Source organism: Bufo gargarizans, chromosome 8, assembly GCF_014858855.1.
Source record: "Bufo gargarizans isolate SCDJY-AF-19 chromosome 8, ASM1485885v1, whole genome shotgun sequence".
Taxonomy (NCBI): domain Eukaryota; kingdom Metazoa; phylum Chordata; class Amphibia; order Anura; family Bufonidae; genus Bufo; species Bufo gargarizans.
Genome location: NC_058087.1, coordinates 19,841,163 through 19,985,341, shown reverse-complemented (window position 1 = coordinate 19,985,341; position 144,179 = coordinate 19,841,163). Strand labels below are relative to the sequence as shown.

At 44.2% G+C, this 144,179-nt stretch overlaps 3 protein-coding genes across 7 annotated transcripts; 1 reads left to right on the top strand and 2 right to left on the bottom strand.

Moving 5' to 3' along the window:
• Positions 1-2,136: 2,136 nt before the first annotated feature.
• On the top strand, positions 2,137-36,224 carry MARCHF7 (membrane associated ring-CH-type finger 7). 5 transcript variants are annotated; one of them, XM_044302588.1, is made up of 12 exons: positions 8,956-9,106; positions 13,399-13,565; positions 16,509-16,664; positions 18,702-18,885; positions 20,294-20,437; positions 24,042-24,953; positions 25,053-25,131; positions 27,348-27,517; positions 29,928-30,037; positions 30,641-30,754; positions 35,006-35,054; positions 35,282-36,224. In XM_044302588.1, the coding sequence occupies exons 2-12, from the start codon at positions 13,407-13,409 to the stop codon at positions 35,314-35,316; spliced, it is 2,112 nt and encodes a 703-aa protein (XP_044158523.1). In that variant the 5' UTR covers positions 8,956-9,106; positions 13,399-13,406; the 3' UTR covers positions 35,317-36,224. The 5 variants fall into 5 exon arrangements, with proteins under 5 accessions (XP_044158519.1, XP_044158520.1, XP_044158523.1 ...); XM_044302584.1 differs by lacking the exon at positions 8,956-9,106 and adding an exon at positions 2,137-2,228 and having other exon boundaries at positions 24,042-25,131; XM_044302585.1 differs by lacking the exon at positions 8,956-9,106 and adding an exon at positions 2,211-2,232 and having other exon boundaries at positions 24,042-25,131.
• Positions 36,225-37,574: 1,350 nt separating this feature from the next.
• CD302 (CD302 molecule) lies at positions 37,575-53,291 on the bottom strand. Its single transcript, XM_044302589.1, has 6 exons — positions 53,065-53,291; positions 50,908-51,015; positions 46,715-46,837; positions 44,637-44,804; positions 42,172-42,201; positions 37,575-38,303 (listed from the first exon to the last, which is right to left on the bottom strand). The coding sequence occupies exons 1-6, from the start codon at positions 53,192-53,194 to the stop codon at positions 38,119-38,121; spliced, it is 744 nt and encodes a 247-aa protein (XP_044158524.1). The 5' UTR covers positions 53,195-53,291; the 3' UTR covers positions 37,575-38,118.
• An 8,695-nt stretch (positions 53,292-61,986) lies between these two features.
• Positions 61,987-141,481, bottom strand: LY75 (lymphocyte antigen 75). The gene is made up of 35 exons (XM_044302581.1): positions 141,310-141,481; positions 138,114-138,482; positions 125,746-125,916; positions 124,795-124,959; positions 115,366-115,476; positions 114,191-114,334; positions 113,591-113,776; positions 107,004-107,158; positions 106,462-106,572; positions 104,185-104,273; positions 103,933-104,099; positions 102,563-102,756; positions 101,875-102,017; positions 99,092-99,170; positions 98,441-98,509; positions 97,144-97,267; positions 96,536-96,571; positions 96,213-96,406; positions 95,444-95,502; positions 94,357-94,430; positions 93,381-93,523; positions 92,301-92,406; positions 90,126-90,286; positions 89,905-90,034; positions 88,855-89,081; positions 88,598-88,760; positions 86,818-86,967; positions 85,505-85,627; positions 78,719-78,913; positions 77,926-78,149; positions 70,444-70,603; positions 69,077-69,235; positions 67,244-67,366; positions 65,271-65,438; positions 61,987-64,519 (listed from the first exon to the last, which is right to left on the bottom strand). The coding sequence occupies exons 1-35, from the start codon at positions 141,395-141,397 to the stop codon at positions 64,356-64,358; spliced, it is 5,124 nt and encodes a 1,707-aa protein (XP_044158516.1). The 5' UTR covers positions 141,398-141,481; the 3' UTR covers positions 61,987-64,355.
• Between the last annotated feature and the right edge of the window lie 2,698 nt (positions 141,482-144,179).

Here is a 144,179-nt window from a genome sequence, read left to right as displayed (position 1 = left end):
CGGAATCCACAAATACATCAGTAATTTTTGTGGATCCTTTTTTTTGGGACTGCAAAATACATACGGTTGTGTGCATGAGGCCTTAATAATATGATCTGCGTCTTACTGTAACATGTATGTCCTCCGCGGAGTTCTTTCCGAAGTTTTTTCAAATATCGCGAGAATTACTTTGTCTCGCCTGTATCACGTGTCAGTTCATTCGTTGGCATAAATTACTGTATCAAAATACCAAGCCAAGTTCAGCTTCGTATTTTGATGCTGACGTCCGTGGAACGGACCGCGTTCCGCCTCATGCAGATGTCTGTGGAATGCGGTCCGTGAGATACCGGACTGGCATTGCAGGAGCGCACAGCGTCATAGCAACTAATGACACCGGTGCGCTCCTGCAATGCCAGTCCGGTATCTCACGGACCGTGGTCCACGGACGTCTGCATGAAGGCTTAATTTTTATGAATAAACAAACTGATACATGATACAGGCGAGCAAAAGTATGTCTCGCAATATTTTCTGAAACTTCGGAAAGATCTCCGCGGAGGACATACACTTTACAGTAGGACGGAGCTCATAGTATTAAGGGAGTTTTTAAAAGAATCTGGTTCGAATACAGCAATCCAAACCCGATTCGCTCAACCCTAAGGGCTCATGCACACGAACGTGTTTTGTTACCGTGCCCGTTCTGTTTTTTTTTTTTTTGCGGATAGGATGCGGACCCATTCATTTAATGGGTGCCAACATACATGTGGCTGCCGCAGATGGATCCAGACCCATTCAACTTGGTCCGTCCACACCGCAAAAAAAAAGTAGTGCATGCACTACTTTTTTGCGGTGCGGACGCATGAAGAGAAACCCTATGAAAGCACTCGGTAGTGCTTTCGTGCCTCCGTTCCGCACCGCCATTTACAGATTCCCCTTCAAGTGAATGAGTCCGCATCCGTGGTGCAGTGTGCCAGGGACTGTATATTGCGAACTCGCTGTTTTGGGCCGCAATACGGGCACGGCCAGGCAACGGCCATGTGCATGAGGCCTAAAAGCACACAAAAAAACAAACAAACACAACACATTAAAAAGTTGTAAAAAAAAGTTTACGGCAAAAATGGCCAAAAAAAGATATTGGGGGCGATTTATCAAACTGGTGTAAAGTAGAACCAGCTTAGTTGCCCATAGCAACCAATCAGATTCCACCTTTCACTTCTCAGAGCTCCATTGGAAAATGAAAGGTGGAATCTGATTGGTTGCTATGGGCAACTAAGGCAGTTCTACTTTACACCAGTTTGATAAATCTGCCCCACTGTGCCCACAGCAACCTGCCTGCAATGAGTCCATGAGCGCCAACTGTGCTGTTGCAGTCCCGTTGCACTGCATTGGGCGTTCCTATGGCTGCGCCTCCGTTCGCCTTGGCCTAACATTAGGTTTGCCACCAGTACGGGATTGACCCGGACAGTCCGGGTACTAGCTTTTCTCAGACCCGGACACACGATTAATTTCAAACTGCAGTGCAGACCTCCTGACTTGCTCGCTCACGGTCCTGACAGCTGGCGGTGAGCGGCTGGCACTCCGGGACCGGCTCGAACCTGAAGAGGACGAGGCCGCCGGTCAGGATCGATTGGAAGCTGGAGAGCTGGGGGTTGCGGGTGGTCAGGAGCAGGAGCACGAAGACGCTGCTGAAGGAAGGCAGCAAACCATTACTATTACTGGGTGCATTACTATTACTGGGTGCGCTAATGGGGGGCTCCGGGGAGCCACAGTATGACAGCGACTTCACACCCTGTGTTAAGCCACGCCCACACAACTACACCCCTTTGGGGTGTGGCTTAACTTGCCCGGTATTTTTTGTAGGGAAAGGTGGCAACCCTACCAAACATACTACTTATTAAAAAAAAGAGGTGGTGGATAAGCGGAGGCCATACTCTTTTGGTGTTGCTTTTCTCACAGGAAACAAAATGCTGTCATTGCATGGCCATCCCACACTGCCTGCAGAAGCTACCCCTCTAGGACCCTCCATGGAGGACACTTACACTTCAAAGAACGTACCTTCTCACTTCCGGGCAGTAGCCAGTAACAATCATGGCGGACAAGGCGTTCGGTACCCGGATCTAACAGGACGTCACGACGTGGGGGAGAAGAAGGCGGTGAGAAACCAGGGAGTCAGCTGACCGGCGTGTCGGGGCCTGTACACAATAAAACGGAGACGCCATTTTTTGTTTATTTTTTCTTCAGGACGGGCCGAGGTAGGTGAGATTGTAGGCATGGTAAAGCTGGGTGGTATGCCGCTGGGTACACTGGGCGGCTGGTAGCTGTAGGGTGGGAACCCTGACGTTCATTTTGTTCCTGTGCGTTTTCTGTGTCTTCTGATGTTTACCTCATGGTGACAGCTCATGCGAAGGAATGTAGACTCCAGTATCGACCCCCCTTCCTGCATTTAGTTCGAACCTACTGGGGCCTCTGCAAAGAAGTGGACTAGTCCACTCTTCTCTAGAGGGGTGTTGCGATGTCAGCGTTTGAAGGACAGAGGTCCATTTTGGGAAAGCTGGGTGGCAAATGGCTGGCTTTACTCGACCTCATGGGCTTGTCATGCAGCTTTCCTAGAGCTCTGGATAGCCCTTTGGGAGTCATTTGGAAAAAAAGGCCTATCCAGCACTGTGGGAAAGTTGTGTGACAACCCCTGAGCTGTTGGCTGTCGCCCTTTTTAGTGTATGGGTTGTCACCTAGCTTTCCTTCAACAGCTAAAGGTGTATTTGCATCTGGGAAACCTGGGTGATGACCAATATGGGTTCTCATATAGAGCCCACAGGGTGTGGTGGTATATCTGTATCTGGGAAAGCTGGGTGACAGCCGATATGGCGTCTTTATAGCGCCCACAGGGCGTCGTCTCGCAGTTTTTAGCCGTGTTTGTGTAACTTTACAGACTCCGTAACTTCCTGTAAGTGCTATAATGGTGGCCGGGTCGGTTGCCACCCTGTGAAGAAAGAAATGTAGGTTTGGGAAATAATCTGAATATAACTTTGCACGACTTGAGTGTTTGGCGGTGATTATGGGGGTTTGGGGTGGTGATTTGGGGGTAAAGCTATATAATTGTGGTCACCTGCCTTATGTAGGATTTTTGGAAAATGAATTAACCCTGCTAAAAATGTAACAAAAAAGTTTTAAAACGGATTGCACTGATCAAAAGTGTATTTACCCTGAGCCGTGTCCCACACTGCACTGTAAGTTTGGGATGTGGGCGGTAGATCTAGGACTGCAGTGCAGGGTTGGCACAGGGGCAGAGTGCGCACCACCAGCGGATCGGCACAAATCTGGTGCAATATAAATTGTGGAAATGCCGCTGGTTGCTCCGAACTTGTTCCACTGCAACATGCTGCGGATTTAAAATCTGGGCCGCACGTCGTTACGTGCAGATAAAATTATGGAAAATGTTATGGAAACAAGTTTAAAGGGGTTGTCCAGGATTCTGCAGTATTCCGTCCAGAATTCCGGATCAGATGCCGGATCCGTCCTTTTGGTCTGTGCATGCGCATACCGTTAAAAATGTGGGAAAAAATAGAAACGGATCAGTTTGTCCGTATGACAAACGGAGAGACGGATCTGTTTTTGCAATGCATTTGTGAGATTGGTCCACATCCGGATCCGTCTACAAATGCTGTCTGTTTGCATGCAGATTGCTGGCGATGAACTGCTTGCCGGATCACTCTGAGGCAAGTGTGAAAGTAGCCTAAAGTGGATTTTCTGCACACAAATCTGCACCATGTTTATGTTCTTGTACACACAGCAGTGGCGTGCTGCATAAACAAAAAACCTCTTGGTTGTGTTGGCCATTGACGCATGTATGGGCACCCTGGGTATACGCTCAGGATGGCAACAAATGGTATGTATCCACATCTGTGTCTAACAAGTTTCTTAGATCTTGAGAAACTCTCTGGTGCGTTTCATCCAGGCGGCACGGACTTTGCTGGGCATTGAAGTATGTGGGAAGAAGGAACTGTCCAAGGATCTGCAAACAAAAGTAATTTAAAGGGAACCTGTCACCAGGATTTTGTGTATAGAGCTGAGGACATGGGTTGCTAGATGGCCGTTAGCACATCTGCAATACCCAGTCCCCATAGCTGTGTGCTTTTATTTTTTATCCTTCACACTGGACTCCTCTCAGGGACAGGACTCTTCTCAGGTTAATTTGCATATGGATCAAATCGTTTTTTTTACACAGAGCTATGGGGACTGGATATTGCAGATGTGCTAGCGGCCATCTAGCAGCCCATGTCCTCAGCTCTATACACACAATCCTGGTGACTGGTTCCCTTTAAGGGTCCAGTCACACATCTGTGTGTTTTGCGGATCTGCACATTGCCGGCACTAATAGAATATGCCTATTGTCCGCAATTGCGGACAAGAATAGGGCATGTTCTATTTTTTTTGGGAACTGAAATGCGGACCCGGAAGTGCGGGTCTGCATTTCTGGATCAGGGCCGCACATCGTGTGGCCCCATAGAAATGAATGGGTCTACAATTCCGTTCCACAAAATGCGGAACGGAATTGCGGATGTGTGAATGGAGCCCAAGTCTGTAAGTCAGGAAAAAGATATCCAAATACTGTATCTGGAACGGACAGACGGTTCTGTACAGACTCCCATCGAGAAGATGGTTCTGTAACCACAGTGCCCTGGAGAAACCAAGGAAGGTTCACACAACCACCAGGAGCCTTCGTCAGGAAGCTTGGATTTCAGGAAAGTGGTGCGGCTGTGTCTGCGCGCACAGTACGGAACAAAGGGCTGCGTGGTGATCGTGCCGGGGAAAAGTTGCAACCCAAATGAAATAAAACATTTGCTAACCATATGCAGTGAAGCCTCAACTTCTAGACCAAAGTAATTTGACCAGATGAGCACAAAACTGAACCTTACAGTTGCAGCTGTCGAGGCCAGGTGTGGAGAAGCACCTCTACCATGAGGCGTTATGAGAAGATTCGGGAAGAAAGTTGCACTTGGACTTCACCATGGTGTCATTCACGGTGCAACTTGGTGCATCACAATTTAGACACTTTTAAAGCAAAGAGGAACATGCCACTGTGCTCTGCCTACTTGGGGGCGGTGGCTTCAGATGTGCCATTTTGGGGTAGAACTTTGGCATGAAATTGACGTGAATGGCTAAGCCAACCATGTGCTGCCTGCACCCATATGTCCGTTCCACTGGCACTGCAAAAAAAATAGAACATGTCTGTATTGCAGACAAGAATAGGCATTTGTAACATAGTGCGTGGGGTGCACACGCCTGGGATCTGCGGTCAGCCGAAAGTAAAACTGAGGCAGTCATGTGCACGAGGCCTTAGTGATCTGTGAATATTGTTGCAAAAAAACAACCCTGTTTGCTGACTTTTTTATTTATTTTTATATTTTTATATTTTTTCATTAAATGACCTTTTGTGCAGATATAGCAAATAGTAAGGATTTATACCTATTGATATGGCAGTAATCCATGTGACCCATGTTTACAGGGGGTGTCCAAGGGGAAGTTTATAAAAAAAAAAAGTGTAATTTTTATTTTTTTAACATGGGATAATAAAAGGTAATCACTGAAGGTATATTTGCAAATGATCGTTGCTAATGTGTATATAATGGATCACTGAGGGCAAGGACCTAAAATATAACTTATTTATAATCACAATAAAATAAAATGGGAGCCATCATTTGGCCCCAGGAACACATCTCTGGATACAGTTGGCGGCTTGGTATGTATGATCCCACATAGTATCTAATGGAAACAACACAGGACGCAGTGATGCAGGTAAGATCAGCCCATGCCTTGTGTCACAGGATGACTGTCAAGCAACTGTGATTTATGGTCTCATTGATTGGTTTGTTTATAACCCCTCTGTCTCAAACTCAGCATTTCATGAATATATGGTGCATGTGATATTAGTCCTTGCGCTGTTGCATAGTATGAATGCTAAGGCACTGTGACTTATGTTGTTTCTATCTGTTGGTTACAACTCTGCCGAATAGTTTTGCCATAAACCTCTATCTTGGGATTTACATGTGTGTACCACTGGTTCCATTTTTGTGTGTTTTGCCCCTATATCAATGCACTGTTAGTCCATTAAGAGGCCGCACACTTGTTCTGTATTGACCCATTTAGGTATTGTAACCTGATGAACCCTCTGTTGCATTAAGGGGGGAAACGCATGGGGCCTGTGAAATTAGGATACATCTTGTAATTATGTCCTTTCAAGGACAGTTCAGTCCTAGGTACGCGGGCAGAGTACACCTACCATAAGGGAGCATTCACACGATCGTGTTGGTTTTGCGGTCCGCAAATCACTGATCCGTGGGTTCCGTATGTTTTCAGTTATCTTTCAGTTTCCATTCGGTAAGTTTGTATAATACGGACGTGGTGCTTCCGTGTGCCATCCGTTTTTACTCTGTGCAAAAAACTGAAATGGGGTTTCCTAGAATTTTTTTCAGTTTTCAGTCCAGGGGTCCGCAATAAAAGGGTGACATAAGGATGCATTTCCGTGTGCTATCCGTTTTTTACGGACCCATTGACCTTCTATGGGGCCACGGACCGCAATTTGCGGCCAAGTTTATAGGACATTTTCTAAAAGAGACGTGTGAATGCTCCCTAAGGTGTATCTCTGGGCTGAGCAGCTGTGGAGGGATAGTTATTCCCTGTATCCCAGTTTCTCAGCCTTTTACCGCCCTTTGTTTACCGTTGATGGCTTTCTACCCACCAATTAGGATGATTTATCAAATATTTTTTTTTTTTGTGATTTTAAATGTTAAGTTTTAGGTCCTTGCCCTCAGATACATGGGATAATAAAAGGGCATCTCCTCGCTGATCCTCTGCCGCTTTTACTCTGAATCGTACCACTCTCGGTGGTTGTCCCACCCTAGCAACTTATGGCCTGTGCTGGGTGACCTTCTGCTCAGACCACCACTGATCATAAGAATCAGAGGCCTGAGTTCCTGGTTGAAAATGGAGCCATCGGGCCAGATTTATCATTACACTTACTACTTACTCCACTTTTACATATGTCCAAAGCCACTCAAGTCAGATTTATTAATGGTCCTTGAATACTGTCATCAATGTGGTTTGGTAAAGCCGCTTACTGAAGGATAAACTGCTACCGTCAAAGTCGCACGTCTTTACAAAAAAGTTGCATGTTCTATTAAAAAGTTGCATGGTCCTCATGAGTGAAAGTGCGCAATTTTTTGTGCCTTTTTAAATTGTCGCAATAGTAAATCTGTCTAGAGATTAATTTACATAAGAAAACAAGCCAACTTTCAGAAAACTGAGCCTAGCGCAGAGCCAATAAAATTAACATATTTTTGCAGTTTTAGCGATTGCCCAAAAATCTGACTTTTACTACATTATTTTGACTTGAGCTAATGATAAATCTTGCCCATTGAGTGTGAAGTACAGCACAATGTGTTTGTATTTGGGTATTTTCGACAATGAATGGAGAGGTAGTCTGTACACATGACCAGCACTCCATTCATAAGGGGGCTTGGGTCTCTAGTTCTTGATCATTGGGACCTCCATCGATCAGACACAAACACCTTTCCTGTGGGTAGCTAAGTTATGGATGGACGACCAATTTAGAGGGTTTATACTAGGGATCGACCGATTATCAGATATATCGGCTGATATTGAGGATTTTGAACGCTATCGGCATCTATTTTGCTGATATTCCGATAGCGTATGGGGAACACAGATCGCGCTGCTGTCAGCGCTCTCCGTGTTCCCTCTGCAGCACAGGGGAGAAGGAAGGAGTGTCTCCTCCCCCTGTGCTGCTGCCGCCAATGAGAGGAGGGAAGGGGAGGGGCTGAGGCCACTGCGCCACCAATGAAGCTTAATCTCTCATTTATTCATATACAGGAGGCGGGAGCTGGCTGCAGAATCGCATAGCAGGCTCCCGACCTCTGAGCGTTAGCTGCGATCCGCGGCACCTGAGGGGTTAACTGCCGCAGATCGCAGCTGCTTGTCATAGAGGTCGGGAGCCGGCTATGTGATTCTGCAGCCAGCTCCCGTCTCCTGTATATGAATAAATTAGAGATTACGCTTCATTGGTGGCGCAGTGCGCCCCCCCCCCTCCCCAGTATTAGACATTGGTGGCGCAGTTCCACCCCCCCCCCCCTAAGCCCCCCCCAGTATTAAGCATTGGTGGCGCAGTGTGCCCCCAAGCCCCCCCAGTATTAAGCATTGGTGGCGCAGTGCGCCCCCCACCCCCAGTATTAAGAACATTGGTGGCGCAGTGCTCCCCTCCACAGGATCCCCTCTCCCCTCCTCCTCCGATCGGAGCCCCAGCAGTGTAATGCTGGGGCTCTGATCGGTTACCATGGCAGCCAGGACGCTATTGAAGCCCTGGCTGCCATAGTAAGCTCCATGCTGCTCTGTGCACAAAGCACAGAGCAGCAGGGACAGTGTGAGCTCCTATTCACCCTGATAGATCTCTCAGGGTGAATAGGACAAGGGTTCTAGTCCCTAAGGGGGCTAAAAGTTAGTAAAAAAAATAAAAATAAAACACCAAAATATTAAGTATAAATGAGAGAAAGATTTACAAAATAAACTACACATTAACAATAAACATTAATTTTCAGCAGATTTGTGTAGGAATTTTTATATTTTTTTCAAAAATGAAAATTCCCAGAATATCGGTATAAATTATCGGCCTGAAAGTTCACAAATTATCAATATCGGTCGCTCCCTAGTTTATACATATGGCGCAGACTATGGATTCTTTACTGTGCTTATTCGTGGAATTTCTGCGGTATTGATGTCCTGCGCTCTTTTGGTGCTCTGTTCCGTTAAAGAGCACCCCCGTGCAAGGTGGCGGCTGCTGCTTTCTACCACGTCATGCTTGTGAGCCTCATGGTAAGGTCTGTTCACTCTTCTCGAGGGAGGAGAATGAGCGTCTTGTTCTCTTGCTGAAGCTTCTGGTGCCAGAGATCAAATGTCCAGAGGCAGAGAGCGAGCGCCTGTCCTTCCCCGAGAGCAGGAAGCCGTGCGCTGCTCATACCGGGAAGCTGTTTATATTTAACTCACCGCCCCATTCCTGACAATCCTGCCGCCCTGCTCCAACAAGACGCTCAGGAAGACATCTGCTCTGGGCTTTATACTGGTAATTTCCTAGACGCCACAGGCTGAGTGGGGGCTTACAGCTGGACCGCGTGCGGGGGTCCAGGCGTGGATTTTCAGAATGTCGCTGTTTTGCTCTTTGTGTTAGGAGTATCAGAAACTATTTGTTCTTGTATCTTGTAACACGACTGTTTTATTTTTTAGTCTTGGTGTTTTCTCGTGTTGCTATCTTAGCCAGAAATGCAGATCTGGGGCTCAGTAATAGGAACGCTCGTGTTTTACAGAAGTGCTTACGAGACAGTGTAAAGTTCATATATGGCCTGGGGTCTGTGTGGCAACGCCTTGGAAGACGCAGTAGCAGATTTAGTTTTTTTAAACTTTTGTATTAACTGCTTCACATCCATATGTCAGGAGGTGTAGTCTATTAATGTGTAAAGTCACTTATAATTTGTGTTTAATTGCCACTTTTACCAACTTGGACATATAGACAGGTCACCTATGGAGGTCACTGTTAAGGGGGACAGCTAAAGATAAAATGATGGATAGATACATCTGGTCTTGGTTTAAAGGGATTGACCTATCTGGGACATCATTGGCATCTAGCTAGGATATGCCATCAATGTCGGATAGGTTTTGGGGGTGGAATCTGCACCGATCTTCAGAAGTAGAACTCGGAAGTGAATAGAGCACACTGCACAGATGCGCTCTGCTCATCGCTATGTTTGGAAATCCCATAGAAGTCAATGGAGAGTGCACTGCACAAGCATGGCCACCTATGCATTCACCAGTGTGGGGCTGCTGGAAATGGCTTGGCTATTTTCAAAGCTCCCAGAGCGGTAAATGGAGGGTGGCTGCGCATACACAGCTGCTGGTGGTTCATTTCCAGGGGGCCCCGTTCTGGAAATGGGTGCAGGTCCAAAATCTGGGACTCGTTCCTGACTGATGGCATGTCCTCATGATATGCCATCAATGTTCCAAATGGGAATACCCCTTTAAGGTTTCTGTCTGGACAGGTCTGAGTTCTTACTTTGCCAGTTTTAGTGCTTCATTGCTTTTTTCCTTTTTGAGCCAAATCGCCGTCAGTATTTTATTTGCTGTAAAGTCTAAAACATAATGCGGATTTGGCAAGAGCAGTATGTGCCGTCAGAATGATCAATAGTCAACATTTTCTGAAAGTAAATCTATGGTATCTGCGAGGGTGTTCAGGGAGGACTAACCTGGTATCCATTGGGAATCTTTCCAAGGTCAGGACATCTGTGTGGGGGTTACCTGATACATTGCTGACTCCTGTTTATGGGCCTTATGTTGCATTTATGTAATACTGCAGCCAATAGATTGCACAGAAACGCATGGACACGGCTCTCGCTCATATGAAGAAAGCTGACATGCCTGTTGGCTTGGCTGAATGTGCATGTAGCGCAGGCAGCATGGTGGCTCAGTGGTTAGCACTGCACTGGTCCTAGGTTCATATCTGACAATGGACAACATCTGCATGGAGTTTGTATCTTCTCCCCGTGGGTTCTCTCCGGTTTCCTCCCACACTCCAAAGACATACTGATGGGGACCTTGGATCGTGAGCTCCGCTGGGGACAGTGTGATGTCTGTAAAGCTCTGTGGAATAATTTGGAATTATTTAAATAAAATGGAGACATGGCTGCTACTATACAGCTGACTGCAGCTTGTCTCCCCAAGGACACAAGGATCTTCGTGTTAGTCTGGAGGCCCCCCCATACACATTTGGTGACTGGCTGAAAATACATGGGCTTGGCAGATGCACATTTAATGTGTATGGTCAGCTGTAGTGTCTCCAAGAGGCCATAGGGTTTGTCCAGGAATACATCATTTCTGACGGGGACAAACAGCCTGCCACTCCTACTGAAAGGACCATACTTGCCTTCTCCCCACTGCTCTAAGCTGGCTCCTGTGTCTACATATATATATATATATATATATATATATATATATATATATATATATATATATATATATATATATATATATATATATATATATATATATATATATATATATATATATATATATATAATTTCCCTGACATGGTCACCTGATCATCTTCAGCCAACAACTGTGTCCACTAGAGACCTGTCACTGCTTAAGTCAGCGATTGGCACCTGATCCTCTTCAGCCAATCTCAAGCAGGAAGAGAAACTCTGGACTGAAGGGTGTCGATGCAGGAACCAGCCCCGAGCACTGAAGCAGGTTAGGGCCTGTTCACATCAACTTTTACCTGTTTATAAAGTAGATCAGTTAAGACATACAGTAAAAACATGCAATTTTGTGGATATCTTATATATTTTTTTTATTTTTTTTGCCGGACAGAAAAGTGTGGTATGCTACATTATTCAGTCCTACAAACAGTACAGAAACGTAAAGTGAATCGGAGTCAAAAGTACACACTTTCGAACTAAGGCTACTTTCACACTAGTGTTCGGGGCTCCGCTTGTGAGTTCCGTTTGAAGGTTCTCACAAGCAGCCCCGAACAGATCCGTACAGCCCCAATGCATTCTGAGTGGATGCGGCTCTGCTCAGAATGCATCAGTCTGGCACCGTTTGTGCTCCGCTCAGCAGGCGGACACCCGAACGCTGCTTGCAGCGTTTGGCTGTCCGCCTGGCCGTGCGGAGGCAAACGGATCGTCCAGACTTACAATGTAAGTCAATGGGGACAGATCCGTTTGAAGTTGACACAGTATGGCTCAATTTTCAAATGGCTCCGTCCCCCATTGACTTTCAATGTAAAGTCAAAACTGATCCGTTTGCACCATCATGAACAAAAAAATAATTTTTTTTGTTCATGGTAATGCAAACGGATCCGTTCTGAACGGATCTAAGCGTTTGCATTATAGGTGCGGATCCGTCTGTGCAGATACCAGACGGATCCGCTCCGAATGCAAGTGTGAAAGTAGCCTAAACTGGTCCAATTGTAGTCCATATATACGTCCAGCTATGTCTCTTCTGTTTACAACACTTATCGTACAGCAAAAACGAGATGTGAACAGCTCCTAAGTATGGTCCCTTCTGTAGGGAAGCAGGCTGCCGACACCTGTTAAAGTGGGTTTACAAGGCCCGAATATCAGGCCAATTATCTACAACGAATATTCCCCCTTTTGTCAAGCTTTGCTTATTCATGGGGTGAAGTGATCAGAGGTGCGGACACCTCAATCATGGTTCCTGGGCAGCACATAGTGCGGTCTAAATGGCGCTATTCTGCCCAGGAGCAATGATTATCTGAGGACGAGCGATGGCAGCGGTGTTTGCTTGTCCTCAACCTGTGGAGGTGATCGCTTGCTGTAAATGCAGTGCTTTATGTCCCCTTAATCAGCTGTCAGGAGGAATGCTTCCTTCTCGACAATTGGCTTCTCATTGCTGCATCTAAATGCAGCTTTAGAAATGTGCTCCCAGACAAACCCTTTAAGTAACAGGCCCCAATTTGAAATTATGAAATTAGATGAAACTTTGCTGGAAGTGAGACTGATCTGAGCGATTACAATCTCTGTGCAACAGGAAGTAAAGAAAAGCATGTTATGGTTGAACGTTGTTCTGGCTGCACAGTATACAGAACTCGCTAGAAGATGGCAACCCTGCTGCTTGCTATGACCGGTGAAGGAACCTGCGAGAGCTTATGTAATTTCTTCTATACAGAGAAACCTGAAACTGACACTGCCTTCTCAGTAGCTGTTTTGATCCGGGTGTCCTAGATAAGATGGCCTCGGTCTGCAAAGTTTAGATCTGAGGTCGCCATGAGCGGTTCAGGTATAGATTTGTAAGTCTTCATAGTTTATTGGACGAGCTGCTTTTTGACTATATGAAATGAGTTGTCTTTCTCGTACTTGATCATGTCCTGGTTTCCCACTCCCACTGGTGTTGGGACGTTGCCTGTCATGTTATGGAAAGCGGGTCATAATAATGCAGGCGTGCACTGAAGAGGTGGTGAACGTTCATAACAAAACAGATCTCCTCTTCTCATACAGTAACGGAGTGGCATGCATTATTTCTTGTGTAGCGTCAACCTATTCCTCAGCACTTGCTGTCTCCAGTGGGGTTCACAATCTGAATTCCCCATCATAGCTTTTGGAGTGCCGGAGGAAACCCAGAAGCCAGGAGAACACAAACTTGATGGAGACCGGATCTCCAAGGCACCAGTGCTAACCATTGAGCCACTGTTGCAAGGACCTGTAGGACTTGAGTCTACGAATGTCTGTTCCGAGCAAAATCGCAACCTGATGAGTTGTTTATTTAATTCATATGGTCTTTAAGTTCAGTCACAGGAGTCAAGAAGAAAATGCTCTTAACCTATAAGCGTCTTTTGTTTTTTAGGCACAAAAATGGAACCCAAGCCATCAAGATTGCCCCGGCGGATAACTGTTCAGCCTTCCCCCTCTTCTCCCATAAGTGCTCGAATGCTGAGAACCAGCAGACTAGGCGGCCATAGTGAAACATATCGTATGAGAGACGGCTCACTGAGACGTGATGCAGACTTTCAGGTAAATCTGAAAGATCATGAGTGAAACCTTTTGTGAGCAGGTGATGGTTTGGTGATCTTGTGACCCTAAACATGCTGGCTGAACATCTGAGGTTTTAAGCTATACATACACAGTAGAAGGGTGCTGGCACAAAGTGCAGTTCTGACAAATGCCATTTTCAATTGGGCCAGCTTAGCAGCCTCATTAACCCCTGGTGTTCTGCAGAGTGGGAATAATTTAACTGCATTTCAGAACTGCACTGTCAGCACCCTGAGGGCACTTCATAGGTGGCAAATCTTGTTGCAGAGATGTCTGACCTGAAGATCAGTTCTATTTCTCTGGATTTCTTTTGCCATGAAGCACATGGATTTCTCCAAGCCCTGTTCAAACAAATGGAACTGATTTCTGCAACAAAATCTGTCACATGCGAAGGAAGAATTGTGATTATTGCAGATCCTGAATCCATAGGCCAGGAGTCTCCCAACCATGGTCTAGCAAGAAATACAGTCTCGTCCTTCTCATTTTGAGTTTTTGAGCTGATGCCGTGGACAAATGACATTGTGTGCCACAGTGATTGGCTGAGCGGTTCAGTCTAAGCAGTTTATGGCTGGTTGAGAGGGGAGAAGAGCAGCGGCAGGGAATCAGTAAGGTGAGTAAAGACTGTTTGCCATTTTGCCTTGTTTTTGGTTAAGATTGCTCCCCCTGAGAATACCCCTTTAATATGTAATCTAAATGGTTTTATATGGCAGCCACAAAAACCACATGGGACAGTAGCCGAATGAGAGATCTTGTTCTAAAATAGTCTTCAGTGAGATGGAATCTTTCACCGTGAAAATCCATAGACAGAATGTTATAGAGCTCAGCGCATTGTTGTACTGAATCCTTTTCTATGAAACTAACCTGTTTTTATAACGTTTAAATTCCTGCTCATTCTGGGCTTTGACGTCCAGGAGGTGGTCCTATCGGTGACGGCGTTCCCTCAGACTACGTATACAGAGATAGTTGTCAATCACCGATGGGATGTCGCCTGGACGTCAAAGCCCAGAATGATCAGGAATATAAATGAATAAAATACAAGTTTTACTGATTCTTTTCCCTAAAAAACTATCTGCTCAGCTCCTCCTGCTCTGCTACCTGCAGCCCAGGCACAATGTTCAACGTGACGGGTTCTCTTTATAGACATACTCCTGTCTTATAAAGTGGTGGAATATCTTTATGCTGTCACATTACCTCTGGATTCCCCACCAATCCTAAGAATGAAGAAACTGGTGTAGTACTGCTTCATGGTTTCCTGTCCCCAGTTTCCTGCACACCCAGGATGGCCGAGAGCGTGCTGTGCAGGTGACATGTGTGGGGCAAATATAATATAATTTTTCTCCCATCTATGCAGTGCAATACTGTAACTTTGTGATGCAAAAATGCATCAATATGCAGCTGGGCAAGTCCCTCAAGCCAATGTTCCTCAACCTTTGCCTCCCCAGCTGTTGTGACAATATAGCTCCCATCATGCCATGGCGGGCTAAGGCTATCGGGGCATGATGGGAGTGCAGTCTTACAACAGCTGGAGAGCTATAGGTTGGAAATCATTGCCTCAAGCCATACAGATAACCTTTCTAGAAAACTGCTGATCTGCAAAAGATCGGATGGGTGAGGGTCCGACTGTCGGCACCCCTGCAGCCTCTTTGTTTACATTGGTTCAGATATACTTTTAGTAGAGTTGGTGCATGGCATTGTGACTTTGTTCTTTCATTCACTTGATCACTGGAACCCCACCCAACTGATCAGATTTTTGGGTGGGCTGACTCATCTCTCCCTGTGATCAAGTGAATCAGGCAAAGCTGCAGTGCTGTGCGCCAACGCCTGTGAACAATAAGGAGGCTACATGGTTGCTGAGAGTTGGACCCAAACTGATCTGATACTAATGGCCTATCCGAGTAGGAAAGCCATTTTAAAGAGGACCTTTTGTTTTTTAAGCATTATAGGCAATTTATAAAAAAAAAATATTATCTGTATTCAAAAAAAAAATCTTAATCCTGCAGTTTGGTCACTAAGCTTCATTAACTGACACTTCCTTTTCAGCAGTCATGTCCTGATCATCACTGGCAGGATTACAATGAGAGTTTATTTTATTTTTTTATCTGTGTAGATAACGCAGAATCTGTGGTTCACCACCCATGTTGCAGCTTATCTACTTCCCCTCCCTGCATAGTGACTTTTGCACAGAGTACATGGCATGTCTACAAAACTTATAGAAGTCAGTGAACATATCATGTCCTTTGACCTATGCCTGGGTGGCTGCTGTTAAGCATATCTCAAAGTGCTGTTAGCTGCTCATGCGAGTTGCCTGCTCCCATAAACGTGCTTAGAAAATGGATGTGAAAAATCTGCAAACACAAAATGCAGATTAGAAAAAAGTGGTGGGTTCAATATCTGATTTTAACTGGTGAAAAAAATAAAGGGAATGTGTTGCTATTTATTTAAGGCTACTTTCACACTGGCGTTTTGGTTTCAGTTTGTGATCCGTTCAGAGCTCTCACAAGCGGTCCAAAACAGATCAGCTTTGCCCTAATGCATTCTGAATGGAAAAGGATCCGCTCAGAATACATCAGTTCCGTCTCTATTCTGCTCAGGAGGTGGACAACAAAACTCTGCTTGCAGTGTTTTGGTGGCAGTCTGACAAAACTGAGCCAAATGGATCTGTTCTGACACAAATGAAAGTCAATGGGGACCAATCTGTTTTTTGGAACAATAGAAAACTGATCCGTCCTCTATTGACTTTCCATGGTGTTCAAGACTGATCTGTCTTGGCTATGTTAAAGATAATACAAACAGATCCGTTCTGAACGGATGCAGACATTTGTATTATTGGTGCAGATCATGACTGATCTGCACCAAATGCAAATGTGTGAAAGTAGCCTAAGTCTCCTTGCAGATGAAATGTGATTTGTGACTCTTGTTATCCAGGATGCCAGCCAATTGCGGACATCAAGCAGAGACTGGACCTTTAGAGAGAGGGATAGCCTTGAGCGTTCCTGGAAGACGCCTCCTACTTACCAGCGCTGCTCAGGAACTTATGACCTCCCTATATCTGGTAGCTACTTGGCAAACAGGAGTAGAACTGTAAGTAGCTTGTAATTCGACTTTTCTTCTGTGGTTGCAACATGTATACTTCACAAATGATGCATCATGCAGGGAACACTCTCTGAGAAGTGGACCTTTACAGAAGGACACTTTCCCTTTTGATTAGTACTAGAGATGAATGAATCTGTACGAACCAATTCATGAAAAGGTCACCTGATTGACAGGTCTGACCACCTCACCGCTGTGCCGCCGCTCGGAGTAGCGGCTCAAAAGCAGAGGCTCTGCTTCCTCTTCTGCAGCGGTGACTGTAGTGGCAGGGGGACATTTGGCAGTATTTTTGACAGTCCCTCACAGGTGAAGAGCGAATCGATTCCTTTATTACCAATTGACACCTGGACAATGTTCAGTAGACATTGTCCAGTGGACACTCTTACCATTGTTCGTTCATGTTGGAGCATTGCGCTACTTCTAGAAATGGAGCTGATGTCGTGACCACCTCAGCTTTGTAGATGGTGCCATGATTTGCATTTATTAAGGCAGTTTACTGATCCTAGTTGCACATCATGGTTCTTTATGTAAGATGCTCTAAATGCGCATGTGGCTGGCTGTGAAGCCTGAGGTGTCATTTTAAAGGGGTTGTCCAGGATTTTAATACTGATGGCCTATCCTCCCATGAATGGAATACCCCGTTAGTGTTAAATTTAAAACGCAGCATAGGGACATACTGTACGTTGGCCTTAAAATGTAAAAGGGTTTACCCCCTCTGAGACGGCTCACTTCAGAATGTGCATCCTCCAGCATGCCTGCTGATCTGAAACTAGAACTCAGATTGCTCCATTTACTTATACTTCTAACTCTCATAGATTTACCTGCTGGGAGTTGTAGTTTCGCAGCAGCTGGAGTGCTGAAGGTTTCTGATCCCTGCTCTAGGGTGAGCGGTTGATCATGTCGATCCTGCTCTGAACAGCTGATTATCTATGTAGGGGGAACTCTTTGCATGGTGGCCATTCAGATGAATGGTGGCCTATGTAATACAAGGACACAGTGGCTCTACATTCTGCTCCTATATGGGGCAGTGTTCTACCTGAGGACCCTCCCTAGGATGTCTATGGAGTGGTTGTTATGAGGAGAGTACACTTGCCCTATATGTAGCTGATGGTGGACTGAATCAGGGCTGTCTGTGTGCAGATACACGGAGCATAGTGCTTTAGTATAATGTGGGGGCACTGTAGAACACCACTACACCCATGTTCTCCTCTCTAACCTCTGGAGTTTGAGTGGCCTAAAGAGATCAAACTTTTTGTATAACTAAAATGAAGCCATAAATGAAATATTGTCTGACTTGAGGATTTTGCTCCCCTCCAAGTAATGCTGTGTGACCACTAAAGGATCCTTCCGAGTCCTGTGACAAGCTTAAAGGGGTTTTGCCACTTCAGCAAATGGCATTTCTTATGCAGAGTGTTTCAATATGCCCCCAATGTCTATGGTGGGAATACCCCTTTAAGGATTTCAATTTACACCTTGCAGAGGAAAGCTGAGGTTTTAGTAGCATCTGAGTGAGCAGCCAAGTCTAGTCAGATCTGCTGCAGGTATTTACATGGTCTACGATATACAGAGCTGTACGGGGCCGGAGGCTGGAGCATTGTTCCACCATCACATGTTTGGTGTAGACTGCAGCTACTACTAATTTTATCTAAAGTTAATACAAGGCACTTACTAATTGTATTCCGATTGTCCATATTGCCTCCTATTTCCTCGGGTCCATCCGCCAGTGTTGCTCCCATAGAAGTGAATAGGAGCGCACGCGTGGCCCATGCTCCCATTTATTTCTATGGGGCACATGGAAATAGCCTAACCAGTGCTTAGGCTATCTTCAGTGGGCCCCATAGAAATAGAAGGCGGCTGTGCATGCGCAGTGCGCCATCTGTTCATTTGCCTGCTCCGTTCTCATTGTAGCTGCGGGTCTCATAGGTGGGACCTGCACCTATCGGACAATGGGGGCATATCCCTAGCGATATGCCCCCATTGTCTGTGATGGGAAAACCCCTTTAATGACTCTGCTGATTTGTCATTCAGTCCACAGCATCCTCTTCCGCCCAGCCTTCTTGGTATGATCCCTTGGAGAGGTCTCAGAGCACTTACACAGGATTGCATAGTCAGCAGCAAGACTGGGATTCTAAGAGACCGAAGCTATCTTATCCTGGACGTACCCCTCTGTCTGGTGTAAGAGCTACCAGTGACAGCTACACTTCCAGTCCAGGTATGTACAGGCTCTGCCTACATCAGTGGCTGTGGTATCTCCAACAAAAATACCACAGCCCCATGATTTATGTAGTTTACAGTCTAAGGTCTGCTTCTTCCATGTCTCGCACACAATTCAGCTTTCCAGCCTTAATCTCTAACATTAGCATCTATCCTGTGGATAAGTGATGGTCCAGTGGGGAACTGGTGAGGAGGAGCAGGGGGCTCTGCTGAGTGCTCAACTTATCACCATTCCACCAGATGGGGAGCAGCAATCTTAGGGGAGAGAGCAAGAGAAGACTGCCCCCCCCCCCCCCCAATGAATCGAGTAGCAGGTACCCATAGAGGTGAATGGTGCGGCAGCAGTCATGATCAACCTACAACTCAATTTGTCTGGAGGGGACAAGACACCCTATTCTCGCAAGCTTGCACTTTCTAGGAGTAACCCTGTTGTATTTAGTACTATGCAGATTAAAGGGGTTTCCTGGAACTTTAATACTGACTACTTATTTTAGGGGCCATTGTGCTCTGGAATAGACGCAGCTCCATATACTGGCTAGTGTTCAGCAAGTGACATCTACACAGTAAAGGCAATTTAACAAAGGATGTAAGCAAGCATTTTCAACTACAACCGTGGCATTTTGTGCAAAAATTTGTGAGTTCTTCAGTTATGCTACTTTCATCATTTGTGAAAACGAGTGGGAGCAGTGTGATCGGTGTTCTGGACTGCCTCTGCACCTTCAGCCAGCTGATGATTGGTGTCTGGAGTTTGGCCCCTATGATCGGATATTGATGAGCTATTCTAATGCTGGATTTAGACTTGGCTATTATCTGCAGATGACGGCAAAGCGTAGAACAGAAGTGGTGTGCATAGAGGAGTGTGCATTATAATACTAGCCAGCCTTAAGGTGGATTTAGATGGTCTGATCAGGAAGGAACGTTCCTGCGCAAGCTCCTTCACAATTATCTGCCCATGTAAAGGTGCTGCCGACGAACAAGAGATACTCGTTTATCATATGATCCTGTCATCTTTGCAGGCACCTAAATGATTATTTTTGGGCAGCAGATTATAATGTCTAAACAGTGATCTGCTGCCCAGAAACAATGCATCTCTGAGGAAGAGCAATGTCCTTGATAATCTTTATACTGTGGAGGTGATCGCTGCATGTAAATATAGCGGTCCGCTCCACTGAATGAGCAACTGACTTGGGAAGGAACGCTTCTTTGCCAACAATTGGCTGTTTCTTGGCACATGTAAATGTTCTAGACTGGTAGGCACAGGGGAATACTAGCCTTTTAAAATGGCACGTCTCCTAGGCATTTTCTGGCACTTCAATTGCAATGTACTCATCGAGTGTATATGGGTATTTTTTTATTTTCTAGAATTTTAATGGGCATCATCCTTAAGAGTTCATTATCACTTTCAGACACGCCGAGCAGGTATGGGCGCTTTCCTAGGACTACTTCGATGTTTCATTCTGATATAACAAGTGAGCGAGAAAGGAGGTCAGACACCTCTTCACGTGGACTTACGGATTATGGACATAGAAATGGTGACTCAGCACCTTCGTGTAAGTGCTCTGGTTACAACAAAAAGTTTGCAGCTTAAATTCCAGGTCGGACTTGTTTGTGCAAATCTCCTTTGTGTTTGATTGAATGATGCGTTCACATGTTTTAATGTTTCTGTACATAATTGATATAAGTGAAGATTGCATTTAGCTTGGACACAACCCAAAGTGTATGCATTAAAATGAATCTTTCTAGCACTCTGGAAAGGGATTCATTCTCGCACATGTATTGTGGGTTGTAACAATGTACAGCATGTGATCCTGGAAGTGCCAAGAGCATATAATTGGACAGGGAGAGCAGCGCCTGCCGGTAAGCAACTTTTAGTAAGTACCAATAAAAATGGTACTGTAAGGGTCCATTCACATGTCTAAGTGTTTTGCGGATCCGCAAAACACTGACAACGGCAATGTGCGTTCTACAATTTGCAGACCGCACATCGCCGGCACTATAATAGAAAATGCCTAATCTTGTCTGCAATTGCGAACAAGAATAGGACATGTTCTATTTTTTTTGCGGAAATGGAAGTGCGGATCCGCAAATGCGGATGCGGACAGCACATTCCGGCCCCATTGAAAATGAATGGGTCTGCATTTGTTCCGCAAAATTGCAGAATGGATGCGGACGTTCCGCAAATTGTGGAACGGGTGTGGACCCATTCATTCTCTATGGTGCTGTCTGCATTTCCAGAGCATGCCCCTGATATACCGGTCCGTGGCTCCGGAAAAAAATAGACAATACAGTACATAACAAGAATAAGCACCGGCTGGGTGTATTGCGGATCCGCAATACACTACGGACGTGTGAATGGACCCTAAACAATAATATATTCTGATTTATGATAGTTTTCAAGAAGCACTCCCACAAATGTTTATTCTCTGACCTGTTATGGCGGATTTCAAAAGTCAGTAGCCGACGATTTTCAAAAGATGGCATGCTTTCCTGGCTGCTCATTCATTGAGTGAAGCAGTACATTTTAAGGTTGTTTCCATACCAACATTTTGATTCGGTTTCGATACCATAAAGTATTGCCATACTAGATACCATGCGGAAAAAAAGCCGCGTGCATTCCGCGTTTTATGGAACGTCAGGCCTACAATAGAACAGTCCAATCCAATTTTTATTTTTTGGAGGGACAAGGTGACTAAAAAAAAAAAATGGTTAATCGTGCAGTTTTTATATTTTTTTATTTATTTTTTCTTCTGTTACGGCATTCACCGCATAGGACATTAAGGGTACTTTCACACTAGCATTTTTCTTTTCCGGCATAGAGTTCCGTCACAGGGGCTCTATACCGGAAAAGAACTGATCAGGCATATCCCCATGCATTCTGAATGGAGAGTAATCCGTTCAGTTTGCATCAGGATGTCTTCAGTTCAGTCGTTTTGACTGATCAGGCAAAAGAGAAAACCGTAGCATGCTACGGTTTTTTCTCCGGCGAAAAAAACTGAAGACATGCCTGAACGCCGGATCCGGCATTTTTTTCCCATAGGAATGTATTGGTGCCGGATCTGGCATTCAGAATACAGGATCCGTCGTTCCGGCATGCGCAGATCGGTAAAAATGCGAAAAATGTACAAGACTGATCCGTCAGTCCGCATGACAAGCGGAGAGACGGATCCGTCCTTGCAATGCATTTGTGAGACGGATCCGCATCCGGATCCGTCTCACAAATGCTTTCAGGCAGCAGCAGATCGGCGGATCCGGCGGCCAGTTCCGACGGAACTGCCCGCCGGATCACACTGCCGCAAGTGTGAAAGTAGCCTTATATCTTGGTTTGTCTGTGAAGGTTCTCGTTTATCCAGGTCATGGGTATATCTGTAAAGAATAAATCAAGGCAACTGGATGTACTGTAGACTTCTTGAAAAACGTTTCACTTGTTCTTCCAACGAGCTTTCTCAATTCTTAGTGGCTATACAAGAATTCTCTGGGAATAAATGTGTAACTGAATCAACATTTGGTAATTATACCCAGCATGGGGTCAAAGGTGTTTATCACCACCTGACTCCAATTAGGATAATGGTCAAGACTTTAGATGTCTAACCCCCCCCCCCTTCTATTCAAGCTTAGCTTCTCCATTTTTACATAGATGACCTCCTTCACACCTCGTTTGTACCAATCGGCCTCCTTATCCAAAACACGTACTTGACTGTCTTCAAAGGTGTGACCTGTTTCTTTTAGATGTAAGTACACGGCTGAATCTTGACCAGAGGTTTTGGCTCTTCTATGCTGAGCCATACGCTGATGTAGTTGTTTTGTTTTGCCGATATACAGTTCTGAGCATTCCGAATTGCACTGGACTGCGTACACAATGGTTAGACATCTATTGTCTGCCACATACAATGCTGTCTTGACACCTTTTTCTGGGAAGTCTATCACCTACTGATTCCAATTAGGATAATGGAATCAACACATTTGACCCCATGCTGGGTATAATGACCTCTGATCGCATGCTGGGTATAATTACCAGATGTTGATTCGGTTACATATTTATTCCCAGAGAATTTTTGTACAGTCACTCAGAATTGAGAAAGCTCGTTGGAAGAACGAGTGACACGTTTTCAAGAAATCTACAGTACATCAAGTTGCCTTGATTTATTCTTTACAGATGTAATGCATTTATTTATATATTTTAGATGTAAAATTGGGAAAGGGGATTTGTTTTCTAATGGGTCAGAATAAAAAAAAATTGTGGGAGTTCTTTAACCCCTTAAGGACACTTGCCGTACATGTATGTTACAGCTGGACGTGCCAGCTACGTACATGCACCCACCCGATCAGCAGCCTGGACCCGGCAGTCACATGATCCACCCCCTTGCCATAAATATAAAATGTGCTAAAACTTTTGTCACCTTACGTCACAAAGTGCAACACCAAGAGATCAGTCATATGCACCCCAAAAACCACATGGTGTTCCTTTCCTTCTGTGCCCTGCCATGTGCCCATACAGCAGTTTACAGAAACACCCCATATGTTGTCTTAAACTAAAGAATCGGGGTAATAAATATTGCGTTTTGTTTGGCTGTTAACCCTTGCTTTGTTGGGCTACTTTCACACTCGCGTCTTGTGCAGATCCTTCATGGACCGATCCGTTCAGATAATGCAACAGTCTGCATCCGTTCAGAACTGATCCGTTTGTATTATCTTTAATATAGCCAAGACGGATCTGTCTTGAACGCCATTGAAAGTCAATGGGGGACGGATCAGTTTTCTATTGTGTCATAGAAAACAGATCTGCTCCCAGTGACTAAAATTGTGTCAGGACGGATCCGTTTGGCTCAGTTTCATCAGATGAAACGCTGCATTGGGGGGGCATATCCTAGCGATATGCCCCAATCTCCAAGATTGGAATACCTCCAAGTCCAGACGCATGTGTGTTGTAAAATACAAGCCCCATACAAATGTACCAGAAAATCCTCAGCTTGCTCTTTCTTGTGTGGAAAAGCCATGTGTTTTCTCCACAGATTTCAAGCCTTGAGTGATTTTCCTTTTCTGATCTGTTGGGTCCAGCTGACTGCATAATTTCTTTAGTTAATTACATTGGACAAATGCTCAGCAGAATCTATGGAAGAAAATCTTCACCCATAACTTTATTTTTTTCCAATGTAGATCTTCAGGATAGAGTTTCTTCATATGCACAAGGCGCAAGACCAAAAGAGAACTCTCAAAGCACAGTTCGGCTTAACACATCTATCAACCACCAGTTGCCTTCTCAGAGTTCCTCATTGCTCAGAGATTCCAGCAGAAGTTTAAGATCAACTCTGTCTAGAGACATACGCTCCCCACAAAGTTCACTGGACTTTCGCCATACATCTAGTAGAAATGAAGGAACAGCAAGAACTGCATCAGGGAGAGTATCCCCTGCCCCACCAAGGTCTGCAAGCGAGCAGAATACGGATACCGAAGGCAGACGTACAACAAGGCACTTGCTTTCTCGCCTTGCTTCTAGTATGTCTTCAACCTTCTTCTCTAGGCGATCAAGTCAAGATTCCCTAAGCGGAAGGTCAACCGAAGCAGAAGAAGCGCACTCAAGTTTACAGACCACTTCTCAGCCAGTCGCCATAACACCTGCCAATACACACACACCAGAAACTAGGCCTTCAGAGCAATCTCAGGGATTTGCATTTCTTAGGCGGCGGCGATGGGGCTTGTCATCAGTGTCTCCAAACCAGAGTTCCGATTCCGATGCTGAAAGCTACAGGTCTGAAGATTCTGAGACCAGGACTTCTGGTTCATGGCTGCCTTCATCTTTAAGGAATAGGTGCACACCCCTGTTTTCCCGGAGAAGACGGGAAGGAAGAGAAGAACCATTCAGAGCATCATCTACCTCGGATTCTAGCAGGATGCAAAGTCTTCTCAGGAGGGCATCTCAAGAAGATTCTTCATTAGATGAAGTTCACCCTGTCCCAGGAGCATCTGCTGGCAGCTCTTCACCCCTGTCTTCGGACTCTCTGAGTGGCTCTGCCCAGGCTGCGTCTCTAGCAGAATCCCTTTTCAGTAGGAGAAATTCAGGAATATCAGGCATGCTTCCTAACTCCTTTTTACATTTCTCTGTGCCAGCCGCACTTGGGAGCTCCTTATCAGACAATGTCATGATAACCGTAGACATTGTTCCCTCAGGTAGGACAAGTGATGGACAAGAGACTGAAAAGTCTGCAAACTCAAGGGATCCAGAGAAGCTTAAGAAAATTCAAGAGAGGCAAGTATTACAATAAGAATGTTTGTGTGTGGATTCGTCTACATTATCCAAATTACGATAAAAAGCAGGAGCATTAATGCATCAGGTCTTATGTGGCCCCCTTATCTGAGGGCAGCATAGACTAGCGGGAGATGTGTTCAGGTTGAGGATATATTGTTTTTATAGGACTTGATACCTGTAAACTAGTGATGTCCCTAGTCGTGTGAAGGGTATTTAATAGGATTGACATTGACCTACAGGGTAGCTTACTATAGGTCATTCTAAAGCCTATATTAGACAGGCTGATCAGCAAGCCACTGTCAGGAGAACCAATAGCTTACTAGCTAGTGGAGGAGACTGCCGATATTACATGCAGCAATCTCTGTAGCATGAGCGATCGCTGTGCCATCGCTCATCCCCATGCTGTATAGTGGTTTGCCGGTGGCAGATCGTAATTATACAGCAGGATCTGCCGCTGGCAAGTGCTGATTCCTATACAAATCTGTATGCAGAAGTGCTGTCAAGTCCTTCAGCCTTTTTATTTTTACGGAGCTGATTGAGACAAGCGCGCCTAAACTGTACTGGCCGTAAAGACTGTTTTCATGCTTCTGGAAGAGAGCTAGTGTGTATATATTCTTTTTTTTTTTTTAACCCCTAGGAAGCTTTGCCTGTAAGACTCCTTACACCAGCTGGATCTCCACAAGGAAAATGAATGGCTTCCAAAAGCTGTAGGATTTGGTGTAAAAATCTAATCTGATAGCTTTTGGAAGCTATTCATTTTCTGTGTAGGGAGTCTTGCAGGCAAAGCTCCCTAGGAAGAAGTATACACACTAGCTCTCCTCCAGAAGCATGAAAACAGCCTTTATGGTCAGTACAGGTTTTTTTTTTTTTTCTTTTTTTTTATGCGCTTGTCTCAATCGGCTCCAAAAAAAGTTTGTAAATGCTGCAGGACTTGACGGCACTTCTGCATACAGATTTGTATAGTAAAAGCTGTTCCTGCATGGGTGGGGAAAGCAGGTTTTAAAGGCTTTCTGCCAGCAATTAAACAGTGTTTTACATGAATACTGATCTTAAATGATTGTATATTTGCAAGCAGTGTCTCCCCATCTATCATGTGCTGCTCTCAGATTGAGGTAACTTGGGAAACCTGAGAGCCTTCTTTAACGTGTATCCTCGCCAGACTGTGCCTGAGGGAATGGCATAGAAGGGTAATATAGCCGAGCAGTCATGGTTTTGCTGCCAGTTGAATCGGTAAGCTTGGGTGGCACAACACTAAGGGCATGTATAGCGAACATTGCCTTATTTCTATTTTATATTCACAGGAGTTGCTCTGTCACTCTGAACTTCTAATATAACTTGATGTTCTGATGGTCATTTCTTGGTGACAGTAACACTTAGGGTTTCTTTAATGAGTTTTCAGAGGCCCCCCGCAAAAAAAATTATAAATTAAGTGAAGGCAGGGATCAGTTGCCACTTTAGGCCTCCACATCGGTCTTTGTTTCTGGCGCTGCACTGATGTCCAAGACTAACCCATGTCCTCGTAGCTTCAGTGGTCACAGGGGGTAGATGGTCATCTTGGTGCTGCGGAGACTAGCACTGTAGTGTGTTAATTTATTAAATGGTCAGAATTGTAAAGTGATACCTCGGATTCCCCTTCAGGGTTCCTGACCACTCCTGGGTCACTGATATGGCCACTGTATGTTGAGGTGAAGAAAAGAGCAGCTGGGACCCAGAAAGCCTCATAATAACAGTGAGATTGTGGGTGTTTATTTTCTTTAGAAAAGGCTGAACCCTCTGGAAAAAAAAATGGTCAAACAATCCCTTAAGGCCCAATTCACAGTTGCGTTTGGAATCCGGTAGCCTGAAGCAGCTGAGGATCAGGTTCCTGGAGCTCACTGTGTCTGACATTGCCAGATACTAACATGTACAATTGGATCCCCATGGACTATAATGGGATCTGGCAGAGATTCAGCTGCTCTCTGGTAAGTATGCAGGGATTCGGCCGGACAAAAAAAGCTGCGTGCAATTTTTTTTTTTTTTTTTTTTGGGCCAACTCCTGGCATATCTGCTGGGTAGCAACCAGATCTCTGCTAGACCGTATTATAGCTAGTTGGAATGGCAGGCATTGAGGTAACATCTGGCAGGCTGCTCTCCACCGGATGACACTAGTGCAAAAGAAACCTAAGTAGTAGTCTGTGATGAGCAATGAATCGTCTTACACTCTCCTGTATTTTTAGCCTTCTTCTGGAGGACTCTGAAGAGGAGGATGGTGACTTGTGTAGAATCTGCCAGACTGGGGTAACCACTCCAACCAATCCATTTATCGAGCCGTGTAAATGTTCTGGAAGTCTGCAGTATGTTCACCAGGACTGTATGAAGAAATGGCTTCACGCTAAAATCGATTCTGGTGAGTTGTCTTGTATATCAGTTTATCAGAACATCCTGCATAAGTGTGCACACCCTCTTATAACTGGGGATGTAGCTGTGTTCAGAATTAAGCAATCACATTCAAAATAATGTTTAAATAAGAGTCAGCATACACCTGCCATTATTTATAGTGCCTCTGATTAACCCCAAATAAAGTTCAGCTGCTCTAGTTGGTCTTTTCTGAAATGTTCTTGGTCGCATCTCACAGCAAAAGCCATGGTCCACAGAGTTTCTAAAGCATCAGAGGGATCTCCTTGTTAGAAGGTATCAGTCAGGAGAAGGGTACAAAAGAATTTCCAAGGCATTAGATATACCATGGAACACAGTGAAGACAGTCATCATCAAGTGTAGAAAATATGGCACAACAGTGACATTACCAAGAACTGGACGTCCCTCCAAAATAGATGAAAAGAGGAGAAAAAAAATGGTCTGGGAGGCTACCAAGAGGCCTACAGCAACATTAAGGGGGCTGCAGGAATATCTGGCAAGTACTGGCTGTGTGGTACATGTGACAACAATCTCCCGTATTCTTCATATGTCTGGGAATGGGGTAGAGGGCAAGACGAAAGCCTTTTCTTACGAAGAAAAACATCCAAGCCAGGCTACACTTTGCAAAAACGCATCTAAAGTCTCCCAAAAGCATGTGAGAAAAGGGGTTATGGTCTGATGAAACCAAGGTTTAACTTTTTGGCCAGAATTCCAAAAGATGTTTGGCGCAAAAACACTGTACATCACCAAAAAAACACTGTACATCACCAAAAAAACACTGTACCCACAATGAAGCATGGTGGTGGCAGCATCATGCCAAGGGGCTGTTTTTCTTCAGCTGGAACTGGGGCCTTAGCTAAAGGAATTCTGTCACCTGGATTTTGGTGACAGAGCTTTAACATCACATCAGTCTGCTCGTTTTGTATTAAAATATACTATTACTGCCCTAATTGTCATTTGTCTAGAAAAATAGCTTTTATTAATATGGTAATTACCTGAGTAAGGAGCACCAAGGGGCTGCTGTCCCTCCAGCCATTGGAGCCCAGACGCACCCCTTCTCCTGGAGCCCAGCACCGCCCCACTGCTTATTTATTCACTCCTTATTGCCGGCTGGCTCATGTGCAGTGCGTCCTGTGAGGCAGTTTTCAGGCGCTGACGTGTATCCATGGCGCATGAGTGAGCTTATGGCTCAGCGAACACATTCCGTGGATACACATGTCAGCGCCTGAAAACTGCCTCACAGGATGCACTGCACTTGCACCAGCCGGCATTGGGGAGTGAATAAATAAGCAGTGGGGCGGTGCTGGGCTCCAGGAGAATGGGTGCGTCTGGGCTCCAATGGCTGGAGGGACAGCAGCCCCTTGGGCTTCTTACTCAGGTAATTACCATATTAATAAAAGCGTGTGGTTTTTTTGGGTTTTTTTTCTAGACAAATGACTACAATTAGGGCAGTAATACTAGTATATTTTAATACAAAACGAGCAGACTGATGTGATGTTAAAAGCTCTGTCACTAAAATCCAGGTGACCAGAATCCCTTTAAGCTAGAGGGAATTATGAACAGTTCCAAATCCCAGTCAATATTGGCACAACCTTCAGGCTTCTGCTAGAAAGCTGAACATGAAGAGGAACTTCATCTTTCAGCATGACAACGACCCAAGGCATACATCCAAATCAACAAAGGAATGGCTTCACCAGAAGATGATTAAAGCTTAGGAATGGCCCAGCCAGAGCCCAGACCTGAATCCGGTTGGGCTGTGCACAGGAGATGCCCTCGCAATCTGACAGATTTGGTGTTTTTGCAAAGAACAGTAGGGCAAATCTTACCAAGTCAAAATGTGCCATGGCTGATAGACTCATACCCAAAAAGACTGCTGTAATAAAATCAAAAGGTGCTTCAACAAAGTATTAGTATAAGGGTGTGCACACTTATGCAACCATATTTTTTTTTTTTTTTTTTCTTCCCTCTACCTAAAAGATTTCAGTTTGTTTTTCAAATGAGTGGTACAGTTTATAGGTCACATTAAAAGTGGAAAAAGTTCTGAAATAAATTTTCTTTGATGTTTTTACATCAGAGAAACCTGACATTTTAACAGGGGTGTGTAGACTTTGTTTTCCAAATACCAGATGCTAAGCGTTTCCTGCAGTTACTTCTGACATTTGATTTGGGTTGCAGGCATGTAGACTTTATGTCCTCCCCAACATTAAGTATGACTGACACCTTTTTGCTATAAGATTTTTGGTATTCGTGGTCCATCTCCCACACCTTGACACATTGCATCAGATTTTTGGGGGGGGGACTTAATGGGGTGATGCATTTTGTAGATGGATATAGATCGGTTGTAGGAATACATAGAAAACCATAAGTCTCAAATTAAGTTGTGGGACATCTGTTCATTGCAGGTTCTAGTCTAGAAACAATAACTACATGCGAGTTGTGTAAAGAGAAGTTGGATCTCAATTTGGAAGATTTTGACATACACGAACTTTACCGGGCCCATGCCAATGAGAGGGTAAGTACAAATATGATAAGTAATATTAAAGCGGTTGTCTGGGTTCAGAGCTGATAACCCATTTATTCAGCATTTTGTGCTCTGATGCTTCTCTTGCCCTGCATCACACTGGGCAAGGGCTGTTTTGTTTACATACTTGCTCTGCTTGGTGGAGGCTTCCAGTGGCATCACGGGCACTAATGGGTGTTCTATAGCGCTGCACTAGCCAGGCTAGGGCAGCACTATAGAAGCCTCCGCCAAGCATACCCATGCTGAGATTTGGTAATTTACCGGAGGTAAAGAAAAAGCCCTTTCCCTATGTGATTCACCCCAGGGCAAGGCACAGCATTGGAGCATGAAATGCTCCACTCGTTCATGCTGAATTAGTGGTTATGTCTGGGTTCAGCCGCCTGCTGGCCTTTAGGCTCTGCTGGCATACCAGGAGTATGTCTCCATTGTGAACAGGGCCTTAGGGCATACTGTGATGTGGCCGATCTTGTAGTGCAGATTCTGAAGCCATCCATGGTAATTTACAAGGCAATGCAAGTGGATGGGGTTTTCAGAGCCATCCAGTAGACACTTTGCACATTATGCCACTAACTCTTGCACTTGATTCTTCCTTAGGCTGAATATGAATTTATAAGCTCCGGTCTCTATCTGGTTGTTTTACTGCATCTATGTGAACAGCGCTTTTCTGACATGTTGGGAGCTGCAAATGAAGCAAACACTCGGGTTAGAGTGAGTTCATGTATTTTTACAACATTACGTTTTCACTTCTCGTGCTTAGTAAAAACATTACAATACAGTTATTAAAGGGAGTCTGTCGCCACACTTGGACATTATAGACCGCTTACATAGTGTTCTGGCATAACTTTTTAGATTAATCAAATGGTACTTTTTTATTTTTTTTATTTTATTCATATGTAAATGAAGGCTCGCAAGAACCCAGGGGTGGTGTTAGCTTCTTTGGAGCCCAGGCTGCTCATCCTCTTTTGTTAATATCCCCGCTCCATCCTCTGTCTGCCCTTCTCTTTAGCGTCCTCCTCTCCCAGTGAAATCCCACACCTGCGCTCTGCCTTGCTTGGCCAGGGCATGCACACTGCAATGCCCTCTTCTCCTGCGCGACTCTGATCAGCCTCCTTGCAGCTGGGTTCACGCCGTTGGCCGGAGCATGCGCAGTAGCTACAGTGATGCTGTGCCCACAGTGGCCAAGTGAGGCGCAGGATTTTGCTGAGAGGAGGACGACGCAAGGGAAGAGAAGGGTGGGCAGAGATTAGAGCGGGGATATTAACAAGAGGATGATCAGCCTGGGCTCCAAAGTTAATGCCGCCCCTGGGCTCTTGCATATGAATAAAAGCCAGTTTTTGCCACAGGTGAACTGCAGAAGAATGCAACAACTGTACCATTTGATTAATCTAAACTTATTCCAGAATGCTATGTAAGTGGTCTATAATGTCCAAATGTGACAGACTCCCTTTAAAACAGGGGCGCACAACGTTTCCTGGTTGGGGGCCACATTGCCAGACTGAACCAATGACGAGGGCCGAAATTAAAATTTAAAGGTGTATTAACAACTGAAATATTGTACTTATGGCATATTGAACACACACTATATACCATTAATGTCTAGTTACACTTCCAGGACTCCCATCTAATGGGAGAAATACATGAAAAATACATGTGAGCAGCCACAAGACATAGGCATACATGTCTGTTACCAGATGGTTGGGGGCCGCACAGAATGGTGTCAAGGGCCGCATGTGGCCCCCGGGCTGCAGGTTGTGCACCCCTGCTTTAAAATAACCAGTTGCTACCATTCTGCATAATCTGTAAACCTGGATTCACTGGTAGTCAGATTATACATCCATATTAATCAGCTATGTTGCCTTAACTGTAGGGTAAATTGCCCCGAACTCGCAGCATCATGGGTTTGGGTGAGTGAAGCGTCCAAGTAATAAAGGTGCTGGATTGCCGAATGTGCATTTTGCACTGGTATGCTTAACTATACAGATGCCTTTTGACCACTTAGTTTAACTTGTAGTTTTGCTATTTTTCTTATCTGTGCTGGAAACTTGAAGGCTTAGGGAATTAAACTGCTTGCTTTTAAAGTCTGTGACTAATAATTGCAGTGTAATTGCTGGTGAGTAGGTTGTTTTCTTGAAGATGGGAGTGACTGGTTTAAGATGTTGTGGAAGGAAGTTGCAATGAGTTGAAGGGGAAGAGGAGGCAGGGCTTAGGGTGAGATGCCGAATGGCATCATACATGACTATCCACATCACCCCTAAAGTAGAGTAAGTGTGAGTTCACATCCACTGTTTTTCCATTCTTTTTATCCATCAGAAGAACAGACAATAAAGAGAAAACAGACTCGGTAAAATAAAGATCCCGTGCATCAGATGTGCACGTTTGGTATCTGAGCCATTTCCGTTTTGCATGCAGTACTTATTTTCCATCTAAAATAATGGATCTCTGATTGAAATGGCTCAAACTAAAGACAACTGTGCATAACTGATGCATGGGATCCGTCAGAAGAACCGAAAAATAACATCTCTTAAGTGTATGTGACTCATGTAATTTTTATCTTCATGCTTGCAATATGACATTGTGCTGTGACAAACCAATAAAATGCATTGAGAGGACTAGAGCTCATGTACATAATGGAGAGGACTCAAAGACCATTCCCCTCAATGTATTTTACTGTTGGTTTGGGGGAGCACAGCATCGGTATGCAGGTTAGTACAAAGATATAAAAAGGACGACATACCAGGACTCTGCATCACTTACACTATACAGCGCTTGCTCTAGTTTGGGAGGTGTCTTTATTAAAGGAGAATCCCTTTAATAAAAAAGCATTTCTAACAGTACTTAAGTTTTACCTATCGAAATGCCCCTTTATCCCTTATCCACAGGATAGGGGATAACTATCAGATTGATGGGTGTCCTACCGCTGGGGTCTCATGCCCCCCTGAAATGACCACAGCAGCCAGTCACACATGCAATGTGGATTCTCCATTAGGGCTGCACGATAAATCGAAAAAAATAATCTAATCACTATAATCGGCAAATGCGATATGGTGATTTGGCCGACCCGAAAATGCCGCAATTATATATATAAATAGGCCCCGCGCACATAACTGCCTTTGCGTGTAAATTATTTTACGTGTGTGTGTGTGTGTGAAACAATCTCTCCCCTATTGATAACCAGGTCTGTACTCACTGTCACGATGAATGCAATGCACTGCAGCGAGCGGGCTGGCCGGCGCATGACTGACATCACTTAATCACGCTCCTGCTTCCTGAAGTGGGGAAAGAGGGCGCGCGCCCCCCCCCCCCCACGCGGCGCCCTCCACAGATCCTCTCCCCCCCCCCAACGCGGCGCCCTCCACAGATCCTCTCCCCCCCCCCCCCCAACGCGGCGCCCTCCACAGATCCTCTCCCCCCTGCTCCATATGCTGATTACTATCGCAGTGATGGAGAGGAGACATCAGCTTCACTAGTGGGCGTTCCTTCTCCCTGGCTGTAGCGCTGTCCAATCGCAGCGCAGGAAGAAGCACTAGTGACGCTGATGTCTCCTCCCCATTGCTCCGATAGTAATCAGCAATAATAGTAAGTGCTGGGACATCGCTGGGCGCCGCTCTGTGTAGCCTAATACTTAGTCTGGACCCAGGAAAAGTAGTCTAACGCATAATACAGGAGGCGGGTGCCGGCAGCAGAATCGCATTGCTGGCACCCTGCCTCTGACAGGGAGCTGTGGCACCTGAAGGGTTAACTGCCGCTGATCTGCCAGTACCCGCCTCCTGTAATTCAAATGTGCGCGCCCCCCCTCAACCCCCATCCCATTAAAATCATGCGGCAGCCCCTCTAAACCCCCAGTATTAAAATCATTGGTGGCAGTGGCCACAGGGTCCTCTCCCCTCCCTCTCATTGGTGGTGCAGTGGCAGCTTCCGATCGGTTACCATGGCAGCCAGGACGCTACTGAAGCCCTGGCTGCCATGGTAACATCCCTGATGCTGTGTGCACAGAGCAGCAGGGACAGTGAAGTCCTATTCACCCTGATCTCTATCAGGGTGAATAGGACAAGGGATGAAAAAAATCCCAGGTTCTAGCCCCTAAGGGGGAAATGGTTATTAAAGTGTAAAAATAAAGTGAAAAAACAAAAAAATATGAAGTATAAATAACCCCCTTTTCCCAATTTCACATATAAAATTTATAAATAATAAACATCTTACATAGTGCCACGTCAAAAGTCCAAACTATTAAAATATAAAAAAAATCTATGCAGTGAACGCAGGAACAGAAAAAATAAACAGCGCGATTCGCAAATTTTTTTAAAATGCGGAATGCACGTGGCTTTTCTTTTTTCCGCGTGGTATCTAGTATCGCAATACTTTTTCATTTTATCGAAACCGAATCAAAAATTTGGTATCGCAACAACTCTAATCAGAATACCCCTTTTTAAAGGGTTTGTCACACTTTAGCAAATGTCATTTGCCATGTAGAAAAAGTTTAATACAAGGCACTTACTAATGTATTCTGTCTGTCCATATTGCCTCCTGCTGGCTGGATTCATTTTTCCATCACATTTATACACTGCTCGTTTCCAGAAGATATGACTGTCCTGCAGCGGTGGCCGTGCTTGCGCAATATAGGAAAGCCTCTCTCGTTGCTTGGACTGAGTGTGCCAGTGCTTTTTCCTAGAATGTGCAAGCATGACCACCGCTACTGGATTGTAGGGTGGTCATAACTCCTGGAAACTAGCAGTGTGTAGTGTTGGAAAAATCTAATTGGCAAAGGAGGCAATATGGACACTTGCAATACATTAGTAAGTGCCTTGTAATAACTTATCTACATGGTTAATGCCTTCTGCCAACATGGGACTGACCCATGGCTTATGAATAACTTGTTATAAAAAAAATATATATATATTTTTTTTAATTGCCACTTGTGTGCAGATTTTTAAAACACATTTTTGTACTTTTTCTTTTCAGTTCATTAACCTTGCCAGGACCCTTCAAGCACACATGGAAGATCTTGAAAGTAAGTTGTCACTTGTTTATACCCTAGGCAGACACCAGTCAAAATGAATGATGTAAGGCGAGCATAGCAGTCCTATTTCTTATATGTAATTTCATTGGGCTACATCTTTGCATTTTGTGGTGTACTTTAATTATAGGCGTTGCATACACTGTGTATATCATATGTAGAGTAACCCCAATTTTCTGGCTTGTGACAGTTTAAGGTTCAGTATTTCATTTTCTTTTTAGCATCTGAAGATGATTCAGAGGATGAAAGGGTGTGAAGTTCGGCACGCCAATCTAGGCCTTCTAAATTAAAGTCTATCTACTTACATATGTACTTCATTGCTTATATTTGTTCAGACTATGCCTAAGCTTGGCATTCCTGTCGCTCACTGTTTTGTTATCTGTTGCACTTGAGCAATGTTCTAGTCTCTAACAACAACAAAAATCTCTCCCAAGATCCAGCTTGGTCTCTTTAATTCATGTTTTCTGCCTTTATTTTCTGGAAGCTGTGACTGTTTGCTGCAATATATGTCTTGTTTCCTTTTTTTATGTGTGATGTAACCTGAACTTCTGCTCTAACCATGTTTTAATTCAGCCATGTCACCTGCACATAGTGAAGGAGGCACGCAACAATTTGAGTTTACCTAATCCGTTTTCTTGACTTGAATGGCCTCATGAGGCGCCATGATACTGAAGGCCTCAGTCATAATGGGCCAAGCCAATTTTCAGCCTACCAAACTGCCTCTGCTCTGTAAGTAAAGGGTACTCCACGAAGAGTAGCAACTTTATTGTGTGAATCAGGGGGAGGGGATAAACTATTATAAAATATATCAATGTGGTTGTTTATGGGATGAAGCCCCCCACGCCTTATCTCGCAGGCTCTTGTTTTATAGACTGTCTTTGCCTCCAGTGTTGACTGTTTAATATGAGGTTTTGTACTTTTTTTTTTTTTTTTCTTCAGATCTGCCTTTTACTGATTTAGTATGAGGTCATTAGTTTGAAGCTGTGACTCTGACTTTTTTTTTCAGATTCAGTATATAGCACATTTTACAATACAAAAATAACTGAAAAAAGAAAAGATAATTTTAAACACTTGTAATTGCTAAAATTGTAGACCCCTGTATATTCACTTTAAATGCACATTGATGTTTTAGTGGTATGGTAAACAATAAAGACAATGTATGGATCTGCTGACTCCTTTTATTTAACACATCCTTCATAAACTTCACATTTACAATGTAACAAACCTTGATCTTTTGCAACCCCATTTAAATGAATGGCTACGCATCCAATCCACAAAACGCTGATCAGATGTGGACCAGAACTACAGTTGTGTACGTGAGCCCTTAGATCAGGGTGGGCAACATGCGGTACTCTAGCTGTTGTCAAACTACAATTCCCAGCATGCTCCATTAATTTCTAAGAGCGAGCATGCCTGCTGGAGTCAGTTTCACAACAGCTGGTGCCACAGGTTGCCCACCTCTGCCTTAGATGTTCCCCGAACAGTCGTTTACCTATTCTATTCCTCCTGATCACCCCATACACATGCAGGCTTGCTTTGACAGAGCAGGGTATTTAACCTTCCTATTGATGTGCAGTACCTTGCATGTCACTTCTATAGTCCTTGCACCTAATGAATCAAACCTTGTAAGAACCAATTCTGATTCCACGTTAACCTTGTAAGGCTAGGTCTACACGACGACATTTGTCGCGCGACATTTTGTTGCACCAATGTCGCGCGACAATTTTTATAATGGCAGTCTATGGTGTCGCACTGCAACATGCAACATGTTGCAACTGCGACGCGACAGTCGCAGAAAAATCCACCTTGAAGTCGCAGCATGTTGCAGTGCGACACCATAGACTGCCATTATAAAAATTGTCGCGCAACATTGGTGCAACAAAATGTCGCGCGACAAATGTCGTCGTGTAGACCTAGCCTAAGGCTACTTTCACACCTGCGTTCAGGTGTCCGCTCGTGAGCTCCGTTTGAAGGGGCTCGCAAGCAGCCGTCTGGCCCTAATGCATTCTCAGTGGAGGCAGAACCACTGAGAATGCATCAGTCTGCCAGCGCTCAGCCTCCGCTCAGTGAGCGGACACCTAAACGCTGCAAGCAGCGTTCGGGTGTCCGCCTGGCCGTGCGGATCCGTCCAGACTTATAATGGAAGTCAATGGGGAAGGATCCGCTTGAAGATGACACCATATGGCTCAATCTTCAAGCGGATCCGTCCCCCATTGACTTTCAATGTAAAGTCTGAACGGATCCGCTCAGGCTACTTTCACACTTAGAAATTTTTCTAAGTTATAATTCAGATGGATCTGTTATAATGCAGATGTTTGCATCCGTTCAGAAGAGCGGATCCGTCTGATGAAACATCAGACGGACCCACTCCGAACGCTAGTGTGAAAGTAGCCTAAGTTGCACTGGAAACCTGAGATGGACTAAAAAGATGCGTTATCTACTGCAAGCAATGTCAAACACGTCACCACATAAGTGATCAGATTGTTGGGGCCCACAATTTTTGAGAACAGAGGTCCCATTTGAAAGGACCTGAGCTCAAGCAGGTGCAGTGCTGTACCTCTGGCAGTCCATAGCATTGAATGGAGCAGTAGTGTGAACTCCATTCAAATGGGTTTCTAGGGGCCATACCCAATAACTTATAACTGATCCTGTAGATATTGAGAAATTGGCATTCTGGGAACCCATTAAGAGGCCTAATTAGAGATGTTTTGGCAAATTTGGGTAGTTCACTGAACTTTGAGAAGAAAACTGATGTAATTGCTTTAACATGAATTGCTTTACATTGTATGCAGCAGGAGCAATGATGGGGAATGGCGATCGTGCCACCCCCTGTCCTTTAACCCCTCAGATGCTGTGTTCAACGCTGATTGTGGCATCTGACTCGGGTGTTTAAAAGAACTAAATAAATTTAATGTAATTTTTTACTTTCAGCTACCATTTTAGTAAAACTCTAATTTGTACCACGCAGGGCAAGGAAATTCAGCTTTGTGACTTTTTTTTTTTTTGGATCGAAGTCTACTTTGGTTTCCTCAACACTAGTCATTTTCTATAGATAAATTTAGGCATAGTCTTCTCTCTCCATTGTGTCTACCAGAACGGCATCATCACTGTATGGAAGGACTTCAGCCCTGTATAGTCCATTGGACCAGTTCTTCTTCCTCTTGTAAAATACTACTGCTAGGGATAATCCTAGCACAATTATGGCAAATGTGGTGATCAGAGTAATCATCAAGGCTTTCTTATCTGCAAAAGAAACACAAACAATTGTGTATAATTGGTTGGTTGAGAAAAGGTTAAAAAAAAATATCTGCTAAATTTGTTTCCTCAGCAACAGATGTGAAACACAGTATGTATAGCCCATTATGCTCCTAATCACACGCTAACTCCTTGCTACCTAAATGTTCGATGATCAAATCTTATCAGGCTTGGAATGAAATGGTGGAGGTTTGTGAATGGCACAGTAAACTATTTATATTTCGTCCACCATGACAGCTTAACCATGAGATTGACCCCCTGTAGGTCACCACTCACCCTTGGTGTTGCCTGTCCCTTTGGGGCACCTTACGAAGAGACCTCCTGTGGGAGGTGAAGATTTTGTTTTTACGTGTTAGGCTTTCCCTCTGCCCTCCTGCAGGTTTATTCTGAGGCAGAGGACAACATATGGGAGTAGATCTTGTCCCTGTAAATTGGGGGGCCTCTTTTGGTGAAGCTGACAGTGTAAATACAGGACATGCTGCACAATGACCTCAGCACGAGGCTGTAACCTGCTTGGAACCCAGTGTGTGTGCGCACGTGCTCTCTGACATCAGATGCAACACCAGCATGTAAAAAATTAAAATAAAATTCTAAGGTGTCCATACCATCCTCTGATCCAGGTTCTAGCCCCTAAGGAGGAAATAGGTCAGGTCACTGTCCACCTCTAGACAGAACATTGATATGAATGTTCTGTCAGAGGGATAAATATTTTTTCTCCTCCGAAGATATGGAGGAATTATTGGGAGCTGTAAGAACTACCATGGGCATTGAGGACATACAGAATAGGAAATCGGGGAGGGCAGAAGTTTCCTGCTCAATCCCCAGAATAAACAATCTGACAAACAATGATGCCAAAGTTGGGAGAAGGTTGAAGTTTTCAATCCCTGGGTCTTGGACAATATTAATAAACTGTTACAGGATAGAAGTCTCCTCAACCCCTCCAAAGAAATTCAGAATAACCTCACACAGCCAGAGCATGTTAGGAAAAAAAAAAAAGGGCAGGGAGCCCTAGACTCAAAAGTCACAGAGCTAGAAAAGGGAAAATGTTATTGTTCAACTCTTTTTCTAGTCCAAAAACCAGACTGATCTTCCCGTACCATTATAAATCTAAAAGGGTTAAACAAAGCCATTACCTACAGAAAATTCAAGATGGAGTCTATTTCTTCCATTAGAGGGATAATCTAAAACAAAGCTTTCATGTCATCCATAGATCTAAAGGACGCCTATTACCACATCAACTCTCAAAAATACCTCAGACTTGCATTTGTAGACAACGCTGGTGTGGTAAACCAGTTTCAGTTCACTAATCTACCCTTCGGGATATCTTCCAGTCAAACGGATTACCAAATTCACCAATTTAGGCTGGTTAATTGTAAAAAAAATCTTGTCTAGCACCATCCACTCAGATAAAATTCCTAGGGGTGATGCTAGATTCTATTACCCAAATGTAATCTCTTATAAAAGAAAAGTTGGTATCATTCAGGGGAAAGATAGTGTCCAATCCCAAAATCTGTGTTTTATTAGGAGTGCCACGAGCCTTCTGGGAACGATGACCTTGTACATCACCGCAGTGGCATGGTGCCAGGCCAATCCCTGGATACTAGGGAAGTAGGACAGAAAACAACCTTCCCTAGAGAAAAAGATAACCATCCCCTTTTACGTAAAATCAGATTTTAACTGGTGGCCGGAAAAAAAAGAATCTGTAAAGGGGAGTAACCTGGTTAAAAGATCCAGAAGTCCAGATAATTACAGACTCAGGCAGTACATGATGGGGAGCAAAGGTAGCCTCCTCAAACTGCCAAGGAAGATGGTCAAACGAGATAATCTTTGTCCTATCGAATTACCGAGAATTGAGAGCTAAAAAGTATCCCAAGAACTATTATCTGGAAAACATCTAAAGATATTCTCTGACAATGTGACAGCTGTGGCCTACCTAAAACACCAGGGGGGCACAAGGTCTCCTACCCTAGGCAGAAAGAAACGTACGGTCAGTCACAGCAACCCACCTAAAAGGTTCAGACAACATAGAGGCCGACTACCTGAGCAGGAAAATCTTAGACCCTAAATAAAGACATTTTTCTGAGAATTTCCAAAAGATGGGGAGTTCCTCAAATAGACCTATTTGCGTCAAAGAACAACGCGAAGGTGGGGCGTTTCTGTTCTCTAAATCCCAGAGAAGAGCCATGGGCAGTCAGGTGGACCTGGAACCTCGCTTATGCTTTTCCTCCCTGGGCCCTAATCCCGCGGGTACTGCAGAAAATAATAACCAATCCTGTAATCGTAATACTGGTGGTTCCCTGTCCTGAAGGAGTTTGCCTTGGAAGAGCCTTGGAAAATACCTCTCCAGAAGAACATTTTATCCTTCACCAAAAGGGCCCCATCTGTCACCAAAATCCCAGCCTGTTCAAATTATAATCATGGATGCTGAGCGTGAGATCTTAGAAAGTAAAGGTCTTTCAGATAAAGTTATTAATACACTAAAATCCAGTAGGAAAAGTGTTACTTCTACAATCTATCTCAAGATCTGGAAAAAATACTGCAGTTGGCTGGCCCAAGATTCACCAATAAATTCTACCCCGAATATTTTAGATTTTCTCCAGAGGGGGCTGGATATGGGCCTCAGACCCAGTACACTTAAAGTACAGCTATCTGCCTTGGGGGCATGCTATGATACAAATCTTATCCACCTATGGCTGACTAGATCTGTAAGAGATGCTTCTAGATTAAGGCCATCTATAGCGCCAAGGATTCCCCAGTGGGATTTAAACTAGTCTTGAAGGGCCTAATGAATTCTTAATTTACTCCCTTACAGGACATTTCAATTAAACATCTTACTTTCAAAGCTTTAACATCAGCTAGACAGCCTGGGAGAGATTCAGGCTCTCTCCTGCCGAGAGCCCTATTTATCCATCTTTCCAGACAGAATAGTTTTGAAACTGGATCCAGGTTTTCTTCCGAAACGGCTTTTCATAGAGACCAAGAAATCATCCTCCCCTCTTTTCTGGAAGATGTAAAGAGTTCATCTAAGGAACAATTTCAACTCCTGGATGTCAGGGAGACCATTAAACAATACCTGGCGACAACAACATTTTTTCGCAGGGATGACCATCTCATTCAGTTTGCTAGACAAAACAAAGTTAGAAAAGCGTCCAAGTTTTCTACAGGTTGCTGGATTAAGTCAACTATATCCAGGCCTTACTAGTCCCACAAATATAAGAGCCCATTCCACAAGAGCAGTGGCTTCTTCATGGGCCGAAAGAGCGGGCCGTTTCCCTGGACAAGATCTGTAGGGCTGCCACCTGCTCTAATGTAAATACATTCATAAGACACTATCGTATTGATGTCTGCTTCTGCTGATTTGACCTTTGGACAGAAGGTCTTGCAGACTGTCTCCTTCCCTTCTAAGTAATCTGATAGTTCTCATGGTTAAGCCGTCATTGTGGACGAAATGGAAAAAACGTAATTAGACTTACCGGTAATTCTGTTTCCTTGAGTCCACCATGACGGCTCGTGGTGGTTATGTATGTGCACTACTTTCACACAGAGGGCTCGGGAATCTTCATAATCGGTCAGAGTCCCAGTGTTTGGACCCCAACTGATCATATATGCTGAGGATAGGTGATGTGGCCTTTAATAATCAGGAATGTTATGGGACAAGTCCACTTAGCTCGTTATAGGATGTCCACCTTGTTTTACTGAAATGTTCAGCTTGCTGAGTCGCATCGTTTGTTTGGATAATATTGGATTTTTTTTATTTCCACTTTCATCCAAATACCATATAAGGGCCTTTACAATTATTGTGCAGCTAGGGATAGTAAACTATGGTACTAAGTAAAAAAAAAAAGAAATATCTTACCAAATGTCTTTGTGTTTCCTTTTGGAGTATCTAATGAGAAGAAAAAGGAAAAATATTATAGAAATATACGCAAATATATACACATACATATACAGATTTTCTTTCCATGTGTTCTGTTTTTTTTTTGTTTGTTTGTTTTTTGTTGTGCGTCCCATATGCGGGAGAATTCACTTTAATGTTAATGTGTCAGTAAAAAATACTGAAATCACTCCATGTGCATTCCTGTTCCGCAAAAAAGATAGAACACGTCCTATTCTTGTCCATTTTGCATACAAGGATAGGCATGGTTACAATGGCTCCGCAAAAAAGAAAATGATGCAATGCAGAAGTCACACGGACATCATCCGGATTTATTTTATTTTTTTGCCGACCGCAAAATACATACGATCTTGTGCATGAGCCCTAAAGTGCCTGAAAACAGTGGTGATGTGCTTTTCAGTGAAAGCTTTCAAATTGACTTATTGGCTGCAGTTTTTCAGGTAAATAGCCTTTATGCCCCTCAAACTGTGCATCCATAAAGCAATCAATCTGAAAAATGCTGCATTTAGCTTCCTTGCAGCCACGTGGATCCTTTACCACAAGTCAGTCACACTTTAAAATATTTTACTGGATTTCTTTGTGTGTGTGTGTACTGTATGTGTATATATATATATATATATATATATATATATATATATATATTATGTATATTCTCTATCAGATTAACCTCTTAAAAGGGTTTTCTTTTTAAAACTGATTACCTATCCTCTGGACTGTTCTGAGAAGGCAGTGGACTCCTGTTAGCGCCACGGCTTTCTCGCAGCTCACCACTGTACATTGTATAGTGGCTGTGCTTGGCTATCACAGCTGCTCTTAGACAATGTGAATGATGAACGTGATGTCACTAGCCTAGGAAAAGCAGAGAAGGCCGCAGAGCTCACAGGAGCGCCGCTGCCTTCTCAAACGGCTGATGGGGGATCCTGGGTATCACACGTCCCCCCCCCTTCCCCCTGCACAGATACTGACGAGCATAGGATGACCTATCCTATACTAGTCAGTATCTGATCATCAGTATTAACATCTCAGAAAACACTTTGAACAACCATTGTCTGTCCTATTGTGCACATGTAGTAGGGAATTTTCAAGACGGGCTTCCTTTTAGATAAGCGAAAATTAAAAGGCCATTTTTGCACATCTTGGGAGGTCCATGTGCCAGAAAAAATAAAAATCTACATCTGCAAGGTGTAGATTTCTGGTGTGATTTGCTCCAGTTTTCTGGCACAAGTATTGTTATATTTATTCAAGTCCAATGGGCCCTGCCTAACCACTCTTAGCAAAGTGGCGGTCCTTTTAAAATTTTGTGTGACATCAGTGGCTATTTTTTCATATTTTTCCTGCAGTAATAAACGTGTCAATAGAATTACTTTCATAAGGGATAAATTGTAAAAAAAAAAAAAAAAGAGCCCAGCATATAGAATTTACCTGTTTGTTTTTAATTTTTATTTGTTCAAAAATGCTGCCGACAGATACTTTAAACTTTGTAGTAAACTATTGTGAAGTCTGTATACACAGGGGGTTCCTGTGCCGGCCTAAGTCCAAAGGAAGGCATTTCACTAACTTGTTGCGTTATTGCCTGGGTGCCAGAAAATCAATGAGCTGATATAGGTCTGAGCTATGATTTAGGGTCCGCCTACACATGTCATGCAACATTTCATGTAATGAATTGAAATGGTGTTGCTATCTGTCGGACTTGCCAGGAAAAAACAGACGGTAGAAAATGATTCCATATTTAGCTAAACCCATGTCTAGCCAGAGCTGCATTAAAAACATCCAGCCAACGAGTATCCTGCTCTGTACTAAATGGGAACTGCACAAACATAGCCGACATGCTGCTTCTGTACGTGTACGGCTACATGGCCTCTAGCTGTTGCAAAACTACAACTCCCAACATGTCCTGATAGCTGTCCAAGCATGTTGAATGTTGTAGTTTTGCAACAGCTAGAGGGCCGCAGGTTGGGCATCCCTGATTTAATGTATATTAATGGTGTTGCAATGTGACATACTAAAACGCAACAGCCTCAAAAAAACCAAGTTTACATTTTTTTGTGGCAGTTGCAGCATGCCAATTAAAATACATTACATTATATATCCTTTTGTGTCACGCTGCACATGTTGCTGTGTAGCCGTATCCTTACTCCCAAGTTCTGTTTTTTTTTCCATAGCTCACATTCACCACTTTCTGAGTTTTCGAAAAACATCAGAACTTCGTCCGTTTCCGTAACTTTGGCTTCCCTGGCCAGGTACTTACTGAAAGGCTGAGATGGAACAACCCCTTTAACTATCAATGGTAGCTTTAATCGGAAATAGGAAAACATATAAACAAATGCCAATGTGAATAAAGCCAAAAAGGGCAATGTAAGCAATCTGTTCTCATGTGTACATTTATGTAAAACATAATATGAATAATAAAAGTTGCAGATACTCACATTTGCACAGGACTGCTGATGCAGTGAAGTGATCGCAGTCAGTGACGCCCCACAGTCCGCTCTGTGTATTCATTTCCACACAAGTGTCTAAGTTATTGTCGGCTAATTCTACTTGTCCCCAATTTAAGAAGGTCACTTCAGACTTGTCCAACCATTTCATGGAGTTGTCTGTGAAACATACAAAAAGTCTATGTCAGTAATGTCATTGTATATTTAGGACCAGGGATGGGATCAGATCCGAGGCGATCAGCAGAGGTTTACTTGATCCCACAGGACTGTGATCCTTTCCCATCCATGGCAGTAAATATAGTATACAGTCAGGTCCACAAATATTGGGACATCGACACAATTCTAACATTTTTGGCTCTATACACCACCACAATGGATTTGAAATGAAATGAACAAGATGTGCTTTACCTGCGGACTGTCAGCTTTAATTTAAGGGTATTTACATCCAAATCAGATGAACGGTGCAGGAATTACAACAGTTTGCATATGTGCCTCCCACTTGTTAAGGGACCAAAAGTAATGAGACAATTGGCTTCTCAGCTGTTCCATGGCCAGATGTGTGTTATTCCCTCATTATCCCAATTACAAATCAGCAGATAAAAGGTCCAGAGTTCATTTCAGGTGTGCTATTTGCATTTGGAATCTGTTGCTGTCCACTCTCAAGATGAGATCCAAAGAGCTGTCACTATCAGTGAAGCAAGCCATCATTAGGCTGAAAAAACACAACAAACCCATCAGAGAGATAGCAAAAACATTAGGCATGGCCAAAACAACTGTTTGTAACATTCTTAAAAAGAAAGAACGCACTGGTGAGCTCAGCAGCACCAAAAGACACGGAAGACCATGAAAAACAACTGTGGTGGATGACCGAAGAATTCTTTCCCTGGTGAAGAAAACACCCTTCACAACAGTTGGCCAGATCAAGAACACTCTCCAGGAGGTAGGTGTATGTGTGTCAAAGTCAACAATCAAGAGAAGACTTCACCAGAGTGAATACAGAGGGTTCACCACAAGATGTAAACCATTGGTGAGCCTCAAACACAGGAAGGCCAGATTAGAGTTTGCCAAACGACATCTAAAAAAGCCTTCACAGTTCTGGAAGAACATCCTATGGACAGATGAGACCAAGATCAACTAGTACCAGAGTGATGGGAAGAGAAGAGTATGGAGAAGGAAAGGAACTGCTCATGATCCTAAGCATACCACCTCATCAGTGAAGCATGGTGGTGGTAGTGTCATGGCGTGGGCATGTATGGCTGCCAATGGAACTGGTTCTCTTGTATTTATGGATGATGTGACTGCTGACAAAAGCAGCAGGATGAATTCTGAAGTGTTTCGGGCAATATTATCTGCTCATATTCAGCCAAATGCTTCAGAACTCATTGGACAGCGCTACACAGTGCAGATGGACAATGACCCAAAGCATACTGCAAAAGCAACCAAAGAGTTTTTTAAGGGAAAGAAGTGGAATGTTATGCAATGGCCAAGTCAATCACCTGACCTGAATCCGATTGAGCATGCATTTCACTTGCTGAAGACAAAACTGAAGGGAAAATGCCCCAAGAACAAGCAGGAACTGAAGACAGTTGCAGTAGAGGCCTGGCAGAGCATCACCAGGGATGAAACCCAGCATCTGGTGATGTCTATGCGTTCCAGACTTCAGGCTGTAATTGACTGCAAAGGATTTGCAACCAAGTATTAAAAAGTGAAAGTTTGATTTATGATTATTATTATTCGGTCCCTTAACAAGTGGGAGGCACATATGCAAACTGTTGTAATTCCTACACCGTTCACCTGATTTGGATGTAAATACCCTCAAATTAAAGCTGACAGTCTGCAGGTAAAGCACATCTTGTTCGTTTCAGTTCAAATCCATTGTGGTGGTGTATAGAGCCAGAAATGTTACAATTGTGTTGATGTCCCAATATTTATGGACCTGACTGTATGTGTCTCATATACAGAGCCATAATACATCACAATATATGGCGCAGTGGTCACAGGTGCTCGGCCAGTTTCATAGGTACAAATCTGCTGACAGGTTCAGTGGTCACATTGTGTAGGTGACTTACCATCGCTGTCATAAAACATGCCCAGTAAGACTTCTCTCGGACCTTTCCACTTTGTTTGAAACGTTTTAACCAAGAATGAATTCTCCTCCTTTGATCCGATGCTTATAATTTCAGCGCCATTATCTGAAGGACACGTACAGAAAGACAGACATGAAATAAATGCATGGACATACAAGGTATGCTCACATTTCTCACACATTTAGTGGCTTCATCTTTAGATTTAGTTTAATGTAAAGTTGTTGTCCCGAGAAAAATATTCAACATTTTTCAAACCAGCTCCTGGCTCCGAATTCGTTTGTAATTGCATGTAATTAAAAATTTTGTATAGCCTGTGAGCTATTCAATGAAATCGGTCTATATAGAGCCACCTGCTGTTTGTTCACTTCCTAATTTCACTGTCCACCTCCCTGAGGTGGTCGCACATGCTCACTTCCATCAGCTGCCACCCGCCAGATCTACTGTTAGAAGATGTGACAGCTGCAGCAGAAAGGACATTTTACCCAAGGTACCAGCTTGAAAAAAATCTAGCAGAGCAATGAATGGGTAGGTCTCTGGATCCATGTGAGGTACAGGGCTGGTTCTAGTTTAGTTAGAAAGAGATATATATATATATATATATATATATATATATATATATATATATACAGACGTGGACAAAATTGTTGGTACCCTTTGGTCAATGAAAGAAAAAGTCACAATGGTCACAGAAATAACTTTAATCTGACAAAAGTAATAAGAAATTAAAATTCTATAAATGTTAACCAATGAAAGTCAGACATTGTTTTTCAACCATGCTTCAACAGAATTATGTAAAAAAATAAACTCATGAAACAGGCATGGACAAAAATGATGGTACCCCTAGAAAACACAGAACATAATGTGACCAAAGGGACATGTTAATTCAAGGTGTGTCCACTAATTAGCATCACAGGTGTCTACAACCTTGTAATCAGCCATTGGGCCTATATATATGGCTCCAGGTAATCACTGTGTTGTTTGGTGATATGGTGTGTACCACACTCGACATGGACCAGAGGAAGCAAAGGAAAGAGCTGTCTCAAGAGATCAGAAAGAAAATTATAGACAAGCATGTTAAAGGTAAAGGCTATAAGACCATCTCCAAGCAACTAGATGTTCCTGTGAGTACAGTTGCACATATTATTCATAAGTTTAAGATCCATGGGACTGTAGCCAACCTCCCTGGACGTGGCCGCAGGAGGAAAATTGATGACAAATCTAAGAGACGGATAATCCGAATGGTAACAAAAGAGCCTAGAAAGACTTCTAAAGAGATTCAAGGTGAACTTCATGCTCAAGGAACATCAGTGTCAGATCGCACCATCCGTCGTTGTTTGAGCCAAAGTGGACTACATGGGAGACGACCAAGGAGGACACCATTGTTGAAAACGAATCATAAAAAAGCAAGACTGGAATATGCCAAACTACATGTTGACAAGCCACAAAGCTTCTGGGAGAATGTCCTGTGGACAGATGAGACAAAAATCGAAGTTTTTGCCAAGGCACATCAGCTGTATGTTCACAGACGAAAAAATGAAGCATATCAAGAAAAGAACACTGTCCCTACTGTGAAACATGGAGGAGGCTCTGTTATGTTCTGGGGCTGCTTTGCTGCGTCTGGCACAGGGTGTCTTGAATCTGTGCAGGGTACAATGAAATCTCAAGACTATCAAGGAATTCTAGAGAGAAATGTACTAGCCAGTGTCAGAAAGCTTGGTCTCAGTCGCAGGTCATGGGTCTTGCAACAGGACAATGACCCAAAACACACCGCTAAAAACACCCAAGAATGGCTAAGAGGAAAAAATTGGACTATTCTAAAGTGGCCTTCTATGAGCCCTGACCTCAATCCTATTGAGCATCTTTGGAAGGAGCTGAAACATGCAGTCTGGAAAAGGCACCCTTCAAACCGGACACAACTGGAGCAGTTTGCTCATGAGGAGTGGGCCAAAATACCTGCTGAGAGGTGCAGATGTCTCATTGACAGTTACAGGAAGCGTTTGATTGCAGTGATTGCCTCAAAAGGTTGCGCAACAAAATATTAAGTTTGGGGTACCATCATTTTTGTCCATGCCTGTTTCATGAGTTTATTTTTTTACATAATTCTGTTGAAGCATGGTTGAAAAACAATGTCTGACTTTCATTGGTTAACATTTATAGAATTTTAATTTATTATTACTTTTGTCAGATTAAAGTTATTTCTGTGACCATTGTGACTTTTTCTTTCATTGACCAAAGGGTACCAACAATTTTGTCCACGTCTGTATATATATATATTCCAGAAAATGGACGGCACTCCAGTAAGAGTGCCGTCCATTTTCTGGATTTTATAGCGGGGTAAGAAGTCTATTCCTAGGAGCGTGCACCCTACTTTACTTCTCTATAGCCAGTGCCGCCATTTTTCTTTTGTATATGTATGTATGTTTATATATATAATTTTTCTGTCTCCAGTCATCATATAGTACATATTATATATTTTTTAAAATTAAATGTAAATATTTTTGTCTCTTTCGGAAATCGGCACACTACCTTCCTGTTTTGTCTGTCTAGGCCAGGGATGCCCAACCTGCATCCCTCCAGCTGTTGTAAAACTACAACTCGCACCATGCCCTGCTGTAGGCTGATAGTTGTTGGCTGTCCAGACATGCTGGGAGTTGTAGTTTTGTAACAGCTGGAGGGACGCAGGTTGGGGATACCTGGTCTAGGCGGTCCATCAGCGTGTGTGTGTGCTGTATGGTAGATGCAATAAACTGGACCTAATGGTCAGAAAAGTGTCCATAGACAGTCTGTAGGAAGTGAAGGAGGGCAGCGCCTCACCGGAGATCAGGAAGTGGCAGGGAGCGGAATACAGAGACATATCTATGCTTACACTGTTACTACCAGGTATAATCTGCCTGGTACGACGTAAATCCACTGCCATTTTTTATTTTTAGCGTTACAAAGGGGAGACAATTAGAATTTAACTATATCATTTCTAAAGGTTTTGGATGGTTGGGGCTACAGTTAGGTTGCTGATAACATAAAGCAGGACTACCTGCAGTACGTATACAGTGGTGTCAGCTTTTGACAAGCCCTACAATAAGCTGATCAAAAAACACCCCTTCCCGGTGGGACTCCCATCGATCATCTGTAAACTGTGGGGAAACCTGGCAGTAGGTGTTCAGTTTCCCTGCAGCGCCACCATTGGAGAAACTAAGCATTACATTGTGTCCATTCACTTCAGTGGGTTGTTTGTGTAATGCAGGACAGGTCCTCCAGAGTCAGAGACGTTCTTAGTAACTCTCTTTTGACTCTGACCAAGAAATGAGGATCCTAAACAGGGGACCCACCTCAATTTAAGGGATTGTCCTATGGCAAAAACGTATACCCTATCCACAGGATAGGGACTAAGGGGGTAATTTATTAAACAGAAATACGACTAAATTAGGCGCATTTCTGATGCAGATTGCTACTTCTCACCGTTCACGCCAGGTCTAAAGAAGTGGCAGGCCTGTCTCATTTGCAATTTTTTGTAAAAAAAAAAAAAGCGTACAAAAAGGTCTAAATGTAAGACAGCAAGGAAGCTTACATTTAGAAGCGGCGGTGGATCCCCCGAGGCCGGCGACTCTTCATAAGTCCGGTAGATCCACCAACAGGTATAGGGCTTATTAAGACCTATTAATAAATGTGCCCCTTAGTGTCTGATCGCCACAGGATAGGGAATAGGTGAAATGTCTGGTGGAGGTCTGATCATATGGAAATGTGCTTTCCAAACTGGACGACCCCTTTAACGTGTTACCAGATATCTGCTTCTGACTAGCTGGGAGGTGACACGTAATACACCATATGTGATGTCACAGAACCAGGATGTCTTACTTTTTACCCCTACCCCCATTTTGATGCTTTTGGGGAAAAGCTTTCTAGTGGATGTAATTCAGTTCTGGAACTCTGAATTCTGGACACTGGTGATCTAATTGAACAGGACTTGTCATTGCGACAGATAACGGGAATTTAGGATTTTTTTTTTTTTAAAGGCATGAGTTGCGACACTGATATTTTTCTTGTCTGTTGGCAGACAGGCGAGTAATGTCCTTGGTCCATCTCCAATAAAAAATACTTAGTATTTTGTAAAATACAAACCCCACTGCTCTACAATCTTTCAAGCTTGTACAAAATCAAGTCATCGTGGGGCTTCTTACCTTTGCAAAGACCTCGCGCAGGTTCAATGCTTCGCAAATTCTCCTTTGTTACATCGACAAGTGTGTAACAACTGCTGTTAAATTCCTCCCATAATTTAGAAGGACACGCTGCGTAACAGATGAAGACAATTTACAAAACAAAATCATAATAAACATAATTACTAGCAATAATTTATAACAGGTCTATGATTTGCTAAGGGCGTAAGGCGTGCTACCTTCTTGTACGTTCGGTCACATCCCCTCGCTCTGGTAGGGGCTTAGAAATAACATGTGGCCTGTAGTTAATTGCATAACAATTTATTATTTATTTTTTTCTTGTTCTTCAGCATTTTGGGTTGGTCAATGTTCCACAAAATAAAACATTTTTCACTTTTAAATGGGTTTTTCAGGATTTAGATGAATTTACATTACATTTAGCTGTGATGATTAGCCACTGTAATCACTTTTTAGCTGCCTCCTCTTCACTGTTTACCTTCTAGCCGTTGCATCTGCAGTGGTGAGCAGGTGTAATTACACCCAAGCCTTCCTATTAAAATGAATGGAAGGCTTGGGTGTAATTACACCTGCTCACCACTGCAGATGCAACGGCTAGAAGGTAAACAGTGAAGAGGAGGCAGCGCTGACCCCGCACGCCTTCTCTTCAAAGAGCTGATCGGAGGGGGTGCCGGGTGTCGGACCCCTCCGATCTGATATTGATGACCTTATCCTGAGGATAGGTCATCAATAAATATAACTTGGACAACCCCTTTAAGCCATGCCCCACAACCACACCCCCTTTGGGGTGTGGCTTAACTTGCCTGGTATTTTTTGTTGGGAAAGGTGGCAACCCTAGGGGGGGTCCCAAAAGTCAGACCCCCGCCAATCAGCTGTACAAAGAAGCCTTGGCCCTCCTTTAGCGTCTAGGCCTCTTCCTAGGCAATGTGACATCATGTTCACTGGTCACATGGCCTAGTCGCAGATCAGTCCCGTTCAAGTGAATAGCAAGCACAGCCGCTATCAAATGGATGGCGTTGTGTTTGGTATTGCAGCCCAGGCCCATGTGACCGAAGAGCATGATGTCACTGGCCTAGGAACAGGCTGCAGTGGGCCTCATCAGACCACTGATCAGCGGGGGTTCAGGGAGTCGGATGTCGATCTCATATGGACAGTAAATCTGTTCCGGTATTCAAGTTTTTATATGAGTGTAGGTTTACACCTCTGATTAAAGGCTCATGCCCACAAGCGTAAGCGTTCAGTGCCTGTGCTGCGGACTGCAGATTGTTGTCCGCAATGCACAAGCACGACCGCAGACCCATTCACTTGAATGGGGTCCGCACCGCAAAAAAGTAGTGCATGCACTACTTTTTTGCGGAACAGAAGCACGGAACCCCACGGAAGCACTCTGTAGTGCTTCCGTTTCTTGGTTCCGTTCCGTACCACATCTCCAGATTTGCGGACCCATTCAAGTGAATGGGTCCACATCCGTGATGCGGAATGCACGCAGCCGGTGCCACTTGTATTGCAGACCCGCCATATGCAACAGGGCAACGACAGTGGGAATGAGACCTAACTCAACAGATCTGGCTTTTAACATCGGATCCCATTAAATATAATAGGATCCAGTCAGTTTCCGGCACGAGTGCTGGGTTTCGGCCGGACAAATAAACGCTGCATGCATTGCTTTGTGTCCTGCAAAACCCAGCACTCATGCTGGAAAGCAGCCGGATCCCATTATAGTCATTGGGGTCCGCCGGCGAATGGCAGTATACAGTGAGCTTTGGCAGGCTATTCTCTGCTGGGTCAGATCAGTTAGTGCTCATGCACACAAACGTATTTTATTTCTGTGACCGTTGCGTTTGTTTTGCCGACCGTATGCGGAACCATTAATTTCAATGGGTCCGCAAAAAAAAAAGATAAATTGGAAGTTACTCTGTGTATTGCTTTTCCGTATGGCCATACGTCCGCTCCGCATAAAAATAGAACATGTCCTATTATTGTCCGCATTATGGACAAGGATAGGATTGTTCTATTAGGGGCCAGCTGTTCCGTTCTGCAAAATATGGAATGTACACGGACGTCATCCGGACCGCAAAATACATACGGTCGTGTGCATGAGCCCTTAAACAGACGTGTGAACCAACACTAACCTAGTAACAGCAGCCATGTTGTATCACTTACCATGTCGTTCTTGTCCAGCAACAGACTGACCAGACAAACAGCAGACCGCAGAGCACAGACAGATAAGAAGCACAGTCCTCGTTTGTCGATTATTGATCTCAGCAGCCAGACAAGATAACGTTCTCCTCATCCCGGCCCTGGATGTACCCCTATATCTGGAGCAAGGACCCCTATTGCAGCAGAGCTCTGGCCGTTGCCTGGAATCTAACTAAATATCAATTGCACAATAATGTTAAAAAAAAAAACTGAGTGACTAGGAAGGAGGGGGACGGGATACGACTACTCACTCATCTGTAAACATTTTTTATTTAAAGAGATACTACACATTTTATAGACAAGTAGGTTTCGAAAGGGAATTTGCCTACCTAAAAATGAAAGTAAAAGAACATTAAACAATACAAAATTCTAGCCACACTCACTCCACTATTGCAGGGGTTGTCCCCTATAGACCTACTTTTTGCCCCTTCTATTAAAGCTCATGCCATAAAGGTGACATATCAAGGCATCATAAAAAATAAAAAATCTATGACATAATAAAAAAAAACAAATTAAGGATCTGGGAGGACTACTGGTCCTCATTGAAGAGATCCAGGTTGTGTATGGAGACTTAGCAATGCTTCATGGGAAAAGTATGCAAATTAGTTGCCTGGAAAGAAGAAAAATTTAAAGGGTTGTCCCACTAGAACGCATCAACGATCCTTTAAAATCTGAGTGGTGGGGGTCTGACCTCTGGGAATCACCAGGGTTCCCCCCCCCCTTCCCCAAGTGAACGGACAGATGGTCACTCCCTTCATCTCTATAGGACTGCTGAAGAGAAGCCGATTATAGCCCTCAAATTATTCCAAGTGAATTATTCAGAGAACATCTATAATCTTTCATCATGGCAAAATATATCTATGAGCAATTGGAGCTGCACAAGGACAACATCGGCATGGATATGTGAATGAAACCCACGCAAACAACATCTCCCAGTGTTTCCTCCCACACCCTAAAAGAAATAGGTAAACAGGCTTCCCAAAAGACTGTCTATGAGCCCCACTGGGGACAGAAGGAAACAAATGTCTCAGCTATAGTCAATAATATTTATTTTTAGGAGTTAAACCAAAAAGTAATGTTCAGTAAAAAATGTCAAATAGATTTTTCAAATTTGCTTCGACGAAAGAACTATTTTCTGTAGAGTGTCATGGAAATCTAGTTAGAGAGGTTCTCCGGTAACCTAGAACCCCTTTTCATATCGTCAGGCAGGATGCAGAGGTGGCGCTCTGGTTCAAGAGCAGAACTCCCTTCTCCACTTCTGGTCCACCAGAAGTGTCATGTGAAGTCTATACTGACATTACTGTCTCTGGCCATTGATTGCCTGGTGTAGATGAGGTAGGGCACCATACCACGTCCAAAAGATAATGCAGGAATGGCTATCACTGACTCTTACCTATTCGATTTGGCTGAACAAAAAACCAACAAACTTTGGTGCTACAGGAAGAGAATCCCAACATCACAGATGTGATTTTCTAAGGTACCAGGTATTAAGGAGCATAAAGGAGGGTATTTAAGCCTGGTAATGATGTATTGTCAGTTGCTTGAAAAAGACCGTCCAGGTCGAAACGTCGCATGGATGTGATGGAATAAAGAAATTAATGAGACAAGAGAGGGCTGCGGTTTTACTATTTTTGGTTGCCTGACCTGTTACATGTGCGCTTGGCAGCTGAAGGCGTCTGTGTTGGTCCCATGTTCATATGTGTCCACATGGTGGTTTAATATATGCAAATGAGCCTTTAGGAGCAACAGGTACAAATTTGCTGACAGATGCTCTTCAAAACATCCTGGACAAGAACATATCATTGCCCACATCATCCAAATGAATGCCATCAGGCAACAACAAACCCACACTGCCACCCTCTATAAACCTGTGTCTCAAGGAATCATCTTCAAGGTATTGCACATATCTAGACACCCTGATATTCAACAACTGTCTGTCCCACTCGATGGTGTCCAGGATCCTTATTCTAGGCCGTACTCATCCAGACATCACGTCAGACCACATTACTGCCGACTCTTTCCAAGTCTGACTTCATCAAGGCAATCACTTCCTAACTTTTATTTTTTTTGCATAAATAATTCATCATGTAGAATCGACTCAATATATTAATACTTGCCAAATGCCCCATTGTGGTCATGACTGGCCACATCAATCTATGGTAAAATGTATGTCCTGCAAAGGCCCTTGTCATTCTGCAATAAAAACGGATACAAATCCAAAGCATGAACCCTGGATTGGCATGTGGCCTTCCGAAACGACCTGTATACAGAAAGCGTCCAACTATTCACCTACTTGTACATTCAACACCTGCAAAGGGAGAACCAACTAAAACAACCAACAAATCAGGATGAACATAAAAATGATAGCCATCACCTCCCTAAATTCATGGTGCTGTCCCCCCCCACCCATACCCAGAGTATCAGCCTCGATACTGGCTTCAATTCTGAATAAATGTATTACAAATCCAACTCTGAACACCATAAAAATAGTTACCAATTCTAACAGAAATCATAAAAGGGTCCCCTGCTCATGAACAAAATGGAACTAATGATGATTTTGCAGCCAATACTCCCACAAAAACTGGACAACAACCATCGTGACCAATGCTGAAATGGTCGTTCATGCTTCTCCTAACCCCTGTCAACTTTCGGTTCTATTTTATAAAAAAAAATTCCGGTAGGTCTCTAAGTTCTGGTCCCTTTATAGTTACAGATGATAAAAAAAAAGCACAAAACTGGCAAATTTTGTTCTAAAAACATGTTTAAAGAGAGTCTGTCACCTCCATATGGCCATATACAGCGCTTACATTGCCCTATAGCACAGCTATACATGAATGTTAGGGTACCTTTGTCTTTTTCTTCACACTTACAGAAGCTGGAAAAACAAACTTTGATTCGTATGCAAATGAGCACCCGCAAGTGCCAAGGGGCGGCGTTCACTGTGTTGGAGCCCAGGCTGCTCTGCCTTTTTTCATTGTTTCCCCCACCCCAGCCTCTGCCTATTCCCGCCCTCCTATTCCCTTGCATCATCCTTCGGTCGGCAAATGCGAATGTGGCATTTGCCGATGCACGCGCATTGGTAAAGCGATGCTGTGCCCACTATGGGCATCGCAGTGCGCATGCTCCGGACCAGCGAGGCAGTGCACAGGAGCGGGATCTCGGCCATACCGAAGGATGACGTAAGGGAATAGGAGGGCGGGCATAGGCAGAGGCTGGGGTGGGGGAAACAATGAAAAAAATGCAGAGCAGCCTGGGCTCCAACACAGTGAACGCCGCCCCTGGGCACTTGCGGGTGCTCATTTGCATACGAATCAAAGTTAGTTTTTCCAGCTTCTGCAAGTGTAAAGAAAAAGACAAAAGGTACCCTAACATTCATGTATAGATGTGCTATAGGGCAATGTAAGCGCTGTATATGGCCATATGGAGGTGACAGACGCCCTTTAACAAACATTGGTATTTGTATAATGTAATGGGCACAATACAGCTGACATACAGCCAGGGCCGGACTGGGGATAAAGACCAGCCCTGGAAAAAGTTGCACACCAGCCCCACGTCATTATTTACTTGTTTATAAGAGAAAGCGTTCATTTTAAAACAAGTGTGTAAACACGAATATGAACTTTGCCCCACGATAGCTCTTTTGTAGAACCCCCATTGTTCATATTATCAGTGTTTTCCCAACCAGGATGCCTCCAACTGTTGCAAAACTACAACTCTCAGCATGCTCAGACAGTGTTTTACCACGCCCTTTGACCCGCCCCTTTTTTGTTGGCCACCTATTTAATGATTGTTGCATGCAACATTTTACTTGACCAGCCATTTTAGATATTCTACGGCAGTCCTGTTACAATCCCCCCCCAATTAGCCTTTCGACCAAATAATAAAAATATTATAAAATCTCACCCATATGCTGCAAAAAATAAATAAAATCTGCAATGTAAAATCGATAATAAAGATCAACTACAAACAAACATATTTCACATAAAAACTTAGTTACTTGGCTCGGCACTTGGGGATCTCGGACGCCACTTCCACACTTGGCCGGGGGCTCTGCGGAGCTGATGTTGTGCTTTATCCTAATGAGAAAGATTTCATAAGGATTTGGAGAAGGGGCAGAGGGATAGCAGAGCAGGGAGAGGCTGGTGCTGCTACTAGGGGGTCATACCATGGGGGAGTAATAAAGCCCACCATAATGCCCCCCCAGTAGTAATAATTCTCCTTATAATGTGCAAAACATACCCCTTTGTAATGCCCACAGTTGAGCTAATGTTCCCATAATGTGCCAATAAAAAATACCCCTTCTCAGTGCCCCCGTAGATGACCCCCATAGTACCCACCATACTGTGTCCCAGTATAAAATGCCCCTATACAGACCCCCCCATATAAAATACCCCTTCTTTTTAGCCTCAGTAGATGCCCCTATAGTGCCACCCAATAATCTGCCAGTAATAAGTTCCCCAATAGATGCCCCCAATCATGTGCCAGTAGCCGCCCCTTATGTGCCAGTAGTCATCCCCCCCTTATGTGCCGCCCCCTTGATATATATATATATATATATATATATATAAATAATCTAACATTTAAGGCCGTTTCACACGAGCGGATGCCGTGCGTGGCATCCGCTCCGTGAAAGAGTGCCAAGACCCGATGCAGACTGCAGAGGCACGGAGCATTAACATGACTGATAATGCTCCGTGCCTCTCTGTGATCTCTTTACTACGAAATCACGGTGACAACTGTGATTTCGTAGTAAAGAGATCACAGAGAGGCACGGAGCATTATCAGTCATGTTAATGCTCCGTGCCTCTGCAGTCTGCATCGGGTCTTGGCACTCTTTCACGGAGCGGATGCCACGCACGGCATCCGCTCGTGTGAAACAGCCCTTCTACTTACCTCCAGCAATGCGATGCAGGCCTCTTCCGGCCTGTGTCCCTCGCTACACAGCTCAGGCAGTGCGCCTGCACCGGCCTCTGATAGGCTGCCAGCACTAGGCCAGCAGCCCATCAGGGGAACAGGAGGGGACACGCCTCTCCCTCCCCTGCCGCAGCATAGACATCTGTGTCGCCGGTTGACTATGGAGAGGAGCGCTCATCTCCTCCGCCCCCACTTGTCACCAGGGCCACGGCCTTGCGGCACTCAGGCCTGCCGGCCTAGAGGGAAATTTCCCGATATCCCGGCAGGCCAGTCCGGCCCTGCTTACAGCTAGTGGCGTACATAGAGAAGTAAGGGCCCCATAGCAATGATCCAACAAGGCCCCTCACACAGGACAGAAGGGTTTCCGCCTAAACCCCTTTCAATGACCTCTGGGACATTTTTTCCACTGCCCGATTTGATAAAAGTTATTCCTTTAGAGCAGACATCCTCAAACTGCGGCCCTCCAGCTGTTGTAGAGCTACATTAGAGGGTAGAGTCCTGACCAAGTTTTCACCCCCAGTAGATCAGTGTCAGACTGGGGTACCAAGGGCCAACCAGTAAAATTCATTCTGGGGACCACTGTAAAGCTACATGCAAATACTACCTACCCACACTACCCAGTTTATTTTATATGGACATGCGCAATGTACCGTATAGCATCTCAGCCAGCCTATCTATGGCAGTCTACTGTGACATGTGCCACTTGAGCAGGGGGTAGGGGGACTAGGGGCCCACCCGGAGATTCACCTGTTCCCCTGTGGGCCAGTCCGAGCCTGGAGGCTCACAACTGACTAGGGATCCCAGTAGCCATGTACCCCATAATTATCTTACTGAAATGAAAACTAGGGTTTGTTTTTAAAGAAGGCAAATCTGCACCTTTAAAATGTTATGCTTTTTGTTTGGTACAAATTCCTATGATTATTTATTAGGTGATTTGATTTATTATCATACCTTTACTACCACTAGGGTTTGTTTTTTCTTATAAGGAGCTCTAAATGTTCTACATAGTTGTAGAACTCAATAGCGGAATTCTGGATGACTGTAGACACCACTAGAGGGAGCTTAAGAGCCTTTCGCTAGTATGTTGTAAGTTATATGCTCCCCCTAGTGGTAGCCACTTGCATCTGTCCTCCTAAAATGCTGACCTCTTCCGCTACCCCTCAAGGTGGCGATTGAACGGCTGCTCTGTATGTCTGCATATATATACACAGCAGCATGTTGATCACAGAGGGGATCAGGAAGACATGGTGGTGATTGGGTGGGGGAGTGCCCCTCATGAATACACTAGATTCATAAGTGCACTGTTTATTTTCACTGCTCCTATCAACCAAATGGCAGAAAATGTACAGTACATGCGCAATTTTGACTACAGTCGCTGTAATTTGCAACCCTTACAGGCTCTCAAAGCTGAACATACCCTTTAAAACGGGAATCCATCATCTCCACTGAGGCTTGTGAGGTACAGTAACTACATGAATAATACTGCTGCCCCGATTCCGGATCATTAAGGCCTCATGCACACGACAGTTGTTGTGGTCCGCATCCGAGCCGCAGTTTTTTGTTGCTTGAGTGCAGACCTATTCACTTCAATGGGGCCGCAAAAGATGCGGACAGCGCTCCGTTGCTCCGTTCTGTGGTCCGCAAAAAAATAAAATAAAAATAACCTGTCCTAAGACCGTTATATCAATGGTTGTCCTTGCCGTTCCACAAATTGCAGAACGCACATGGACGCCATCCATGTTTTGCGGAATGCAAAACACACAACGGTCGTGTGCATGAGGCCTAAGTTGTATGTTCGTGCTCACCCATATTGCCATGCTGTACGCTCACAAACCAGAACTGGAGTCCTCTCCATTGTATGTGCATGCTCATGAGTCCTCACAATGTGACAGTTTGCAGGTCCACAATGAAGAAACAAGGACGAGGATGGATATACAAATTAGTGATCAGGAGCAGAAGTACTATTCATTTAGTACTGGACTTCACAGTGCTTAAAAGTTAGTGACAGACTACCTTTAAAAGGAATTTTCTAGTTTGCAGTAACATCCTTTAAAATAATAATTTAGAGGAGGACGCTGTAATTCTGGAATGCATTTCTTTTACCTTTATTGCCCTTTCTGGGCTGTGGTCACATGACCATGCAGCTCTTCCTTATTTCCTGTGATGTTATGTCCATGGACGTTGTAGTGTATGTAACTAGCTGAGAAGGAGGAGCTATAAACAACCTGGGTGTTAGGGGCGGGGCTAGAGCTGTGGTAGAGGAAGGAGAAGTGCATCATGGGTTTGGCTGGATGCAAGAACAGGAAGTGCTACATACAGGATGGAAGCAAACCAAACCAGAGAGATTGGTTTACATAGGGAAAACGGGTCAGGAGAGCGCAAACTGAAGAAAAAGGAAAAAACATGGGGAAGATGTACATGAGGTAAGCACCTACACAAGCATATCTATTAAAAACCACAGTAATCCAGAAATACACCTTTAAGTGAAAGCTTCAAAACTTTTTGCCATTTATAAGCTTCCCGATATTCCCATATTATTTCAGAACATGAATATTGCCAATTAATGAAAATAAGGTTGCATACAAAGTAACACACACAATTTTTTTTTTTTAGCAAAAAACAATGTACTTTTATTGATTTCTTCCATTGGAGTGGTTTCCATGTGCTGGCAGTCCATAAGAGCCCTTATTACATACAGATCATTCTAAGAAAAAAAAAGAAAAAAAAGAAGAAGACATGCAGAGGAAGAAGTAGAAGGCGGATTTTTTTATATATAATTTTTTGCATAGTGCAAATATAAAAGCAAAGTTCAAGGCACTGGGGCATCCTATAGCTGCCCACCAGCAGGAGCCCCTGTCGCTCTGTGGAAGCTGGAGAAATTATAATTGCCCTTTAACACTTAGGGGACCTGTCACCATGCTCCTGACGTTGTATTCCACATGAAATGACAATTATGGATAATTTATTCTTAGGACTATATTCCTTGATTATTCCTGCTATAAGTTAAAGAGAATGCGTCATCAGAAAATGACCTGTTGTGTAAATTACATATTTAAGTTTTTAAATATTTTTTCATGAGGTCATTTTTAATTTTCCATTTCAATATCTATATTAAAACAAAATCCATAAATTCCGGCAGTTTTTGCATTTGCCACTAAGCCTAATAGGTGCCGCTTCTTGGTCTGTACAGATCACTGCAGTTATCTGCTTATCTGTCATTCTAATACTGCCTGTAATGATATCACCCCTGTGTATAGATCACACGGGATGCACAATTTACAATAGGTGATTTTCACAGCTTATCTATTCTTTTCTTGTACAATAACCTCTGCACGGGTCACAGAGCATGCCTAGAAAACTCTTGCATAGAAGTCAATGAGGTCCCCTCCTGACCATTGTGTCTATGGCCCATGGGGCTGCCGTAAAGCAATCTTCTTAATGCTGTTAACATCTCAGGCAAGATGGCCACCCCCATATGTTCCGGAAATAGAATAAAAAAAAAAAAAAAACAACTATGAAACTGTGTGGCCATCTGGTTTTAACTGACACATTTCCTTTAAGGAGTAATGGTACATCTGGGTGTTACCAGTTAGGGGGCATTGTCCCTGCCCAGTCTGACAGTGTCTGATCAGTGGTGTCAGTGTCAGACTGTGCACGCGACCCCCCCACCCAACTGGTAACACAAAGTTGTACCTTTATTCCTAAACATCTAGCAGGAATAATAGAGGAATTGCCAACATACAGTTATAATAGATGCTCCAGAATGGTTATTACATGGGGAATGCACGTAGTTACTAAAAACAGACATGTCAGGAGAGGGGACAGGTCCTCTTTCAAGGGCTAGTACGAGATAACTAGTTCATGGGCTGTGTCTGGCATTTATGAAATATCAGACATGGTGTTGAGCTGCAATACCAGTTTCAACCAAATGGACTAGAACAGTGCAGATTCTGGAAAAAAACAACAACTGTATTTAATACAAACCCTTTAATATCCCCCATCATTTACCATACACATAACACAAATTTACAGTAGCATCAGAACCAAGCTTTATTGTGCAGTATTTTGGAGTTATTACCTGTAATGTGTAATGTATTTATTTAAATTACACAAAAAAAAGTTGAAACAGTGTTAGCCTTTTCAACAATTTTTTTGCTCCACTTTGCTCCACTGCATCTAAAATGAAAAATAAAAAGCAACTTCACAAAGATTCTGGATTACAAATTTCCAACCAGCTATGCTGGTGAGAGATGTCTAAAAGATGTGAAATTTTTTTGAAAAGTTGCTTCAATTTTGTAGATGCACTCTAGCAATAAAAATACTTGGCTGAGAAGGTGCAGAGGAGCTGCTGGAATGACCATTGTCCGGGCTATTCTGTTATACATAAAGACAGGGTCCCAAGCAAAGGCACACCTACGAATATCATGTATTTCAACAAACAGTGCGGTTGGAAGGCCAGTTTGCAAATACTTAAGGCCAGATCTGCTCAAATTATAGGCACTCTTTAAATATTGCACATCTACCTTACATAAAACAACTAGTGAAATCTAAATTTAAAAAAATATATATAAGCAAGGCTAAACTATCACCTGCATATAACAGTAGGTTTCCTCCAATTCTGTGCTACTAATAAATATTCAGATTTACATATAAAAAAAAAAACGTAATCTCCGTCTGTTGTTGTTACAGTAGCACTAGGTAGAAATAAAAATATACATATACCCAGAAACTCACAACCTACTATAATCATATATTACACAAATATACACAGTAGAATTCCTTTAGTCCGGCACTGATGGGACCCGATTTGCAGTCTAAAATAAAATGTTAACACAAATTAGTTTTTTTTTTATGTTTTTACTCAAAGGAATTGACCGATTGGTTTCCTCTGGTCAGTCTTCCTCTTTTTGGTTTTGTACAAAGCAAAATTTATATGGCCGTTTTGATTAAAACAAGTGCCATATCATCATACCTTCTGGATTATCAAATGCCGGACTGACTGAATTCTACTAACAGATACATAAGTAAAGCAAAGTATCTGCAACTCAGGTTTCTCTGCTGAGTATTTAATTTGTTAGAGGCGCAGTTTGTGCTTCAGAACGGATCTTCCTACTAAAATTGAAACAATTTTTTTTTTTTACACTTTTTTTTTTAACTTAAAATGGCATTTTCATGGTAAGCTATTGTACCATCCTTTATAGGTAAATTACTTTGTGTATAAAATATGGTGGATAGTAAACTTCCCCCCCAAAAAAAATGTTTTAGCTGACTATGCTCCATTGATATGAATGGAAACCCTACAAGAAAAACTATGCATTGCTAGCTCCGCTTGTGCATGTGGACATTTCTGTGCTCATCATAGCTTCCAAAATATCTGACTAGGGATACGCAGTGGTGTAGTGAGTGTTGCCAGTGCCTGGGCCAAGCCTTGTGCCCCCTCACCTGTGGGCATGCCCCTTTTTATAGAACCACGCCTCAACATTACCAATATCATTACCATTCCGAATCTACATTTTGTCTTTATGCCTTCAACTAGCCCTACATGTAAAATTTACCATTGGGATTCTCAGTGGGGCTGGCCAGGGGCAAGGGACCTAAATAGGGATTGGAAATGGCTTAAAGGGGTATTCCAGTAGTTAAAAAGTTATCCTCTATCCACAGGATGGGGGCAACTATATGATTGAGAGGGGGTGTCCTACCGTAAATTACAACTATGAAGATCCTATCTATAGTACAAACAGCTTCTCTTGCAAATTACAGTGCAGACTACAGGAAGATGAAGTGCAAATATTTTGTTCCTGAGGGTAAGTTGTTAAAATTGTTAAATTAAATTGAGACGACTAGGTCTCCATAATTCACATCCCTTAAATTTGTATCCAACAGTACCATACAAATTTGGATTTATTCTCCTCCAAATTAAAAGGGGTTGGCCCATCTAATACATTGGGGCATATCGCCTAGCAATATGCCCCCAATGTATGAGATTGGGGGCATATTGCTAGGCAATATGCCCCATAGTACGAGATCGGCCACCCCTTTAACCAACATTTTCAGAACACCTCCAACATGTAAAAAAAAAAAAAAAAAAAAAAAAAAAAAAAAAAGTAGTTCTAGTAACAACCATAAAATCTAAATTAAACTTTGAGAGAGAAAAAACTAATTTCCTCAAGTATTTAGAAAATTCCAACACTTTGGTTTTCTGTGTCGTGGTAGTCTTCCACAACAGACAGACAATCAGGTCTGTTGGAGAACAGACTAAATAAAATGCCAATAAAATGCAACAATTAAAAAAAAATTCCATTTGTGCAAAATAAAATGCAAGTAAGAGGTTTTCAACAGTCCTAAGAATAATCAATCATGGACTCCATCTGGTCTTCTGCACGCCGGTACCGAACTGAAGAGGAAAAAATATTTCTTTTTCTGTAGAGATAGACAAGGAGTCCGATGACTAGGACGGAAATCAGGGCCACCGCAAATGCGATTGCGAGTCCTGATCCACTGGATCCTAGAAGAAAATAAAAAAAATAAAAAAATGAATAAGTTAATAAAACACACTCTGGGATTTACTGTGGTGGACAATCTCAGTTTCTACTTCGTCCCCTGATTGGAGATAAATTCTGCTATTGGTGCTCAATACATTACAAAGAATCATTTGGTTTTGAAGAGGGGACCCAATAAATAAAAAAAAAAAAAAAAAAAGTATGAAATTAGAAAAACTCCAATATCTTCTTCCTAGAAAATTCCTTTTCTAAAGAATATCCACCATTAAATACCATTTAGTTTATCAGAATTTTTTACAATTTTGAGATGCTCAATTTCTAATATCTTTAAATTGATCAACATGGTATTTTTCTGGTACAGAGCTCCAATACCTGGCATTGACAGACTTGAAAGTTAACATGTTGACCTCTTGCAGCAACCACTAGAGGGAGCTCAAGAATGTACAGCATCCTGTTACAAATTGAAAAAATAAATAAAAAAAGTATGCAGTGTACTCCCAAGCTCCACCTAGTGGTTACTGCAGGTAGCCAAAATAGTATGGTTTATATCTACATAGGTGATTAGGAGCTCTGCATCAGAGAAACAAAATGTCTGACAAAGAAAGATTAAGCTGTACTGAATTTTGGACCTAAAACAACGTGACGATTTAAGGTAAACATGCACATTAGGTCCTAGAGCAAGAAGGATGCATTTTCCCCAAAAGAAATGCAAAGAAAAAACAAACAAAAAAAAGAAGCCATCTTGAGAGAACTTACTTATGGGTGATTTGCAGACCACTCTCCCATAGCCCGATGCGCACGGTACTTTATTCCATGTTCCTGTCTGGGGCAACAATGTCGCACACGAGCCTGTTCCTCCATTTTGTGAAGACCCCCAGTTTTTATACTGCATAGGGGAGCCATCAAGCCATACCGACTTCTGACCTGAAGGAGACAGCAGACGCATTTACTCCATCATCCCTTGCCATAGTATTAAGTAGTAACTTACAGAGATTACACACAATTATACATTTAACAAAAAAGATTACAGCCATTTGGATAACATCACAGAAGGTCAAGTATGTTTTTGGAACATGCAAAGAAATGAAACAGTCAATGGAAAACAGCAGGGACACAGAGGCACCTAACAAAACCCATGAGCTCATCTGTCCAAAATCAGTTCAATTATTTTTCTGGACAGGTCATCAACATCAGATTAGCCGATGTTTAACCTACAAGACCCCCGCTGATGAACCGACTCCAGCTTACGTTGCGTCCCCTTCGCGCAGTAGTTTTCATAGTGGCTGTGCATGGTGCTGAAGCTCAGTGCCATTATGAAAAGTCCAGCATTGTGCCTGGTAAATAAGAGGAGCACAGCAGCCCTTTCAATGAGCTGATTGGTGCGGGTTGATGAAAGTTGGACCCCTACCACTGAATATTGATGACCTATCCTAAGGACTGGCCATCAGTATTCTAGTCCTGAAAAACCTGTTTAATTATGTTTGTAGGTAAACAAAAAAGAAGAAGCGCCCCCATGGTGGTAATGTAGTGTCAATGACAAGTTATAGAAAATGGACCATATAGAAAAGGTTTTTGGCTTGAGTCAACCCCTTTAAAAGGGGTCAGTATCGGATCAGTTGGGGTCCAACACCCAAGAACCCCGCCGAGCAGCTGTTTGGAGAAGGCAGAGACTCTCCCGTGAGTGCCACTGCCTTCTCGCAGCTTACCAAGCACAGCGCCGTACATTATATCGCGGCTGTGCTGGTTGTTATTCCAGGGAGTTATTCTGGTTGCTCGACTGGAGTGGGGAAGATTGGCTTCTACCTTACAGTTTTTTTTTTGGCCTTCATCTGGATCAACTTGCAGGATAACAGGCCGAACTGGATGGACAGATGTCTTTTCAGCCTTGTAAACTATGTTACTATGTTCGCTGCACCCATTCACTTCAATGGAGCTGAGCTGCTCCTAGGCCATGTGAACGATGAACGTTATGTCAGTGGCCAAGGTAAAGCAGAGAGAAGGCCACGGTGCTCGCAGAAGCGCCGCTGTCTTCTCGAACAGCTGATCGGCGGGGGTCCCGGGTGTCAGACCCCAACAGATCAGATACTGATGACCTAGCCTAAAAAATAAAATAAAAAAAACCCTGCTTTAACTAAATTGTTCTAGTTTAGTTATAATAAATAAAAAGTTGTATTAAGAAAAATATGGAAATATTCCAGCTAGCACACTTGTCAGCTTTGCTGTACAGAATGGGACATTATGAGCACAGTCATCTCGATCATTAATTCGCAGGCAAGTTAATTACAGCCTTCTTGTATGGCTGGAGGCTGGAGGAAACACTGTGTGCACAAATCTGGCTGTTCTTGCATACATCGCCTGTCATTCTCTGGGTGGGGAATGGGCTCTTTTATATTACTTCTTGAATACTATAGTAATCTGATATTTCTTAATTGACTCCCATTTCAATGCAGAAGTCATAAAGCACACACATATATACAGATAATACAAGACGGACATGTCAGTCTCCAAAATGGCTGCTAAATAAAAAAAAATTAAATCATAGTTACATAGTTAATACGGTTGGAAAAAGACATAAGTCCATCAAGTTCAACAAAGGATAGGTGGGGATGCAAATCGCTACTATATTTTAAAGAAAATGCAAATCACATTATTCCTTTTTTTTTTTTATTAAATTACCGTAACTAAAATTGAACTCATTAGACATTACCTTGAAGAAAAAACAAACTTACCGGTCGAGGTGGAATTTGCTCCAAGCCAAACTCTGCTGGTAACATACGGATCAATGTTCAGATATCTGCTAACAAAGGCATTTTCCTCTTCATCATTTATAGTCAGCAATGTGGCGGTGCTATCTGCAATAAATAGACACTGAATAACTGGTCCGAATACGTGGAAGTGACCCGTGTTACACAATGGTGGTCGATCATTGGGGTGAAAGGGAACCCAGCTGAAATAATCTGAAGGCAGTGAATGACATCTTAAGACTGGGATACTTTGGCTGTCCTGATGAGATGATTTAGAAGGTCCACCCTTCACACACATATACACTATGTGGCAAAATCTGTAAATGTGCCTACATGGTGATGCCAGTAATGGGCCTGAAACGCGAGTACAATATCAGGGAAAAAAATAAAAATTATAAAAATATTCCAGGCACTATGCCTAGTATTGGAGTCAAGTGAAGGAACCTGTGGCGACATACCAGAAACATAATCTCATGAACAAGAATGATTAGGGAAAAAAATAAAATAAAATTTTATAGTATTATAGTTCAACCCTGTTCAGTTTTGAAGTTTAGGTAACTTTTGTGATCAAAAAAATAAAATTATTTATTTTCTGCCAAGACCCCAGAGATAATCTCAAATCGGTGGTAACCTTTCCTCTTGCACAATATTGTATGTATTTTGTGGTCCACAAAAAACGGATCAGAAAAAAAATAAAATAAAAAAACTCAAGTGCACTGAGGGCAGGCGCTCATAAATAATTATATGTATATATACATATATAATGCATAACATTAAAGACATATGGGAAAATAAAAAGCATGGCACAAACAGATAAAATCATAGTTACACATGAGGCTCGTTTGTCCTGGGTCTCATGTCCAACAGTGAAAAGGAAACTGGCACTTGAGCAATGAGATGGCTGATCTCACTAAAAGTCTCTATTTACGCTGGACTATTATTACCGGGATCAAACATTATGATCAACACTTGTTCCCGATAATTGGTCCTTGTAAATGTGCTGCAGATCACCCAATAAACGGGCAAAGACTCACTGGGTGAACTAATTGTTTATGCAGACACCAAAATCATTGTTTCTGGGCAGCAGATCGTCCTGAGTAAACATGCGTCTTTAAGGCTAGGGCTACATGACGACACGTGTCGCACGACATTTTGTTGCGCAACAATTTTTATAATGATTAGGCTATGGCGTTACACTGCGACTGATATGAGTCGCAAAAAATCTACCCAAGATGGATTTTTCTGCGACCGTCGTGTCACAGTATGGCACAGTGCAACACCATAGCCTATCATTATAAAAATTGGTGTAGTTGTGCCCTATGTGTCGTGAGACTTATTGTCAACGTATAGCCCTAGCCTAAAGCTGACCTACAGCAGTGAAGAAAAAGGGCTGGGTTGTTATGGAAACCTGGGGTAAAACTGTGTGTGTGCGCATGTGGAGACTAAGGGCCTGCGAGCTTCTATTGGCTGATAAGGGACATGTGACAGTGTGTATGGCAGTTGGGATATAAAGAGAAACACTTGCAGCCTTGTATTGGCTAATGCAGGTAATTTTTTGGGAATCTCTCAGGAACGGTCACGCATAAAAGGACAGAAACAAAATAAATAAATATACACACACATATATACACACAGTTAGTACAAGGCAGCTCAGCAAACAATGGATGTTACTGTTGTCCAGACAATTTGTATGTGTGTCCTGCTCTGCTGTATAAAGACACATTAGACTCAGACGCACATACATATTTTCCTAGGCGGCATATGTTTGCACAGGCATACCAATACAGCATGTTTTAAACTCTGAAACTGCCAACTTACCCACAGTCTGACACACTTTGCTGGCCTCCGCATTGCTATACACAGAGTAATTGTAAAGCTTTACATCAAAACCATAGCAGAAATCCTTATGACGGACCCAGCGCCCTGTGCCCGGTGTTTGGGGACACAGCTCCTCTTTGCTAGAAAGTTTCAATTGAACTGGAAAGAATTTAGATAAAAATAAAAAATAAAATAGTTTACAAGTCTATTAGTAATAGTAACCATCAACTATTGTTAATTAACTGAAATGTGCAAAGAACGGCCGAAATCTGCGCAGGGCCAACATGTCAGCATCTAGGATTAGAGAAGACCAGTCACCTCACATGTTTCAGTAACAAATTCTCAGACTATTTGTATAAGGGTCCTTTCAAACGTCCGCAATTTCGTTCCGCATTTTGCAGAACGGAATTGTGGACCCATTCGATGTGCTGCCCGGATCCGGAATTGCGGATCCACAATTCCGTTCCCGAAAAAAAAAAATAGAACATGTCCTATTCTTGTCCGCAATTGCGGACAAGAATAGGCATTTTCTATTAAGTGCCAGCGATGTGCGGTCCGCAAAATGCAGAACGCACATCGCCGATGTCCGTATTTTGCGGATCCACGAATCCGTGGATCTGCAAAACACACACGGACGTGTGAATGGACCCCAACATGAATATTCGTACCAAGTCCCCATTCAAAAGACCGTATTTTTGGTCCGCATCTGATCCACATTTTTTGTGGATCGCATACTGACCCATTCTGTTCCGCAGTCCAGCAAAAAAGATAGGACATGTTCTATTCTATTTCCATTTTGTGGACAAGAATAGGAAATGGTTACAATGGGTCTGCAAAAAACAAAACACAGATGCAGCACTGACATCACTTGTATTTGTTGCAGGCCGCTTGAATGCACCCTAGAAGTAATAACATTGCTAGCAGTTTGCAATAAATGTCCAGCTGGGTGTTACCATTTGGGGGGTGTCCCTGCAAAGTCTGACACTATCTAAAATCGGTGCTGCCAGTCTCAAGTTGTGCAGGGACACACTCCCAGCTGGAAACACCCATCTGGACCTTCATTGCAAACTGCTAGCAATTCATTCATAACTTCTTTAGTGGGAATAATAAAGGAATGGCACAACACAAAGTCACAATAGATGACTTACATAAGGGATGTACAGTAGGTAGTTGCTAAAAATAAATCTGTAAAAAGAGGATACATGTCCTCAATAATTTCTATACGAGTGTTACATACAATTTCTAATGCTGCCATAATAACCTGACCACTAGAGGGCACTCATTTTCTCAAGGTATCAATCAAAAGACTTGATTGGATATTCTTATAAAATACCAGGTAAACCGGGACTATGACCTGTTCAACTTACTTGCAGAATTGTTTTTATAACACAATGCACCATCCAGAGTCTCGCTACAGTTCTGCACCTTCCAGTTTCCTTTAGTATCTAAATACAGGCAGTTTCCAAGCTCGAGTTTCTGAGTTTCATGGTTGATTTCGGTGCCATCTGACCACTCCATACTGGATCCCTAGTCGACAAATGTACTTACAGTAAGAATTCCTACCATTTTATAGCGAGTCTGTCACCCCGTTTTTGCTTATTAAACTAAGCTTAGGGTCAGGCCTTGCTGCTAGTCGAGACCTTTAAATAATTATCTTTCTTGTGGCAAACTGTTACTTCAATTAGCAGAAAAAGTGGATTGAAAAATTATGGGAGCACCAGGGGCAGGTCCTTTCACTTCGGTGCACTGTTCCTTCCCTCTGCTCACTAGGTCCCTCATATCCCTTGGTGACTGACAGGGCCAGGCATCTGAGAACTACTAGCAGAGGGAAGGAACAACGGTAGACAGAGGAAAGGATCCACCCTTGGTGCTCCGAACAACTAACTTGCATACAGTGTCTGTTTAAACTACCTTTTTTGCTACTTGAAGCAGGGGTTTACTATAAAGAAAAAGTCTCTTCTAGCACTACCCAAGCCTATGCTTAGTTTAAAAGGGTTGCCCCATCTCAACAATTACAGTATTTTGGTAGGATATGCTATAAATGTCAGATAGAAGCAGCTCCCATGGGGGAGGACCTGTGTCTATCCCCAGAATAGGGTCCCTGAAGCAGAAGAGCTCACTCGGCTGTTCCCAGAAGTCCCGTAGCAGTGAATGGGAAGCAAGCTGTGGAAGTGTGGCCACCTCTCAGTTTGCCACTAAAGGCTTTTTGGAAATAAGCCAGTGCTCCCCTATTTTCGGCACTCTCATAGCGGCAAAAACAGGGTGGCCTGAGCATGCACGGCTGCTCTCCATTCACTTCACACTTCAGGGCGGGGGTTCGACAGGAGCAGGTCCCAGAGGTGAGACCAGCACCTATCTGACATTTATGGCATGGCGAATCAGTGGTTAGCCTGAGTTGGTGTGCGGTTCTTCTGGGTAATCCAGTTTCCTCCCACACTCCAAAGATATATAAAAGATAAATTAGCTTCATATTAAACAGACCCTAAAGAGTGTTGGGAATGAGCGCCTATTTGGCAGCCACCGACTCCCCAGGGTAACTCGATAGCTACGCAAAGCTCCCAGTGCTTCGAGTCCCCCATGTAAAAAAAGCGCATCACAAATGTATGTTATAATTGTTGAGATGGAACAACCCCTTTAATAAGCAAACAAGGTGTAAAATAAACAAATACATATGAAAATCAAAATAAATAAAAGAAACAATGCTTACAGATCTCCCCCCCACTGCAGCTGTTCCCATGCTTACCGGGTTCCTGCTAGTCTCCACTTCCTTGTCCAAACTCAACAAAAACAAGATTTTTGTGAACTCTCCTGTAAAATCTCTCGCTTAGTTCATTGGGGAACACATGACCATGGGTATAGCTGCTGCTGCCACTAGGAAGCGATACTAGGCAGAAAAGTGTTATGCTCTCTCCAGGCTGGAGGGGGTATAGTCGGCAGAGGAGGAGCTGTGTCCGCCAATGAACTAAGCAAGAAAGAGATTTTACAGGTGAGTTCACAAAAATCTTGTTTTCTTGCTCGTATCATTGGGGGACACAGGACTGTGGGACATTCCAAAGCAGTCCACGGGGCGGGAAGAGCACACCCCTATGGAAACTGCTTCGCGGAAGCTCAAGGCACCGCTGCCTGCAAGACCTTGACCCTCCGCTGATGCAAAAGTATGCACCTGGTAAAACTTGGTAAACGTGTGCAAGGATGACCACGTCGACGCCTTGCACAGCTGTGAAACAGAAGCTTGGTGGAAGAGAGTCCAAGACGCGCCCACCACCCTGGTCAAGTGGGCAATGATACAGTGATCCGTGCCTTGCCACGGGAGCGGTATGCCTCGGCAATTGCCAAACAGATCCACCTGGCAATAGTCACCTTGGAGGCAGCCAAACCATAGCGTGGAACTTACGGAATAATGAATAGAGAGTCCGTACGGTGGAAAGTTCGGGAGACAAATAAGTAAATCCTGAGAGCTCTAACCCAGTGTTTCCCAACCAGTGTGCCTCCAGCTGTTGCAAAACTACAACTCACAGCATGCCTGGACAGCCTTTGGCTGTGCGGGCATCCCGGGAGTTGTAGTTTTGCAACAGCTGGAGGCACACTGGTTGGGAAACACTGCTCTAACCAAGTCCAGCTGATGGAGAGCCTGCTCCCTAGGATGCGAAGGAGAAGGGCAGAATGACGGAAGAACGATGTCCTCGTTGACATGGAAGGTAGAGACTACCTTCGGCTAAAAAGAAGGTATAGGTCGGAGCACTGTCCTGGTGCAGAGTAAGGAAGGGTTCCTTACAGGAAAGCGCTGCCAACTCAGAAACGTGCCTGATGGAAGTGATAGCCACCAGGAATACAACCTTCCAGGAGAGAATACGGAAGGGAACTGTGTCTAAGGGCTCAAATGGAGCCACTTGGAGTAAACCCAGAACCAGGTTCAAGTCCCAAGAAGGCAAGGGGGGACGATAAGGGGGGACGATAAGGAGGGACGGTGTGGGCCACTCCTTGCAGGAATATCTTAAGAGTCAGAGGACGCTGGAAAAAACAACAAACAAGCGCACCAACACCTGCCCCTTCAAGAAACTTAGGGCAAGGCCCAAATCCAGACCCAATTGCAGAAATGAAAGAATGGAGGGAAGAGAAAAGCATAGCAGGGGGGAGGTTATTCCTGGCTTTAATAATGGTGCAGCCACGCCGTCAAATGTAGCGACTGCTGGTGGAAGACAGAACCTTGAGACAGATCGGGCCTGAGCGGAAGGAGCCACAGTGTCTCCTAGGAGACGAACGATGTCTATGTACCACGCGCGACAAGGCCAATCCAGAGCTATGAGGATCGTTTGGATGCCCCCATCTTGAGTCTGCTTAAGACTCGGGGCAGGAGAGGGAGAGGCGGAAACATGTACACAAGGGAGAACCCATCCCATGGTGCCACCAGCGTGTCTACTGCACATGCCCTGGGATCTCTTGTTAGAGAGAAAAAGGCGGGGAGCTTGTGTTGGAGCCTAGATGCCATTAGGTCCACCAGAGACAGATCGCTTCGAACACCTCCGGGGGCAGAGACCACTCCGCCGGGTCCACCGTCGTCCAGTTCTCCACTCCCGGAATGTAGACTGCCGAAAGAGCTGGCACATGGGTCTCCGCCCACCGCAGGATCTTGGCCGACTCTGCCACCACTGCTTGACTGCGGGTTCCTCCTTGACGATGGATATAAGCCACTGCCATGGCGTTGTCTGACTGTACCCGGATCGGCCAGCCCTTCAGGAGAGATGCCCAATGTAGAAGGGACAGATTAATGGCCCGGAGTTTCAGTATGTTGATGTACAGTTTGGACTCAGACTGAGACCATACACCTTGGACTGTCCGGGGCGGGAAGATTCCGCCCCAACCTTGGAGACTGGCATCGGTGGGGATGACATTCCATGAGATCAGGAGAAAATATTTCCCCGACTTCAAGGTTGGGCTCGAAAGCCACCACCTGAGTGCCAAAACGCACATCTGGGGGTAGGCCGGTGTTCCGGAATTTTCTGCTACCCGGAATTTATTGCTACCCACGTCACTTCCGGTAGTGATGTGGGAGGTGTGTCTCTCACCTCGGCTCCTCATTGGCTCTGCCGGGGGTTTGTCGGCGCAGGCGCGGAGGATTCACCCGTAGCGTGAACGCGTCGAAGGTAGCAGAAAATTCCGGGCCACTGCGCATGCGCGAAGACGACGGCCGAACGTAGCAGAAAATTCCGGCTTTGCGCATGCGCAGTGGGCTGGAATTTTCTGCTACCTTCGGCTCCTACTGCGCCTGCGCCGAGCAGTCTTGTTTAGCGAGCAGAAGACTACTTGGTGCAGGCGCAGTAGACCGGAATCTTCAGCTACCTTTTGCTCGCAAAACAAGACGGCTCGGCGCAGGCGGAGCCGAAGGTAGCAAAAAATTCCGGCCCACTGCACATGCACGAAGCCGGAATTTTCTGCTACGTTCGGCCGTCTTCTTCGCGCATGCGCAGTGGCCCGGAATTTTCTGCTACCTTCGGCGCGTTCACGCTACGGGTGAATCCTCCGCGCCTGCGCCGACAAAGCCAATGAGGAGCCGAGGTGAGACACACACCTCCCACGTCACTACCGGAAGTGACGTGGGTAGCAAAAAATTCCGGGTAGCAGAAAATTCCAGAACACCGGTCCAGGGAATCCGGTGACTTGTCCCACAACGACAAGATTGTCCGCTTAAGTGAACATGTGTTAAATTGTGCAGACAGAACCGCCTCGAAAGAGGCGACCATTGCACCCAATACCTTCATGCAAAACCAAATTGAAGGGTACCGGCGCCGGAGGAGAAGGCCGATTGACCGACGAAGGGCCAGCAGCTTGTCCAGACGGAGGCGCACCAACTCTGCAGCCGTATCGAGGATCATGCCTAGAAAAGTGTTCCGTCTGGTAGGACGCAGGTAAGACTTCTGGAAGTTCACCAACCACTCGAACCATGCCAGGGTATCCAGAGTGATACGCAGGCAGTCCTCGTTCTGACCGAAGGTCGCTGCTTTGACCAGAATGTTGTCCAGATAGGGAATCAGGGAGATGCCTCTGGTACGAATAAGTGCCAGGAGAGGAGCGAGTACTTTTGTAAAAACTCATGGTGCCATCGCCAGGCCAAAGGGAAGGGCAACAAACTGATAGTGGTGGAGCCCCACTGAAAAGTGGAGGAAACGCTGATGTGCCTGGGCAATGTAAGTACACGTCCCGAATGTCTATAGAAAGGAGAAATTTGCCTCGGTCCAGTGAAGCAATCACAGAGCGAAGGGATTCCATTCTGAAGTGTTGAACCCGGAGGAACCGGTTCAGCAACTTGAGGTCCAGAACCGGGCAAACTGACCCCTCTTTCTAGGGGACGACAAACAGGATTGAATAAAACCCAGAGAATTGTTCCGTCCGAGGGACCGGGGAGATCCCAACCCCCCCGTGCAAGGAGGGATTGAATTGCCTGGAAAAAGGAGACAGCCCAACCTGGATTCCTGGGTGGTTGGGAGAGAAACGTTGTGGAGGAGGGGACGCAAACTCGATCTTGTAACCCGAGGTTACGATTTCGAGCACCCACACACCTGAGATGTGGGCCCGACACACTTCCTGAAAAAGGAGTAGACGACCCCTCTACCCGAGAGGGTGGGGACGCGTCATAGTGCGGAGTACTGCTTGCCGGTTGAGGGACGGGCAGGCTGTGCCCACGGGAGCCAGGCTGGTTGAGGCCTGAAGAATGGCTTCTTCCGCTGGTCCTGCGTGGAGGATCTGGGAGGGGCTCCTGCTGCCAAACGCGGGCCAGAGAAGCGGCAAAAGGACTGGTCTGGGGCCCTTGTCTGCTTAGCGTGAAACGTGCGCCTGGATTTGCCCTGTGGGAGGTGGGTGCTTTTACCGCCCGTAGCCTCGGAGATAATTTCATCTAGCCGGGCCCCGAATAATCGGGAGCCGGCAAAAGAAAGGCTGGTAAGGGAACACTTTGACGAAGAGTACGCTGCCCAAACCTTAAGCCAGAGTTCGCGCCTCAAGGTTACTGTGAGCCGATGAGCGGGCAACAAGTGCACCCGCGTCCAAGGAAGCCTCAGAGGTATACCCCCGCCTACGAGATCTGCAGAGCCAAGGACTAGATCTTAGTTAGCAGGAGGTCCGCTGCCAAGTCTTGTTTAACCGGAGTGCCCACTCAGAGACCGCCTTAGCCACCCAAGTGGAGGCGAAAATGGGCCGAAGCGCTGAGCCACTTACCGCGAAAATGGACTTCGCCCAAGACTGCATACAGCGATCCATGGGATCCTAAAGGGCTGAGCCATCGGCCACTGGAATGGCGGTGTGTTTGGCGAGAAGCACTACCGGAGGGTCCACCTTGGGAGGAAAGGACCATTTAGCAACCCAATCCTCCAGAAAGGGATAAAGCAGATCAAGCCGCTTGGACGTGGTAAAGAGACGATCTGGACGGTCCCACGCTTGGCAATGACAACCGAAAAGTAGTCATGCAAGGGGAAGGCTTTAGGAGTTTGCCTGGAATGGAGAAAAGACATTCCCTGGTGACTGATGGAGGGGGACTCATCCTGGTCGTGTGTCCCCAATGATATGAGCAGAAACTAAGCTGTCCACCATGGAAGCAACCTTGGAAGATTGTTCCGGATCCATATCCAAATCTGAGTCCCCAATCTCCTCATCGGATAGAACTTCCCGTGGGAGGGAGGATGCGTCCGAGCATGACCCATCGGGGAAGGAGATGACCCATCGGGGAAGGACGTCCTGCTCTGGGCAGTTTGTGTGAAGGTCTGCCCCTAAGGCGCTCTCCAGGAGGACGCGGACTGCACAGGTGGAGATTTATCAACCAATCAACCCATGAGAGTGAGAGTGGATTGAGATATCTTAGAGAGGTCCTCCACTGCCTGAGATAAGGCATGGGTCCAGTCCAGTTCCACTGGGTAAGGGCGGTCATGCGGCTGTGTGGGCAGAACCTGCATGGGCACACAGCATGCGGAACAGACAGTCCGGCTGGCCGCAAGGGAACTTAATTTAGCATTTCACACATGCATAATAAGTGGCGGCTGTTGGAATGCGGGGGTCACCAGTGGGTTCGGACATGGCTGCCCAATACAGTTCAAGGCTGGAGAGGGAAGGAACCGACCTACCAGCATGCAGGGGACCCCAGGTCCTGTGGTCCCTGAAGAATCGTGCTGCCGGCTGAAGCAGAGTCCACGTGGATAGCTGCGGTCCTGCTGGGTCCTCTGAGCAACGACGGGAAGCTTAGCCCCGTCCCCTCGCATCACTGTGGGAGGCGCCGATCGCGGCCTACACTTCCCAGAAGCCGGGGACGAAATTTGTGCCTCCTGGTCGGCCTTAGAACAGAGCGACCTGAAGCTGTGCGGTGGAGGCGCCCGCTTGCGTATACCAGTCGCGGGAGCCAACCCCGCGGGCCGGGAATATACCAGCGCGGGCCGGAGCCCGAAATCCAGGTAGGCCCGAAATTAAGCAGGGGCCTAAAGTGAAAACTGACCGGCCGGAAGGCAACAGGGGAAACAAACAAAAAGAAGCTGGGGAGGTCTGCCTCCTACGACACTAAGCTAAAAACTGATATGCCCTCTCCAGGCTGGAGGGGGTATAGCCAGCAGAGGAGGAGCTAGCACTTTTCAGCCTAGTGTCGCCTCCTAGTGGCAGCAGCTGCTATACCCACGGTCCTGTGTCCCCCAATGATATGAGTGAAAAAAAAGGAAATTTCCTGTGTATCGAACCAGGACAAGGAGACCCGTGGGAACCAAAGAAATGGCAGCAGTGGGTGATTGGTGAAGGCAAGTATCTATTCTTTTGCATGCATCTTTTCACACCCATCCTGATCACTCTACTAAAAAATAATTCCTTTACGTACTTACATCATTATTCCATAATCCAAACCACAGCGCAAACCCATCATGCCTGACGATATACTCCAGAAACAACTGCTGGTGCACATTGTGTACACTGGCCAGGTGACCGTCATTTTTCTTGCATTCCTTCACTGCTTCAAACCACGTAAGCTTCTTTTTTAGAACAAAATATGAGACATCATAATAGGGGATGGATGTTGGCATTGGTGAAATGTAATCTTGATTAGATCCTTAAGGGGCAAAAAAAAAAACAAAAAAAAACGTTAGAGATTACCTTGAGTTCATTGCAGGTCACAATACACAAACCTATAGTACCTCATATATACCTCAACTGGTTCTATACAAAACAGCAAAATAAAAAACACTAAACCCAGTGGCTTGGATGGCCATTACTTTTTAATCCACTTTTAGACCGTCATTTTTATAAGATCTTAGTCGCCACTCTACTTTTAGAGATGAAGTAACCCTCCTCATCAAACCTTTCCCATCTGACCCCATCTATCCCCCAACCTGTAATTGTGGCTTCATTAAAACCTGCATTGGGCGCTTGCTCAGACCATGGACTCAGGGATGCACCACCAATGAGGCTAGGTGAGGCGATCGCCGTAGGCAGCACCAGGTAGGGGCAAGACGGGGGCAGCAGAAGAGCCATAGGCAATGAGCGCTTTCATTGTGGCAAAGTTAGGTTAAGAAATTGGCATTGGGGAAGGGGGGGAGGTGCAGTTTCAGTTTTCGCCTCAGGCAGCAGAAAAGCTAGGAACACCCCTGCATGTATGGTCTCTGAAGTGCAAAAAGTTACCTTTTTCAATTTTGCAGGCAACAATAGAGTATTGTTGAAGGTACAACAGCTCAAAATCCTTTGGGTTTGAATAAATATCCCAAAAGCCGTCAATTCTCATGGCTGCAAAAAAGCTGTCATTTGTCACATTCGGGCGCCCCTCTCTCCAGTTGGAGTATTGTACAAAGGTCTGGTCATGCCAGCGAAATCCATTGGCTGGAAAAAGGAACAACATCTTGGGTTAAGAGTTGATTTAACATAAAAGTGTAAATGAAAGCACAATTTTGTTTTGGGTTCACATTATCTGCCAATTCAGGTTATAATATTCTGCCTGTATAGCCAGTGAGATGACATTCTGTCTGCCTGCAGCCACCACTAGAGGGAGCACATCAGCTTACAGCATGTACCAGTATAATATTGAGCCTAATAGGAAATATATGCAGCAAGCTCCACTAGGGTTGTTCCGTTAACAAAGTATTGCGATACTCGATACCAGGCGAAAAAAAAAAAAAAGGCAAAAAAAGCCACGTGCATTCCGCATTTTATGGAACATCCGGCCCATAATAGAACTGTCTGATCCTATTTTTGGCAGGACAAGGTGACAAACAAAAAAAAAAAAATGCGCAACTCCCCATTTTTTTTTTTTTTTCCTGTTACCGCCTAGGACATTTTTTTAAAATATTTTAATAGTTTGGACATGGCGATATGTAATATGTTTATTTATTGTTTACGTACAATTGGGAAAGGGGGTGATTTATACTGAATATTTTGGTGTTTTTTTTTTACTTTTCCCCCCCTTTTTATTTAATAACTATTTACCCCCTTAGGGGCTAGAACCTGGGATCTTCTAATCCCTTGTCCTATTCACCCTAATAGAGCTCTATTAAGGTGAATAGGATCTCACACTCTCCCAGCTGCCCTGTGCATAGTACACACCGCAGCAGGGAGCTCACCATGGCAGCCAGGGCTTCAGTAGCAATTACACAGCTGGGACTCCAATCAGAAGCTGCCACTGCACCACCAATGTGGAGGCGGGAAGGAGACCATGTGGCCACTGCCACCAATGACTAATACTGGGGGAGGTTGAGGGGAGGGGGCGCACTGCGCCACCAATGATTTCAATACTGGGGAAGGGGGGGGGGGCCCCCAACTTCACCACCAACGATAACTAACATTTAAAACAGGAGGCGGGTGCGATACCTGAGGGGTTAACTGCTGCTGATCACAGCTCCCTGCCAGCACCGCCTCCTGGATTTGTATTAAACATTTACTTTCATTGGTGGCACAGTGCGCCCGCCCCTCTCTCCTCATTGGTGGCAGCGGTACAGGGGGAGGGAGAGACTGCACCCTTCTCCCCTGTTCTGCTGAGAAGAACACGGGGCGCGCTGAGAGCAGCACACTTCATGTTCTCTGATACTAGACTGCGCAATAGCGAAGCCTAGTATCGAAAAAAAGGCAAATCCCGGTATCGAGGTAGATACCAGACAAAAGTATCGATTGGTTATCGAAAAATCGATACCCGACAACCCTAAGCTCCACCAAGTGGTGGCTGCCAGCAGCCAGAAATTTATGATTTATATCTTTTTATACAGTTTAGCAGCTTCTTCTTAGGTTACTTTCACACTCGCGTTTGGTGCGGATCCGTCACGCATCTGCACAGACTGATCCGTTCACATAATAAACGTCTGCATCTGTATCTTTAACATAGCCAAGACGGATCAGTCTTGAACACCATTGAAAGTCAATGGAGGACGGATCTGTTTTCTATTGTGCCAGATTGTGTCATAGAAAACGGATCCGTCTCCACTGACTTACATTGCGTGTCAGAACGGATCCGTCCCTATTGACTTACATTGTGTGTCAGAACGGATCCGTTTGGCTCAGTTTCGTCAAGCGGACAGCAGAACGCTGCAAGCAATGTTTTGGTGTCCGCCTCCAAAGCGGAATGGAGACGAAACGGAGGCAAACTGATGCGTTCTGAGCGGATCCTTTTCCATTCAGAATGCATTAGGGCAAAACTGATCCATTTTGGACCACTTGGGGGAGCCATGAATGGATCTCGCAAACAGAAAGTCAAAACGCCAGTGTGAAAGTAGCCTTAATAATAGACATTGCTAATTAATGGTCAATGTAATTGGTGAAAATCATTCTCTGGGAAGGCTTCAAACATCCATCTTTATAAATTTTACCTAAAATGCAAGTATAATATTTTGGGTCCACATTATCTACCAATTTATTCCATATTATACTGTTTGTACAGCCAGTAAAATAATAAAATAGTTTCTGCCTCTAGCCACCACCAGAGGGAGCACATCAGCTTACAGCATATATATTATTGAGCTTAATGGGAAAAACATGCAGCAAGCTCCACCTAGTGGTGGCTGCCGGCAGACAGAAATTTAGAATGTATATATTTATTTATTTTTTTATACACAGTTGAGCAGCTTCTTTTTAGTAATAGTTATTGCTGAGTAATATATAGTCAATGTATCTGGTAAAAAAATTCTCTGGAAAAGCTTCCAAGCTCCTTCATAAATTTGACCTAAAATGTAAGTATAATATTCTGGGTCCACATTATCTACCAATTTATTTCATATTACACTGTTTATACAAACATTAAAGCGAACCTTTCACCTCATTTTCACTTTATAAACTAGCAACAGTACCTTATAGATTATCTTGAGTGCGTTGTTATCCATGTTAGTGCCGCTTTCCTGCGCTGTTTATTCATAAAAATATCGTCTTATAAAGTTCAAATTTCGTGCTCCAACAGTCAAGCAACAAGTTAAGGGGGTAGCCCTTCCCTCTCCTCTGGCCGTACCTCCCCTGCCCTAACGCCGCCTCTATGCGCTGTAATTGACAGCCGGCACAGCGCTTGTGAATCCTGCGCATGCGCCGTCCTCCTCCTCCGCTTGATCCAGTCTTTCTTTCAGACACAAGCGCGATCCTGTAACAGAATCGCGCATGCGCCGTCCGCAATCCCTGCCTGTCTGCGCAGACAGGCAGGGATTGCGGACGGCGCATGCGCGATTCTGTTACAGGATCGCGCTTGTGTCTGAAAGAAAGACTGGATCAAGCGGAGGAGGAGGACGGCGCATGCGCAGGATTCACAAGCGCGGTCCCGGCGACTGTGCCGGCTGTCAATTACAGCGCATAGAGGCGGCGTTAGGGCAGGGGAGGTACGGCCAGAGGAGAGGGAAGGGCTACCCCCTTGACTTGTTGCTTGACTGTTGGAGCACGAAATTTGAACTTTATAAGACGATATTTTTATGAATAAACAGCGCAGGAAAGCGGCACTAACATGGATAACAACGCACTCAAGATAATCTATAAGGTACTGTTGCTAGTTTATAAAGTGAAAATGAGGTGAAAGGTTCGCTTTAACTTAAAAATTGTTTCTGCCAGTAGCCACCACTAGAGGGAGCACATCAGCTTAATGAGCGTAAATGGGAAATACTGAGGAAAGCTCCACCTAGTGGTGGCTGCAGGCAGCCAGAATTTTATCACATACATCTTTTTATACACAATGGCTTCCTCTACATGCTGATAATCATCGCTAAGCAATAGTCAACGTAATTGGTCAAAGCAATCTCTGGAAAAGCTTCTAAGCTCCATCTACATAAATTTGAGGTACATGTTGTTGCAAAGAGACTGATCTCTTCTTTGCCAGGCACCAGAAATAACCTGTAGGCAGCTGGCCTTACTGCTTGCGGCAATTTTTCTATGATTCAACTGAGATTCAGATGCGAAATGATAACTGCTACATTCATTTGCTAATGATCGGGAATTAATGTTTGCTTGGACAGACTTTGTTTGCTTGGGAGACTTTAATTTTCCTGATGTAAACTGGAAAACCAAAATAGCTAGCTCTGCCAGGAGTACAGATATTCTAAATTCCCTACTGGGATTATCTCTACAGCAAGTAGGTGAGGGGCCAACCCGGAAGGAGGCCATTTTAGATTTAGTATTCACAAATGGCAATTTGGTATCTGATATTACTGTAGGGGAAAGCTTGGGATCTAGTGATCACCAGTCAGTTTGGTTTATTATAAGTACCGTGACAGTCACACCACACAAAAACAAAAGTTTTAGATTTTCGAAAAACTAACTTTTCTAAAATTAGATTAGTGGTCTACGAGTCCCTATCAGATTGGAACAGTTTCAATGGAGTCTAGGAGAAATGGGACTACTTAAAAGTGGCACTATTGAAGGCAACAGATAATTGCATTAGGCTTGTCTGTAAAAGCAAAAAAAAAAAAAAAAAAAAAAAAAAAAAAAAAAAAAAAGGGAGACCACTAAAAGGAAGAGACCATTAAAAACAAAAAGATAGCATTTAGTAATTATGTAATTATAAAAAAAAACGAGGATGACAGGCAAATTTATAAGATTAGGCAGAGAGAGGCCAAAGTTATAAGAGCTTCTAAAGCACAGGCAGAAGAGAAATTAGCTCATTCAGTGAAAAGGCAATAAGACATTCTGCAGATACATAAACGAAAAAAGGAAACTAAAAACAAAGAATTACCAATTTAAAAATAAAAAGGAGGAAGGTATATGGAAGATGATAAAGAACTAGCTGACTGCCTCAATGAATACTTCTGTTCAGTTTTTACAAAGGAAAATTAAGGAAAAGGACCTTAGTTAGGAAGGAAGACTAATGCGTCTTTTGATGCATGTGTCTTTAGAGAGGAAGAGGTTCTAAGTCAACTGTCTAAAATTAATACAAATAAGTCACAGGGCCCTGATGGGATACACCCAAAGCTATTAAAAGAGCTCAGTGGTGAACTAGCAAAACCATTAACAGATTTATTTAACCAATCACTGGTAACAGAAGTCGTCCCAAAAGACTGGAAATTAGCCAATGTTGTGCCCATTCACAAGAAAGGTAGTAGGGAGGAATCGGGCAACTATAGGCGGGTAAGCCTGACATCAATAGTGGGGGAATTAATGGAAACCATACTTAAGGAGAGGATTGTGGAACATCTAAAATCCCATGGATTGAAAGATGAAAAACAGCATGGGTTTACTTCAGGGAGATCATGTCAAACTAATCTTATAGATTTTTTTGATTGGGTGACTGGGAAAATAATAGATGGCGGAGGTGCAGTAGACATCGCTTATCTAGACTTTAGTAAGGCTTTTGATACTGTCCCACATAGAAGGCTTATCAATAAATTGCAGTCTTTGGGCTTGAACTCCCATATTGTTGAATGGATTAGGCAGTGGCTGAGGGACAGACAGAGGGTTGTAGTCAGTGGAGTATATTCAGTCCATGGTCTTGTTACCAGTGGGGTACCTCAGGGATCTGTTCTGGGACCCATATTGTTTAATATCTTTATGAGCAAAATTGCAGAAGGCCTCGATGGTAAGGTGTGTCTTTTTGCTGATAACACAGATTTGTAACAGGGTTGATGTTCCTGGAGGCATACACCAAATGGAAAAGGACTTAGAAAAACTAGAGGAATGGTCAATAATCTGGCAACTAAAATTTAATGTTGATAAGTGCAAGATAATGCACCTGGGGCGTAAAAACCCAAGAGCAGAATATAAAATCAGTGATACAGTCCTAACCTCAGTATCTGAGGAAAGGGATTTAGTGGTCATTATTTCAGAAGACTTAAAAGGTAGGCAGAGAATGTCATAGAGCAGCAGGAAATGCTAGCAGAATGCTTGGGTGTATAGGGAGAGGCATTACCAGTAGACAGAGGGAGGCGCTCATGCCGCTCTACAGAGCACTAGTGAGACCTCATTTGGAGTATTGTGCTCAGTACTGGAGACCATATCTGCAGAAGGATATTGATACTTTGGAGAGAGTTCAGAGAAGAGCTACTAAACTAGTACATGGATTGCAGGATAAAACTTACCAGGAAAGATTAAAAGGACCTTAACATGTATAGCTTGGAAGAAAGACGAGACAGAGGGGATATGATAGAAACTGCTAAATACATAAAGGGAATCAACAAGGTAAAAGAGGAGAGAATATTTAAAAGAAAAACTGCTACAAGAGGACATAGTTTTAAATTAGAGGGACAAAGCTTTAAAAGTAATATCAGGAAGTATTACTTTACTGAGAGAGTAGTGGATGCATGGAATAGCCTTCCTGCAGAAGTGGTAGCTGCAAATACAGTGAAGGAGTTTAAGCATGCATGGAATAGGCATAAGGCCATCCTTCATATAAGATAGGGCCAGGGGCTATTCATAGTATTCAGTATATTGGGCAGACTAGATGGGCCAAATGGTTCTCATCTGCCGACACATTCTATGTTCCTAGGTTTCAATTCAATTACCAGTCCCTCTAAACATCCCACAAAGCGTCGCTTGTAGACTGATTATATTTAAAAAAAAAAAAAAAAAAAAAAAAAAAAAAAATACTAAAGCATTTATTGGGTTTCATACAAATTTTCAAAAATACAAATGGTAAAAGAATAAAGCAACGCAAAAATTGCACAAGCATCCAGATTTGCAATACTAAGCAATAGTTAAACAAGGCTGAAGTCGAAAAAAAACACATCACAAATCGGTTCTATAACTTGTGCACATCGAGCCCGATTGGATCTTTTAAGCAAAATACACATTTGTCAGATGCTCATTTCCCCGTATACATGGGGTGTGCCATCACCAATATGCCAACTCTATGCAGGGGGGAATGATCGTACTGAAGATCGTTCATCCCCCATGCAGTTTTCCTCGGCCCATGTACAAGCCCTTTAAATGAGTGCCATTTGACTTGTTATATGCTCGTTATGTGTTCCATGCAGAAGGACCCAAAAAAATAAAAAAATAAAAAAAGGTTATATGATCAAGACTTACTGCTGCTGTCATAAAGGAGGCCCAACCAAACCCACTTGGCCAGGTCAGCGTACGGCTGGATATGATTGAAGACAAACATATTTTCATCCTCATCTCTGATGCTCAGGACGAAGGCATCCGGGTCTGCAAGACAGTGCACTCTGTGAGCAAACAAAACAGTGGCTCTACAGGGATAAAGCCCATCTGTCAGCAGGTTTGTACCTTCGACACCTGCTGACCTGTTACATGTGCAGTTGGCAGCTGAAGGCATCTGTGTTGGTCCCATGTTCACATGTGCCCGCATTGCTGAGAAGTATGAGGTTTTAAAAAGGGACACTGACAGGTCCAATAACCATAATTAGCTGTATATATCCATGCACAGATCTTCTAATGTACATTAAAAACATATAAGTATCCCCCCTGTCCACCTTATGAATACAGTAAACTCACATTTTATAACCTGAAGTAATCGCTTTTCTTTCTGCCCAAGGGGCGGGGTTTCAGCTCCACTTGCGCCCGGCCAGCCACCCCCCAAACGCCGTTTTGAAGCGCCGCCCAGCTCATCAATATGTCCCCGACCTTCCGAGATCCGGCGCATGCCCAGTAGAAAGCTATGGGTGCCGGGCGCATGCGCAGAAGCTGAAAGTGAGTCCGATGCCCATAGCTTTCTATTGGGTATGCGCCGGATCTCGGAAGGTCGGGGACAGCAGAAGCAGCCCAGCGAAGTGAATATTGATGAGCTGGGCGGCACTTCAAAACAGCGGTTGGGGGGCTGCTGGCTGGGCGCAAGTGGAGCTGAAACGCCGCCCCTTGGGCAGAAAGAAAAGCGATTACTTCAGGTTATAAAACATGAGTTTACTGTATTTATAAGGTGGACAGGGGGGATACATATATGTTTTTAATGCACATTAGAAGACCTGTGCATGGATATGTACAGCCAATTATGCTTATTGGGCCTGTCAGTGTCCCTTTAATATATGCAAATGAGCCTCTAGGAGCAACGGGGGCGTTATCCTTACACCTAGAAGCTCTGCTCTCTCTGCAATTGCCATGCCCTCTGGACTTTGATTAACATGGTCAGGTGTGATCACGTTTTCACTGCCTGTCAAAGTGCAGAAGGCGTGGCAGAGAGCAGAGCCTCTAGGTGTAATAGTAACGCCCCTGTTGCTCCTAGAGGCTCATTTGCATATATTAAAACATCATTTTTCTCAGCAATGTGGGCACATATGAACATGGGACCAACACAGAGGCCTTCAGCTGCCAAGCGCACATGTAATGGGTCAGCCACTGTCATAGGGACAAATCTGCTGTCAAAAAAAATTCCAGATACATACGGAGAACATGGCAGACGTATTGCGAGCTAACTGGCAGCCATCTTTTATGCGTTAAAAGAAACGCGTAACAGCCATTTCTGTATGGAATCCATATGGTGTCCTGAACCCTATGAGGACAGTCTGTGTCCGGCGTCTTATTTGCAGGCGTCTCTGTAAAACATAAGAGGAATTAGCATTGGGGGCACAATATCAAACTAGGATGCCGTATATAACTATGTCCTAGTCCCGTTATGCAATTTTCCAAGAGACATTTCAGTTCTTCGTTTTCAAAATCTCTGCTTGCTTTAATGGAATACAAATGGATAGATCCTGAGGCTGAAAACCCGATTGCATTCAGCCGACACAGGAGAGAGTTTATGAGCCCTGGGCACCTATCAGCAGGACTGCTTTTTCACCCACTGCATGTAAAGGTTCGGGTTTCGAGTTACTGACAGAAACCGAGGTTTAGAAAATGGTCACAAAATGGTCCTGCTCCCCCCCCCCCCCAATCTCAGGTTAGGATATTCCATTACTTTATAAATCAATGGGAGTCTGACCTGTGGGGTCCTGACAATGAAGGGGCTGCGGCACCGATCCAGCACTGTGGCCCCTTTGCATTTTTTTTTTCCCCCATGCACAGTGGTATTCCCATTGAAAGGTGCTAGCTGCTGCCGTGAACAGAAGGACTGGGAGGGTGCTCTATTGCCAATTCAGTATTGGTTCTCCCACAGATCATAAAGTTATGGCTGAGATATCAGCAACATCACAAGGAGAATACCTAAAGGGTTGTGCAGGCAATATATATTGATGACCTGTCCTGAGCTCATGGAAACGCAACGTCATCTCACAAGTCTTAGGCTGGGTTCAGACCTGAGCGTTTTACAGCGCGTTCCTACGCGCTGTAAAAAACACTCAACAGGCAAGAACCAATGATTCCCTATGGGAATGGTTCTCACCTGAGCGTTTTACAGCACGTACGATCATGCTGTAAAACGCCCGACACCCCAAGAAGTACAGGAGCTTCTTTGGGGCGTCTTGTCGCGCGTTCCCGTACATAGACTTCCGGGAACGCGCGACAATGGGCGTTCGCTTGTCTCTGTATGCGCGATTGCAAACGCCCGTACAATCGCGCATACAGAGCGCTCCATCGCGAACGCTCAGGTGTGAACCCAGCGTTAGGGGTTCCACATAATGTATGCACTCTAAAAGGGCGTGTTCCCATTTCAGACACTGATGGCAAATCGCTAAGATATTGCATCAATTTCAAATAAGTGCGGGTCCTACCTCTGGGACCCACTCCAATCTCCAGAACGGGCCCCCCAAAGTGAATGAGAGTACACCACACAAGCGCAGCCACCCTCCGTTCACCAGAGAGTTTAGAAAATAGCCGACTGCTGGCTTGGCCATTTCCAACAGTCCCATAGAGGTGAATGGAGAGATGGCCATTCATGCTTAGTGTGGTCTCCATGGATTGCCATAGGACTTCTTAAAATAGCCAAGAACGCTCGCCTGGCAATTTTCGGAACTCCCATAGCAGTGAATGGGGAGCTCACGCACTGTGCTTTCCTTTGGAGGCCCCATTCTGGAAAAAGGAGTGGGTCCCAGGCGAATGATCTACACCTATCTGACATTGATGGCGTATCCCAGCCCTATGCCATCAATGTCCGAGATGGGCCAACCCCTTCAATGTTGAGCCGATGACAAATCAATGCATGCCACCCTACCAGATACAGGTTCAGTCTCTTACTGTAACGCAACCAGGTGGACACCACACACTAGATGAAACAAGACAAAGACTTACCTGGCGGAACATGACAAATCGCCCCAGGCAACTTGATGTCACAGCTCTCCGTTTTCCATGTCCCATCCAAAGCAATGAAAGTGCAATCCTCCTCTAGACTTTCTTCTGACCAACGGTTCAGAGTGACCGGGCTCCCGTCCTGCCATCTGTAGTGGATTCCGTCCTGGTATATTGTAATACATTAGCCACTTGCATTAGTTACAGAAAATAAACATGACATGTAAAATAATAAGGAGAAAAAAAAAAAAAAAACTTACGTCGTGGCTAGAGAGTCCTATCCACATGGGCTGACCCACTCGACTAACAGTGCTTGTGATAAAGGACAGCTGGTACTGGTCTGTAATACTGACCAGCTCCATATTTCTGCTCTTACATTCAGACAAAGCCTCGTACCAGGTGATGTTTTTTTGAATGAATCTATACTTTCGTTCTTTGTAGGACACCTCTTCTGGGACCCCGGTCTCCCCAGTTTTGCCGCTGTTATCTGGAAAAAAGATTTAACAGAAAAATAATAATAGTTCCTATACTTTTATTTATAGGGGTTGTCAGACCAGTAATTTTTATTTTTAAAAACAAGGTCAGACTGGCATAAAAAGAAGTGAGTTTTCGCCATGCTGCTCCCGCTCTGGCACTTCCCAGGTCCCCAGCTGGTCTCTAGTTCCTGGAGCCTCTTGAGACACTGGAAACGACCACTCGCTGCAATAAATAATAGAATGAGCGCTCATTTGCCGTGCGTCAAGAGGGACCAGGAAGCAGAGATCAGCGGGGACGTGGAACCTTTATACTATACCATATGAACTTAAATTAAATTAAAAAAAAAAAAGGTGTAAAGCATGCCCTAAACATAAATTGTAACCTCTATGTATACTAATACACACACCAGGGTGTGGGAACCAACACAGAAACTTTTCCTATAGTTAGGCCCCTTTCACACGAGCGGGATGCGTTCAGTGAAACTCACACCATTTTGCAAGCAAGTTCAGTCAGTTTTGTCTGCGATTGCGTTCAGTTTTTTCCGCGCGGGTGCTATGTGCTTTTCATGGGCGTGAAGAAAAAAAAAAAAAAAAGGAAGGTTTACAAACATCTCTTAGCAACCATCAGTAAAAAAACGCATTGCATCTGCACCTGCTTGCGGATGCAATGAGTTTTTCACTGAAGCCCCATTCACTTCTATGGGGCTAGGGCTGCATAAAAAAAAAAAAAACAAAAAAAAAAAAACACACAAGTGGAATACAAGTATTTTACTAAAACACGTCAGGTCCTCTTTACAATGCGTTTACATTCACAGATGACGGCTACAATCATACCTGCTTCTTTTTGGCAGATGGACACATACTGCTGATCTGAACAAGCTGTGAAGTCCCATGTGCCCACAAATGATGATTTGGGATCATTCAGGAAAAACACACACTGCTGGTTTTTCTCCATGTTAAAATGCTAAGGAGTAAACAAAAATAAAAAATTAACTTTTAAATTGAGAAAAATAGCCCAATCCGGCAAACATTTAACTAGTTAATCACAGCCTTACATCGTACTGAAACCGCTTATATCTCCCGTGTAATAGTGGATGGAAGTTTGTATAGGTGACATCGGTGCCGTCGGCCCAGCTGTTCTTGGAAGTTTTCAGGGCAAGTCTGAGACCAACCCAGAATTTTTGTTGCAAATCTGAACTCAAGGATGTGATCAAATCTACAAAAACAGGTAACAAATATTAGACACTGGATCTGTCCAAGAGACATAGATTTAAAGATAGGATCCTGACAAGTCACTTAAATGGTTTGTACCAAGATCCAAACGTATGCCTTGGGCCTCATGCACACGGCCGTTGCTTAGCCGTTCCGTGCATTGGGGACCATATTTTGCGGTCCCCAGTGCACGGGCAACATCCGTGCGGATTCAACTTGAATGGGTCCGTGATCCATACGCACCTCCAAAAAAATATAAAAAATGGAACAAGTTCTATTTTTTTTGCGGTGCGGGGGCACTGCAAGTGCTTCTGTGGGGTTCTGTGCCTCCGTTCCACACCGCACCTTCCGGATTGCGGACCCATTCAAGTCAGTAGGTCTGCATCCATGATGCGGTGAGCAAACGGCCGATGCCCGCATATTGCAGGCCCGCTGTTAGAGGGCCGCTATACAGGTCACGGCCAGCAACAGCTGTGTGCATGAGGCCTAATCCACAGGATAAAGGATACGTTTCTGATCGGTTTCTCCTAATTAAATGGAGAGATCAGGCACGCATACTGCGGCTCCATCAATTCTCTATGGAACTGCGCACTAGCACAATACAGCCCTCAGCGATCTACAGCATTTCTGGAGAGAATAAATAGAACCTTCATCTAAGATGCAGAAAGTTTCCTTTAATTGGGTTGTGCTACCATTAACCCTTTAATGATCAGTAAAAAAAAAATATTTTTGTGTTTTCATTTTTTACTCCCAACCTTCACGGAGCTATAACTTTTTTTAGATTTCTGTTCACATAATAGTTTAAGGGCTTGTTTTTTGCAGGACAAGTTGTATTTTCTGTTGTCACCATTTTATATTGCATTTGTTGCAGTGGGAAGGTGGAAATTATTTTTTTTCGAATCAGATGGAACTGGAAGAAAAAAAAAAAAACCAGGCTGTTCCGCCAGTTTTATGGGTTTCACTTTCACAATGTTCACCATCCAGTAAAACGGACCTGCCAGCTTCTTTCTCTGGGTTAGTACGATTACAGCAATACCACATTTAGGGTTTATGCACATTCCCGCGCCGCGTTTTTCCAAACGCAGATTCCGACCGTGTATGTTCCACAATTTGCAGAACGGAACTGGCCGCCCATTATAGAAAGGTCTATTGTCCGCAAAACAGACAAGAATAGGGCATATTCAATCTTTTTTTTTGCAGGGCTACTGAACAAAGCAATGGATGTGGACAGCACACGACGCGCTATTGCGCACGCTGCCCCCCCCCCCCCATTGAAGTAAATGGGTCCCTATCCAAGCCATGGTAGTGTGCATGAGCCCTATAGCTTTTCTGGTTTGTAAAATAATTGTAAAAATTAGTTGTAAAAATTTAAAGTAAAAAAATAAATAAAAATAAATTTGGATTGTCATATTCTGACCCCCCATAACGTTTTAAGATTTAAATCTACAGACATATGTAAGGGCTTATTTTTAGTGAGGTGATCTGAAGTTTATATTACCATTTTGGGGGGTTTATGCCTTTTTGATTACATTTTTGGAGGAATGTGAAGAGATGAAAAAACATGAAGCAAATCGGCCATTTTTTTTCCATTACTGGATAATTACATTTTTATTTTATTAGCATTTTGGGACGAGGCAATGCCTATATCAGGACTTCAGTCAATGACTAGGAGCAGAAAGCAGCTACAAGGATCCCACACATCTGTGCATTCATTTCTCCTGTGGTGGCGCTGCAGGGAAACAACACTCTTGCTGGCAGGTTCCCCTGCAGATTACAGGTGATTACAGGTGGTCCTAGCAGAGGGATGACAATCTGCACTTCAGGGGAACCACCTATCAAATAGGGATAGTCCTAAGGGGACAACCTCATTCATGTCTATTGTATAATTATTTTCTAAATGATTACTTTTGCACTTGGAAAAGCCGCTTTACACCTTGGGCCTTTACGTCTAGAAGTAGTCATCAGGAACAACAGCAATTATTAGTTTGCCGCCCCATAATTTCACAATAGCTTCTCACCTTGCTCGAGTTGGTTTGAAATTGTAGGAAGAAAACCCCCAAATGTTTTGCAGTATGAAGATGCATCAGAGAATGTTACGTTTTTCTCAGGAACCTTCATGAAGCACTAAAAATAAGAAACAAACAATCAGTGGGTGTTAGAGTTGTTAACGAGCGCTGATCAACACAATAAAGCAATCCGATGGCTGCTCGTTTATTTACATGCAGCAATCTTAGTTACTGAAAGCTCTTTCACATACACTTTCATTCCCCCGTTTACAGGGGTCAAAGTGATGCCGGCAAGGAACTATTTTAATGTCCAGTTAAGAGATGCAATCTACACCAAACAAGAATTTGCTCGCTTGTCGGCTGATCAGCAGACTGTTTGTATGGTGCAATAATCAAGAACAAGTGCTTGGCCGATTATACTGTGTAAAAGGGGCTTTTCAGATTGAAAGGGGCATTCTGGTTTTTAAAAATTAATACTAAAAAGAGTTAAAGGCTATGGAGACTTGAGGGAATTTTTTTTATGGTTGAATTTTACTCATTTTAGTCTAAAAATTTTTTTTTTTTTTTCCTAATAACCCTTTATTAAAAATCTTTACATTGCAGTTTTTGTGATACTTGCGGTTAAAAAATAAATAAAAAATCTGTCTACTTGCAGACTATCCCTCCCGAGTTCTATCAGTTGACGGGTTAGGCCACATTCAAATCTCCAGTGAACGTTTCCGGCAGGATGTACCATGTGCCGAATTCAGCAGCTCACCGCCGGATCCCTACTGACTTAGTCCAGCCGACAGCAGGCATTTATACTGGATCATCTCTAACGGAGATGTGAACGCAGCATCAAAGAGGTTGTCCAATACTTAAAAAAAATAATCTCTTGCATGTCCCCAAGTGGCTCAAAACCCAGCAGCGATGAGCTTCTTGTGGACGCCTCATGTTGGGGCTTGGGACCAGAAGCATCACGGAACAGAGCCTCTGTGCTGGATCAGAGCGGCAGGGAACAGGTGACGTTAGGTCTTATTTTATGTAGATCACATTCTGGGGTCAAATGGTGGAAAACCTCTTTAAGGACCCCTCTTCCATTTTCTCATGTACCTTGTTTCCAAACAATGTCATATTTCCCGGGCAGCTCAAAGAAGAGTTGATGACTTCGGTCGTCGCTATTTCCAGAAGAGAAAAGTTTTGACTTTTACATATAAAGGGGAGCTTCTCATTGCAATTTACGGATTTAAATTGGTCTGCGGAATAGAAATATTAAATGCGTCAGACAATAGGCCTAAAATGTAGCAAAAAGAGCAAGTAGCATCATGCAGTGTTGTTGTCCGATTAGAAAACCCATTTTCATACACCCCATTAGAAAATTCTGAATTAATACTGGAGGGTCCTCTGGTCGGGATCCTCATCTTTTGGCCAGAGTGGGCACAAAGAGCATGTCTTCAGGTAGAGAACCCGCCTCTTCCATTGATTTCAATGGACACAGTGTAATGCTCAATGTCCCCTGCGGTGGTGCTGCAGCAAAATGTAACACTTCCTGCCAAGCTTCCCCACAGATTACTGCTGAGCGCTGGAGGTCACAGCTACGGAGCACATTGTGTCCAAGTAAAGGCTGCTCATTTAATACGAGTATCAGGGCAGACTTACGAAGACTGGCATTCTATACACCAGTAAAATTCAGGTGGAATAAGACGCTGCAAATTTATTCAGATGTGCATGTCCCTTTAAGAGGTGCTACTCTATGGGCTAGCATAGAGTTCAGCTATAATTCAAAGTGCTTTTTCTGCCATACATTATAAATGTGTTGGTCTAAGGAACTCCCACTCCTTTCCGCTAAGCCACACCATTTTTTAAAGTACCATGAGCGCAAAATCCCCCAAAAAAGTCCAAATTTTTACAAAAAATGCGCTGGTTCAAAAATCAGACTTTTATAATCCAAAAATGTGTCATACAGCTTTCACTAGAGTTCCCATTTCTTTAGCAGAGAGAAGGTCCTGTGTTCCCCAATACACATACTTAAAAAAAAAATAATTAGAGGCCCAATCTGCGTACAGAAGTATACACGCTCGGAAATTACCTGGAATGTGGATTAAAGCAGTAATACTATTGCATTCGCGGGCACCTGAGCCAAACACTCGATAAAGCACAAACCTAAAATGTACAACAGATAATATGAAGAGGAACAGTAAGAATCTTATTCAAAATAACCACTTGTAATCTATAAAAATATATATTTTTTTAAATAGGTTTATCCATTTTTATACAGTTTTTAGAGAACAGTTAACTACAAAAACCTGCATTTTCCAACATATGAAAAAAAAAATTAAAAAAAAAATCAGTGCAAGGGTTTTCCAAGCTTGATGCTTATCTTCAGGATAGGCCACCTAAATCAGATGGGTGGGGGTCTGACTCTTGGTTTGAAGGGCCCGCAGAGCTCAAGCATGTGCTGCTGCCTCTTCATTAAATGCGCCAGTCTATCTGCACGGGGAGAGCACATATGCACGTGGGACCAGCACAGATGCCTTCGGGCTCATGCAAACGACCATTTTTTTTCACATGCATGTTCTGTTTTTTGCAGACCGTATGCGGAACCATTCACTTCAATGGGTCCGAAAAAAAAAAAACTGAAGTTAAAACGGTGTGCATTCCGTTTCCATATGTCCGTTACGCAAAAGAATAGAACATGTCCTATTATTGTCCACGTAACTGACAAGGATAGGACTGTTCTATTAGGGGCCAGCTGTTCCGTAAAATACGGAATGCACATGGATGTCATCCATATTTTTTTTTGAGGACTGCAAAACATACATTCGAGCGTGCATGAGCCCTTCAGCTGCCAATCGCAAATGTAATACGTCAGCTAGTTTCATAGATACAAAGCTGCCGACAGGTGCCCTTTAAACTGAAATAACGGCTTAAAACAGGGGTGCCCAACTCGAGGCCCCTCCAGCTGTTGATAAACTACAACTCCCAGCATTCCTGGACAGCCTACAGCTATCTGGGCATGTTGGGAGTTGTAGTTTTGCAACAGCTGGAGGGCCGCAGGTTAGGCATCCCTGGCCTAAAATATTCAGTCAAAAAAAATATATTAAATCACAAGAATACTAAGCAATATGGAAATTTGATCAAAGAAAACGAGAAGGGAACACTGAGGCTGCACTTACGGATGGTAACCCCTGAAGTCCGATGACTTTATCCACCATTTTTGCATGAATGCCTGCAACTAAAAAAAAAAAGTAAATAAAAAAATAAAATAAAAAAATTAAGTACTGGCATATAACAATTCCAAATTAAATTATAAAGGAAAGAATATATGGAGAGTTGCGGGGTGGAAACTTCCAGAACACAATAATTTGCATTTTACGCTTTACTAATAAAGACAAATGTTCATGTAACTACAATAGAACAATGCGCACGATGCATAACTTTGGAAACGTATACTAGATGCATTTACAATAAGTCGCCAAAATCTGGTAACTGCAGCCAAAGCGGTTTTCCAGGTTATAGATATTCATGATGGATATATCAATATCAGATCGGTGGGGGTCTGACACCCAGCACCCCCAAGTGAACGAGAGCTGAGCTATAGTAACCCGATCTTCCTGTTCGTTCTGGTGTCTGTTGTGAACAGCTGATCTGTGGGGATGCCGAGTGTCGGATTGATATTGACCAGCTATGCTTACGATAGATCACCATTATCTGATCGGTGGGATCCGCCACTGCCACCTGTTTAAACGGGCTGTGGCACTCCGGTGAGCACTGCAGCCACCTCACAGCTTACCGGGCAGAGCGCCGACATGGTATCTGCTCAACTCCTCCCGCTCTATAATCTAATGCTGGTAGGCTGGATAGCATTTTTATGGTGATGGGATCCCATAAAAAAAAAAAAGCAATAAACATAAAATTCAAAATTTTTGGGACAAAATGTTTTACATTATTATTGGCTCCTTGCTTCTTCAGAAATCCCTGAATGCTTTCCATGGCATTAAAAGAATCGATGGTCGCCAGTTCACTGCCATTGCTGGCGCAGTAGAGTGCTGCTTCCTTGTAGCCGAGTTTAGGATCTGACACAAACCAATATACGCCACCTTCAATGGTAACTGCAGGACCTATTTTACTTCTCCAATCTAAAGCAGGGACAGAGAAAATAAATGACTGCGTGAAGGCAAAAAAAAAAAAAAGAGGGGGGGGGGGGTGTTGGTTGGCGATGGCCAGTTTATATAATAAGGTTTAGGATAGAATTGTGTTAAAATTACCTGGCTGATACCAGTTTGGGGTCTTCGTTGGTGTACCTAGAAACATTAAAGTCATACAGACATGAGGTGCTGAATTCTATGAAAATGTATAAAGATAATCTACATCTAAAACAAAAAAAAAGTTAAATAAAAAAAAAAAAAAAAAAAAAAAAAAGAAGTGTAAATATTATTGATCTGAGTTACTGCCAGTATTCCTGTCCAGAGCTGCATTCACAATTCTGCTAGTTATTGTAAACAGATACAGGCAGTGCATCATCAGAAAGTGACCTAATGTGCAAGTCAAGTTTTTAGGTTAATTTAGCCTTTTATAACTGATGGGATACCCTTCAAATAGGCCATCAACATTAGACTGGTGGGGGTCCGACTGTCAGTACCCCTGTGAATCAATGTCTGTACGGGCAGAGGTGCTCGGTCAAGCTCTGTAGCCTCGTTGTCCAGATCGATCCTCCCACTGTTCGTACTGCAAACTACTGCACTTTTAGTACGTGCGGTGCAGTGCATTACAGCCTTGTCCCCTTCAAGTGAATGGGACAAAGCTCAAATCATAACTTTTTTTTCCTAAAATGTAATGTATTGCTAGCAGGAGTGAGAAACAGCAGGAATCTTACCCTTAGGAACCTGGCACACCCAGTCGAGCCGGGCCTCACAGTGGAACGGTTTCAGTTTATAAGAGGTTTCAATAGGGACAAGGTCCATGATTCCCATCCAGTACATTCTTTTCGGTAGATTGATCTGTAGATTTGAAAAAAATAGTTTTATTTTTTATTTTTTTTTAATAAATGTGAAATCCAATCTGAGTACACAGAAAAAAAATATAATTAAAAATTAAAAGGAGACCAAACTCCGGCAGACAAACAGAATCGTCTGGACACAAAGGGCAGCATGCAGCGGTTTGTGTCCGGCCGACTCTCTGCTTGTCTGCTGGAACAGCATACAGATCTCCCCCTAGACCCCATTATACTTAATGGGGCCGGTGGGGAGGATCCTGGAAGGCTGTTCTCTGCCGGAATTCACAAAGGAGATGTGAAAGTAGCCTAAGCCTTATGTCTGGATTATATGGTACTGCTATAAATAGGGATACGGTTGCATTCAGTTGGCAAATGAGAAAAGGGGTAAAATGAAGAGCAACACTGTGAACCCCCTCAACCAGCTTGTCAAGTACCTTCCAAATATCAGTGGATTCTCCAGATTAAAACAAAGGGAGGTTTTGAAAAAAAAAAAAAAAAAACACACAACCACACTCATTTAGGGCTCATGCACATGACTGTTGCCCGTTTTACGGTCAGTTGCGTTCACATCTCCGTTTAGGAGATCTAGCAGCCTGATCCGGTGTGCAAATGCCAGACAAAAACAAAAAAACAAAAAAAGAACAGCGTGTAATGTTTTTTTTGGTCGGATTTTGACCGGACATTTATGTTGGGTACCGGCCAGAATACTGCTGGTCCTCATTGCAGTCAATGGGGATCCAGTGGTGAAGTAGAGGATCTAGCAATGCCAGGACCATGAGATCAGGGCAGGGCAGTTGCAGAGAGAGAGCAGAGCCTCTAGGTGTAACAGCGACGCCCCCATTGCTCCTAGAGGCTCATTTGCATATATAAAAACATCATTTTTAATCAGTAATGCGGACACATATGAACATGGGACCAACACAGATGCCTTCAGCTGCCAAGCGCACATGTAACAGGTCGGCCAGTGTCATAGGTACAAATCTGCTGACAGATGCCCTTTTGTATCATGTCTGGCCCCCAGACCATAGATTGAGTCTCAGAGATCCCCCTTAATGAGTAAGCACTAAAGAGTCTAATGCATATGTTGTGCCATGGATTGCATGTTTCAAGCTACCCCACCCAGCGTCAGTGTATGCAACCTACAAATCCTGCATGCTGTTCACATACGGCAGCTCACCTCAAAAGCAGCACAGTCCCGCAGAGAATAGTCCTCCTCCTGAAAATCACTCAGCACTGTAGAGGAAATCTTTGGAAGAAATATATCACATGGTCAACATGCATTGAAGAAGAATCATTAAATACCAGAGATAAGTGATGCCACACCTTGAATGGTTAATAAATCTGAGAATTATCTATGGCCCCATACAATGCTATTATAGGAGGTATACCGCAATTCAGTGCACACAGAGAAGTTGTCTTAAAATGGGTTCTCCAGCTTTAACAAATTTTGCAACTCTCCGCGTCCGAGCTGTGGATGGAAGTATGCTCAACCGCTCTCTGCTACTTTGTTCCAGCTTATAGACACCCAACATGGACGGGGGACACGTGCACCACCTGACACGTCCCCCAAGTGGCCCGGTGAACAGGAGCTGGAATCGAGCAGCGGGTAAGTATCCTTCCCTCCACAGATACGGCCAAAGTTTGTTATAAAGCTGGAGGAACCCCTTTAAAACTGAATTGATTATAAAACTACAAGAAAAGATTATAACTGCCACATACACACCAAGCAATACAAGCCTCAATATGGAGGAGGGAGAGTGAAATCATCACGGATTCTCCTCAATAACATCAGATGAGAGAAATACTTGTGCATAAGAAATCAACTTACTGGGTGACCATCGCTCCATTCCCAGTTTCCCAGATTTCTTTTATTTAACCCCAGCCAGATCCACCGTGTTTGACTAGTACTGAGAGATGGAAAAAGAACCAAAAAAAGTCAATGTTATGCAACATAATATACATTACTTGCAATTTAAAAAATTTAACAGTCATGAATAGAATTCTATTATGGTCCGTGGTAACGGAATCCATTACAGAATACTTAGATAACCCAAATGCTGAACTTGCAAATCGAAAAGTTCGCTCAACACTAATTAAATAATTAGCTTTTAATCAGAGGGTTTGGGGGAAGGGGGGCATCAGAGAAAATATGTTTATATGCGGATGATATTTTGTTTTTCCTGGACGGGGGGGCACAAATGTTGTCATATCTGATGGAGACAGTGAAACAGTTCGGACAAATTTCTGGTTTTAGGGTAAACTGGATGAAGTCGGTGCTGCTCCCAGTCGGCCACGAAATTAAGCGAAGGGATATAAATGTGAAGATACTAAAACCCACAGAAGCATTTGAATACCTTGGTATAAAAATTAGCTCCCGGGTTCAGGAGTATATAGAACTCAATATTTCCCCTCTGATTAAACGGGTAAAAAATAAAATAAGCACTTGGCAAAAACTATTGATGCGGCAGGCGGATCGAATCGCCATTATTAAGATGGTCCTGCTACCACAGATCCTTTATGTTATATCACCATGCCCGGTGTGGATAGGGGATCGCCTCTTTAAGGCACTGGAAGGAATGATAAACGACCTTATATGGGGAAAAAAAAGGGTTAGGTTGAAACAAAAATACTTATGGCTGGATGAAGAAGATGGGGGTCTGTCGGTTCCCTGTTTCAGAGGTTATTATTATGCATCTCAGCTTCAATGGTTAATGACAGAGGATGACAGAATACGTTACTTCTTGATGGGTGAATTTGAAGGGCTCCAATACAATGTGATTAGTCTTCTGGAAACTGGGAGAATTAAATTGAAGGGTAGGAATTGTCCAATCAGTAAAATGATGCACTTAGTATGGGCTAAAGTTAAAAAGTTATTGGGAATAAATTTTTCACTAGAGTTTACCCCCATATGGGGGAATCTAAATTTAAGTGAGTTTCAGGGGTTGGATGATTATATTTTTTGGAAAAAAAATGGTATTAAGTATATATCACAGATTGCGGTGGAAGGAAAGATTAGGGCACTAGAGGAAATGGAGCTTGGTATCGAACTGGATACTCTCACACGGTTTAGATATTTTCGATTAAAACATGCATTCGAGTCAACTAAAAATAAAGAGTATTTAGTTACGGAACACTCGGAATTTGCCGATTTCTGTAATTACAGTATCGGCAAGAAATTATCAATTTCACAGATATATAAAAAAATTAAAAGGGGATTAGGGGGGGTGACGAAATTTAATAGTGAAATTAAATGGGCACTGGAGGTGGATTCTAACACTTTAGATTGGAGACATATCTACAGAAGTATAAAAGGAAGCACATTATCGAGTAATTTTCGTTTGATACAGTTTTTTATCCTTCACCGAACCTATATCACCCCGTGGGTGTTGAATAGAATCTATAAAACAGAGGACTCCAGGTGTTGGAAATGTAAGGCAAATAACGCAGACTTTATACACCTGATCTGGTATTGTCCCCCCATGCAGGTTTTCTGGACTCAGGTCTTTCAGGAGCTTACCAGAACAACTGGGGGCTCCGTGCCATTAGAGATCTCGACCGCAGTGCTTGGATATATTAGGAAAAGTGGTTTGGAAAGAAAAATTAAAATGAAATGGACCAAAAACTTAATGTTGGCCCGGGTTGTAGTGGCTAGAGGGTGGGGAGCGGATAGACCCCCAAATATTGAAGAATGGAAAAACCTATGTGAAAGGGTGCAGAGATATGAATATGCCTGTAAAACAAATCGATAGGGAATGGAAACGGAATAGGTAATAAACCCCGGAAGATGGACTAGGAAAAATGGATTAGATGGAAACCCCACAGGACAAACATAGGATAACCACAGGACAATCATAGGACAACCAAGGGAGAGCGGGGAGGGATAGGGGTGGGTGAGGAAGGGGATGGTAAATATTTTCTGATATGAGAAAAGAAACAGAATAAAAACTGGGATAGTTGACCGATATGATTAATGAAGAAACAGATTTTTAAATGCTTGTAAACTTCTTATATTTGGTTAATATGTATGTTATCTGTTCTTTCTTATGAGATATATGGAAAACTATTTGTATGCTGAAAAACAAAAATAAAACATATATAAAAAAAAAATAAAAAAATAATTAGCTTTTTTTTTTTCCGTTCTGTCAAAATAAGATGGATTTATTTGATTAATAAAAAAAAAAAAATAATTAGCTTTTTTTGTTACGTCGGAGTAAGTCGCCTTGCTGCAGGTGAAGGGTAGCATTACATGGTGGGCATTCAGAGGAATAATGTAATACAAAGATGGGGGGGGATCTGCCAGAGCCGCTGCCTGGATGGCTCTCTGCCCTGACTCTGAGGAGAATACAAATATCTCAGTAGTAATAAGTTAGGGCAACTGGACTTGTATTATTTTTTTTTTTGTCTTGACGACATTTCGCTAGTCACCCGAGACCTCCCTTTAAATGCTATACTACGCCGTAAGGACATCACAGCCAGGGGTGGTCATGACTCCTTTAAAATGAGGGGAAAAAAAAAAAAAAAAAAAAAAAAAAAAAAAAAAAAAAACACATAATCCAACCTTTAACATCTAACTACAAAACAAAGCCATTTTCTAGGTGAAATAAGACGTACCCCAATAAAGATTTAAGAAATAAATACAAATTGTTCATGTCTTGCATATGTGAAAAACTGACAAGATGGCCGCCAAACTCTTCACAAATTCCCTCGGCTTCTTCCCAAGTCCTCTGCCTCAGAAGTCTCTCTTTGTGAAACAGCTATAACAAAAAAATAAAATAAAAATGCATAAAGCTGACAAAAATAAATAAAAAAAAAAAAAAAAAAGACAACCCGTTGCAAAACAGAGAATTTACTTTTCAAATGAGACCGGTGGAATTATTCTGCAAATGATTTCAAAATGTTGGCTGGCCAACGCTCTGCTCCAATATGGGCAGCATGACGGTAGGAACCTGTACTGTTACAGTGGAGAAGCAAACCAATGGCAATGCCCTGCAGCTCCAAGTTATCAGCCTTCTGCAGAACACAGACATGGGGCATGTGTTCTGCTGACCGTGCATGGAGTACCGGGATTTTGACTGCCGACAGGGACACTAATCGTGTCCTTTAATAAGGTTCTATACATTTTAATGCACTTGGATATAGCGGTTTGTAAAATTGGTCAGCCGAGATATCCCCCTGCTCCAACATAAAGATGCAGCATCTGGGCTTGCATGTTTATTGTAATGAGGAGAAGGAAATAAGCTGCTGCTAGATAACCGAATAAAAGACGGGGAAGTTACAGGGACAGAACAGGAGGTCATACTTTGTAGCAATACTGGTCTGCTCCAGGCTCCCATGTGTCAGGACACGTGGTGGGAAGGGTTTTTGGGGTCTCCTCCTCTTCAGGGCCAATCCTTTTTTTGCAGATGGACAAAGCTTTGAAGGTTTTGCAGTCTTTGACTTCCCATTTTCCAAGAGATGCTCCGGTAGACAAAGAGACACATCCCCCGGCTAATCCTGCAAAACATATTTTTAATCATCAGTACAACACAAAAACGAAATAAATAAAACCACATTCACCAAGCACAAAAAATCTGCCGTGTGCCAGTTATACTCCAAAAATGCAGCTAAATTTTGCTGTGTTTTTGGCGTGCAGAGCCGCATTTAGGTCATGCCCCTTTCCTGAGCAGCCAAAAATCTTTATCTGCAGCATTTTTATTCTTAATTCTGCCCCAAAGCTTCAGAGAAAGTGACAATGTCCCTTATGTGGGTCTGACTCCTGAATGAAGCTGCAGCTGACCATAAATTTCCTTCCAATTGTAAACAGTGTAATAGGTGGCTGGGCCAAGTCCACCGGAGCCAGAGCCTCTGCATGTTATCTCTTCACCAGTTTATACAGAGGGAGCAGAGAAAACCTACTGTCAAATGTCCATATTTAGGCCTGGCATGCATTAAAATACAGCCAATGTCTCAGAAAACACAAGAACACCATTGTGCCATCACTGCCCTGGTAAACAAGCTAGTGAAGGTTTGGGGGCCTAAATAAAAGTGGAATTATATATATTATATTTTTTTTTTTCAACATACAATTGTCTTTTCTGGGCCATCGTAAATTAAAACTAGACTCAATGTATGATGCCTCAGATCCAACTAATCAATATGGCCGTTTCATTGGAAAAGCACCTTTATTCGTTTTCTAGTAGCTCCTCTGCGGTACTAGATATTCTGACCGGCCCCCTGTCCGTGCCAGGATGAGCTGCTCCTTTGGACACCAGGAGAGCACCAGCTTCATTTAGTTTTTCTGGTACATGTATGTAATATGCAAGACCCTGAAAAAGCTCCTGCTCTCACCACAGAGTCATTTACAGCTTCCAAAATAGATTCCGGTCGGCTTTACATAGGGACCCGATTTATCTGTTTTTGTTATATGTTTGTTCACTTTTCTTCAAACTTCACTTATTATTCTGGGATGAAATTTTGGGCGTTGGAACCAATCGCTGGTTTTCCACTAAGTTATAGACTCGGGTTACAATGGTTGTATTTTAATATTATAATTTCGTTTTTTTAACAAAATGTAACAATTCATAAAGACAGACGTTGGAGAAGATGCAACCACAATGTATATGCAGACCTCTGCACGGCTAAACTAATCCTAAAGTGAAACCCTGACCTTAATATGAAGCCTGGGCTTACCTGGCTGATGGGTGTTCCAGTTGGAATAAGTGAGGTCTTTTGTCCCGTTTGCAGTCTGCCAGTAGTAATCCCCAGTACTATTCACGTCCTGTAAACTTGTCCAGAAATATTTTCCCTCCATCTTATTCTGGTGTCGAATTAGGGAGTTCAGGAATTCCTGTTCAAACCTGACAAAACCCATTCACGATAAAACATTAAAATCTTGAGATGAATCCTTCTGTCACATCTACAAACTCCAAAAAAAGGCATCACCTGCTTGTAATGGTGAGGTTGCACCGTGCTTCAAATGAGGTTTCAGTCGTGTTAATGAGGTAGCAGTATTCTCCATGTCTCCTCCAGTCCTACAAAATAAATAAATTCATGTTACTTTGCATCAGGCAGGCTCCATATGGAAATTCTCATTGGCTGAGCCGGGTCATGTGAGGGCTCCCTCCCGCTGCTCATGCCCGCTATCTACCCAGTTAAAAAATAAAAACACCCAAAAACCTATCATTTTAAGGGTCCATTCACACGTCTGTATGCGTTTTGCAGACCGCACATCGCCGGCACTCTCATAAAAAATGCCTTTTCTTGTCCGCCATTTTTTGTGGAACAGAAGTGCGGATCCGCAAATGCGAATGCAGACAGCACATTCTGGCCCCATTGAAAATGAATGGGTCCTCACCTGTTCTGCAAAAATTGCGGAACGGATGGGAACCCATTTTGCGGACGTGTAAATGGACCCTAATTCTAGGGGTCATCTGAGGCGTTCTGCTTCTGCAACTACATTTTGTAAATCACAGCAGATAATCTGGAAGCGTTTAAAGGGAACCTGTCACCGGGATTTTGTGTATAGAGCTGAGGACATGGGTTGCTAGATGGGCGCTAGCACATCCGCAATACCCAGTCCCCATAGCTCTGTGTGCTTTTATTGTGTAAAAAAAACCGATTTGATACATATGCAAATTAACCCGAGATGAGTCCTGTCCCTGATTCATCTCACATACAGGACTTGTCTCAGGTTAATTTGCATATGTATCAAAGAGCTATGGGGACTGGGTATTGCGGATGTGCTCGCAGCCATCTAGCAACCCATGTCCTCAGCTCTATACACAAAGTCCCAGTGACAGGTTCCCTTTAACGCGGAACGCCGAATAGAACAGAAATTTATAATAAACTGCTAATATAAAAAGCACTTGAGTTAGATTGGGGGGGGGGGGGGGGGGGAAAGGGGGAGATATTTGATGACAGCAACTATTCAGGACTAAAAATGTCTAACATGTCCGGTCTTTAAATGTCCACAGAGGACATTTACTGTGGATTTACATGAGCAGATAAATCGGGCAGATTATCAGAAATGACTGTTCGCTCGTCTCCGACAATCTACTTGTGTAAACGTTCATCAGGTAATCTGCTGCACATTTACACAAGTAGATTGTCGGACAATGCAGAGTAGCTTCACCCCCACCGAGCGAGCAGCAGATTGTCGGGAAGTAGATCCCATATCAAGTTAGACAAGGAGCAGCAAAGGGGAGAAAACCGACTGGCATATAGCGTACACGTGATGCCACAAATGGCGTAGGAGAGCATAGATGCCATCCAAGGGCATGCAAAAGGGGTGCAAAAATACAAACCACCACTACACATAATTATAGTGGTATTTCCCGATCTGGGATATTGATGGCATTTTTGCTAGGATATCTCATCAATGTCAAGTAGGTGTGGGACTCATGTCTGGGACCTGCTCCTATCCCACAATGGGACCGTCAAAGTGAACATTGAGCAGTCACAGGTGCACGGTCACTCTCCGTTCACTGCTATGGAAATTCCGTAAATAGCCGAGCGCTTGCTTGGGAATTTTCAGCAGTCTTCTAGCAGTGTGTGGAAAGGCGGCCTGCTTCGTGCAGTGCGCTCTCCATTTATGACTATGGGACTTCCAAAAACAGCCAAGCACACGCGATCAGTTATTTTCAGAACGCCCTTTGCGATGAACAGAGCGCACACCTCGAATGTGCAGTGTGCTCCCCTTCACTTTGGGGTTCTGTTCTTTAGGTAGGCCCGGCTGGACCGGCACCTGACACGGATCGCATTTCCTAGTGATATGCCATCAATGTCCTATATGGGCCAGCCCCTTTAAGCAGCCACCTAAGGGGAGTTTTCACTTTACACTATTTGGTACCGTCACTGTTCCTGACTTGTCAGTTTCAGTAAATAATTGTATTCCACATGTAATGATCATTCTGGAGCATCTATTCTTATGACGATATTGTGCCATTCCTTTATTATTCCTTTTAGAAGTTTATGAATAAAGGTACAACTGGGTGTTACTCGTTTGGGGGGGGGCGGGGAGTGTCTCTGGTAACACCCAGTTGTACCTTTATTCTTAAACTTCTAGCAGGAATAATAAAGGAATAGCACAACATAGTGATAGAAATTGATGGTCCATAATTGCTATTACATGGGGAATGCAAATAATTACTAGGACTTTGGGACAGGTCCTTTTTAAGTGAATGCATATTGGGCCAAGAGTGTCTTGGAGAAGGAATGAACCTTATCTTGAGGACATCCCGAGTCAGAGTTGCTAGCATTCTTTAATACACCAGGTTTCCTGCATATGGACTTCAATTTCTCTTCACAGCTTTCCACATGCCAACGACCTGTCTGTTAGAGAGAAAGAATACATTGTTACACTAAAATCGCATTATAGTCATAATCTTGCACATTAAAAGGATTGCAAATACATGTCTGCATTCACCCCAAAACAGCAGAACCCCTGTCCACAAGTTGTGCGCAGTACTGCAGCTCTGCCCTATTGACTCCAAGAGAGCGGAGCTGCAATAGCCATGGCCCAAAACCCATGGGGGAGTCATGCAGTTTTTTGAAGAAAGGCGTCCATTTCTAAACCAGGACAACCCCTTTAAGCTCTGAGAAGGCCAATCTCACCATGTAAGGTGAACTATGAGAACCGTGCTGTCAGAACAAGGTCATGTAGAAGCAGAAGAACCCTTACAATTAGGTTTTTCATTCATGTATAAAACCCTGTGTATTGCAAGCAGAAAAAAAAAAATAAACTAAAACTAAATAAAAATTACCTGTCCTGAAAAAGACACACAGTTCGGAGTCACATTAAATGGTGGTAATGGTTCTTTTTGATCCCAGTATGTAAAGTGAACTTCTGTTCCATCGGACCACTTAAAGAGCGGTGGGACCGACTGACTGTGAAATCCGGACCAAATATTTTTATTCTCTGGAAATTGAATAGAAAAAAAAAAACCATTTATATAAAGTTCTTTTTTAAACTCTAACATCTCTTGGAATGCAGCGATAAGTAATTTCTCCGACTACAGGGCTGAATTACTCTTTAATAGATATGGCCACCACTGACATGGAAAAAAAAAAAAATTACTTAAGTTATTGCAACTTTTTTTACTTCAGGTAACTGCAAAGTTTTAGACTATCTTTATCTCTTCTTTCATTTTCAGATGCCCCGATATGCAGTTTACAACCTGCACCTAGTTTCAGACTTCTCCCCTGTGAGCATGTTTTTTTCCAGTAATACAAGCTGGATGTGAGGTCTGTGTGTCCAGAGTGTTACTGTCTCCACTAGCTTTCATGCATCAGAATAAATTTCTGACACGGAGGATCGCTCACAGTGGAATATGAGATTTTCGGAGCATCCTGGAATCTGTTCACTTCCTGGTTTTCTGCTGCTAAGGCGGGCGGGCTTAGGCAAGTTTGAGTGAAGGCCGGCCACGCATCCTTATGACATCACACTGAGAACTCAGTCCTTGCCTGCTAGTTCATGTGAAGAGTATGACTCAGTCTGGCAGCCTGCAGTGTCTGTGAGGCCCCTCCCCCTGCTGGGGAATCAGAGCCATGTGAAGTGAGCTCAGTGTACAGTAACACGTGGCTGTTCTGCAGTTTTACACACAAAGTCTCAGTCTTATCTTTTACAAACCCATTCTGTGCATCAAAAACTATAATTTCATATTATACATTAGCTCAAAACCTTGACCAACCCCCACCCACCAGCACTGATGCAGATTTGTTTCCATTACAGGTGTACTCCAGTTGTGTATAAACCTTACACTATGTATCTTTATAGATGCATATACAGCTCAGCTACATGCGTCTTCTCCAGTCCCCTAACATCACTTGCTATACAGCCCTGCTACATCTTTATTCTACTCCCCCACTAGCACTGTCTGAAAAGCTTCATATTCAGCTCTGCTGCATCTGTTTCTCTCTTCCACCAGCATTGATGCTGACCCGCCACATATACAGCTCTGTTACATCTGTCTATTCCATTCCCCATTAGAACTGTGTCTGTCATATTAAGCTTTACTACATCCTTCAGCCCCCCCCATTGCCTCCATAAGCCCCCCCCCCCCCCCCCCCGTGCCTCCATATCTTTACACGCGCTGTGGCCCGACGCTCCTTCTTGTAACTCACCGGTCTGTGCAGCGCATGGCTTATGCTTATAGCATTGCGCCGCACAGACCTGTGACGAGTTACAAGAAGGAGCGCCGGGCGGCCACAGCGCATGTAAGTATATTGCTGCAGAGTAACTGACCATGGCAGCCAGAACTTCTGCTACCATGGCAGCCAGGACACTACTGATCGGAGCCCCAGCATTACACTGCTGGGACTCCGATCGGTACTGCCGCCAATGATTTTTTTTTTTTTGGGGGGGGGGGGGGGGGCATTCACCACTTGAATTTGGCAATCCCTACGCCACTGACACTTAGCCCGGTCTGAAATCAAAAGAAGTGGGGGGGGGGGGGGGGGGCACATTTATACACCGCAGCGCAGCCCCGATCTCCTCACCATTCACTGAGGAGATCCGGGCTGCACTGCTGAACTGTGAAAGACCGGACAGCTCCCCTCCTCTCCTCCTCCTTCTACACTATTCTCCGATGCGCCGATCTATAAATATTTGTGCAACGTTTAGAATGAAGCCGCGCTCGTTCGCACTTGCGATGGAGGCGGCCACTAGTGGTGGCAGTTTCCATGGGCAGCGAAGATAAACAATTGATTAGCAGAATTCGATTTTACAAAGGACAGTAAGTTTTTTTTTTTAATGCTATGTATTTAGAAAAACGTTCACTTAGGGGTATACAATTTAATCGAATATGATGATGAAGATGGGAATACCCCTTTAAGACTTCCTGGTTTTTGCTGACCTACTGATGAGACAGGGTGCATAGGCTCCCCAAGCCTAAAGCTCTGTCAGCCTCATTACCGAGAGCTATGATAGCCCGTATACATTTTTCCCATACAAAGTGAACCTTCTACTTGCTGCTCGCAACCACCCATCTCTGAGAACGTTTCCAATGTATTACAGTCTCCGCTGACTTGTTGGTAGCCGCTCTTGATTTTAACGCCAGCATGAAACTCCTCCGTGAGCAGAACATGATGGGGTGTCCTGGTAAAGTTGTTCGTATGTAAAGGAGGCATGAAACGCACTGTGGCATCTCCAGAAGATGCCAAGCGCCCGTGTCGGAAGTGGGTCCCCTCGCTTTCAGAAAAAGCTGGCGACCATTCCAGAAAACATGTTCCCGAGGAATGGACAACAGTTACACAGAAAATGCTAAGCTGTATAATGTGGACGGGGAGAGAACATGCTCCTCTCCCTCACTTACATTACTGGCACCCTGGGTGTCTGGTTTGAGGTAGGATATTTCTTGTTATGGCTGCCCCTAGCTCATGTAATTTCCTCAATCTGGGCCCTCATTGCAGGAAGATCTTCCTTACATCTATTTTTTTTTATGGTTTCTCTTTATTCTAGAAATAGTGTTTGTAGTTATGAATACGTCCTAATCCTTGCTGTTCCTGTTCGTGTGTTCAGCGTGCATGGCTACCTGTATCCGATCTCCCTTTGTCTTTACGTACGACATTGCTGTGGGGACACTCGACACACGCAGGTCTTTCTCTTGGGACCCCTTAACCCTGCTCAGTGCTGCTTTCCCTATGGTAGTTACTGTTTTCTTTTAATTGGAAATACTTTTAATTAACGCCTCAATTCCCCCTTTCAGTGCTCTGTGATGGAAGGAGGCGAGGAGAATGTGAGCGGATGTACTATGCATCCAGGAAACTCACCTTTCCACTGAGGATTTACCTCGTCAAAAGGAGGCATCCGCACACATTCTCCCCTGCAGCTCCCAGCGAGAGACCTGAGGTTTCTATAGCTGTACGGGATCCTGTCGCTTGTTACCCATCACTAAACAAAATGCCGCCCCCCCCCCCCCCCCCCCCGTGGTAGATTTTTTATAATGTGCTATACACAACCGTGTCAATTCATGCTCCCAACAAAAGGTGCCCCCTCTCCTTTTTTCAATCACTGTTTCAGACGTATGTTGGGTCTGATTATTTGGGGGGGGGGGGGGGGGGGGGGATTTCAACTGCACACTATGGCCATTGTAGACTCCACAACTAAAACTATACCTGATAAACCAACTCACTACTTCACAGAAATAGATTGTATGACATTTGGGAATTCAGCATTTAACAGGACGCGATTTCACCTTTTTTCCCCCACCCGCACAACAGGATAGACTGTTCCGTGGTCGACAAAACTTTACCCCCCCCAAGATACTTTCATCATCTATGAAACCATTAAGTGGTCGGATCTTGCGCTGATTCATATGGTCACCGAAGAGAATTCTAATCACCATCCATGACCCCCAGTATAGCCCTTAAACTAGTTTGTGTATCTCAGGGTACATTCACACGATTAAAATCCACAACCGATTCCATAGCAGAAAGCGGCAGTTTTCCCCAATGTGAAATCCGCTATCAAAACGCCACGCTGTGCACATTGTTGCATTTTTTTTTTTCCGCTATATTGAGATCTGCTTCTGATTTGTCATGTTACTTTTTAGAAGCAGATTGTTAATGGATTTAGTATTGCAGAAAAATACAGTATGCTAGCAGTTTTAGAAGAGTTTCCGCCACCAAAAACAATTTTGAGTTATCCCACCCAAGGGCTGGATATGAATTTACTAGTAAACCGATACTGATCTGCTACCGATTTTTCTGCTGCAGATTTTGCCAAGTAAACCTAGCCTCAAAATTACTTTTCCTTTAAGACAACCAGCAAATTTCTTTGCGCCTTTAAATGGGTTGTGCAGCCATTTATATTGACCGGGATCAGACACCCAGCCGCCCCATCGATCAGCTGTTTGAAGAGGAGGCGCCGCTCCTGGTCTTTACACTACACATAGTCTCCCCTGTCCTTACGGCGAGGAGGGCGAGGTGTGGCTAATTAGCAGTAGCTCTAGTATGCAGTCTCCATTGCCACAGTCTGTCCTGTCCATCCCTTCTGTACATCATGTCTCCTCATTAACTCCATTCCTACAGAGATTCAGTTGATCATTTTAAACTGTATTCAGGATCATAATTTCTGACAAGTAGAGCAGATGAGGCAGCTCTTTAGCTCAGAGTTGGGCTACATGCACACGACCGTATGTGTTTTGCGGTCCGCAATTTGCATCAGTGTGCCACTTTTTTTTGCGGATCCATTGTAACTGCCTAAAACGGACAAGAATAGGAAAAAATTTTTTGCAGGGCTACGGAACAGACAGACATTCTGGTGCTGTCCGCATTTTTTTTGCGGACCCATTGAAATTTATGGGTCCGCATCCTACCCGAAAAAATAAAAATAAATAATAAATATATAAATCCTATCCGAAAAAAAAATATATATTTTTTTTAAACGGAACAGACATGGAAACAAACAACGTTCGTGTGCATGTAGCCTTATGAACTAACTTGTCCTCCTGTGTAATTAGGACAGGTTTAATAGGATGGCGGCCATTTTATTTCTCCTAATGATTGCTCCCCAGACAAAAACAAGCCATTATAACTAATGAAAATTTGGAAATATATTTATAATAAAAGTAATATTTAAGTATTTTCATTTTCTTAATTCCTGGAGATATGCAGTCTTACTCTAAATAACCAATTTCCTGGGTGGGATGTATAGCAGTGGTGAAAATAATCTTACCTCCCAAGACATTGTAGGTTTTTTGTAACTTACAAAAAAAAAAAAAAAAAAAAAAAAAGCAGGTAATGCCACAGAAGAGCTTAGTAGTGCTTCCATGGCTTTCCACTCCATATCTTCTGGATTGTGGACCCATTCTGTCTGCAGGCCGCAATACGGGCACGGCCGGCAAACACTCATGTGCATGAGCCCTTGCTGAGCAACCATATTGCATGAAATTAAAAGCTGGTGGACTCAGAACAGCAAACAGTGGGCAGCAAATGGAAACGGCTATGATCGTGCAAAAGCATATGAACCACCTTTTGTGGGCTGTAACTATTAGCAACAAACCTCCCGGAATCTCGTCCCCAACTATTCAGGCAGGGCTAAGACTATGGAGTACGTTCTGTCCAACGAGGGATAGCCTCCGACTTCAGTCTTTTACCCTGTTCACACCTGAGCGTTTTACAGCGCGTTCAAACGCGCTGTAAAGCGCTCAACACGTGAAAACCAATGCTTCCCTATGGCCCTGGTTCACACTTGAGCGTTTTACAGCGCGTTTGAACGCGCTGTAAAATGCCCGACGCATAAACAAGTTCTTGAGCTTTTTTAGGGGCGTTTGTCGCGCGTTTTGGCCCATAGACTCATTGGATAACACTGCAGTCAATCACACAAACGCGCGTTTACTATTGCAAAAAACGCGCATAAAACCGCGCGACAAATACGCGCGTCTCAGAAACGCTCAGGTGTGAACCCAGGGTCATGCCAACTCCAAACTAGGATTAAATAGTGGGATTGCCCATCTGAGAGATATTAGTAAAGACGATATTCTTATTCCTTTTAGTAAGATTATTTCCGGTTTTGGAATTTCGAAACATTATTTCGAGAAATACCCTCAGCTCCGATTTTCTCAGAACGATACCAGCTCGTAGCACCTTCCCGTTTCCAACTTTGAAAGTCATTTCAATGACTAAACTAAATGCTACAGGGATTTCCACGGGATATCACGTAAAACACTTCTGTGGTAGGAACATGGTTTGCAGTGTCAGCACTGTGCTGAACAATGGGATTTTGGGGGTTATTTACTAAACTGAAATGCGCCTATATTAGGTGTATTTCAGGTGCAGATAGCGGCGCACCAGCCAGTTGCACCATAATCTGCGACTTCTCCCCGCTCACACCAGGTCTAAAAAAAGTGGGCGAGAAGGGGAGGGGCCAGCAGGCCCGTCTCGTTTACCCTTTTCTATGCCCGTTTCCGCCGTCTTACATTTAGAACTGTAGTTATGTAGAGGCTGGTTCCTCTTCTACACCCTTGAGTCATAGGGCAGGATCTTCTGAAGTTTGGCGCTATGCACGCTGGATCAGTTTAAGGCCTCATACAAAAGACTATTTTTGGCCCCCTTTTTTTTGCAGATCGGATGCAGACCCATTCATTTTAATAAGCAAAAGCTGTGGACATCAAATACACTAGTTTTATTCCGGCCACCTCTCGGCAGGTTTGCCCTGCTGCGGCCTGACCTCTGGCCCAGCCCCCATATATAATCCGTAGGGCCTGAGCGGACTTCCGGCGGCATGGTGCACTAGCGGCAGCACGGATCCGGCTTGCAGTTCCCCTGCCGGAGAAGGATGCCGCTAGTGTGAAACTAGCCTATGATATGCAAATTATACAGACTAGTATTTCCAATTAATATTACATACCGCTTTGAAATTTCGTCACAGCCAGTTCTATATCCGCCAGAGAATGAAGGCTGATTAAACTTGCATTCTGCTTTTCGCAGGACGTGTCAGCTTCTTGCCATGTGCTAGGCTCTTGTGACACATAGCAAAACCCGTTGTATGACGTCCAGCCTTCAGGGCACGCCGTCTCGGAGTAATGCCAATAATCTGCAGAAGGATCAGAATCACAGGGGAGACATTTAGGCCTCTTTCACACGAACAATAAGGATTGGCTCAGGATGCATTCAGTGAAACTCGCACCATTTTGCAAGTTCAGTCAGTTTTGTCTGCGTTCAGTTAATTTTTTTCCCGCACACCTGCAATGCGTTTTTCACTGAAGCCCCACTCACTTCTATGGGGGCTGCTGTGAAAAACGCAGAATATAGAACACGCTGCGATTCTCACGCAATGCAGAACTGATGCGTAAAAAACTAAAAACTTATCGCATCCGTGCAGAAAACTCACTCGTGTGTAAGATGCCTAACACAGCAAGATAAACTAGTTAGGATTTTTCCTCTTATGATGATCTCAAAATTTCATGTGAAGTAAAAGCAAAATCATAGTTTTGTCAAAGCAACGTACCCACGGCCTCAGTTTTTGTCTCATTTGCACCCTTCTTGCAAACATACGGCAGTTCCGCATCGCATGGAAAGATCTCGAATTGACCCGAGTTCACATTCAATTTTCCGCAACTAGAACCGTCTATAAGTGAAAACGCAGTGATTTCTAGAAGAAAGACAAGCAAGGGTTAATGTATATAGTTGTATGGGACAGGACCTGTGTGGGAGAGAAACTAATCTGAGACCTGCAGGAATCTCCATATACAACACAGCGTAGGTTCTTAAGGGGAATGTCTCACCTATATATTTTTTGGTCTACCAGTTAAAATAACATACACATTCTTTTTTTTTTCCCCCTCATTGTTTTTTTTATTTGCCGATTACAGATTTTTAAATTCTGTTTACGGAACATGATTATGGGGGCGGACATCTTGCCTAAGCTATTCCCAACAGCATTTAGAGATATGCTATACAGCAGCCACCATGGGCCATAAACACAATAGTCAGGAGGGGACCCCATTGACTTTTATGGGAGAGTTTTTTTTAGGCATGGCATATAAACTGTGCAGGGAGGGGGAGTAGATAAGCTGTGATATTGCCCATTTTGAATGGTGGATCCTGTGTTATCCATGTGTAGTTGATATGTCATTCTAATCCTGCCTGTAATAAGCAGATAACTGCAGTAAAGTAATCTGTACAGGCCAAGAAGTGGCGCTTACGCTTAGCGGCCAAAACTGCAGGATTTTATGTTTTTTTTGTCTTTCAATAAACAAACAGCGATATGGACATTTAAAAACCACCAAAAATTTTAAAATATGTTTAAAGCGTACAAACAGTTATAAAACATCTTTTCATAAATGAACAGTGTATCTGAATATAAGAAATTTTGTAATATATCTTATTAAAGAAAGGCTTCCATCTGCTTTTATCTGGCTCATATACACATACGAGCAGTCTGTCAACCTTACCATACACAATTTCATATTTTGGCTCTGCAAGTTATCTGGGCCCGTAGTTGTACACCATGTGGCCAACTAGTCAACTGTCCCATTATTACGCAAGAACATTTTCACAAGAAAAAGGAAGGAAGGATTGAGCTGCTGGACAATGAGAAGTCAAGCCGACCAAAGGCGTTAGCGGGAAACCTGACTGTATAGGGACAGCGCTAAAGGATAGGACCCCATGCAGGTCATGTACCTTCATCCCAGTTGACAAAATTCAGGGGGCTATTATCAGACCACTGCCAGCCACTGCTGCTCTCCAAACGATTAAGGCCAATCCATATGGATTCTGGGAGATTTTCACTTTCTGGAAAAAAATAAATAAATAAACTAAATAAAATATAAAAAAAATACACATCTATATTATTTTTCATACGATTGTACACCGGTATATGCAAACTGCAAAAAACACAGAAAACACAGCATTACATGGTGATATGAACACCTTTGGTAATATTAGTAATGTAAGATACACAAGTAGCAGGGCTCTAATGTATGCGGCATGGAAGCACATGAACTACGCACGTACAGAGCTCCTTACATACGACATCCATATGGAGGGAGAGAAAACGCCCCATGGACATCAACAGGTGCCCGATTATATAAAGAGGCCTCACGCACACGGCCATATTACTGTGCCATCATGCATTGCACAAACTGCACTAAAAGGTGGACATTACAGACCGCTGAACACGTGTATTTTCCTCTTCTGCAAGGTGATGGCCAAGAAAATTTCCTGGACACCTAGGGGGGTCATTAATCATTTACTGGTGTAAAGTATAACTGCCTCAGCTGCCCATAGCAACCAATCAGATTCTTACTTTCATTTTCAAAAGGAGCTGTCCAAAATAAAAGGTGGAATCCGATTGGTTGCTATGGGCAACTGAGCCAGTCCTACTTTACACCAGTTTGATAGATGACCCTCCCCCCCCCCCCCCCCTAGTTTCCATCCGCACTCTACCAGTAGAGTCATTGGCTTTGGTGCATCAGTGGCAGGGCAACTAGATAGTCAGCCTAGTCAAGGACAGAGACTGTTGCAAGTGGGGACGACTTCTGTACAGCAATATGGGATATGTTGCAGCTATACAAGCACCAGAAAAAATAAATAAAAATAAAAATCAGCACTTGGTCTATTACTGTATCTCTTTCGGGGTGCCACATGGTATAATAATTAGTGGGACCCTCCAGGATAATTTTTGCAGGTCAGCATACGTTCATTGCACAGACAACCCTGTGATTTCTAGCTGAACCACTGCAAAAAGGAAACTGAAAGGCTATTGCACTGACATTGTGCAGAACATCGAGGGGATTCCCACGACTCACAGGGGCCGTGCTTTCTATAAAATCAGAGACATGCAATTTTTTTATTTTTGTATTTCCGTCATGGAAAAAAACATTTCTCTTCCTATGAAGGATCTACATCATTTTTATAAATAGTACAAAAAAATTTAAAATAAAATGTTGTTGGCTACGCTATTAAAACCGTATGTATCCAGCATGAAAAGTACACTGCGGAAGATTCTCGTTGTACCGGAAGTCAAGGGCCGATGTCTGTCGCCCTAGATTTCTTTATGTGCACTGCAAACGCAATGTGAATGGAGCTTAATTATATTGGTTCACTTAAAGTATAACGGTCATTTTATTTTATTTTTTTGCAATATATAGGGCCAGTAATACTGACCATTTTTGTAGTATACTTTAATTACTGAAATCATACATTTCTATTAGAAAAATAGCTGTAAAGTGGCTCATTTTGAGCCTTAGCAGCATTCCTCTGTCTTCTGTTTACATAACAGTCAGTGTGGAGCAAGTCCACGGTTATGTAAACAGAAGACAGAGGAATGTTGCTAAGGCTCAAAATGAGGGGGTGAGTATATATAAAAATGAATAAATAATGTGAACATTCTGTAGTACACATTTTCGTCCATTAGATGGCAGAAAACCAGATGTGTGAGCCTCGTGTAAATTTCTTTGTCTTAAGGACACTGGGGGAGGGGGAGTTAGGTTGCCACTTTTGAATGTGCCAATGAAACTCAGGGATAAAATTAGCAAGCTACTCCCATTTTGTCAAGAAGCCAATAGTCTTTTCTTTAAGGAACACCCCTTTTGTGAGGTCATGTCTGCTATTTAAGTGAATGTAACTTGAATAAAGTTCTCTTGCTCAGGGGGATGAGAAGATGCTTTCATAAAAAACAACTTGTGTGTCTGGTCTCATTATGAAAGCAGTATGGTGCACACATACTTATACTTCTAATTGATTTGGCACTACACAAAGAAGATGAGAATCGCATGAATTGTGATAACAGGGGCATGGCCAGCCAAGGATGTGAGCGGAGGCTTGTCTGCGGAGCTCCTGTGCACTCACGGCTGTTTATCCTGAAGTTTCTGAATCACCTTGCTCGAAAAAGTACTTACCCTGCTCCTGACCTCCTAAGGATCCCTCTGATACCTGGCAGGAACTATTCATCTCCTTTTTCTTAGTCTGGCGAGGAGGCAAGGTGCTGATAAGAACATCCAAGATGGCACCGGTGCGGCAACTCTTGGGTGCCTGGGCTGCGCAGTGGAGGTGCAACGGGAGGCTGCGGCAAAGTTAGAAAAATATGCCCGCTCGACTTCAACACTAGTGGTAAAAGGAGCTCACGAGAAGCAGATGCCTCCACAAGATAGGTCAGGCCTGGACTCAGATAATGAGGCAGTCGGTGCCAGAGAGCAGAGGCCATACGTAGCCCCAATAGATACAGAGTCTTGCAGACATGCACAACAGCCCTGGAAGATCATATGGGGGATGTGGAGGACCCCATACAAACACTCAAAAGAGATCTAGTGGAACATAAACGTAGGTTGGACTCAGGGCAGCCAAGCAAGATTACTTAGAAAACTGGCTATGCCAGAACAATGTGCGGATGGTAGGGGTGCCCGAGAAGGTAGAGGGGGCGAACCCCACAGAGTTCTTTGAAGCATGGCTGAAGGAAAAGTTTGGAGTGGAGACTTTGACCCCACTATTTGCTGTTGAGCCCACAGAGTCCTAACTCCCCCATTACCACCGGGCCGGTGCTAATGAAGAGATTACACTAGACATTGAGACATTCTTAGAAAAGCTAGAGACTTGCCTAAACTCTCGATCAATGGTCACAAGGTGTCGATATGTCCCAATTATTCCCTAGAGGTACAGAAGTGAAGAGCAAGATTTCTGGACGTAAAGCGTCCCATGTTACTATGGGATGTATATGGCTAGTTCGCTGAGGCTTTTGAGCTGGAATGTCAGGGGGTTAAAGGAAGCCAATAAAAAAGGAGGGCTATTATGAATAGTATGAAACAATACTAACCTCTGATATGTTTTCTTCAAGAAACACACTTAATGGAGGACATACAATATCTTCCCCGTAGAATATCAGACCATTCCCCTCTGCTCGTCACGGCCAACTTCCTTCCTCCTGTATTGCGGGGATGCATTGTGTGGAAATTTAACCCGTACTGGCTTAATGTGCGGGTGGATGTGGCGGGTATAGGAGACAAACTGAAGGAGTTATTTATGCATAATCTCCCCTCGGCACCCCAGCTCGTAGTTTGGGACACTATGAAGGCTTTCCTACGGGAGAGGGGGGGGGGGGTACCAATTGCAGAGGTAAACAAAAAAAGAAACTTGCTTACGTACTTAAGATTATGCACTTGTTTTATTCCTCTCTGTAAGAGTCTAAAACGTCTGAAGTGGAGACTCAGGCGTTTCTCAGGCGACCTTTACTATGGAACAGAGAAACATGCTAGATGCCACTATTACTCTAAAAGAAATGGAGTAGGCGGTGTGTGTCGGACGTCTAATAAGGCCCCGGGGTGAGATGGATTGCCAACGGAGGTGTATAACACATATTCCTCAATCCTTTTACTAGAGGTTTACAATGAGGCCAAAAAGCAGGGTAGATTACCAACCTCCATGAATTGAGCCATAGTGGTGGTGCTCCCTAAACCGGGTAAAGACGTCCTAGCAGCGGAGTGCTATAGACCCATTCCCCTAACTCCAGGAAGATGTTAAAATATTAGCGAAAGTACTGGTTAAACCTCCTAAACTCCGTAGTAATGTCACTTATTCACACTGATCAGGCTGGCTTTATGCCGAACATGTCCACAGCAGTAAATATCCGGCGATTATATTTAAATATTTAGGCTAGCCAGGTCCACGGCTTGAAAGCGGCAGTTGCATCCCTTGATGCGGCCAAAGCATTCAACAGCGTGGAATGGCGATACCTGTGGACAGTGATGGGAAAGATGGGTTTTGGACCAGAGTTTATTAAATGGATACACCTACTCTATGCCTGTCCCACAGCCCGAATACGGTTGAATGGAAGACTCAGACTCCTTTCCCTTGCACAGGGGGAATAGACAGGGCTGTCCTCTGTCGCCGGTACCATTTGCAGTGGAACCTCTGGCGGCGGAGCTTAGAACAGCAGCAGCAAGAGGCTTCCAATATAGGTCCTTATCCGAAAAGGTTGCCTTATACGCAGATCTACTACTGTTTTTGGATGAATGGGCTGCTTCTCTTCCAGAGGCCATGTCGATAATAAACCACTTTGGTAAGCTGCCTGGCTTGGTCATTAACTGGACAAAGTCGGTATTGGTGCCACTGTCTAATAGTACAAACAGTGACGTTAACCCCACTGCAGGGCTACAGGTAGTCACATCTTTTAAATACCTGGGAATTCAGATGTTGGCAAGGACCCAGGACTTTGGGGAGTTGAATCTTGTCCCTTTGCTGGATAAATTCAGACGCAAGGTACAGGCCTGGACCAGATTGCCCCTCACTCTAGTCGGCCGCACACATCTATTAAAAACGATTCTTATGCCCCAGCTTCTCTATGTATCGCATAATGCCCCGATTTAGATACCACTCCAATTTTTCTATAAAATAAATGCGATCTTCAGGGATCTCAACTGGAAGAGGGGAATCCCGCATATAAAAACCAAACAAAAAAACCAAAAACAACTCAACGCTGCATAGACTGAAAACGCAAGGGGGAAGGGGGGAGAAAGACTCACTGTACTGGATCCATGGATATATTATTTGGCAGCTCAACTACAACACGGATTGTACGCCATCTCCTCAATGGCAAATGCTTAATGTCAGCCCTGGAGGATGGAACTTTCTATACACGGGTTAGTCAATATCAGCTATTGTGCACCATACATGGAGTATGGTGGAAGGCTAGAATTATAGGGTATACAGAACATACCCCAATACGGCCTAACCGTATGTATCGGGAAGTAAATAAAGTGTCAAATGTGCAGGCATGGGAGGTATACGTGCTCAGACGCATCACCCAACTATTTGTTATGGTACTCAAGGCATTTACTCAGCTACTACAGGAATTTATCCTAACTTAAGGCTCTTTCACACCTGCGTTCTTTTCTTCCGGCATAGAGTTCCGTAGTCGGGGCTCTATGCCGGAAGAATCCTGATCAGTTTTATCCTAATGCATTCTGAATGGAGAGAAATCCATTCAGGATGCATCAGGATGTCTTCAGTTCAGGACCGGAACGTTTTTTGGCCGGAGAAAATACTGCAGCACGCTGCGCGTTTTTTGCTCCTGCCAAAAATCCTGAACACTCGCCGCAAGGCCGGATCCGGAATTAATGCCCATTGAAAGGCATTAATCCGGCCTTAAGCTAAACGTCGTTTTGGCGCATTATCGGATCCGACGTTTAGCTTTTTCTGAATGGTTACCATGGCTGCCAGGACGCTAAAGTCCTGTTTGCCATGGTAAAGTGTAGTGTAAGTATACCGCTTCCCCCGCTCCCCACTACTACTATGGCAACCAGGACTTTAATAGCGTCCTGGCTGCCATAGTAACACTGAACACATTTTGAAGACTGATCCGTCTTCAAATGCTTTCAGTTCACTTGCGTTTTTCTGAATCCGGCGTGTAATTCCGGCAAGTGGAGTACACGATGGATCCGGACAACGCAAGTGTGAAAGAGGCCTTAGACATTCTTCTATTTATACCTGCAAGTAAGACATGCCATACAGTCCCAAGAGAAACGACTACGGCGAAACGCACCATCAGACCTCGCTGCGCATGGAGACACTAGTGGTGTAATCTCACTCCATGATAGAAGTCGTATGGAAATGCAATATAAGAAACATCCCATGCAGCTATAGGAGAAATGGAAGCTAGACATGGCAGACTTGACTATTCTCTACCAGGCAAGGAAACTTATTGCATACTATTGGATTGCTTCAAACCCCCCAAAAAGGTGCAGGGACTTGTAGATAAAAGGTCCATAATTTGATGGAAAGAGATTCGTATACTAGGAGAGGCACGATAAAAAAAATAAAAAATAATATGGAGGCGATGTGGAACTCAAGCATGACACATTACAATATTACTTACTTAACACCCTTTCGGTTTAATAGGGCAACCGGTAACAGGAGACATGTCTGCAGGGTGAGACCCTGCGACAGGGCCTGTAGTCTAGAGATGATGAGGTTTGTAGTAGAAATGTCAAGAGAAGGTGGCAGCTAGGCAGGATTGGATGAGAGATGGGGGGGGGGGGGGGGGGGGGATGGTCTGCTAGCCGGAAATAGTACACGATGAGTGCATGGGAATGTGATGGGAGGGTAATGGTGTGCGACACCGGTGAACAGCAGAAGACACGAAGAACCACGCGGAGTCAAGAGATGGGAGATATGAATCCGAACTTTAATGCAGAACCCTTAACAGAAACATTACTATGGACAATCTCTATGTTGCAGACCTGCATTGGCGGGGGGAGGGGGCGGTTGGGATAGGGGCCTTATTGCTTGTATTCCGTTTTTTTTTTCAAGAAAAAAAGGTTTAAATAAAAATCTGATTAAAAAAAAAAAAAAAAAAAAAAAAGTCAAAATGAGCCACTTTACAGCTATTTTTCTAATACAATTGTACAATTTCAGTAATTAAAGTATATCACAAAAACGGTCAGTATCCCTACACATTAAAAAAAAAAAAAAAAAAAAAAACACGTACTTTAAAGGGGTTGTTCAAATATTTTACACCTAGAGGCTCTGCTCTCTCTGCAACTGCTGCACCTTTTTGACAGGTTCAGGCAACGTCAAAGTGCGCAGCAGTTGCAGATAGAGCAGAGCCTCTAGGTGTAATGGTAACACCCCCGTTGCTCCTAGAAGCTCAATTGCATTAATTAACACTTCATTTTTCCCCCTGAAACACAGACACGTATGAACATGGGACCAACACAGATGTCTTCAGCTGCCAAGCGCACATGTTAATAGGTCATCCGTTTTTATGCAGGTTACGTGACCGCTGCAGCCAATGACTGGCCACAGCGGTCGTGTCCCCCATGCATCAGGACACGCAGTCGTTCAATGCAATGGGGGTTATTTCTGATGCACTAAATTGCATTTAACCTTACGTGACTGAGGCGAGGGAATGACTCATAGGGAACAATAGCAGAAGTCTGTCTGTTTAGCTAAGATTCTGCGATTGCTTATTAACCATATACTGGTAGGTTTTGAGCAAACAGATCCATGCTTCTGTACTTCAATGACTCATAGGGAACAACAGCAGACGCCTGGCTGTTCAACTAAGATTCTGCAGTTGCTTATTAACCAGATACTAGTAGGTTTTAAGCAAACAGATTGTCACTTGCACAGGAAAGTACAGAAGAGTCAGAGTTGCCCCTTTTCACACTGGGAGTGTTATAAATGCTGATGGTGCCAGTAAACAAGGTCCTGGCACTTTTTATGGGCTAATGTCTACAGGGCTAGCCGAGCCTTGCTCAACAGCACACACAGTAAAGAACGCCAAATGTGTGGCCCCCACCAATGTGACAACCCTTCACCATGCAAAAAAGGCTATACCAACTTAAAGGGGTTGCCCAGGATCTCGATATTGATGGCCATTTTCAGGCTATGCCACCAATATCAAATGGGCGAGGGTCCGACACCCCGCACCCTAGCTGATCAGCTTGTAGCTGCAGCATTGGAAGTCTACCTCCAAACTACACAGCTCCTTCCGCTGTGTAATGGGCAAAGCTGGTAACCCCAGCGCTTCTCCCATTGAAGTGAATGGGAACAGAAACCAGCTCGGTCCACTACGAAATTAAAACAGTGTAGTTCCGGGGCCAAAGCTACAAGGCAAGAGCTGGTCATGCTTGTTATGGCGCCCCTTGCTGTTCTTTTGAATCCCTTCACACAATGTCCACCTAATGGGTCCAGTGCCGTTGAGAGGAAGCCACTTACCGTCTGGGCTACACAAGTAGTGGTGGGGCCAAGCTCCTGAACATGTGTGACCACTACCACTGGACACATTAGATGAATGTTCAGCAGGACACTAAGGGGCACCATAACAAAGCATGAAACAGCAATATGTACACAGCAGCGTTTTTACCCATGCAACCATACTACCAATTTAAAGGGGTTCTGATGGCCTGTCCTCAGAATTGGTCATCAATATCAGATCGGTCGGGGGTCTGACATCAGCACCCCCATCGATCAGAGGTTGCAGAACTCAGGCCTCCTCACAGCTTACCAAGCACAGCGCAGGAGTTAGCTGCACCTAGGCTATGTGACGTCACTGGCGTAGGAAGAGGCCGTAGCGCTCAGTGGAGCACCCCAGCCTTTTCAAACAGCTCACCGACAGGGGCGCATCCCAAAAGTAACGGAGAACCGCTTTGGGTCTAAAATGATATGCACAAAAATCCACTCAATAAACGCAGTTTTTTTAGGCAATTAAACAGCATAAAGAATAATAACACTGCATGCTGCAGACGCACAGTAACCTATAGTATTTTTCTCAACTGCATTTCATTTAAAGATGATCAATAAAGTTGGGTACACATAAAATATACTACGCAGTTAAGATTTGTGCCAGAGATGGACACAAAAGATAACATTTCTGTGCTCCACCCTGTGTCCATAGTATTAGAGCGTGTTAGCGTCTACCCTTAAACATCATTTTCTTTATTACTTAGTCTAACCTTCGTGCACATTACTTTTTTACTGCATATTTAAAGTATTTAGAATTCCTTTTTCTGATCCTTCTCCCCCTCAAACAAATCGCGGCTACCTGCAGCCACCACTAGAGGGAGCTTCAAGGGGTAATCAAGCTAGATTATGTTATCCACTAGATAGGGAATAACTATTAGATCGTTGGTGGCATTACCACTGGGACCCCCACTGATCATAACAGGTATTCCATACCCCTCAGACCCCGGAAGTTATGGTAAAATTCTGTCTCAAATTAAGCCAACCAAAAGTTGGTACAGCCAGAGAAAAGTGTTTATCCCTGTCATCCAGCGCGAGCCCCTGTGATAAATGTGGTGCAGGTGTGGACAGCCTGGCTAAGTTTACGCCATCTATAGGATCAGTAAATATGCCCCAGTGTTTATGGAGTTCAAATTACAAACCGTGTGCAGTGAGCTCCCCCTAGTGGAGGCTGCAGGCAGAGATAAGTTTGTTTAATCACTTTCTCTCTATGCAGATGATTTACAGGTCTAAAGATATATTAAGAAATTCATAAAGCACAGACTTCTGGACCTAAAAACCTTAACCTTTCAGAATTCTAATGCTAACCAAATTGGAAAACAAAGAACACAAAACATTGACACAAAATGCCACATAATTAAGTACCATACTTACTATTGATGTACTGCAGCTCTTCTGGACTGGATATGCTTAATAAATTGGCACCCTGGCTTTGACATGACAGATACGCTTGTTTCCACTTCAGGACAGAGTTTGCATTGAACTGGTAGCATTGCTGGAGTTCTGCATTCTGGATCCAGGTGCCATTACAGCCGCTCACTGCAGCATAAACAGAGCAAATTAAAAGGTGCTATATAATAAATTCCTTCAAGTTAAGAGGTTTTATTTTTTGTGTTTTTTTTTTATGAAGACAACCCTTGTGAAGATGTCCTACATGGACATATGGATTTCATAGAAGAGTGACCCCCCTCTTTTGCAAGGGTCCCATAAATCAGACCCATTGGCTTTCAGCAGATCATCAGGGCGCCTATCTTATGTGGCAGGCCCTGCAAAAGAAACCTGCACACATTTCTGTCTTTGCCTAGCGATGAAGGTTTCAGCTCCTGGACCGCAGCCATTCCCATTACAGATTAAGACAGGAATTTGTGCACAAATCAAAAGGGGGAGCTTTTCTTAAAGTCAATAGAAGATGTCCTGAGTGTTGTAATACATACAGTAAACCCAGTTCTCTAACGGGGGGGATTTTTCAGCAGCATTTCATTGTCCAGTTACATTCTGGGCATGTCCCTACCGCATTCATTTTACTCTGTCGGTGCGTTTTCCCCCCCCCCATGATAATTTCATATAAAAATACTTAAGACTCGTCCATTGTCTAGTAAATTGCATTTTATAAGGAGTCGATTTTTGCGGCAGTTAGGCACATGTGGATAATCTTCAGGCAGATTCTGCAAACCGCACCAGATATCAGAGGATCAGCCTCAGTTTTCTGCAGCAAGTTCCACAGCAAAAACACCCACTGGATTTTTATGGCATTATCTTTGCAATCTAGCAATTAAACCGATTTCTATCTGGATCTACACATCAATGAGACTAAAAAGGACTAACCTGGCTTTAGGCAGTTTCCCAAAACAACATAGTCATTAAAGCTCGACGAGGTGATGCACCACTCCTGCTCTTCTATAGCGTCATGGATACAGTCGTGATACCAGCTCCCATTATAAAGGAACGGAAAGTCACAGGGTTTTCCAGCAGAATTTTCTCCCGTCGTATATACAACTAAAAGGAGAAATGCAAAAACAAAAACAATAAATAAACACATTTCCCATTTTTTGTTTATGCAACTGTAGTATTGCCGATTATAGAAAATCATGTTTGACAATTTCCTCCACTGCAGAACTACCCCTTTAGGCTGGGTCTACACTGCAACACCAATGTCGTGCGATAATTTTTATAATGGCAGTCTATGGTGTCACACTGCAACATGCTGCAACTGCGACGTTCGCAGAAAAAAATCTGGAATGTATTTTCTGCAACTGTTGCGTCGCAGCATGTTGCAGTGCGACACCATAGACTGCCATTATAAAAATTATCGCACGACATTGGTGCAACAAAATGTCGTCGTGTAGACCTAGCCTTATGTGCAGGAGCTCCAGAGCTGTTCAATTAGTCTCTCTACAATTCTCAGCTGCTGCCGAATTCCTCCTGGATTAAGAAAAGCTGCTGTGATATCTCCTCAATGAGGAGATTCTGCTCCTAACCTAAAAAGCAGTGATGGCGAGATCTAGCACTTATTACTGTACCTGGTCTAGCCTCTCTCTCTCTCCTCCCCCAGCTATCCCCTCTCCATAGACTAAGAGCAGCTGTAATTTGACCTTACAAGATGGATTCAGCAGAGAATTCAGAATGAATTTTAGTTTAAAAAGGGGTTATCCAACACAAAAAAAAAAATGTCCCCCATATGCCGGGCCACTTAATGAATATACTTACCCAACTCCCCGCGCAGCTCCTGGTCCATGCACCGCCACTACTCTGTGCGTTCCTTCTTTTTACAGGATGTTCCAAGCAGTTGTTTTGGCTATGCCTAATGTTTTTGCTATCTCTCTGATGGGTTTGTTAGTTTTTTCAGCCTAATGATGGCTTCACTGATAGTGACAGCTCTTTGGATCTCATCTTGAGAGTTGTCAGCAACAGATTCCAAATGCAAATAGCAGACTGGACATGAACTCTGGACCTTTTATCTGCTCATTGTAATTGGGATAATGAGGGAATAACACACATCTGGCCATGGAACAGCTGAGAAACCAATTGTCCCATTACTTATGGTCCCTTAACAAGTGGGAGGCACATATGCAAACTGCTGTAATTCCTACACCGTTCACCTGATTTGAATGTAAATGCCCTCAAATTAAGGGAGCATTAACACGGTCACAGATCAGTGTGGTCCGTATGTCTTCAGTTATCTTTCAGTTTCCGTTCCACAAGTTCGTATAATACGGACATGGTGCTTCCGTGTGTCATCCGTTTTTCACGATCCACAAAAAGCTGAAATGGGGTTTCCTAGAATGTTTTCAGTTCAGGGGTCTGCAAAAAAACGGATGACATACGGATGCATTTCCGTGTGCCATCCTTTTTTTATACGGACCCCCTGACTGCAATTTGCGGCCAAGTATAGGACATGTTCTAAAATAAAAGAAACGGACACACGGAACGGACAGTACACGGATGACAATGAAAGGCATTCCGCAATTTTTGCGGGCCAATACAAATTATTGGGTCCGTGCATTGTCCGCAAAAATTGTGGAACGGACACGGAAGAAAAACACGGTCGTGTGAATGCTCCCTAAAGCTGACAGTCTGCAGTTAAAGCACATCTTGTTTGTTTCATTTCAAATCCATTGTGGTGGTGTATAGAGCCAAAGATGTTACAATTGTGTCGATGTCCCAATATTTATGGACCGGACTGTTCCTTGCAAAGGGCGAAATCTACACACACACACACACACACAAATATAAAATATAATAAATAAATATAATATGGTACAAAAGACTGACATGCTGCAGATTTGCTCTGCAGAGTAACAAAAAAAAAGGTACTTGAAATGTATCTCATACACTTTGCTGATACTTTATTATGCTGTGTTTTTTCCGCACAAAAATTTTAAAAAATAAATAAAAAGCTGAAAATGCAAAATGAGTTGCAGCAGTTTTAACTGGAAGATAAAATAAAAATAAGATTCCCCTTTAAACACATGTGGTTTTTGCAGTTGAACTGTGGGGGGAGGACCTACACGGTTATAGTCATGGGTCGGCTTTGTGCATGGCAAATTTACAAGAGTTCCACAGGAGACATCCATTTCTGCCAAGGATGTGCCAGCGGATCCGCATAAGGATATCGGCACCTTAATCGTAATCAAGTCTTGAAGGTGTGAATATTGCCCATGGCTCAGCGATACGCCCGCAGCGGCACACCTCAGTTTACAGAAAGGAGCTTTGAAGATGAAAGACTGGCCTTTTGTTGATGCGATGCAGGAGCGGTAAACTGTGCACATGGCTTCTGCGCATTCAGGAAATTTGGTAAATTGTCACATTCTGAGGTTAGAGATAGAACTGCTGCAAGCTGAAGGAGCGGGGCAGGAATGTTACTGCGGTCTTGTAAATGTTCCACACCTCACTCTTGTCCCTTCTATCAACCATAACTGCGTGTCCTCTCCACACACATAAAACCATAAAGCAGGTGCCAAAATATGTTGTCAAGTAGAATCGATACTTCCTCAATACGGCTGAAGCTTTCTGCAGGTTTAGACTTCTTCTTGAGTCTACGCCCCACGCCTCTGCAATGCATCTAGAGGCTTGAAACAAAAATCTCAAGGTTCAGCATAAATCCCCCCCTCTGCGAAATCACCCAAAATGTAAACATCTAAATGCACAAAAAGGCTACTGTAGCAGCTGCTATGGGCCTGGAAGAATATTAGGGGGGTGTCCTAATTAACACTTCCCTCGCATGTCACATTGGAGGGCGGGAGCGACGACTATTCAAATATTAAAGAGTGGTAAATGGCTATGTTACTGTTTTTACTGCAGGTGTTGGCGCGCACACAAACATGAAAAAGAAAAGAGAAAAAGGAAGAGAAATCCTTGAACATGAGCAAGTAGACTGCAAGGTATTTATGGCTTAGGTGTGACATTTAGGATAGGGGCCGTAGATTTTCATTGCTTATGTAGAGAGAAGTAACGCTTCCTGATACACACCGAACCTGGAAATTTTAAGCATCTAATGCAGGCATGTCAAACTCGTGGGCCTCCGGCTGCTGCAAAACTACAACTTCCATTATGGACGACCAGCCTACAGCTATCAGGCATGCTGGGAGTTGTAGTTTTGCAACAGCTAGGAGGGCCATGAGATCTAAAGTGTATGATGGACTCCTAAGTAGTGATGAGCGAACTTCTATTTTAAGTTCGGCGTCTAAAGTTCGGCTTCCGGTTAGCGGAGAATCCCGATATGGATTCCGAATACCGTTGTGGTCCGTGGTAGCGGAATCAATAATGGCCGATTATTGATTCCGCTACCACGGTCCACAACGGAAGTCGGAATCCATATCGGGAACCATATCGGGATTCTCCGCTAACCGGAAGCCGAACTTTAGACGCCGAACTTGAAACAGAAGTTCGCTCATCACTACTTAGGCGAGTTTTCCGTGCGGGTGCGGTGAACGTATTGCACCTGCACTGAATCCTGACCCATTCATTTCTATGGGGCTGTGCACATGAGCGGTGATTTTCACGCATCACTTGTGCGTTGAGTGAAAATCGCAGCATGCTCTATATTGTGCAATTTTCACGCGACGCAGGCCCCATAGAAGTGAATGGGGTGCGTTTTTCACGCATGGTTGCTAGGTGACAGTCTATTCACTGTATTATTTTCCCTTATAACATGGTTATAAAGGAAAATAATAGCATTCTGAATACAGAATGCATAGTATAATAGGGCTGGAGGGGTTAAAAATAAATAAAAGTTAACTCACCTTCTCCTCTTGATCGCGTAGTTCCCGGTCTCTTTACTTCTTGAATGAGTTGTGGGCTAAAGGACCTGTGGTGACGTCAGATCACATGCTCCAATCACATGGTCCATCACCGTGGTGATGGAGCATGTGATCTGACGTCACCACAGGTCCTTTAGCCCACAACTCATTCAAGAAGTAAAGAGACCGGGAACTACGCGATCAAGAGGAGAAGGTGAGTTAACTTTTATTTATTTTTAACCCCTCCAGCCCTATTATACTATGAATTCTGTATTCAGAATGCTATTATTTTCCCTTATAACCATGTTATAAGGGAAAAATAATACAATCTTCAGAACATCAATCCTAAGCGTTTGGGTACCAAACATGCGCGATTTTTCTCACGCGAGTGCAAAACGCATGACAATGTTTTGCACTCACGCGGAAAAATCACACATTTTCCTGCAACGCACCTGCCTCTTATCCGGGCAAAACAGTTCCGAGGGCTGAACAAGTAGTTTAAAGGAGTTAGCCCATCTCAGATATTGGATATGCCATCAATGTCAGATAGGTGCTGGTCCAGAACAGTGCTCCCGAAGTGAAGGAGCGCGCACCACACAAGTGCAGCCACGTCTCCATTCACCGCTATGGGACTGCCGGAAATAGAGCCAACACTCAACTATTTTCAGAACTCCCATATTGGTGAACAGAGGGTGGCTGCACGCGTGTCTGCTAGTGCTACCCATTCATTTCAGGGGCCCAGTTTTGAAGATAGCAGCGGGTCGTAGAGGTGGGACCCACAACTACATGACTGTTAGCATATCCTAACAATACATCAATGTCTTTATTGAGACAACCCCCTTTGGGCACAATAGATTTCAACTACCAGATCCTTTTGTTCTCGGGAGATAAGGATTTCTCTCCTATCCCCTTTCGCTACATACGCATTCTCAGCCGAGCCAAGCATGCATGTGTATGGGAGAATAAGCAGTCATAAAACTGTCAATAGACTGTTTATCTGAACGTGGTCGTATGAGGATGCCCAGCTTTAACCCTTCAGTCTTCTGCAGCTAAAACTAATGGACAGGGATTTTTTTTAATTTTTTTTTGCAACAAAGTAACAAACCATTTAAAGACTTTTGCAACGTAAAGAAAATAAAAAGGCATAAAAAGTGGATAAGGCCACATTAGCAGCAGCCTTTTCAACCGCCGGATCCGCGCTGCTGTAGTTTTATTCCGGTCACCTCTCGGCATGTTTGCTGTGCTGCCGCCGGACCTCCGGCCCGACTCCATCATAGTCAGAGGGGCCGGAGCGGACCTCCAGTGGCTTGAGTGCACTAGCGGCAGCACAGATCCGGCAGGCTGTCACTAATGTGAAAGTAGCCTAAGACACGATTTACAGGTTCCTCATACTTGGCTTGGACTCATTTTGTTGCGTTTGCACCTCATACCTTTAGTGCACTCATATTTCACTGGTATGCCAAAACTGACCCTACTGGTTAGTTTGCTCCCTTTCCAGTAAAAAACTGGTCTATCTGCATACAGGCTCCGAGAGTCCCAGCAGTCTATGGAGGGGACAGAAACCTTAGTCATGGGAATGAGGTCTATTCTCAGTCAGTTAGGATGAAGCCGCGTTGGCATCTCTAAGTACGTGCTGGTCTGAATGGTGGATGCCACTGACGAGGTTACAGTTAAACAAAAAAATAATCTCGCGTAGTGGCCTCGTTCCCAACTGCTTCCCTGTCCCTCCCCGCCCGGACATGAAGCGATTTAGTCCTATGAACGCTGCAGCCAATCACTGGCCTCAGCAGTCTCATGTGCTAGAACAGAAGTATATAATAAAGTCTCATCCAAAAATATATTAAAAATAGAACACTTTGCTAAAAGCACACAAAAGTAAAAAAAATATTGTATAGAATAAAGACCCTATGAGGGACCCAAATCCATCCCTACATATTAAAAGGGGTTGTCTGACTTCAGCCAAAATGCATGTAAACCAGGTTAATACAAGGCATTTACTAATGTATTGTGATTGTCCATATTGCCTCCTTTGCTGGCTGCATTCATTTTTCCATCACATTATATACACTGCTCGATTCCAGGGGTTATGGCCACCCTGCAGCACAGATATGAGGTGGACAGGAGGTCCTGTGCATGTGTGCCTATGTGCGCCCCCACGGTCCCAGCCACAAGAGGTCAGAGCTTTTTCCTATAGTGTGCAAGCCCGTCCACCACTGCTGGATTGCAGGGTGGTCATAACCCCTGGAAACGACATCCTGAATAAATAACAAATGTCAAATAGAAGCATATACCCACACAATGTGACAAGACATCCGGACTAAAGTGTGTCCGTTCTGGAGAGAGGAGAAGGTCCAACACAGTTTCACAGAAACTTCTTCTGGGGTTAGCTTTTGCCAAACGGCATTGGGGCGGAGGGTCCTTTGTATGGTTGCCATGATTACACTATCTTTCTGGTATATTATCATAACGCTTTTCATTGTACACTATAAAGTCTATGTATTTCATGTACAGTATTTTTTTTCGCCCTACAAGACGCATCCGACCATAAGAGGAGGACCTCAGCTTAGACCCCCAATCAGACCTCATTGTTAATTAGACCCCAGCTCAGACCCCCAATGTTAATCAGACCGCCAGTGTGAGGTCACAGAGCGCACCTACATCCTCACGCCAGGTCACAGCATGTGGAGCCCTGATGGAGAAGACCAGATAAGTACAGCCAGTAGGAGCTCTGTATTCACCTGTATTAGTATTCACCCTATAAGACGCACTGACATATCTCTCCAACTTTGGGGGTTAAAAAAAAAAAAAAAAAAAAAAAAAAAAAGGACATCTTATAGGGCGAAAAGCCGGAATTAGACTTACCGGTAATTCAGTTTCCACGAGATCACCACGACGGCTACAAGGAGATTGACCCCTGACCTCTGTAGGGGCAGGAACAGAGAGAGGGTTTAAATCCCCCCCCTCCCACCACCAGCACCAGTGTGTCCAAAATTACAGAGACAGAAATAAGTGGTGAGAACAGAAAAAATAATGAACCAAGAGGGTATTACTCCATAACCTCCCAGGTAAGACTAAAGGAAGGGTAGGGAATATATGTGCCGTCGTGGTGATCTCGTGGAAACTGAATTACCGGTAAGTCTAATTCCGGCTTTCCACCTCATCACCACGACGGCTACAAGGAGATATAAAAAATTATAGCTTAGGGGGGGACGACCGCCTGAAGGACCTTACGTCCAAAAGACAAGTCTGAAGAAGATAGGTCTAACCTATAGTGTTTAGTAAAGGTGTGGATGTTAGACCAAGTAGCAGCTTTACAAATATCCTCAAGAGAAGCTCCGGCCCGCTCGGCCTGGGAGGAGGACATAGCCCGGGTAGAGTGAGCTCTCAAATTTGGGGGGCACGACAGACCTTGGGACTCATAGGAGATGGAGATGGAATCCTTTATCCACCGTGCTAAGGAGGACCTGGAGGCTTTTAGACCCTTATTCTTACCTGAAAATAAGACAAATAGGTTGCTGGATTTACGGAACCCCTTTGATACCTCAAGATACCGTAAGACAGAGCGTCTTACATCTAGAGAGTGGAAGCTAGATTCCCTAATATTAGAGGGGTTACTGCAAAAGGAGGGTAAGACTATCTCCTGGTTACGGTGGAAATCCGATACCACTTTAGGCAAAAAACCTGGGTCTAACTTAAGAATGATTCTGTCATCGGTGATACGGAGATAGGGTTCCTGTATCGATAGTGCTTGGATCTCGCCTAGCCTTCTTGCGGACGTGATGGCCACCAAGAATGCAGTTTTAAGCGATAGATGTTTGGTGGAACAACTAGATAGGGGCTCAAACGGAGCAAGAGTCAAGCCAGTGAGTACCGTATTGAGGTCCCAGTTGGGGATCCTAGATTTTAGAGAGGGACGTAGTCGGGAGGCAGCTCTCATGAATCTTTTGATCCAGCGATGACTGGCTAGATCTCGATCAAAGAAGCAAGCAAGTGCCGAGACCTGTACCCTCAAGCCCCTGCTGGAGGAAGTCCAAGATTTTCAGAAAATTGGGCGGCTCTAAATTTGGGGCAGGGTTGCCAATCCAGGTACAGAATCTCTTCCAAATCTTTAAGTAAATTGAGAAGGTAACCTTCTTCCTACTCGCTTTTAGGGTGGCTATCACTTGGTCTGAGAGCCCTTGGGACTTCAACCTCTGGACCTCAGGATCCAGGCTGACAGCTTGAGGAAGCTCGGATCTGGGTGTAGGATTGGCCCTTGGTGAAGCAGGTCCCTCCTGGAAGGAAGAGGCCAAGGGTCCTCTACTGATAGATTTTTTAAAGAAGAGAACCAGCTCCTTTTCGGCCAATAGGGAGCTATTAGAATTAGTGTCGTATCTTCTAGGTAGAGTTTCTGGATTATCCTGGGAAGTAGAGGCAAAGGTGGGAATGCATAACTGAGGTCCCAGTCCCAATGAATCGTGAGCGCATCCAGCGCCCAGGGATTGTCCCGTGGGTTTAGCGAGCAGAACGTTGGTACCTTTGCGTTCTTCTTGGAGGCGAACAGATCCACTTGTGGAGTGCCCCATCTTTCTGCCAGACCCTGAAATACTTCTTGATTCAGGGACCACTCGGTATGATCTATTAACTGGCGACTGAGGTAGTCTGCTTCTACGTTCAGTATTCCTTTTAAGTGAATTGCGGAGATGGAACTCACATGGGATTCTGCCCAGTTGAAGATCTTCCTTGCAATAGACATCAGTTTCTCCGATCTCGTGCCTCCCTGGTGAGAGAGATAAGCCACCGTCGTCGTGTTGTCCGAAAGGATTTTTACGTGCTGACCCACCAGAAGGGTTTCTGCAGCCTTCAGGGCTTTCCAGACTGCTTCCAGCTCTCTGAAATTGGAGGACTGAGAGCGGGTTGTTGGAATCCAGGAACCTTGGAACAAATGATCTCCCACTTTCGCTCCCCATCCTTTTCCGCTTGCGTCCGTAAGTACTTGAATGTAGGGAACCTTCTCCCAGGCAACTCCCAAGGACAGATTGCTTGTGCTTTTCCACCAATTCAGGAGGACTGTTGTTTGTTCCAAGTTCTGAGGATCCATGCTTGGAGAGATCGGAAGTGGGCCTGACTCCATGGGACGGACATGATACAAGACGAGAGACGACCCAGGAGGCTCATAGCTTCCCTTATGGGACATGACCTCCTGTTCTGGAAACATCGAACCTGTAATTGAAGGTTTTTGACCTTGTCTGGTGGAAGGAAGGTATGCTGCGTTCGGGAATCCAGGATGACGCCCAAGAACTGGATAGTGCTGGAGGGCACCAGGTTCGATTTTTTCATGTTCACCAACCAACCCAGATTTTGAGTGAGAGACAGGAAGGTTTGAAGGTCTGTTCTGAGTTTGTTCTCCGAATTCCCAATTAAGAGGAAATCGTCCAGGTACGGTATAATCACCAGACCTTTGTGTCTCAGGAAGGCCACCATCTCGACTACCAGCTTCGTAAACACTCTGGGTGCAGATGATATCCCAAAGGGGAGGGCCGTAAACTGGAAGTGATGAGTTACTCCCTTGTGGTCATGGATGGCGAACCTCAAGAACTTTTGTGACTCTGGGTGAATTGGGACGTGATAGTAGGCGTCCTGAAGGTCTACTGAGCACATCAGGGCGTTCCTCCCTATTAATGGAATCAGGGACTTCAGGGATTCCATCCTGAACTTCCGATAAATGACAAACTTGTTCAGGGCTTTCAAGTTTATAATTGTGCGGAATGAGCCCTCTTTTTTCTCTACCAAAAACAGGTTCGAATAGAACCCTTGTCTTTGCTGTGTTGACGGGACTTGTACTATCACGTCCGTCGCCAGAAGACTTTGGACGCCTTGCAGAATCTTTTTGCGCACTTTGGGGGAACTTGGGTTGGTGACAATGAAGCGGTTTGGGGGAGATGAAGAAAGTTCGATGTGGTACCCGGATTTTATTATGTCCCGAACCCAAGGGTTCAGGGTAGTGGACTCCCAGGGAGTCAGAAAATTCTTCAATCTCCCCCCAACTCTGGCGTCATTGCTTGTCCGAGGGCTTATTCTGGGAGGAGGAGGGGGTTGTTCCTACCCCTGCCCCCTTTTGGGTAACTCCAGCGTCCTGACTTCCCTTTATCCTTAAAGGGTCTATTCTGGCTGGTGGGGGCCCGAAAGGGATATCTCCTTTTATAGGGTCTCTCCTCTGGGAACCCCTTTTTTTTGTCCGCCGCTTTCTCCAGGATACGGTCTAGGACGGGCCCAAAGACGTATTCCCCCGAGAACGGGATGGAGCATAGTTTCATCTTTGATGTGTTGTCACCTGACCAGCTCTTCATCCACAAGGCACGGCGGGCCGCATTAGAGAGCCCGGCATCCTTTGCCGCAAATCTGACAGACTCAGCTGAGGTGTCTGCCATAAATGCTGTGGCGGATTTCAATAGGGGGAGGGACCTTAGGATCTCATCCCTGGAAGTATTATCTCTGATGTGAGATTCCAGTTCCTCTAGCCACAGCCTCATGGATCTTGCCACTGAGGTAGCTGCGATGTTTGTTTTTAAAGTGAACATCGCCGCTTCCCACGATTTTTTTAAGAGGCTATCTGCCTTCCTATCCATGGGATCACGCAGCTGAGAAGTGTCTTCAAAGGGCAAGGCAGTCTTCTTATTGACCTTTGCGACTTGAATGTCGACCTTTGGTGTTTCACTGAAAATTTTTGCTTCGCTCGAGTCAAACAATAGCCGGTTCTTAAAGGACCTGGACACCCCCAACCTCTTTTCCGGGTTGGACCACTCGTCCAGCACCATATCTCGTATGTTCTCGTTTATTGGAAACACCCGGGTCTTTTTAACCCTGAGTCTCCCAAACATCTCATCCTGGACCGAGTGGGCTCTAGGGGTTTCTTCGACCCCCATAGTGGCCCGGACCGCCTTTAGAAGGTCTGGCATCTCGTCCAATGAAAAGCAGAATCTTCTATCTGATTCTGAATTATCAATATCAGAGGAGGCCCCCTCGTCCTCCCAGGCTCTAGATGATGAGGCATCTTCCTCTATCATCTCCGGGTCTGATAAGGAGGGAGATGGACCCCTACGTTTTTTTGGTGGAGGTGCATCCCTGGGTGAAGGCATCTGGGATAAGGAGGTTCTTACTTCCTCATGGATCAAGGACCTTAATTCGTTAAAGAAGGAAGGCTGTTCTTCAGCGATAACGCTAGAGATGCAGTCTTTGCAAAGCTTTTTGCGATAGTCGTCCGGAAGCCGTTTAAGGCAGGACACACACTGACTGTTTTCTGATTTTTTTCTGGGCCTCCTTAGCGACCTGGGAAGAATAACCCCCATTAGCCATACTAGGTATACATAGAACTAACAGTCAGAAGCCCCAAGCCAGAGAAGTGGAGGAGGAGGAACAAGCAACCTGGTACGGTGTCTAGGAACAAGTAACAGGGTGGAAAAAAAGCGCTTCCCCACAGGGGAACTTACTGCAGGCGGCACAGAAGGGTCTCCAGGGGAGCGGGGTTCGGTCGACATGACTGCACGCTGCTCCGATGTACGCCGGTACACTGAGACATTCGGCACCGCTGGCGCCGAAAATTTGAATGGGAGACGCCTCTGAATGACGTCACTTCCCTCGTCCACCGGAAGTGACGTCTGCCGCTTTCCTGAAGCGCTTAGGCGCGCACCCGGCGATAGCCAAGCCGGCCCGGCGGGAGAACGCGACCCGGGAGCAGGCTCACATATTATAATGGAGCGAGTCCTCCCTCCTTCACCCCTGCCCAGCGTTAGTACGAGGACCGCAGGAGGGCAGGGGGAACACCCGGTAGGTGTCAGGAAGTTACATTCTCTTCATCTCCCCGCAGGGAGACTCTCTCTGCCCCTGTCCTCTGTAGGGACAGGAAACACTGGTGCTGGTGGTGGGAGGGGGGGATTTAAACCCTCTCTCTGTTCCTGCCCCTACAGAGGTCAGGGGTCAATCTCCTTGTAGCCGTCGTGGTGATGAGGTGGAAATATGGTATCAGTATATTTTTTATCAGCGAGATTATTATTAAATTGACCTATGATGGCACCCTCTAGTGTTGCGTTGGTGGATGCATAGCATGTTTTATTTTTTTAATGGGTTTTTCCTACTAATTAACAAATAAAGATGCATTTTGTAGCATATTGGTATGGTGTTATTTTTTGTTCCGTTTCCCTCTGCAAATAGCACCAACCCTGCCCACAGGCTGTGTGTGGTATTGCAGCTCCGTCTCATTCCTTTCAATGGAGCTGAGCTGCAATACCAGACACAACCTATGTACAGGGGGTGGCGCTGTCCCTGGAACAAAGCAGTCCTGTTTATCCAATCCTGCACAGCCACTTTTCTCACAGACTATCTGACATATCGGCACCTATTGAGACATGACACTGGATTACAGGAATTTTAGCCTCGACAATTTCCAATAAAAGACCATCAAACCCCACCGCTTACCATGATATGGAACATCGCATATTGCTTCGGGTTTTCCATTCTGTCGCCATTCATCCTTGGCTTTCATCGCCACGGTCACAGCTCCGTCCTTGACACTTAATCCATATCCGGAGGCACCGGACACGCCTCGCCCTTCACATCGCCACCACAGCATTAGCGCAGAGTCGCAAGAAACTAACTTCAAAGGATCCTTAGGATTTGAAACGTCAACTCCGAGGCACTTCTGTGTTCCCAAGCTGAAGAGGCGATGAGCGGAGCCCCATTTCCAGAGTGAATTATTGGCCTGTGAGCAGTTCCCGACGGACAGTCGCTCATTCTGTGCCGTAAGGCACTTACCGGACTGTTCATGGAAGATTTCAAAGGTGTGTTCTGCAGAGAGAAAGGCGGGGGAGCTTAGTACAAATGTTCACGGTATTCAAGTTATTTTTTAAAATTAATGTGATTTTTTTTTTTTTTTTATTGGGGGCACTCTGTTGGCACACTTTACAATTTATTATGGGGGCATAGCCATTCTGTGACACAGCAACTCAATCTCCCTTGGGTTGGATTCACACAGTCTATGCAGCATTTAAAGGGGGTTGTCCACATTCAGGGGATTTTTGTCCGGACACCACCACCTCATGGGACTAGCGGAAGGAAGGGTACTTACCTGCTACCCACTGCAGGGTTTTAGCTCCTTCGGTCCCCTGCTGCTGCCTCGCTCTGGTCCCACTTCTAATTTGGACAGGGGTCATGTGTGCTGCTGCAGCCAACAACCGGCTGCAGCAGTGATGTGTCCGCATGGGGGACACGTCACCGCTATGTCAAGTCATATGTGACCCCTGTCCATCATGGAAGTTTACAAGCTGGGACCAAAGGGTGGTGAACCCGAGAAGCCGGAATAGCGAGCTGGGGAGCAGGAAAGTATTATTCCCTCCACAGATCCGGTGGGGAAAGGAGGTTGCCAAAAAGTGTTTGAAAGCCAGACAACCACCCTAAAGGGGTAATGCCATGATTTATGTAAAAAAATGACATCATATAGAACATGACAACCTCTTTCTAACAAAGCTAGAACCAGTCCTGCACCTCACATGGATCCGGAGATCTCCTCATTCATTCCTAAATTTGTTCTGCTAGATTTGTTTATAAGTAGGCAGAACCGTGGGCGTGCCCCTTCTGCTGTAACAAGTTATGGCTGGTACAGTAAAGATTTAAACTGAGTGCGTGTGACCACCTTAGTGAGGTGGACAGAGGGAAAAAGGAAAAGAACAAACAGCAGGTGGCGCTATACGGATACGTTTTATTGAATAGCTCAGTGGCTGTAATACATCTTTTATTACATGAAATTGTGTTTGACTCATTCACTGATGGAAATCACTGATCAAACACCGATGTGTGAACCAGGTCCTACTGGCTTCGTGCCTTCAGTTTAGCGGTCAGTGACTGGTTGGCTGTCCGCTCACATTGCAGCAGTGAGTTATGAATGGATAGGATCCCAATCATCATCAATGGTTAATATGTAACTTTCTGAAGCCTGTGCTAATATCAATAATAGACATAGTAAGAGTCATTTCCACTACGACCGTCCTCCATGCATCCACTACTGTGCAAGCACAAGGCAAGTCTGGACAAGAAGCCCTGCCCGATGCGGTGGTGATGTGGGTGTGCGGTGTCACCACCCTGTCGTATGGCGATATCCGTGTGCACTATATGACGGGTGAGAAGATCACATCGCCACAGATGGCTGAAGGACGTGACCACAGGGGCTGCAATCTGTCACATATGACACGTGCTAAATGCTGAGCGGTCGCTGCAAATAGCCTAGAACTTCCGGCACCGCAGCAAGGCAAGCCTGACCCTAGGGGCACCACAGCGAGAGAAACCTGACCCTACTGGAAATGCAGCATGGCAAGTATGACCCTAGGGGGCACCATGGCAAGACGAGACAAACCTGACCCTAGGGGCTCCAGGGAGAGACAAACCTGACCCAACAGGAAATGCAGCATGGAAAACCTGACCCTATGAGCACCCTGTTGAGCCTAATCCTAGGAGAAAAGCAGCATGGCAAGCCTGACCCTTTGGGCGCCACGGCGAGCCACGCCTGACCCTCTAAGCAATGCATGCATATGGGAAATGCAGCACAGCATGCACAACCCTATGGGCACCAGAGCAAGGCAAGCCCAACGCTACATGTAAACTATGATCCTATGGGCACCTCAGCAAGACTGACCCCGTGGGCACCGTGGCGAGGCAAGCCTGGCCCTTTGGGCACCGCTAAGAGCCTAACCCTACAAGCAAGGCGATGCAGCAGGCCTCACCCTATGGTCACCACTGAAAGCAGCGTCATCTTGATGCCATGAGCAGGAGGCGAGACCAGAGGATTGACGCGTGGGTCTTACTTGTTCAGGTATGGGCACCGTCCATCACAGATATAAGACGTCTGCGGCATCTTCAGCCAAGTCACATGCACCAAATAAAAGTGGCGTCACAAGAGTCAATACGTGCGGGTAAATCATCTGACACAAAACAAGCGACTGAAGTCAATCTGTATAGATGTGATTTACGGTGAACTCCATGAATCCAGCATTCGATAGTCTGGAATTTCTGTGGAAGGGGCCCCATCCTAGTGATAAGTACGGTAATATACACGCCCAGAGATGGGGGGGGGGGGGGGGTATATCATCTCTGGGCAGCATTATTTTGATTTGAGGCATGACTCAGCTTCCAAAATAAAAAGATATCTCGCAATAAACGTGGTGCACATTACGTGGCGCCAGCGACAACCCTCACCTCTGACAACTACGTGGACACCAAAATATTGCAATGACCAAATAACACATAAGAAGTAATATCATTAACCCTTGCCATTCCAAAACCCTACACAACCTCTGTTCCTTACACCACAAAGCCACGTTTAATCTGGACTCTGGAATATAATAACTCAGCTATAAATGATACAAGGCAGATGTAGCAGAGCTGAGTTTGTCAAGCGAGTAATTGCATGGCCCTAACTCTTTAAAATAAGCTCATGCAGTCGGTTCATCCGCAGTTCCTATGCAACAAAAAAAAAAAAAAAAAAAAAAAGTGCTAGATGACAAAATCGACTCTGCTACAGCACAAAAAAGGAGCAAGCAACTTGCAGGAGACAATGCAAAAGGGAAAGTGCAAGCGACACAGGACAAAAGTCACAGGCGACGTGAAAGAGGCAGAAGGTTACCTCCGGGAGAGGACGAGGCACAGCCTGGCACCGCCGTGCACACTGCCAGCACCAGGCACAGCAGCTGCGACAACCGCCCGGCTTCCATAACAAACCCACCGGACCGCGCCGCTCCCGACCACAGACGACTCCCTCCTCTCCGCACTTTGGAAACAGACTGCAAGTCCCCGCCCTCTCCGCTTATACGGCCCTGACAGCCAGGCGGCGGAAGGAATTTTCTGATTGGCTACAGAAACGCGTCATCTGTTACCAAGTGGGGTTATACGAAACTAGTTTCCCCGACCGCAATCTCATGAGGCGTTCTCCGAGCGCTGGAGGCGGTTTCTATTTCTCTAGAAATCTCCTAGATAATACTAGAAAGGAAAAAGCGATTGTACTGGGTACAAGTGTCCTATTACCGTGTAAAATACACCTAAATAGGGGGAAATCATCGGCAAAGAAATGTCCCTCACAACTTTTGAAAAGAAGGAAGAGGGACATTATGGGCCCTGCAGCACTAGGCCACGCCTCTAACTCCGCCCAAAATATAATTTTACACCTAATCCCACCCAGTAGTTATGCCCAGATATGTGCCCCTCTCACTGTAATATGCCCAGATATGTGCCCCTCTCACTGTAATATGCCCAGATATGTGCCCCTCTCACTGTAATATGCCCAGATATGTGCCCCTCTCACTGTAATATGCCCAGATATGTGCCCCTCTCACTGTAATATGCCCAGATATGTGCCCCTCTCACTGTAATATGCCCAGATATGTGCCCCTCTCACTGTAATATGCCCAGCTGTGGCCCCTAACAGTAAAGTAATATACCCAGCTGTGGCCCCTAAGAGTAAAGTAATATGCCCAGCTGTGCCCCCTCATTGAAATATGCCCAGCTGTGCCCCCTCATAGCAGGCTCGGTCTGGCCCATAGGGGTACAGGGGAATCCCCCGGTGGGCCCCTGAGCAGTGGCGTAGCGTGGGTTGCCAGCACCCGGGGCAAGCCATGTATTGCGCCCCCCCCAACCTGTGAACACGCCCCTTTTTACCGATAATGTAGTCGATGTCACCTGCAGTCCTATGTAACACCACAGATAACACAGTGATAACTGAGTACAGATAATGTAGCAGATGTCACCTGCAGTCCTATGCAACACCACAGATAACACAGTGGTAACTCTCTGAGTACAGATAATGTAGTAGATATCACCTGCAGTCCTATGTAACACCACAGATAACACAGTGATAGGGTTATTCACTTTAGAAAGAAGACGACTGAGAGGAGATCTAATAACTATGTATAAATATATCAGGGGTCAGTACAGAGATCTCTCTAATCATCTATTTATCCCCTGGACTGTGACTGTGACGAGGGGACATCCTCTGCGTCTGGAGGAAAGAAGGTTTGTACACAAACATAGAAGAGGATTCTTTATGGTAAGAGCAGTGAGACTATGGAACTCTCTGAGGAGGTGGTGATGGGGAGTACAATAACGGAATTCAAGAGGGGCCTGGATGTATTTCTGGAGTGTAATAATATTACAGGCTATAGCTACTAGAGAGGGGTCGCTGATCCAGGGAGTTATTCTGATGCCTGATTGGAGTCGGGAAGGAATTTTTTATTCCCCTAAAGTGGAGAAAATTAGCTTCTACCTCACAGTTTTTTTTTGCCTTCCTCTGGATCAACTTGCAGGATGACAGGCCGAACTGGATGGACAAATGTCTTTTTTCGGTCTTATGTACTATGTTACTATGTTATGTACTAACTCTCTGAGTACAGATAATGTAGTAGATATCACCTGCAGTCCTATGTAACACCACAGATAACACAGTGATAACTCTCTGAGTACAGATAATGTAGCAGATGTCACCTGCAGTCCTATGTAACACTACAAATAACACAGTGATAACTCTCTGAGTACAGATTATGTAGTAGATGTCACCTGCAGTCCTGTGTAACACTACAGATAAGGCTTCGTTCACATCACTGTTCAGCCTTTCCGTTCTCCTGCTCCGTTTAGGAGAAGGAGAACGGAAAGGACGGAGAAGGCACATAACTGAGCCAAACTGAGTCAAACGGAGCTCTTAGGACCCCATAGACCATAATGGGGTCCGTTATGTTTCCGCTCAGATGATGATTTTTAAGCAGAGACAAAAGTTGTGCATGCAGGACTTTTGTCTCCGCTTTAAAATCATCTTCTGAGCAGAAACATAACGGACCCCATTATAGTCTATGGGGTCCTAAGGGCTCCGTTTGACTCAGTTTGGTGTCAGTTATGTGCTGAATCCGTTCTTTCCGTTCTCCTGCTCCTAAACGGAGCAGGAGAACGGAAAGGCTGAACGGTGATGTGAACGAAGCCTTACACAGTGGTAACTCTCTGAGTACAGATAATGTAGTAGATATCTCCTGCAGTCCTATGTAACACTACAGATAACACAGTGGTAACTCTCTGAGTACAGATAATGTAGTAGATGGGTGTGAGGCCCCAGAATTCAGAACACGCACAGTGTGACCTTAGGCAGGGTGGGCCATATTCTCAATCCAACCCCCAACCCTACAGCAATACAAATATGTGGATGGACATTATTATATACAGGAGAATACAGCACCACATACCTCATCCATCCACTGACGTCTCCTGTGATGTAGACTTTGCTCAACGTCTTCCTTCGGAGATAAGACCGCCATGATACCTTCTTTTAGCTATATCTTGTCTCTACAGAGTTTCACAGAAAACATTTTTAGATTCCTCACTTTACTATCATCCTCTACTATCATTATACACAGGGGGCCATTATATATATACTAATAATACACAGGGGGCCATTATCTATACTAATAATACACAGGGGGCCATTATATATATACTAATAATACACAGGGGGCCATT

Bases quoted from the DNA above. Each gene is read 5' to 3' on its own strand.
- MARCHF7 (XM_044302584.1), top strand. From the start codon at position 13,407: ATGGAACCCAAGCCATCAAGATTGCCCCGGCGGATAACTGTTCAGCCT. The intron at 27,518-29,927 runs GTGAGTTGTCTT...TGTTCATTGCAG, and splicing joins TCACGCTAAAATCGATTCTG to GTTCTAGTCTAGAAACAATA. The intron at 30,755-35,005 runs GTGAGTTCATGT...TTTTCTTTTCAG, and splicing joins AAGCAAACACTCGGGTTAGA to TTCATTAACCTTGCCAGGAC.
- CD302 (XM_044302589.1), bottom strand. From the start codon at position 53,194: ATGAGGAGAACGTTATCTTGTCTGGCTGCTGAGATCAATAATCGACAA. The intron at 51,016-53,064 runs GTAAGTGATACA...TCTGTTACGCAG, and splicing joins TGCTGGACAAGAACGACATG to CGTGTCCTTCTAAATTATGG. The intron at 46,838-50,907 runs GTAAGAAGCCCC...CGTGTCCTTCAG, and splicing joins TGCGCGAGGTCTTTGCAAAG to ATAATGGCGCTGAAATTATA.
- LY75 (XM_044302581.1), bottom strand. From the start codon at position 141,397: ATGGAAGCCGGGCGGTTGTCGCAGCTGCTGTGCCTGGTGCTGGCAGTG. The intron at 113,777-114,190 runs GTACGTTGCTTT...ATCCTTCTGCAG, and splicing joins GACAAAAACTGAGGCCGTGG to ATTATTGGCATTACTCCGAG. The intron at 69,236-70,443 runs GTAAGTTGAACA...AATTCTTTCCAG, and splicing joins TTATAAAAACAATTCTGCAA to TTCAATTGAAACTTTCTAGC.